The 142,336-nt window shown below is 46.1% G+C and overlaps 9 protein-coding genes and 1 long non-coding RNA gene across 17 annotated transcripts in view; 6 read left to right on the top strand and 4 right to left on the bottom strand.

Annotated features, from left to right (window-relative positions):
• Positions 1-40,061: 40,061 nt before the first annotated feature.
• On the top strand, positions 40,062-47,129 carry LOC311011774 (zonadhesin; the record flags this gene model as incomplete). The annotated part of the gene is made up of 16 exons (XM_084006901.1): positions 40,062-40,268; positions 40,992-41,556; positions 41,978-42,174; positions 42,239-42,628; positions 42,982-43,274; positions 43,673-43,938; positions 44,960-45,028; positions 45,130-45,267; positions 45,363-45,619; positions 45,712-45,796; positions 45,926-45,997; positions 46,180-46,314; positions 46,430-46,686; positions 46,797-46,881; positions 46,982-47,071; positions 47,119-47,129. Coding segments are annotated over 16 exons (3,117 nt in total), but the record flags the coding sequence as incomplete, so codon positions are not given.
• Positions 47,130-47,166: 37 nt separating this feature from the next.
• LOC311011773 (uncharacterized protein) lies at positions 47,167-53,665 on the top strand. The gene is made up of 10 exons (XM_084006900.1): positions 47,167-47,307; positions 47,489-47,745; positions 47,886-47,970; positions 48,075-48,881; positions 48,963-50,930; positions 51,080-51,288; positions 51,407-51,563; positions 51,654-52,036; positions 53,110-53,239; positions 53,441-53,665. Exons 1-10 carry the CDS (start codon positions 47,271-47,273, stop codon positions 53,587-53,589), a joined length of 4,182 nt encoding a protein of 1,393 aa, XP_083863026.1. The 5' UTR covers positions 47,167-47,270; the 3' UTR covers positions 53,590-53,665.
• An 8,315-nt stretch (positions 53,666-61,980) lies between these two features.
• pax3a (paired box 3a) lies at positions 61,981-93,620 on the bottom strand. 4 transcript variants are annotated; one of them, XM_084006775.1, is made up of 12 exons: positions 93,606-93,620; positions 93,263-93,443; positions 88,692-88,770; positions 79,733-81,602; positions 78,736-78,971; positions 78,192-78,321; positions 77,876-78,019; positions 68,923-69,122; positions 67,964-68,129; positions 67,664-67,866; positions 64,622-64,885; positions 61,981-63,106 (listed from the first exon to the last, which is right to left on the bottom strand). In XM_084006775.1, exons 4-12 carry the CDS (start codon positions 79,815-79,817, stop codon positions 63,089-63,091), a joined length of 1,446 nt encoding a protein of 481 aa, XP_083862901.1. In that variant the 5' UTR covers positions 79,818-81,602; positions 88,692-88,770; positions 93,263-93,443; positions 93,606-93,620; the 3' UTR covers positions 61,981-63,088. The 4 variants fall into 4 exon arrangements, with proteins under 4 accessions (XP_083862901.1, XP_083862899.1, XP_083862900.1 ...); XM_084006773.1 differs by lacking the exons at positions 93,263-93,443; positions 93,606-93,620 and adding an exon at positions 90,366-90,669; XM_084006774.1 differs by lacking the exons at positions 93,263-93,443; positions 93,606-93,620 and adding an exon at positions 89,398-89,412.
• Positions 90,789-101,371, top strand: acsl3b (acyl-CoA synthetase long chain family member 3b). Of its 4 annotated transcripts, none has more exons than XM_084006765.1 (15): positions 90,789-91,015; positions 93,768-94,229; positions 94,874-95,051; positions 95,161-95,270; positions 95,394-95,532; positions 96,225-96,375; positions 96,490-96,613; positions 97,143-97,214; positions 97,288-97,427; positions 97,738-97,910; positions 97,997-98,071; positions 98,150-98,341; positions 98,625-98,739; positions 98,842-98,999; positions 99,115-101,371. In XM_084006765.1, the coding sequence occupies exons 2-15, from the start codon at positions 93,879-93,881 to the stop codon at positions 99,270-99,272; spliced, it is 2,136 nt and encodes a 711-aa protein (XP_083862891.1). In that variant the 5' UTR covers positions 90,789-91,015; positions 93,768-93,878; the 3' UTR covers positions 99,273-101,371. The 4 variants fall into 4 exon arrangements, with proteins under 4 accessions (XP_083862891.1, XP_083862892.1, XP_083862889.1 ...); XM_084006766.1 differs by having other exon boundaries at positions 93,750-94,229; positions 96,228-96,375; XM_084006763.1 differs by having other exon boundaries at positions 93,750-94,229.
• Positions 101,372-109,798: 8,427 nt separating this feature from the next.
• On the top strand, positions 109,799-113,004 carry scg2b (secretogranin II b). Its single transcript, XM_084006769.1, has 2 exons — positions 109,799-109,916; positions 110,367-113,004. Exon 2 carries the CDS (start codon positions 110,385-110,387, stop codon positions 112,221-112,223), a length of 1,839 nt encoding a protein of 612 aa, XP_083862895.1. The 5' UTR covers positions 109,799-109,916; positions 110,367-110,384; the 3' UTR covers positions 112,224-113,004.
• Positions 113,005-113,104: 100 nt separating this feature from the next.
• ap1s3b (adaptor related protein complex 1 subunit sigma 3b) lies at positions 113,105-118,717 on the bottom strand. 2 transcript variants are annotated; one of them, XM_084006807.1, is made up of 6 exons: positions 118,578-118,717; positions 115,671-115,849; positions 115,353-115,461; positions 115,097-115,234; positions 113,845-113,906; positions 113,105-113,673 (listed from the first exon to the last, which is right to left on the bottom strand). In XM_084006807.1, the coding sequence occupies exons 1-5, from the start codon at positions 118,578-118,580 to the stop codon at positions 113,865-113,867; spliced, it is 471 nt and encodes a 156-aa protein (XP_083862933.1). In that variant the 5' UTR covers positions 118,581-118,717; the 3' UTR covers positions 113,105-113,673; positions 113,845-113,864. The 2 variants fall into 2 exon arrangements, with proteins under 2 accessions (XP_083862933.1, XP_083862934.1); XM_084006808.1 differs by lacking the exon at positions 113,845-113,906.
• Positions 118,718-119,349: 632 nt separating this feature from the next.
• Positions 119,350-122,100, top strand: dhrs12lb (dehydrogenase/reductase (SDR family) member 12-like b). The gene is made up of 10 exons (XM_084006797.1): positions 119,350-119,467; positions 119,821-119,954; positions 120,026-120,108; positions 120,179-120,274; positions 120,353-120,434; positions 120,506-120,567; positions 120,756-120,860; positions 120,939-121,029; positions 121,680-121,817; positions 121,883-122,100. Exons 1-10 carry the CDS (start codon positions 119,412-119,414, stop codon positions 121,996-121,998), a joined length of 963 nt encoding a protein of 320 aa, XP_083862923.1. The 5' UTR covers positions 119,350-119,411; the 3' UTR covers positions 121,999-122,100.
• Positions 122,101-122,400: 300 nt separating this feature from the next.
• On the bottom strand, positions 122,401-130,625 carry LOC311011676 (cullin-3-B-like). The gene is made up of 16 exons (XM_084006755.1): positions 130,307-130,625; positions 127,743-127,940; positions 127,478-127,591; positions 126,639-126,799; positions 126,260-126,374; positions 125,942-126,170; positions 125,711-125,856; positions 125,449-125,625; positions 125,200-125,370; positions 124,968-125,075; positions 124,646-124,770; positions 124,477-124,573; positions 123,837-123,971; positions 123,532-123,718; positions 123,082-123,227; positions 122,401-122,968 (listed from the first exon to the last, which is right to left on the bottom strand). Exons 1-16 carry the CDS (start codon positions 130,364-130,366, stop codon positions 122,837-122,839), a joined length of 2,301 nt encoding a protein of 766 aa, XP_083862881.1. The 5' UTR covers positions 130,367-130,625; the 3' UTR covers positions 122,401-122,836.
• A 170-nt stretch (positions 130,626-130,795) lies between these two features.
• LOC311011700 lies at positions 130,796-132,105 on the bottom strand. Its single transcript, XR_014596931.1, has 2 exons — positions 131,465-132,105; positions 130,796-131,096 (listed from the first exon to the last, which is right to left on the bottom strand). It is a non-coding gene; the product is annotated as an uncharacterized lncRNA (long non-coding RNA).
• Positions 132,106-139,806: 7,701 nt separating this feature from the next.
• Positions 139,807-142,336, top strand: part of mbnl1 (muscleblind-like splicing regulator 1) — a 33,650-nt gene continuing 31,120 nt past the window's right edge. The window contains exon 1 of the mRNA XM_084006781.1: positions 139,807-139,918. The gene's annotated coding sequence lies outside the window, so the exon portion shown is untranslated. The remainder of the gene's footprint in view (positions 139,919-142,336) is intronic.

Here is a 142,336-nt window from a genome sequence, read left to right as displayed (position 1 = left end):
CCTGCTCTTTCACAGTGAAGGGCAGATTCTCTCCAGCTGCAGGTGTTAATGTGATAATGCCCGTGTCTGTCGGTCCTCGGACTGTGTGGGGTTACGCTTTTTACAAGGCTGTATCATCAGACCATAATGCTCTCCCACAAAGGACTCACACTGCTGAAGGATGGGGGGGGGGGGGGGGGGATTACAGGCTGCTCTCCAGTTCTATGGAACAAATGTATTCAGCCGTCCATAGACAGCACCCCTACCTGGATTTCAAACAATGCATTCAGCAGATGGATTCAATTGAGCCAAGTGAGGAAGCGAGCAGGACACGATGTTCCAGGGAGGCATACATAATAGCAGGAATCTGTGTGGCGTCCGTAATGCTGCTTCTTTATTCCCATTGTGACAAAGCCAGAGTGTAAATGTACAGAAGAGGTTTAGTCAATGAGAAACTACTTATTACATTCATCTTTGAAAAGGTATATAATAACTAAATATTCTACATGACATAGTCACAGCAGAGACGCAGTATACCCCAGCCATAATAGGCTTCTATCCGTGGTAATAATTATATTAAGGAACTCCAAATGTCCTCCAGCAGCTTAAAGAAATCATCAAAATAACGTCAACAGACAAAAGGCAACAGATGTTGGTTTATCATCCTGTCACTGCTAAAGGCTGACGGTCGGCCTTGGCAGCTTTTAATTATTAACTTCAATGACTCAGCGTTTTACTTTATTTACAGTTTCTGTGGATCGGAGTTCACAAAACAATAAAGCGGTTGGAATTAAAGGCGCTCGAACTAATCATGTCTGGTTTGAACGTTTATAAGGAAAGCCTTTTATAAATAAAACAAAAAACGCATTCCGAACCCTGACTTTCTTATAGACGTTCGAGTTGGATACAACCTAAAATGCTGCATCGGGTATATCAGAGAGTATGTGAGTCTATGCACCTTATTATATCACTGTAATATTGATGTTATTGTTGTTGCTTTGTGATGTGACATCGCTATGGTTACCGTTTAGTTGGTATGGGTTAAAATGAGTACTTCGGGGAGCTTCATCGTCACGGTGACGATAGTAACCACGGAGTTAAGGTGGAAGAAACGTGTCCATGCTTTAAAACTACATAGCGTGTTGTTGTTGGGAGCTCCCACGTTAAAGCCTCACGTTTTTGTCGATAAACAGACGGACGACACTTTATTGATCCCGAGGGGAATTCAAGAAATAAAAACCTCCGGTCATCGTAACGCGGACATCCAAACACGTTTTAGGTTTCTATTGGTCTTGGCAGGGCGGTTCTTTGTTCCTTATTGGCTACTCTAGGTGGTACAGCCGATGCTGAGGTGGCTCTGAGAGAAAACCAGCAGATACAGTAGAAGTATGTCAGAGATGCAGCTGGTAACAGTGTGGAGGAGTTCTCCGTCTAACTCAACTGCTTTGCTTATAATGTCACATGACCAGCGTTTATCGGGATCAGCTGGTGGTTCGCTAACATACCGACTCTCTTATGGTGCAACAGAAGAAGAAGAAGAAGAAGAAGAAGAAGAAGAAGAAGAAGAAGAAGAAGGAGAAGGAGATGAAAATGATGATGCCTGCTGGTTTTCTCATGTTGTCATGTGCTTCGTTCAGATGAACGTACATTCTCTGTAAATTAAAAACACTTTTGCTTTGGAAAAAGGACAAAAAATAACTTTTCAGCTCACATTTCTTGTAAACTCATATAATATTTATCACAATTGCTGTATCCTTAAGAAGTATTAAATTCTGTGGTATAGAAATTGTACTGATATTAAATTCAAACCCCCGTTAGCTTCCGAGCATATAAACAAACTAAGCTCATTACACTCCGTCTGCAGGCGAGTAGAGAACTCATCAGGACCTTAAACTTCTTACAAAACCTAAATGCAAATCTAAACATCGGTCAGTTTAAATAACAAACAAATAAACAAAACGCTGCCAGGCCAGCATCAGCCAGTAGGGGGCGTCTCCAAACCTCTGCCATTCTTCCACACTGACTTTGACTGGATTTTGTTCTGAGGAAAAGGTGGGGGATGACATTTTTATAAGCTTTTTGATCCTTTACCAACGACACCATTTCCCCGTTATAGCAGATAAATCCTCGGGCAGCCGGCCATAAAATAAATAAGCTATTATTATGTGGAAACCGCTTCGCCATTATTTCAGGAAAACGGGCCGACGCACACTGCCTTTTGGAAGAAGAAAAAGAAAGCGGAAGGTCATTACGCCACGTCGATGCCCCCCCTCCCCCGGGTCACCAGACGTCTCTGAACCCGTTTAAGTGAAATAAAAAGCGACGACTCTCCGGCGTTCACCTGGACGACTCTACTCCTGCAGGCCGCCGCCAGGAAAACCTCTCCGACTTTCTGAAAGTGACTTTCAGTGCCTAACCATGTAGGCCATGATAATGTTGGAGGGAGGGGGGGGGGGAGTAAGGAGTACTTGGCTTTTTCAATAAACCTCTGATGTGTTTTGTAATGCATTGGTTATACTTCACAGTAAAAACCCATTCTGTTCCTTCGCCCAGCCAGTGCACTTCTCTCTAAATTGCCTTTTCTCCGACTGCCATTCGTTATGCTTTCCACTCCGCTGCGCAGATATCATTTATTTATTTTATGAAACAACAACCCCCCGTCACAACAAAACAACCCCCCCCCCCTCCTCTAACCGACAGACTGACAGCTGGATGGATGGACGGACAGACGGACTCACGGACGGATGGCTGCTTGACGGATGAGCAACATTATTATTGGACTGGATAATGGGGATGATTGAATGGGAGAGATGGAAAGATCAATGGCGAGAGGGAAGAACTTAACATCCAGCCTCTTTTTTGTGTTTGCCAAATTCTGCTTGGAAAGACGGGGGAGGGGGGGGGGGAGGGGGGGGGACGGAGTGGTCCCGAGTTAGTGATTCCCCATTATGTGAAACTCAATTTTCCCTCCTGCTTCTCTTTTATCTGGTGCTATTATGTAGCCTGTGTTTGTCTGGTGGCAGGGAAATAGGCCTGCTTTGTTTAGACTAGTGTCAGCTATAATGAAAAAGCACCATCAACTCAGAATGGGGGCTCCGTGCAGCGGCTGTCGCGACACTCAGCAGATAATAACTATTGATTGCTATCCAGGGAGTGGAAAAAAAACCAAGGAGAGGAAGAAAGAGCAAAAGGGGAGATAGACAAGGGGGGGGAGAGAGAGAGAGAGAAAGAGAGGACGTTTATGTTCACCCTCTTTCATCAATTACATCTTAGCGGTGAAATAAACTCACTTCTACGCAGAAACGTGATAAAATGAAGTCAGATTTCGGAGGCAGCCATCGCTCACAGGCCTCCAACAGATAAGCTAACCAGGATGACACATTATTTTGTGCAATTAATCAAAAGAATCTTCAACAGGACTTCAAATTTATATATTATATACATATATTATATTATATATGTATCCTGCAGCTTTCCATTAGTCTGGTTCCAACCTCCGGCTGATGTGCAGCGATCATCAGAAACTTCAGATTTCAGACTCTAGATCAGAGGTCTTCAACGTTCTCACCCCCAAGGCTTAATTTAGTAACTATTACATATCATATAAAACTTATTAAACCGGCCGATAATAATGTGTAGAGCAGCCTAGTTCCATGTATAACAGTTCTTTGTAATGATGGATGTTTACAATGCTAAGCCATAAAAATAATAATTAACATTTTAATTCTATTTTGGCATTTCTACATCACAATTTCTCAGCATATTAAGATTTTTATTTGCTTGATATAGGTTGTATTCATGTTAAGGTGTATTTTTTTAACATATTTACATTTTTGGAAGGAAAAAAGTTTGGCATCAAATAATGTCGGGGAGCCCCTGCAGTAACTCTGCGGACCCTCTAGGGGTCCCGGACCCCCTGCAGTAACTCTGCGGCCCCTCTAGGGGTCCCGGACCCCCTGCAGTAACTCTGCGGACCCTCTAGGGGTCCCGTACCCCCTGCAGTAACTCTGCGGCCCCTCTAGCGGTCCCGGACCCCATTGAAGACCTCTGGTCAAGAAGATAGGTGGTGTTTGCATCTCCTCTCAGCCTGAAACAACGTAGCAGCTCGCTGCAGCAGATGGAGGGTTTTACCTTTTTGCACTCATCCCCCCCCGGGAAGTAAAGGCGCGCGGTTTTACCCATGATGCATGTTTGCAGCCATTGATTTTCCATCCTAACAACCCTCCATCGATCGCTGGTTTTCATACGCAGATACACTCTGAAGGTGCGAGGCGTTAAACGGCCGTGACAGCTGGATCTCCCCCCGGCCGCCACATCAGCAGGCGCTTCACGTTGGCCTGACGCCGCCGCCTCCGCCTCCGTAAAAGCCAACCACTGTAATCAAACGGGTTTGTGCGGCGGCGGCTCAGCTGAGCGTACAGTACACCGGTGCTCTGTGATTGATTAACCGGCTTTACAGAAGCGACTTTCTCATCAGAATGTTCATTTTTCATTACGGTGTCTTTTATTACAAAAAGGGGTCTAGGTGCTTAACAACGCATTATCTCAAAACAATTTCACACAAACATTTATTCATTTCAATAAAGCTGTTTTTTTTGTTGTTGCCTGTTTTGTATTCGTGTACGTGTGAGCTCGGCTGCAGCAGAGCTTTAGGTGCTTCCCAGCATGCATCTGCACGTGTTTGATGCTGGGCCTTTAAATCCAGACGCCGAAGCCCACGGATTACACTTAAAGCGGGAAGTGTACATCCCGACGTGTCCGCCGGCAAACGCCACCGTGAGCCTTTTAGTTTTAGATCCAAATGAAACAGAAGCCAAAAGGATTGAGAGACAGGAATTTACATAATTACAGTTTCCTTCCATTAACATAAAGGACACACAAACATCTGTGGTGGATATGCTTAAATGTAATCTCCACTTCACCGCTTCGTCTGCTGTTTTTCAGACGGTGACCGACGTTCATCGAGGCGCTTTAAGTGGCTTTGTTTGTACGATTCTGTGAAATATAAATAAATCTTAGAATAAATGTACCGGACTGAAATACACGAGTTATATATCACACGCAGGATTTCATTCTCCAACATTACATCCTCACCTAGAGATGGAGGCTTCTCTGTCCCTCGGAGGAAATCTCATCTGTATGGTCAGATGCATGTCCTGTCCGCCACACGGATATCACCGACCCGGAAACCCGACCTCCTCTTCCTCAGGACTCATCTCTGTCTTGGACCGTCTGAGGAGGACGACTGAGCCCAGGTTTACCTCATTGTTAACGTCCAGGAAGGAGCACATCTGGAACCTCCACTGGGCCCACTTCCTTTCACCAACTCCGGTGAGGGAAGGAGGAGGTCTGAGATTCAGGACCGCAGACCTGTACGGCCCATTTAATGAGGTTTCGCCCAGAGATCCCTACTCACAGCGCGGTATCCATGACGACGGGGTGGAGCGAGACCGCTGATTGGTACGTTGTCTTATTGCCGACACAACGTGGACTCACCCAGAATGTGCAGTATTTAAATCACTTATATGAGCAGATGACTAACGAGTGTCCTTTTAGTCCACGCCGTCGAGAGCAATCATCTCCGTATGGCTTTCTGCTTTATTGCAAAATGAGCGTGGAGATATTAAAGCGAGGCACATTATTATGTTTGAGTGCTATAATTGGATTTTTTTTTTACATTTTCAAGTAGATCTGAAGTTGACAAATATTTTGTGGGGGTCCATTATCACCAGCAGCTGGTCCGCTCCTGCTCAGGTATCCGAGCCCAGGTGGAAGGTCAAACCATGAGGATGTCTTTCTGCTGGACTGATCTAAGACCTGCAGGGTTTAACGGGGCAGGGGATCTATCAGAACCGAGGTTCTCCCTCCACCACCTCCATCAGAGGAAATGTTCCTTTGCCCTTATTTCCCCGTGAACACTGCTCTCTCACAAAAGGGACAACCTGTGATTTGTTTTTTTCTCCGGGACAAAGCGTCCTCCCAGCAGCTCACAGTCTGATCCAGGAACAGGGTTGCATATTTCACGGTTGGCCTTTCCTTCAGTCTAAACTCTGCTGCATGGCAATGAGAGGATTCAGAGGACGGGGACCCAGCAGAGAGCAGCGCTACTTGGCAAATATGATAAGTGCGAGATGAGAAGCTGCCGAAGGGGTCAGCGCTTCCCGCGGCGGTACAGTGTGTACGTATCTGGATGCTCGCAGCGGATCTGAGACCTGCGGTTAATTGCGTACAGTGCAAATCCCAGCCGGCGATGCTGGGCACGAGCACACAGGCGTGTTCACTGAATGTTGTTAATCTCGTTGCCAGAGGCGTGTTGTTCACTTCTCCAGCACAAACGAGGAGAATCGGATCATTAGGGACCGGCAACAATCGCTGCTTATGTCGGAGCTTCCCTTGTAAAAGCAGTTCGCTCTGATCCATGGAGTCAACCTGGCAACGCTTTCTAAGACACCGAGCAAAGTCAACACGGCTGGATGGACGTACGCCGCCGTGACGTCTGTTGGCTGGAGGGAGGCAACGCATTCGTCTTTCATACGACGACAAAAATCTGATTTCAGGAAAAGAGCAAAAAGGTGGAAGTCCACGGAGAGAGAGGAGGGGTCGGCTCGACGAGGCCGCCTCCACAATTCAACTATCCAGAATACCAAATGTGATGTCCTGCTGATTCATTCACAAATGCTCTGAGACATTTCTAAATATAGAGACACACATAGTTTTAAAATATCGTTTCTCATGAATCTGTGTGCCAGATCAACATGGAGTTCATCTCTGACAGCAAATCAGATCTGTAACTGGCTGCAAAAGAACCGGACGTTCAAAATGTCACGTCAGGTTTTTTTTACTCATTCCTGCAGCGCTCCGTAGGCATCTACATCCCATAATACCAACATTGTTGTGATAAAGCACTAGAATCTTTATGAAAATGGATCCATACACGTTGAAACCTTCCAACCCAATCTGTTTCATCATCAAAAACCCAACAGGTACGAGCCAATCAGAGGCAGAACAGAGCCGGCCAATAGAGGGAGGGGAATCAATCAGACATAAATGACAGGTCTGAAACTGCCAAAGGGTGTGATAGATGAGAAGGAACTTCTGCCAGAGAGGGAAAAACATATTGTTACGTGTTATTGGTTCAGTTAAATACCTTTCCTGCTCCAGATCCAAACCTCGCCCTGCTTCTTTCTGTCATTCTTTCCTTTTCTTTCTGACAGTAAATGTCCTTCTGCCCGTCTGACTCTGTGATATATATGCAAAGAAGACGCCTTTTGAATTATACATGTATAACCTTTTACACCTTTTAAAGTGAGTAATACTTTCATTGATGTCCTCTTGCTTATCTATCAGAACTTAATGTCAGACGGCTGTGAAAACCTTACGAAGGTACGGAGAGCGTGTATATATATATATATACATATTATATTATATTTATATATATATATATATATACACACACAAGGGGGGAGCAGATGCACGAGGTGCATGATTGTGTGGATCAAATATTACAATGTCATCTGTATTTGTTTGTTTTTGACTCAATGTCATTTGGGAATTGGCTGCGACCGCTTAAATGGAAAAATACACACTGGGCTTATGAATTATGTTCTGATTTGATCTCATATTGAAAAAAAAAAATGAAATGGCATCGTGCGTTTTCATTTGGAAGAACGGCGACCTTTTCCCCGGCTTATGGACGGACGTGAAATCCGTCAAAGTTATCCATCAAAATCAGCGGCCGGGAGAAAACCTCTGATTGGCTGAAGCGCACCAATCAGAGGAAAAGGTTTAATGGAGAGAAGAGAGAAATCTACAGCATGCAGAATGAAAACTATGTAATATATTAAAGTCCTTATAGGTAGAAATGAATGCAGTTTTAATAAATGAAATGTTGATTAATCACATTGAATGTTGACTTTTCTATTCGAATAAATCGCATAATTTTTCACACATTTATAAATATTTCATAATCTATTCATTAATTTAATTTGCATTTTTGTGATGCATTTAATGAATTGACTTTACTTCTATTATTTAGCCGCATTGCTTCTTTAGCACAGACACATCATGGTCATGTGACCCTTCCTCTCTCTTCTTCTTCTTCCTCGGCTCACATGTGGCCTTACAGGTGGCCATGGGGGGGGGGGGGGGTTGTCATCCAGCACATCAGCAGGAGAGTATAGAAGGGGAGCCGATGTTCTATTCAGAGGCAGCAAAGCGGAGACACAGTCTAAAGATCATCCGTGTGCAGCGTTCAAGCCTTCCAGCCTCCTTCTGACTGCAGAGAAAAACTCCATCCGTAATAATAAAACATAGCAATTATGAGGAAGAGATGCCGACGCTCGTTAGAGGCAGAACCATCGAATGCATCGCGTTTCTGAGACGTCATCAATTCTTGGAAGAGAGAAAATCAAATGCAAATGTCAGGTCACAACATAAACGTGTCACATCCCTCGTCACCATGACAACCGTGTCGCTTTTTACTTGTAACGTTACTCATGGGGATGGATTCAAATATAGTCTAGAATCAATAATGTATATATATATATATATATATCATATATATATATATATGATAATCTATGACATGTAGCTGTGAATTGGCACATCAAAACAATGTTTTTATCAGAATTCAAAGCTGCCTTCACTATTTGGCCACAAGGGGGCAGCAGAACAAGCCGTGACTGTTATTTAACCTCCAGCACGCGTGCGGCAACATTCTCATTCATTTAGTTTTTTTATCATATTAAATACAATAAATACACGCTGCAGTAGAAGTATATAAACTTCTTCTTCTCTGTCTTTACTTTTAAACTCTACGTATAAAAATCAATGAAACTGAAGCTGCTTGAATAAAGTTAACAAGCCGCCAACACATCTGACACTGCAGAAAGAACAGCGCTCCTAGCTCAAGGCTAGCGCTAACGACCTTCCTTCATCACGTTCAGCAACAGTTGGATGTTCTTATCATTATTATTTCTTATTTCTCACTGACATGCTCACCCCTGATACAGTCTGTTTAGCTGAAGGGCTTGAGAGTCCCTGGACCCGGCGATACAGAAGCTGTGAAGGCCACGCTGTGTTCCTTTCAACGCCTCACACCTGAGGCTGCAGACTCACGGCCGGTGTCTTAAAGGGTTAGACTTCTTAAAACTGGAATATTACTCCAGAGTGGTCATTATGAAGTTGTGCAAATCAAGTGGAGTGTGAAGTGATGCTGTTGGATAAAGAAAGAGCCGAGATGCGTGAGTTTACCCGTCGCTCTGTTCTCATTGAACGCAACGGATGAATCCATTCAGTGTGACTTCAGGAGGGGGTGAAGGGTCAGACCACTTAGACGGGTGGGGGAGCGAAGAGCAGAGAAGAAGATAAAACGAGAGGTAGTGGAAAAGCGCCCCATCAACCCGTGACAGCCTCCGCCACGGCGCCGAGACAAATGTGAGGCGGTGCACGCCGGCGGCACTCGATCGCCCCGGAGGCTCTCAAATGTCTCCGGCTCTCTCTCTCTCTCTCTCTCTCTCTTATCATCAAACAACGCTACGGCGCCGTGCGACAGGTCAGAGACCCGTGATGCTGCTCGCTGACAGGAGGCATCAGCCGAGGTGGAGCGGAGCAGGCATGAGGTCACACACACACACACATGGAGAAAGAGAGAGACACACACACACACACACACACACACGGAGAAATAGAGAGAGACACACACATACATACATACACACACACACACAAACACTCATACACAGAAAGAGAGAGAGACACACACACACGGAGAGAGACACACACACACACACACACACACACACACACACACACGGAGAGACAGAGAGAGAGACACACACATACATACACACGGAGAAATAGAGAGAGACACACACATACATACACACACACACACACAAACACTCATACACAGAAAGAGAGAGAGAGACACACACACACGGAGAGAGACACGCACACAGAAAGAGAGAGAGACACACACACACGGAGAGAGAGAGACACACACACATGGAGAGAGAGAGAGAGAGAGAGAAACACACATGGAGAAAGAGAGAGAGAGACACACACACACACACAGAGAATGTGAACAGGAAGTAGAGATTCTCAGACTTAAACAGCGTATTTCACTGTTTTTACCTCCTTTATCCACAGATTCAGATTCTGTCGTACTGAGACAAAATTGCATTTTTAATTAAGCGTTATCAATTATCAATCTGAAGCCGTTCATTCTGTGAAAAATTAATCTAATGAAATGTGAAGTCATAGAAAGAAAAAGAAGCATTAGGTTTCAGACGGCACTTCCTCGACCAATCACGTCTTCAAGTGTCGCCATGCTTAATTGTATTTCTGCTAACGAGCACTAATACACAACATCTGGCAAACTCATATCTCCTCCACATCCTCTCATCGTCGCTCCTTCCACAGAAATATGAATAATAACAGTTTGATCTCCTTTGGCTCCGAGCAAGGTCACGGAAACGCTCCTTTTCAATGAGTGAATGTTATTATTACACCGATATGCAACATGTTCATACAGCCTGTTCATTCATCATCATCCTCGTTACGTTGGATTGTCAGCATCTTGCTAATTATGCAGGAGAATGTTGTCTAATGACTTAATCCACCTAATCAACCGTTACGGCAAAACACAGAGGAAAGCTGGCCTCGACTCGTTGTCCTAATTAGGACTTCCTGTTCCTGTAAATCCTCAGAGGTTCACACCCATAATCCCAAAATCACAGCAGGAAGAAGTAGAAGTAGAAGAAGAAGAAGAAGAACAAGAACAAGAAGAAGAAGTGTACCTCCGTCTTGTAATTCTCTTTCTTGCTTGTAATTTGGGGAAGAGCACAGAGGACTCGACATGATTATGAACAGACGGAATCAGAAAGGCGGGTTATTATTAGTCTTTTAACACAACAAACACACGAGAGGCTTTTACTCTGAATAAAGTATGACCTCAGCGCTGCTGCTTTATTATTTCATAGACAGCGAGCGAGCGAGGCACCGCGCCGTGTCAGCATGCATTTGGCGTTCCCATTTCCTCCACCTTTTTCTCATCTTCTCAATGTCGGCCCTCGGGGAGAGTTATTTTTGAGAGATGGGGCTTCGGCCCCGAGAACAAATCCTCTCTCATTGTTGCTGTTGACTTATTCAGTTATTCGACCGTGTGGCAAACGGACACGATCTCCACAAATGGAAGCTTCAGGTCTGAATGATTAATTGTCAAAAAGCCCAGTGGAGGTTGTTTTTTTTTTGTTTTTTTTATCTCTGCCGTTTCTGTAAATCAGCAGGAAACACACACAAAAATCGAATGTAACTTCAGTTTATCTGAAGTTTATTTAACAACAATACGTTGACCTGCTGGAACAAACCGGGATGAAGGATGAATATAATCCCAACTGTTTTCTGCTCACGTAGCGTGGATACCGTCTAATGTATCTTTAATAATTCAGTGTATTTGAGTTAATAAGATTACATTACACTGACAGTGACGATGCACAATATATAGAAAGAAATGCACACAAGCCATCCATACCCAGAGCACGCTCAGAGCAAATAGTACTGTATGATGAGACCTTGGGGTTGTTTCATTTGGCGGTATGGTACTGTTCTGGGACTCCCTGCTCTTCCACGCGCTTGCGTGGAAAGCCTGAGGCAGGAAGAGCACCTTCCTGCCCTTCATGAGCCATCATGAACGGCATAAGCAGGGAGCGTAGCAGCAAAGAAAACCCCCAGACAGAGCAAAGCAACCAACAAGAACAATGGTAAGGTACATGACAGATGACGGGAGGAGCTGGGGTGGAGGTGGGTTGAAAACGCCGGCAGAGGAAGCAACGAGGGAGGTCAAGCTAGAGCAGTTTAAATAGCGCGCTCTGAATGCAATTTCCCAATAGGAAGCGAGCACCGGGAGATCAGCTGAGCCGTCAGCTGATCTCCTCGGTTTTGACAGCTACGCTGTTGCTGCTGATTTAGAGCTCGACGTCGTGGCCTGCCAGAACTAACGCTACGCTTGATATAGTCTAATCTGATTGGTCAAGGTTTTTTTTTTTTGCTCATTGATTGAAAAAGATCCATAAAAGTCAGTCTTTCTGTGTCTTTGTGTCTTATATGTTGACTCCAAGGACCATGTTGGAAATAAGTGTCATCACTTTAACATGTTACGCTTTGGATTAGGTTTCTGTCTCTTAAATCCAAAAATAAAATCGATCAATCACTCCAGGAGCTCCGGGGGGACAGGGGGTCGTGGGCGCACCCGTGTCCGGGATGGAGGCACCACGGGCGGATGAAAAAGCTCCGTCAAAGTAGCTCTCCAGGAGCTCCGGGGGCAGAGCGGGACGTTCAGCACCACCTACAGCCCGAATGGAATGATCCGGTGTTTTGCAGACGATTCGACTATGAGCTTGGCGGTCGAATTAGGTTCCTTAGATCGAATCAGGTTCCTTAGATTGAATCAGGTTCTTTAGATCGAATCAGGTTCCTTAGATTGAATCAGGTTCTTTAGATGGAATCATGTTCTTTAGATCAAATCAGGCTCCTTAGATTGAATCAGGTTCCTTAGATCGAATCAGGTTCCTTAGATCGAATTAGGTTCCTTAGATCGAATCAGGCTCCTTAGATCGAATCAGGTTCCTTAGATCGAATCAGGTTCCTTAGATCGAATCAGGCTCCTTAGATCGAATCAGGTTCCTTAGATCCAATCAGGCTCCTTAGATCCAATCAGGCTCCTTAGATCTAATCAGGTTCCTTAGATCGAATCAGGTTCCTTAGATCGAATCAGGTTCCTTAGATCGAATCAGGTTCCTTAGATCGAATCAGGTTCCTTAGATCGAATCACGCTCCTTAGATCGAATCAGGTTCTTTAGATCGAATCAGGTTCCTTATATCGAATCAGGTTCCTTAGATTGAATCAGGTTCTTTAGATGGAATCATGTTCTTTAGATCAAATCAGGCTCCTTAGATTGAATCAGGTTCCTTAGCTCGAATCAGGTTCCTTAGATCGAATCAGGTTCCTTAGATCGAATCAGGTTCCTTAGATCGAATCAGGCTCTTTAGATCGAATCAGGTTCCTTAGATCGAATCAGGTTCCTTATATCGAATCAGGATCCTTAGATCGAATCAGGATCCTTAGATCGAATCAGGTTCCTTAGATCGAATCAGGATCCTGAGATGAAATCATCGACTAGTGGACTATTCGGGGTCACCCCTAAAATCTACTCACAAAAATGTAGAATAAGCTCTATTTTAGTCAGCAGCTCCTCTCCACATAGAAGCAAAGCACGAGTCCACCAGCCAGCAGGGCAGCGCTCCTTATGCAAAGCTATTAGCTATTTATAGCACTAATAGTTCTGTGATTCATCCCAAACGCACCTTTACACCTTCATTAGCAGTAAAACTGCATCTCCATCACTGTCATCCAACGGTGGGAAGCTAATGAGTAGCTGTTTAAACACAGCGAGAAAAAAAGCCCCACAAAGGAGAATTATAATAATAATAATAATAAAAAATAGAATAATACAGTTAAGTACACAACAGCTGTAAAATATTAGGTTTATCATGCGCATAATTTAAATTACTATATCTCTGTAGACTGCAGAATATCTCCTGGAAGAGGCAGCCTGGGCCTAAGAGGATAACGCTGCACATTAGATCCGGTTTCTCACATTATTTCTGCCGATTCACACTCCGCTGGCGGAGAGAAGGTGTGTACGCTCACTTCCTGTCTCATATCACAGAGGTGTCCGTGCTTTTTGTGTGCGTGTGCAGAGGTTATGCTAATGAGCCTAGCGCAGGCCAGCGTGCAAATCACTTCCAGGCATTTCCTGCATGTGTGAGAGGTTTTGACCAATAGGAGAGCTCCTCCAGTGTTTCCCCCTATAGTCGTTCTGCAGCCGTGCAGAATTAATACAACTTCACATGATCATTAATATCCTGTGCTCTCGAGTTTCACCTGGATGGATGGATGGATGGATGGATGGCCCCGCCTTTTTAAATGCTACATTACTCAGCAAAGCGGTCAATTTAGGAGAGAACGTGGACTCGGCAGTTATTTAGTCTGAATGAGTAATCCACTCCTGGCATCTGCTGCCGGTGCTTCAGAGGAAGGAAATTAGGGGAGGATGGTTGTTTCCAGAGTGACGTGTTTCGTTTTTAAAGAGGCACTCTGTGGTCGATCGGGAAAAAAGTAACTGCTGAATATTTGGAAAAGGTAATTAATGAATATTTAAAGAGTAGAAAGGCCGTCCTCCTGTCCTCCTGTCCTCCTGTCCTCCTGTCCCTGGATGCTGGTGTAGTGGAAGCTGCCACTGGTGCTGCAGGGGGCAACAACCAACAACCAGCTCCACTGGCGGTGCGTCCTCCTGTTTCAACCCAGAGCCGGAGCAGTGAGTGAAGCGATGCCGGTGTGATTAGTCTGGCCGGGGGGGAAATGAAAACCACTATCAAGGGGTTTTTCTCTCTGCTGCGTCCTCATGCTACACGCGGCGGGGAAGTGATTTGGATTGCTAGAGCTGCACCGGGCGCCCCTCGGACCATCGGAGGCTGGCTGGCTGCCTTCCTCCGTTCTTTCCTTCCTTCCTCCCTTCCTTCCTTCCTGCCTGCCTGCCTGCCTGCCTGCCTGCCTGCCTTCCTCCCTTCCTTCCTCCCTTCCTTCCTTCCTGCCTTCCTTCCTCCCTCCCTTCCTTCCTTCCTTCCTTCCTTCCTCCCTTCTTTCCTCCCTTCCTTCCTGTCTTCCTCCCTTCCTTCCTTCCTTCCTTCCTTCCTTCCTCCCTTCGTTCCTCCCTTCCTTCCTGCCTTCCTTCCTTCCTGCCTTCCTTGCTTTCTGCCTCCCTTCCTTCCTACCTTCCTTCCTGCCTTCCTTCCTTCCTTCCTTCCTTTCTGCCTTCCTCCCTTCCTGCCTTCCTTCCTGCCTTCCTGCCTTCCTTCCTTTCTGCCTTCCTCCCTTCCTGCCTGCCTGCCTTCCTTCCTTCCTGCTGTTGGGGTTGTAGCAGGAGCAGATTTGGTTATCAACAGTTAATTATTAATATCAATATGATTATCGGTATTAATAATTATATTTAATATATTATCATGATATAATCATGAATAAACGGGGCACCACCCTGGGATCAGGGAAAAGATAACCTAAAACTGTATTCAGTCTCAATATAAAAGGTTTTACACTCACATGCCAATCATTGTGATCATTGGCATAGGAGTACAAAACCAATAGAACAATTAAAAAGGCGTGAAATTCAAGCACTAGCCTTCACAACCTGCTGTTATCCAGTGACATATACACAACAAGCACAAGAGACCGCTAGTTATAATATAATAAGATTTATTAAAATCAGTAATAATGATCACAATCAATAACACTGCAATTAACAAAGCCTTAGGGGTGTAACGGTACACAAAAATCTCGGTTCGGTACGTACCTCGGTTTTGAGGTCACGGTTCGGTTAATTTTCGGTACAGTAAGAAAACAAAATGCAAAATATAAATGTGCTAGTTGTTTATTACTTTTGTGCTTTTAACAGTAGGAACATGCACTGGAGCTAGAATGCTGCTCAAAAATATAAATACAAGTATTTAAAATATTTATTTAAAAAATAAAAATAACAGACTGTTTCTTTAAAAAATATATTTTCTCCATCTGATGTGCAAAATTGAACAGTTGCAACACTAAACAGTTTCAAGTTGTTGCTCAGATTAAATAACATGAATAAGGCTCAGACTGAAAATAAATAAAAAATAACAGACTGTTTATTTAAAAACAAATATTTTCTCCATCTGATGTGCAAAATTGAACAGGGCAGGGAGAGGCGGTTTAAATGCGGTGGGGAGCTGTGTTTGCACTAACGTTACGCTCGTCTTTCTCCTCGTTGTAGCAATGTTCACGTAGGGGTGGTGCCGTTTCAAATGCGTCAACAGGTTTGACGTGTTGCCAGAAATATACCCGACCTCACATGAACAATGTCGGCAAACCGCTTTGGTTTTATCAACCTCTCTTTGTCCCTGTTTGTATCTCACCGGGAAGCCGAAGTGTTCCCAAACGGGAGACCTTAATGTCGCGGGAGGGTCCTCCAACTCTGGCTTGTTGCCAACGCTAGCGGCATTAAGGTACGTGTCCACAGGGGCGATTTTAAACGCGAGCGGACGCGCCGCTTCCCAGTATTGCACGCTTGGTGGGCTGCCACTAGATGATGATTGACAGGCGCTCTCCTTCAAACAACAGATTTTTGCGAGCGTTCGCGAGCGTTCCCGAGGCAGCGAGTCGAGCCCGGTGCCTCTGATTAGCATAAAGTAGCTGCATGTGCGGCTGCAGCGTCCTCCACACATGCGGTCCTCTACTTAATATGTCCGTATGGAAACTCGTTCGGTACGCCTCCGTTCCGAACCGAGCACCCCGTACCGAAACGGTTCAATACAAATACATGTACCGTTACACCCCTACTTATTACCTAACTACCTAACACACAAAACTAAGCTAAACAAAGGGAGAGACACACGTGGAGTGTGTGTGTGTTTGTGTGTGCGTGTAGAGAGAGAGAGGTGGAGAGATATGGTCGGGCGCGACCATCAGATGGAGCTATTCCTCACAGCGTTCAGGGGCGGAGCCACTGACGTCAGACAGGATCGCGAGAGGGAGAGAGCAAGAGAGAGAGAGTGAGAGGTGGAGCTACGTCCTCAACGCGTTCAGGGGCGGAGCCACTGATGTCCGATGGGGTAGCGAGAGAGAGAGAGAGGTGGAGCTATTCCTCGCAGCGTCCAGGGGCGGAGCCACTGACGTCCGATGGAGTAGCGAGAGAGAGAGAGAGAGAGATAGCCGTATGTAGCCACCAGATGTAGCTATGTCCCTAGCGTCCGCCGGGAACAGCTGGCTTAGGACACGTGTGTGCGGCGTGTATGTGTGTGTGTGTGTTAGCGGGACACAAACAAAGAGAGAGAGGATGCACGAGCGATATTCTGAGGCCCAGAAGCCGTGCCGCTATCACACGGGCTCGAGTGAATAAACTGGCGTTTATTCCGCGAGACCGGTCTTTTAACTGATAGTAGAGGCTTTCTGAGCTCGCGAATATGGCGGAGGTTAGTCGGAAACACTGTTACAGAAATCAACCCAGCTGCGTAGGTACACGATCAGTATTCAAATACAGCAGCACATGAACCAACGGACTCGGCGGTCCGCGATCAGAACTTAAAACACGTTAGCAAGAATTACAAGCATATCCTACACTATCACTTGTGTCTCTGCCCAGACTGATAGCCTCTTACTGGTATCGTTGCGTAAGACGATGACGGCGTTCCGTAACGGCGGTAGTTCGTGGGCCCCGGCGTCAGCGGGGGACGTGATGAGTCGGCTTCGTCTCCGTCTCAAATAAAGAAAACAGTTGGTGTTTCCTCCTTCCACGAGCGGCGATATAATCGCGGCTTGGCGATTTAGTCAGCTTACTTCAGACAGCGTCTGGTAGCTGGAAGGCAGGAACCGGCTTGGTTCCTCTTGTTGCAGCGGTGCGCTGCGGGAGGGGGTCGCCTCCCGTTGCAACGTGGTGTTGCGCCGGTTGTAGGAAGAGGCCAGAGTAGGAGTCAGAGTAAGAGAGCGTTCTCCAGGCGGCTTCGGTTTATAAAGCTCAGGCCGCTCCAGGGGACCCCCCGGGGTTCCCTGAAGATTGTCAGCCAATAGGGCACTCACCTGGGTGAGATGTGAAACTAAAATGGCGGTGTAGTTTTTAATCCCCTTTGTCCCTTTGTCCTGTGTAGGCTTTGTAGGCCGCATGGTGTAGTCCTAACGGTTAGGTCCCAACACTGCCTTCCTTCCTGCCTTCCGTCCTTCCTGCTTACCTTCCTTCCTGCCTTCCTTCCTTCCTTCCTTGTGTCCTAAGTAAATGAACTGATAAAATAAACACATGGAGATTCACACTGTGGATGTTTTTAGTTTTTTTGCAGATTTAAATGAAGCATCTTGTTCAGGGGAGTAATGTCATTAACATATTTAATGAGCCGCTATCTGAGGCCCAGGTTGTTAATTCTGAAGACAGACTAACTGTATTGTCCTGCGAGTCGTCTCTAAAAAGAGACAAATATAGAACGCCTGCTCTTCCCAGCTTATAATGAGCCCCACATTTGAATATGTACTCTGCTTCCTTACTGTAGCAGCCTCAGACACAAGTGAATTAAGGGTGTTTGATTAGCTTTGGTCCCTAACGAACACGAATCCTGCAGGACGAGAACACAGGGAGATCAACTCAGAAAATGCCAGAAAATGTTTCACTGAATCAAATCAATGCGAGGACACGACGTGGGCTCGGCTCGTGCCGGTGAACTCGAGTGGAACAGTTCAGATCGTAAAATTGTGGATAAATTGATCAGGTGCAATCATGCAGATGATAAACGTTCTCAAAAAGTAGTTCCTGCTCTCACACTGGCAAAGAAGCTCAATATTCAATAGTGTACGATTCATATGAAAGTCATTACACGTCCTCCTTTACAGAGAAGAGAACACTAGAAGTTCAACAACACAGAGATCAGTCTGATGACCAATCTGGATATGAAGGAGATTCCAGTAGAACAGCCGTCGGCTGCAGAGGAGATGGAAGACTTTTCTGGAAACTTCTGAAAAAGAAAACATCCTGCGTCCACTTGCCAAATTATATTTTAGCTTATATATATATATATATATATATATATATATTATATGAGCGTGCTATTGTCTTTTAATGAGCAGTGAAGCATAGTGTGCTGAGAAAAGCCTAATAGTCCAAACGGGAGCGATTCAGGATGATGAAAGAGACTAATCCTGAAGACGACGCACTTCCAAGAGAGAACAAAAGCGTGAAGAAGGAGAAGAGTCTTCCTCTGGCGAACATGACAAGGGAAGATGGGGACGACGCAAAACAAGCTCATTGTTAGTGTGTGTGTGTGTGGGGAGGGCGTACACAAAACACAAAACAGCAACAATGCAACGCAAACAGAACAATGCAGCTTCCCGGTGGTTTGGCTTTGTTTTCTGTTTAATTGTTGTGGATCTCTCTCTCTCTCTCTCTCTCTCTCTCTCTCTGTCTCTCTCTCTCTGGGCATCCGTCCCATGTGTAATTCATGAGCGCCACGCTTGTGTTTTAGCACGCCGCGGTACCCAGCAGCCATGTTGTGGCGCCCTGAGGGGGGTCTCGTCTTCGCCAGCCTGTAATCTGCTCACACACAGAGCAACCGGCTCACACCTCTCCTCGCCAATTACAGGCCCTCTCTCTCTCTCTCTGTCTGTCTGTCTCTCTCTGTCTCTCTCTCTCTCTGACACGAGGGTTCGTTGTGATCATCGCGTCCTTCAGAGCGCCGTCGACAGCGAGGCACACGTGTTGATGTGCGACGGGGGAAGGTAATTGGTTGAGTGCTCGACACCGCCGCGGTAAAAGCACCTCTCTGAGTTTGCTGGTTAGGATACTCGATGTGAGGTCAGAGGGCGTCGGCGCCGCCGCCTCCACGCCGCCCGACACCGAGAGCTCATTCCTACAAAGTCGGAGGCCGATAGCTACGCAGCGATCCACCAGAGAGGGTGCACACACACACACACACACACACACACACACCCCAGTGTTGCAGGTAAATGGGGGAGAATGCGGTGCTGTGTAGTGGGTAATGAGTGCTGATTGTTTGTGACGGCGCTGTAGTAAGGCTGATTTCCCAGCTGAGGAATGGGGGGGCTTCGTACACATCACGGCGCTGTCAGGGAGAGAGAGGCGGGAAATGGAGCGCACGCCTCGTCGCTCTGCAGAAAATAGACAGCCAGGAAAACCCACTTCACTGTTTCAGCGTCAGACAGCAGCCACGGAGTGATAATATGAGTATTTTAAATATTTTGTGATGCAATTCAAGCCCATTTGCATGGAAATGTGCACTCGGGTGTTATACATGTGAGACGTGGAGGGGAAAGAGTGAATTACTGACTCACTGGTTTCTACGCCGACATCTGCATGACAGTCAGGTAGACACGGAGGGAAATCTCATTTTTTATATATATATATATATATATTTTTTTTTTTTTTTTTTTTGTATCATTATCACAGCCAGATTAAGTATTGATTTCTTTTTCTTTTTTACTTTAAAAGCGCCACACATGTAGCTTCAAAGAAGAAAAGATCAGGCCCCGTTTCCCAGAGTCTGCAGGAACGTGATGAAGAATAAGTGCACAGTAAAGATGATTTCTTTGTTTCCTCTTTTATTGGGCACGAGCCACGCTAATAACCTGTCAGGGTGATCACTCTTCTGATTAGTGGCCATATAAAGGAAATGGATTTTGTTTGCATACGTTGCGTTTCGGCGTGGATTGATATCACTTTTTCATTAGAGGTTTCCTTACTTGATGACACATAGTCAATAATTCATCGATCCTGATTGTGTTTTATTCATACGTCTTATGAAGAGGAGGGGAGGGGGGCATTAAAGCCAGCTTTGACTTCCACTCCATGGAGGCAAATGATTCCTTCTGAATATGAGACGAGAGCAGCAGCCTGTCGTAGTTCAACTATCCACATCTACGCTGACGATCGGCTATTGTTACTTTAGAATAATATGACTCAAGTAGAAGTAAAAAAATTACTTACTAAGAGTGACTAGATTTAGTGGATAAACTACTCAAGTTCTGAGAAACTTCTGATGTAATATTTCAATAAGCATGTATGTAAAATAGACAAAATATCAAATATCCAAGAGAAACACAAATAAATACTCATTTAGTCGTTTCAAAACATTCTCTTCTGTCAGACTGAAGCTTTGAAACCATAGTCTTACACGCCGCTGGTGATGCAAGAGATGTTTCTTGTTAAGAACATCGATATAAAAAGAGATTTTGTGTGCTGTCATGTGACTGCGTGGCTACGTTTGATTGGTGAAACGGAGTCATGTGAGAGCCTTTGGAGGAAGTCTCTGACAGAAATAAACAGACTGCACATTTGAATAATAAATGAGTCAAAAAAATGTAAGTAACGAGTGGAATGCAGCCCGATGTATCGGAGTAAATGTAACGAGTGGAATGCAGCCCGATGTTTTGGAGTAAATGTAACGAGTGGAATGCAGCCCGATGTATCGGAGTAAATGTAACGAGTGGAATGCAGCCCAATGTATCGGAGTAAAAGTAGCGTTTCTTCTTCACAAATACACTAGAAGTCAAAAAGTATGTTGCTTTAAAACTTCTCATACAAGTACAATATATCCAAAAAGGTACTTAAGTAAACGCATTACTACCCAGCTCTGAGTGCATCGTAACAAGGACTGAATACCAGCGGGATGAAGATTGTTTTCGGAGACGAGACATTAGACAGGAACGTTTAAACTGAAGCGTGCTTTTATTTGAATTGACTAATCAGATTGAAGTAAATTTACCTAAAAGAGGCCTAATGACACTGGAAAGGGAATCAAACTAAAAACAGAGGGAAATAAAACTGCAATCTAAATGAGATTAGATTAGTCACTAAGTGACTACATCTCAAATCTATTAGAACCAAATGAGCCAAAATGAAAGGCTTTCCTCCGCACAGCTGTGCAGCGAGCTGCACTTCCACTTTAGACGAAAACGGGAAGAAAAACGGGAAGAACGAACTTCAGAGGAAAGTAAACACGAGTACAAGAGTGAACGCCCAACAGTGAATTAAATGTTGCTCAGAATGTTTCAGACAACTAGTCTAAAGTCTTGGTTAGACGTGGACTGACCACAGTCCTCGAAGGAGTTTGTCTCACGTTGAAGCATCCAAAGTGCTTCTTCACAAAAACAGTTATTAGTATTGAAGAGTGAGGCCGACAGCGCCGTTGAAGGTGTGTTTCATGCTGTTTAATGTGCCGTAGAAAGAGGACTAGGAAGGACTCATTTTTAATTTTTCTCATTTATATGGAAAGGTGTTTCTAGGAATTAAAAAATCAATTAGAAGTGGGCCTCAAGTGACAGAAGGCTGAGAACCTCTGTCATAGTGTAGGTTTAATAAGCATCTTTCTTCGTCTCCATTGGTTTGAGCTAACATTCAAATAGCCCCTTAAAAGTGCTGTAAGCTAAAAACAAAAAAGCAAATGATTTCATTGAAATTCTAACGTGCTATTATGGTGAAAAGGCTGCTTTCGTGTGTAAACATAGTTACGTCGCGCTTCAGAATGTCTCTGGGAATGTTTTCTCGTCTCGGGCTGATACGTTGGAACGAGAAAACACTTTCTCCTGCAGTGTTCGGTGCCTGCTGGGAAGAAACTCCCATGTGCCCTCTCGCACGGACGCCTGAATGCTGCTGGATGAGGTGAAATCGTCTGGTAATTGTGTGTTGGAAATGTGTGTGTGTTGAAAATGTGTGTGAATAGGAGAAAGACTGGAGAAAGAAGAACATCCAAATCAGCGAAGTGAAAAAATGAGAAATCAAAAAGGTTCCCCACAGCATAATCAAAGGCACAATGGATAAATATTAAAATATGTAATATATCTTTTTAAACATGTCCATCCAAATGCATTAAATATGCAAACGGACTACAAGCATTCACATCGGACCAGTTCAGAATACAGCTGTCGTTCCCTCATTGGTTGTTGCCAAAGCTTTTAATGTGTATCTCATGATGAGAAAACGTCCTTACTTGTTAAAAGGAGGACGAATCGCTGCATGAATGCAGCATTTCTTACTCTGTAGACCCCTAATCCCACCTTTAGTTATCTACTGTTATCTGGTATTGACCAAATAAAAGTTAATTGCACGCTTTCCTATCTTGCTCCGCCTTGGATATATCCTCATGTTTCAGACAACACTGGAAAAGATAATAATAATAAGAAGGATTTATTTTTGCGTATGAAAGAAAAGCTCAACCCGGCCTGGAGGAAGAAGAACTCACTTGTTTACTTCTCTGTATTTGTGAGAATGTTGCCCGGTAGAAAGGCTGCACACAACATTTCCCTTCAAGGGACAACAACGATAAAGATCACCTGACATTCAGCTGATTGATATACTCGAGTAGGTCGGCTTCTCGTTATGTGCCCGGGCTCCGCTAGCCGCGACACAAAGACTGTCAAAGTTGAGCCCGAGTGCATCCGCCCGCCGTTTGTCCGTTACGCCCCCGCGGCCCGGCGAGGTGCAGTGTCAACAGCATGGCATGGAACACAACCCGCTACTGGAGAGCATGGTGTCATTTAAGTCAAAGAACATATCTGGTGGCACTTCAAGCCCCCGGAGGTGTCACAGCCGCTCATCTGGAGAAAGTTTGCAGTGTTCTGCCAGAATGCAACCAAGTGGCAATCTGTCATAATGAGCCGCGCCGCGACGAGCCGAGTGGAGAGGAGATGTCGGGAAGCTGCTGGAACATGACCTAAGCTTGTTGGCGTGGAAGCCACCGGAACCTGAAGTAAGCATCTTTTTAATCTGCCGTGGCAAACGCCTCGCTGTGCTTACCTACTACTTCCAACTCCCAGTCCTCCAGCATGAGCTCCCCCTCAGGCCATTTAGTCGACTCCAATTAGTCAGCGCCGGGGTTTATAAGAGGTGGCTGTGTGTGGCGTGTGGCTGGTAATGCTACTCCCCTTCTGTCGTGTTGTTGCACTTCAAACATTAAACTGAAAGGGCTGAAAATAACCTCTCAGCTGAGGGTGTGTGCTCCTCCTCGGGGGGTGGAGAATCACAATGGAGGTACACCAAACAAATCCAGTCTCTCATACATCATTGTGTTGCATCACGACATAATCTGAAGAAGCCAATATCAGTCTTATCCATCCATCGTCTACCGCTTATCCTGTATTCAGGGTCGCGGGGGGCTGATCCCAGCTGTCATTGCATGTTTTTGGAGTGTCGGAGGAAGCCGGAGAACCCTGAGAGAACCCAGGCTTCCTGGGGAACTGCTCGCTGTGAGGCAACAGTGCTACTCACTACACCACTGTGCAGCCCCAATATCAGTTTTGTTTTTTTTGTTATAGTTTTACAGCTCTACCATGCAGCTTTTGCTTTCCTGTGACATTAGTTGTGGGTACTAGTGCCCCGTTTGAGGGGCTTCAACTCTCTTGGGGTACTAGTGCCCCGTGTGAGGGGCCTCAACTGTCTTGGGGTACTAGTGCCCCGTGTGAGGGGCCTCAACTGTCTTGGGGTACTAGTACCCCGTGTGAGGGGCTTCAACTGTCTTGGGGTACTAGTGCCCCGTGTGAGGGGCCTCAACTGTCTTGGGGTACTAGTGCCCCGTGTGAGGGGCTTCAACTGTCTTGGGGTACTAGTGCCCCGTGTGAGGGGCTTTAACTGTCTTGGGGTACTAGTGCCCCGTGTGAGGGGCCTCAACTGTCTTGGGGTACTAGTGCCCTGTGTGAGGGGCCTCAACTGTCAGACTGCTAGCCGTTTGTTTTACAGTCCACGCCACGAGTCAGGCTGTCCTTGGGGATGTGACCGGGGCAGAAGAGGAATGGCCCTGACCTTTGTCACCATATGCCTCTCAGAAATATTAGTGATCTGCATTCCATCAGTGCAATTTTCCATATGGCATCGACAGCAGGCCGACAGAATGTCTCGGCCCCCCCGACTACCTGCTCACCTTTTAGATTTATTCTGCTCCCTGGCGTAGTTGGCTCATTCTGACCTCCCATCAGCTGGTTGATCTCTTGACCTTGACTTCACGCCCGACCGCGGCGTCTAATCCTCCTTTAGCCATGGATCGGCTCCGCTCTCCCCTCCGGCTCGCTTTCTCCCCATTGATTTTTTTTTTTGGTCATTTTATACCTGAAACAGCCATTAATCTGATTAAGACCGTGTCTGGGTTCAGTTCATTAGTTGGGCCCGGCTGTAATACAGGCAGATGCCTGCCGGGCTATAAGGATCCATCACAGAGCTACTGAGGCCTGAAGAACACGCCGCACAGGAAAGAACCACGTGTGTTGATCAGATGCACAAACAATCTCAATGAACACATCCTGCATACGAATGAAGGCTCCAACACTTTGTCCTTCTGTATAAGCGTTCTGGTTTTCTGGTTTTAGTCCAAGTAGTGTTGACCAATCACATTGGAGCAGGCTTTGGTTGAATGGAGGGGGAAAAAATGATTCCGTGTGTCTCAAAAGAGGATTGGTAGGAAATGCAATCTGGGAACCCTGCGGCTGTTGTCCGACGTTGATTTAGATTTTTATTGGTTTGAAATTAGCTTGTAAACCGGCTACCTGTGAACCAATCTGCTCGTACACGTCGTCTCTCAACTCCAACTCCAGTCTCGCAGCTCGAGTTGCTAATCAGACTGTAAACAATGAGCAGCGCCGACCTGCAGGTACGCCGGCTTCACCAGCACCCCAGACACTAAACGAAAACCCTCCTCAAGACCTTTTCAGCTGTTCTGTTTGATCTGTTGTGGTAACCTGAGACACAACACTAATGTGACCCTCCTCACCTGCCTTGTTTGGTTACTGTGTTTTAGCTCCAGTTAATACTATTTGCAAATACAAACAATTTCGTTGTTTAGAGACTTTATTCCTTAACAGGGTTGGAGTTCAGTCAGGAAGCCTAAACCTTTGTCGATATTTCTCATCCATCCCGTCACTCAAAGTTTCCTAGCTGTCAATCATGATATCGACTGTTCTCATTGGCTGGTCTCTCTTATCCAATAACACTGTGTTCGTCTTAAATATGTTTGTCTGTTCCTGTTGAGTCTAAGCACCAAAGACTCTATGTGACCATCATCCATCAGTCACTGTACGGGTTATTTGGACGACATGAGTCTGTGATTGTAGCTTGTTTGTTTTGCTTTGTTTTTTATGCATCAGCTTGAAATCCTTAAACATCTCCAAGAGCATTCGAAAGATAGTTCCACTACATCGCGTCCGATTAAAAATACACTAATTTGTCATTGCAGTTTTATTTGCTATTTAAGATCAATAAAAGCTTGAAATAAATCAGCATAAACACAGCTATTACTTTTACGTCGAGATCAAATGAACTGCAGCAGCGGCAGAAACAACACCTGTCACGGAAATATTTATTTTTCTGAATAAACAAAAAAAAATGTATGTTGACAGAATTATTAAACTCCCTTGTTGATTCTTTGATCATCTGAGAGATGATTGATATCTTTGAAAGCTGTTTCCTGGCTTTGAATGAGATGTGATGTTCTTGTACTCGATGATACCTTCACCCCTCCTTCTTCTTCTTACAGACTAGGTGATGTGAGAATGGCCCAACGAAAAATATCCCACGCCTTCAATATTTCCGTGACTCTGCCAGAGAAATGGACCTGCTGCTAGAATATTCCATCACTGTCTCCTTATCAGAAAGCATGTCAGTCCGGGTTAAAAGCTCCTCAAACGCTCCCTCCGTCCTCCCAGAACGGCCTCTTCAAACACCATTAGTGGTGTAGGATAACACTAATTCAGTCCATATGCAAACCAGTTCACTTTAGTGAATGATGTGGGCAGAATATGCAGTATGTAGTGTTTTATAAATCACAGAGGGGTTCATATCAGCCCTGTAAGATTGTATAACATGTCTGCGATACAAAGAGTTTTCCATTAGAAATCTTTTCAGCATCGATCTCGTGCTGTTGTGAGAGTTTGCCTTCTCTTCTTCTAACCTGCCCGGAGCAAGAGCAGTTCTTATGATTAATGAGCGACTGTGTATAGAAAATAAAGTGTTCTTACACTAAACAAAAATATCCTACAAGTTTCTTTTATGTTTTTCAGTGCCAGTGAGATAAATGTTAGTTACAGCGACGAACACCGAGAGGAACGTGAGAATTGTTTTTTCCTCTCTCGTGTTTACCGTTATGGCTTTAGAAAATCGTCATTCAAAATATTAACGGCAAGTAAAACGAGACGTCTAATTGGTGCTCAGCTTTTGATTGAAGTTTTACTGTCTGTGTTCCCTTTAATATCTAAGTGTGGGTGTTTTTTTCATTATTACGCTGGAGGAACGTGGGAATAAGAGGGAACATAATACCTTGGAAACAAAGATTGTGCTCGCGTCCTGGGGAGGAGAAGATAATTGGTTGGACATGGAGGATGGAAGAAGTGGGTTTCAGGGGAACGGGGGGGTGGGGGTGTGTTAGATGAGAGATGATGGGAAGAATGCTGGTTGGACTGGTTGAAGAAGGCGACAGAGAAGATGAAAAGGTAAGGTTTGATCAGACGGGGAGGTCGGCACTCCCGCAGCAGGAGGCATATCCCTCACTCTTATAGGCTTCAAAGGAAGTGCAGCACATCTCATTTCCCATTTACTTCCTGTCTCACTCACTTGTTTACATTGATATTTTGCTTGATAGTTGATGGAGACTGTTGCTGGGATTTTGTCAGAAATAAGAACCTGCACAAATAAGACAAAAGGAAACCATGTAATTCTCAGAGCACTCAACCTGCCCCACCAGGAAAATACCTTCTCGGTGCCCACGTGCTATTTGCACACATTTGAATTAGGTAATGTGCATGCATTTGGTGCAAAATTGTCTACTTTCTATGCAAATGAGCCTCATTGTAAAAACCAGTCCGATCCGATTCAGCCACACGCAGTTACGGTGAAGTTATTAGCATCTTCAGAGCATCGTTTCTGAGGCGCGGACCCAGTAATGATGGCATATTAAATCCCAAATATGGTTTCTCTGTGTCACGTTTACGTTCCTTGCCTGAGGCTTTGAGGAATGCCTCTGCAGATCGTCAGTGAGGACCCGGTCTGAAGATGTAATCTCACATTCTCTCTGCTGTTGTTCTCCGGCGTTCTTGGCACAAAGGCAACGGTTTCTTTGCCACGTGGAGAATTGCAAAAAGCCCCTTGGCTGAATGGCTGTGTTTGCACTGTAATATCATAGTACAATATCTTCCATATACCGGATCTTGAGACGAGGCCGACAGCGGCAGAGTGAAGCGCCAATCCGTGGTGCGATCAGCGGCTACATTCTTTGTGAATTTGCCCGTGAGAGTTTTTCTTCTACGCCTCCGTCAGCCTCTCTTTCTCTTTCCACACCTTTTCCCCTCCACAGATTGCACATTTCAAAGTGTTATTTTAGTTTCCTTTTCTCTTTTTGATACACTGCAAAGATGACTTTAAAGATTTTGTGTGTTATTCTGCAATTTCCCCCTAATAACTGTCGAGGCCTTGCTCCGCCACTTTGTATCCACGATGGAAGGGAGTCCATAAATTGAGCACGGTGGTCAAATGATGAGCCCATTTTGAATCAATAGAACACTGCACCCTTGCAACTGCTTTTTCATTTGACATTTTTAAAAGGACGTGTTTGCCGGGTGGGCAATAGAATGGTGGCTATTGTTCCTTTGTGGTTCTCAGATTGTTTATCGACTCGGCGAGCGTGCACCCGTGGCCCCCTGTCAGCGTCGGAGTCCTCCGGAGACGACTGCAGACTCATCGTGCGTCAACACGCGAGAAGGGTCAGACGAGTCTTAGCAGCCATGCAAACGCATGCATGCTGAACCTTCAGGCATCCAGACCACCAAGGAAGGGATCTCGGCCCTCGGAGTCACCCGATGCAAGCAAAGAGAAAATCATTGTCTCCATATGACAGATGGAGTATTCATCCCTGGATCACTTTGTTGATCCTAGGTCTTGTTTCTGTCCCGTTAGTCGATGAGTTGACTAATCGGTTGATTAGATCCGAGGTGAGTCTTATTTTTATACCAGAAATGCATCTCTGGTATAAACAAGATTTAAAGTGAGGATTCTTTGGCGTTCCCACGCGGTGCATCCCTGATTGTTAGTTAGCATCTCACCATCTTTCCCAGTCATCCCCATCTGCAGCTATAGATGGGTGCTGGGAGTTATACACTGAGGGGATGATTAAAGAAGATTGCAAACATGCACCCACTCATATGATTAAAAATTAGCCAGTATTTGCATGAATAATGCGGTGCATCGATTATTAAAACATACCTCCTACCATGCCCCGTTCTGTATGCATCTCTCATGAATTGCTTTCATTTTGCATTCAGAGCTGCGTTCGGCGAACTTCACAAATTATGCCGTTCGGTTCCCGAGTCTAATCCCCGATATCATGATTAAGATTCCCCGTGGCTTTTATTCCGCCTTATCGCCGACGCCGAGATAATGTGCGTCTTTTACAACTCTGACAAAGTTGCCGTGCCATTTCTAGCTTCCCCCTCCTCTGATATTTGACGGTTGACATTCAAACACGGTCCTTTCTACCTGGTTGCAGCTGCTCGCCGTTATCTGTTTGAGCAAAAAAAAAAAAAAAAAAGTGCAGAGGTTGAGGTGCTGCAGGCGAAGACAGATCTTCCAAACATAATGAGGGTTTTGCTGGGCTGCCTCCGTGCCGGGGCCTTCATGGAGAAGAAGCAGGAAAAACACTTTTATTCTGCTGTCGGGGCGACAAGGCCCACACCTCGGGTTAATACGCTGTTTGATTGTATGCAGATCACTCGGTAATTAGAATGCCAAAGGTTTCGTCTCCTCACTGTTTTTCTTTTTTGTACTTGTTAAATGAAATTAAGTCCTTTTGACTGGCCACAGACTTATTTAAAATGGTGAAAAAGGTAAGACACAGAAAAGAACAAAGAAGCTGTACAAAGAGTGTGTGTGTGTGTGTGTGTGTGGTGTGTGTGTGTGTGTGTGTGTGTGTGTGTGTGTGTGTGTGTGTGTGTGTGTGTGTGTGTGTGTGTGTGTGTCTGTGCTCTGATTGTTCCTATATGCTCGACTGCACAGGATTTTGGGCAGACAACCTTTCTGCTTGCAGGTTCAGGACTCCTCTCCCGTTATCTCCCTCCCTCCCTCCCTCGTTCTGTTTTCTCTTCAGGTTTCTCTCAGTGCAGCGGTTGTGTGGCTCAGCTAAGGTGAACCAGCATGGACGTGATTTCTGTAGCTCTGCTGGAGACCGGCATCTCATCACAAACCGGTCTCGGGTGGTTAGGTGAGCGAATCACATTCTGGGGTAGAACGACCGAAGCCATTTCAGCTGGAGATCCGGGAACCCCGCCTCGCATCTCAGTCATCGGGCCACGTTCAATTGGATGCATTGTATTGAATTCATCTCTATACGGGAAGGAACGGGGGGGCGAGCGGTGTCGAGGACGCAAAGAAAAAGGTTATGAGACGAGAGCTGGAGGGGGGCGAGGAGACGTCTCTGTTGGACGTTTCAGAGAATGACATGTGTCATATTTATATGCGGCTACAACTCCATCAAGCCGAGACAATTAACTAAACAAAAACGTCTTTAACATGGCGGAGTAAAGTTGTGACTGCTGTAGAAAAGTTTCACTGTTGAGGTGATCTCAGGCAGAATGAGTCACCGTCAGGTCGAACTAATGCAGGAGGCCCTCTGTGTATGACATCATCACAACTCCTCTGCATTATTGAGGAGGAGACTCCTTTCATCCCGGCTCCTTGGTGTTTTCTCCTTCAACTCAGAGTCGCTGATGTCACACTTCTATCAGCAGCACCGTCCTAAAGGTCCTGACAAATCATTGATATCATAATTGAGCTGCTATATTAAATATTTCTATATTAGCAACGGGTTATATAACAAGTCTCTCAGTGGCCTTCATTGTGCAGAAGCCTGATGTGCATACACTACCATAACTAAACTATGTCTTTATTGGCATTGCTGGACAATGAAGCAGCTATATTTTGGGAATATATACAGAAAAAATACAAAATATACAACATTGAAATAACATAAATAAAGATACTTTGGTCCACGAGAGGAAGGGAAGTCTATGTGCATTTGACTGACTGGGAAGAAGCTTTTCCTCAGTCTGTCCGTTCTGGATCTGATTGATCTGTAATAATACAGGACTACATCCAAGCTGATCCAGAGACTCGAGTCCATGATCCTTCAGTACTGCACACGAAAGGAATCCCGGTTCTGACAATAGTACACCTGATATTACTTTGAGTGCAACAGAAGTACCTCTACATTCCAGCGGAGTGATGAGTTGTTGTGTTCGGAGGACAGGAAGTGGAGGTCGCACCATCATTGTTAGCGCCGTAAACCGGCTCTCCGTGTGTGTGTGTGTGTGTGTGTGTGTGTGTGCGTGTGTGTCTGCGTTGACCTTTCGCTGATTGTGAATTAAGTGTCGGTGAGTGCTTCAAGTTCCTGACCTTTGAAGGTTACGCGGACTAATTCTGTTCACTGTCGGACGAATAAACAGCAAGTGTACACACTTAGAACCCCCCTCCCCCCTCCGACCCCTGACCTCCCCCATCCTTCCACCCCTCCGAGCGCGGGACGTCTTCACACCCACTCCACCGGGGAGATGGAGGGATGCTGAAAATGAAAAAGAAAAACAATTAGCGGCGCTGATGGGGTCCGTGTGAGGTAATGAAATTGCGTGTCTCATTGTAGCGTGTAATGGAGAGCAGTTTGGAGTTAATTGAGGGGAGAAAGGACACTGGGCCGCCGTCAGACGGAGTATTGTGGGTCGGCCGGCGGGTTTCATCAGCGAGAGGACCACTGAACCCAGAAGAAAAACAATTCCCTATCAGAGCTCATAAATGGGAATTATCTTGCTTTAACAGACTAGATAGCGAGAGCAATTGTTATTGTAATTAAATTCTTTTCTTTTCTCTGTTTCTGGGTCAGATACATGAAAAGACCCGGCAGAAATGCTCCAGCCAGTCCACGTCGCAATCCTCATTCTTAGAAACACATTTCAAGGCTTTTTCTCTCTTGGACTTATAATTAATACTCGCTTCAATTTTAGATTGCACATTTCCATCAGCGTCATTTTTTTTTTTTACAACATGGTCCGGTTGGTAAACCTACAGAAACTTTACTGTCATGAGTCATGACTGACACTTGGACGTTTTCAGAAGGCGGTAGAGTGCCACCTGCTGGTGGGTTGATGCATGATGTAAATGCTCCCAGTTAAGTGTCCTCATGAATCTGGCTGGTAGAGAATGAGCTTAGCAATTACAATAACTGCCATCGGAGGGTTGAAATAGCTCAAATAAAGCACACGAGTGTTTCAACAACGGAGAATAAAAATCACAAATAAACCTCCTGGTTTGATTATTTAAACCTGCTTTTTCTGATGTGCAATCCAATATGATGCTCAAACATATTTAATAACATGACGCTGATGTTTTCTCTCTCACAAACCAACAGAGAGCTGCACGTATCAAAGAGCCCGATCAAGAATCAATCATTAAAGGGACACTTCCCCGGTGGAAACATGAATCTGTATAGAAAGTGGGTCATATGTGTGGAATTTGGTGCCTGTGGATGGAAGACAACAACTCCCACAATGCACAGCTCCTGCCAACTGCTCGAACATGCATGAACATTCAAAAATACTACCGGGTTTCTAACCGAATGGGTGAAGCATCCCTTTAAATAAATACTGTTTGGGTGGATGTGGTGGTGGGGGTGGGGGGTCCTCTCGCCTTCCTCACACAGTGTTGACAAAAGGACAAAAGACAATTAAACGCAGCTTGCCTACAGTATCGATCATGTCTCCCCTGATAGGTGGAGCAGAACTGCAGCACCTGTATTCATTAAACAGCCCGTTTAGCCGCCGCCGTGGGGGGGGGGGGGCTCTGCTGGTGAGACGCGGCGCCACAGGCCAGGAAACACCGGCGAGGTCGCACGGAAACTCCTCAGCCAAGTGTGACGGAAGGAAGGAACACAGAGGAAGGACCGTGACCTCGTCTTTGAAACAACAACAACCAACATGAGAAAGAAAGAAATGAACCAAACACTTAAACAAAATGCAACTGTGTTTATTGTAATAATAATAATAATAATAATAATTGGAATGCGACGGGTTATTTCTTGCTTTAGTGCTCTAGAAACACTTGTTGACTTCGGGGCCTGTTGGGGGTGAAATGTTAACAAGTTTGACTCGTCCCTGTGAAATTAAGGAAATGCTTTGGCGAGTCAAATGAATCCATGAATATTAAACAGGCGCTGCATATTGACGTCTAATTTGTTGTTGATGGACTCGTTTTAATTTGGGAGACTGAAGCGATGGCTTCAACCTACGCGTCGCCTGCTTTGCATTCCCTGCGCTGCATCCCTTCACCCCGTCGGAGGAAACGCCTCCTCCTCATCCTCGGAGAAAAACAGACCAACTATAAACGGATCGTCCGTTTATAGTCGGATTCTTATAACGGTCCGTTTAAGAATCCGCCCGCAAATATAGACCAAGGATTTAAAATGCAGCGTTATAGAGTCACTTATGTTTGTCCTCAACACTCAAGTACCGATGTCATTTACTACTATATTATATTTATATACTATTCACAAAGTATATTACTGTATACTGTATATGTGTAAGTTCACAAACACTCCTCAGGTTTTCTAGGCCGTTATGTTCTGTAAACTCTGAAGTGGGAGAAACAAAAATCATGCTTTGTTTTCTTTGTTGTTGTTCTGCAACTGAAAGTACATAAAGCCTGTTAGACTGTAGAAACAGGGCATGAACAGTAAAGACTCCTGTTGAAGGATGGCAGCCGGTTGTCCGGCCTGCCGTCCTCACCGGCCTCCATCTCCGATGACCTTGACCTCCACGTTGAGTCATTGGAAGTTGCCTCAGACAGCAAACAAAGAAGAAGCTGCGTGATCCCAACAGTTAATCCCTGTCTGTATGAATGAGAGCTCAATGAAAAGTGAAGGAGTGCTCGGCGCGTGGCCGTCTTACGCCGTGTTATCCATCGGCCGTGACCTTGACCTGCCGCTCCAGTGGAGGAACAAGCAGGCGGAGAGGAGGTTTTCATCGTTGACTGGCCTGTTTGGAGATGAAAGGCTGCATCCTGCATTGATTTTTGTTCCGTTGGTTCATTTCCAGCAGCGGTGACCTTTGGGTGCGCGCCTCGTACAAACTGAACTCGGAGAAAATGAAGTGGATGCAGAACCGCTCGCTCCCGGAGACGCGGCTGCATTTATGACAAAAATACACTGGTGGACGAGTCGGAGTATAAGTGCACCAGATCGTACGCACCGTTTTTCCAACCACTCAGCCAGACAGACTCGACCTCGACCCCAGGAAGCACCCAAGGTCACCACCAACCAACCTGCTCCCAGTAAATGTCCACTGGGAAATAACATGAATGAAATCATAACTTCTGGCTAGAGGGTGGGAAAAAAAATCAGGCATCTTTCCTTATTTTATATAAGTAATGTAGCTCATCAACCGTATCCTACAAACAGGAATTGGTTTGAAAGATTTGAAGGAAAAAATCTCATCATATGTAAATCCAAAATCAAGAATTGTTTAATAATTGACTCCGCCCCCTCACTCAGCCCTCTGCACATTGAAAACAACAACACCTACATCAGGATGCTGTTTGTTGATTCCAGCTTTTCAGATCCCAGACCCGTGTTGCACATCGGAGCCCCCCAGGGCCGCATGCTCGGCCCCCTCCCGTTGCTCAGAGACCAACCTGCTGCTCCACATCCGTCAAACCGAGGAGCCGAGTGGAAAATAACCGGTGACACATTACTCTTTAACTTGAAACCCCGTTCGTCACTTTTTGGAAGGAGACTATCTTTAGACCTAATAGTACACCAGCTACACAGAAGACGGATCTGTCAGATGTCAGATATCACACGGTGTGATGTTTTTTTACCCATGACACAGCGGCGCGAGCAGAGAGGAGATTCAAAGAGCAAACAGGGACTTATTAACCGTTAGTCACGGATCGGTCCACAGCCATCCTTGGAGGAGCCACCAGCTATTACTTTGAACCGGGTCTTGGCCCCTCATTCCTGCTGCTCCCACTTCCTGTGGCCAAGGTTGATTATTAACAGCCCTTTTATTATTTGCTGACAGGAGGCATACAGGAGGAATACCTTTATGGATTTATAGGCATGTAATGGAGCAGCATTCTCAGATTGTGTCATCTTTCTATTTTTAGATTACATTTTGATAATGTTTTTTAGTATTTTATATATGGCTGTATCCTGATAACATGACTCGGCCTCAGGTTGGGCTTCATCAACAGACAGACAACTCCCTTCCAGTGATTATCATCTTAAAATCAAAGTTGTTAAAACAGGGCTCAGCGATGAGGATTGCCCGCTTGCCCCGGGGCAATTAAAACACCCCACTGGGCGAGTAAATCCACTAACTCACCTGCTTGTTCAGGCAAGTGGTGAAAAAACTGGATACATAACCTGATAACTAGCGCTCATAAATCAAATAAAAATAAGGGAAATAAGCTCATTGCCTCCACACTAAAAACGGCAGCACATGACACTCCTTTCCTTCTACCCTTTCACAATAAAAGCCCACAGAGGCAGTATCACTGCTTACACATGGAACAGAAATCACAACGAATTTGCTGACAATATGTATTTATTTCTCTTTACTTCCTCGTCGAAAAACATCCTGTTCATGCTTTTAATAATTTGCCAGTCAAACTATTCTGTTCTTTATGGTGATGCAATTCATTCCATTGGTTTATTTGTATCCAGGTCGTTGTGTCTGGTAATGGGTGAGGGCTAGCTGGGAACATGAGTGAGGGATTTTACCTGCTGACTCTCCAATGCTCAATTTTCTGATGACGTTAAAAGTAAAAATAAACTCGACCGTCGAGCCCCCTGCGTTCACATTCATGACGCTGTCATTCATTTGCCTACTCGGGTGTACAATTTGCCTTTTTTTAGGATGTGCACAGTAAAAGGCAATTAGTCACCGAGTGTGACGACACATTAACAGGATGCAGTCGAGCACACACAGCCGGTATGTGTCGCCTCGGAGTGTAAATACGTCGCGGAGCCGTAGACTTCATATTAAAAGCCTCTGAATATGTCTGAACTACTTTATGAGCAACATTCCTCACACGCCTTAGACACATGAGATAAAAACCCTGATTATCTGTGAGGAAATCAGGCCGTGTCTTTTTTTTTACTGTAGATAATCTCTAGTTTCTGTCTCTTTGCGTGTACAGTGAACAAAGAGGCTCTCTGAGGTCGGTGGGCTTTAAAGAGCTCGATGTTTGTTCTCTCTGTTGACGCATTCCAGCCGACTGCAGGAACGCCACCATGATGGATCTATCCCCTCGTTTCTTATCGCTATATCTCGCTGACATACACTAAATATACTTTTCTTTCACACAATCCCTCGTTTTTGTACTTTTAGGACTATGGATTGCATAAGTTGAGCCTCACAGGTCATCTTTGGGTCTTATCTTTGCTAGGTGTGATGGACTCGGAGGCTTCGCTGTGATTTGCAAGGGAAATTATCTCGTCGTCCTTTTACTGCACGATAGACGTGACAGAACATATCAAATACACCTTTAGTTAGAAATACAATTACGTAAACATATTCAAATCTAAGTTTAATAATGCGATAAAAAAAATGTAGTTTCTATGAAGCTAAAAGGTCCATTAATGTTATTCCTGTTATATAATAATCTCACAGGTAAGAACAGCAGGTGAGACGGATTATAAACTATTTTAGGGATTAGCAGCAAAATCAAAGACTTAATCATTATCATCCGACTTTTCATCAACCATCAAAATGTTATCATTAACTAAAACATGCTTTTTTTGACCAATCAATTTACTCTCAGGTGATTATATAAGTGTGACATCACACTGACGAATACTGAGGTATTCAGCTGTTTTGCATTCATCACTTCATTAAGTCATTCATTCATTTTCAACCCTGACCTTGCCTATGGTTACTATATTAGTCCAACCACCTCGACCAGCCTGCTTCCTCCAACCACAGCTGAGGTTACCTGGTCAGGTGTGTGTGTGTGTGTGGGGGGGGGGGGGGGGACTATAAATGGGTTAAAACACGCCTCCTGTCCAGAGAAGGACACAGGAGGACCCACACCTCTTTGTGCTAACAGTTAAACACCAGTCTCTGCTCAGCCTTCATTCTTCTCATCAGAGTCTTACAGCAGCAGAGCGGCTCGGCTGCTGTTCTGGGATCAGATATGCTGCGAGGCTTCGCCACAAACCTGCTGCTGACGGTGACTCTGCTGTTCCTAGATCAGGGCAGGTGAGACGAGCTTCTGACCTGATGTGTTTAGTATTTTTATTAGGTGGAAAGTGATTCTTGTTTTATTATTCGTATTTGTTTAAGTCAATCAGATATTTTATTAATTTGGAATTCGGAATCTGTGATGATTGCTTTCCTGTTTCAGCGCTGAAATTGACTTTTCATCAGTAACTTTACCCGATTGGAGGCCAAAAGCAGGTATGAAGTTTTACTTTGTTGAATACAAACACAACGAGGATTTAAAGAAAACGGTACAACATCCTGTATTTGACTCTTTTCACCCCTTTTCCTAGAATATGTTACACAGTGTTTCTACGACGGACGCACCGATCCGGCCTGTGACTGGAACCAACGGAGATCAGGTAAAGAAAAGCCCCGCCATATTTCATTAATGCAATCCGATATTGGAGTTGAATGCAGCTGTTCAGTCCAATTAGAGTTCAATCCGACACCAAAGGAGAACTTGAATGCAGTAACCTTTAGTTTTGTGGGATCTGGAAACATCCGTCCACGCTTCTGTTTAATCACAAATTGATCTGACGCAGGCTAATAATCTTTCATAGCGTGGTTCGTTCTCCCGGGGCGCATCAGAGCACATTTAGCACAAAATACTGGCAAACTGCCATTTTTACATTAAATGATAATTGCACTCAACAGATGTTGCTTCTTGTTTTATTAACAGAGACAGTGGGAAATGGATTTCTACTTCTGATGTGATTAAAACTATAATACGACATAATAACTAACCTGCGTAGTTTAAAAATATAGTTCCCCATTTATATTGTGTGATTTAAAAAAGGACGGAGCGGTCCTTGTCATTGAATTTGTCCTGAAAGTGTTCCATTTGGTCACTTCTGAATATGTGGATGAAAGGATTCGGTGTGTTAGACTTGTTTTCCCGTCCCTTTCCACCTCCAGAGGACGGAGCAGGGACGATTCTAGAGAGTGGTCCACTGGGGCTGGAGGGCGACGCCTGTCTGGAGTTCTGGTACTTATCCCCAGCTGCAGCTAACGGGTCGACACTTCACACTCTGCTGAGAAGCAGCGCCGGTCTGACAGAGATCTGGAGCTCCCCTGCCCCCCCCAGGGACGGCTGGAGACAGGCATCCATCCCATTGGACGTCATCCAACCAGGGACTCAGGTACAAAACAACAACACCTACACGGTCGGTTTAACTTATAAACTTAAGTTCAAAAGCTGCCTTAAATATATGAGTAAACTCAACTCTGATAAAAGCTTTATTTCAATTCAGGAAGGCAAGTTATTTAAATTACTTAATTAATCACCATTTTTTGTTTGAACTTGATACTCTGGGCCCTAGTTTCGTAGACCAGGCGCAGTCAGCTTTCAGCGCACCTGCGCCGCGCCGACGGGGTGTATCCGCCTGGACTTTGCAAGTTTCGTGCACCGCGCAGGCACACCTCCCGTCTCGCCCACCGGCGCAAGTGGGAAAGAGGGAGGAGAAGAAGGCGTGAGTGGGAGACGAGGAGGAGACGAGACGTGGACTGGGATTAATACAGCCGATTCAGATCTTCACCAATCAAATGAGCTCCTCTCCTCTCCTTTAATGCGTTAGGGGAGGTTCAGTGCAAGTTCCGTCACTTGACAACCCGATGACAGAAGCAGCGCCGCCGCTCCCACCACGCGCATCACGCGCTGTGCGCGCGTATCATAATAATAACAATGCCGATATTATAAAAAAACAGGAGAGAGAGAGGGAGATGTTTTGGTCCGAGAGGCTGAGTTTCCGTTACGCGTGCCATCCGCCTTTGATCTGACGTCAGATGTGACGGGACAATCTATATAGATAGAAATGCACGTGTTGATTCAATTAGTTGCATTAAATAGTGTTTGTTGTGATTATGTATTGCATTTAAATGTGCCTGGAACTGTGGAAACCTGCCTGTGAGGTCTCGGTGACGTGTACGCACTGCGCGCCGTCAGCCAAACTTCCGATCCGCCAGCTGTGATTCGCATTGAATGAATGGACTTTATTTGCGCCTTGCTCCTTGCGCCGAAAGTAGACCAGGTTGGAGCTGGCGAGCTTTCAGCGCAGTCTCGGCGAGGCTTTTTGCCACGAAACTTCCGCTACGCCAAGCTGAATCTGTGACGCCTCCCCCTGCTGCGCCGCCACACCCATCTTGGCGCAGGCGATCTACCAAACTGCCAAACTGACGGTGCGCAAGGCTGCGCGGGTCGAAACTTGCACTGCGCCGGCTGCGCCACCCTGCGCCGCCCTGCGCTGGTCTACGAAACTAGGGCCCTCTGAGTTGAAATGACTTACTATGTACATTATGCATTAAATAAAACATACTTTCTCTTGTTAACTTAACTTATGATTATATGTTGCTTCAACTCACAAAGGTAAGTTATACTAGTTATTTAACTCTTGATTTTAAGGCAGCTTTTGAACTTAAAGTTGCAAATTGAGCAAACTAGTGTTTTTAATTATTGATTTTGTCTTGACTTATAATGGCAAGTTAACCAGTTTCCTAAAGATCACACTGAATAGACTTACTGTTCAAATACATTAATTGAATAATAATAAGAAACAAAAATTGAGAGTGAGAGGGAGGTATATATATATATATATATATATATATATATATATATATATATATATATATATATACCTATTATTATTATGTTGATGTTGTAATGATGTACTTTGATATCAGGTTGTGGTGGAAGCCGTGTCCATGGAGGGACCGTTCACCTTTAACCGGATCGGTGTGATGAGAGGCTCATGTGGTGAATATCTTCTTATTTACTGGATTAAGAAGCTTTTCTGTTGGTTTCTTAAATGGAATAACTGTCATAACAGCCTTCAGCAAAAGTGCAAAGCCTTTTTTTAAAGCTTAATAAATATTCAACCCCATGTGTGTCAGAAGATCACAAAGGCAGTCATGATGTTTTTCATTCTTTTTTAGTAACAATGAGTAAGAGCTTGGATAACTGAGGCTTTCAAGATTATTCTATCATATATTTCCAGACAGACAGTGTTGTGAATACTGAGTGTTGTTTGCTGGGTCTCGTGGTCCCACAGGACCCCCATGTGACCCCGACACAGAGCTGTGGACGGACGAGTCTACCCGCTGCCTCTGTTCGGGAGGCCGGCTCTCCTGCTCCCCGTCTCGGTGCCCCGAGGGCCAAACCTGCGGCCCCCAAACAGGAGGCCCCACCTTGGGGACCTGCACCATATACAGCCACACCGACTGCAGCACTTTTGACGGCGAGGTGTTCCGCTTCGTGGCGCCCTGCACCTACACGCTGGCGAGGACCTGCTCGCCCCCCGAGGCCCCGCCCACCTTCAGCGTGGAGGTGGTCAACGAACAGAACCAGAACTCGACCCTGCACACGGTCCGGCAGGTCGACGTGGCCGTGGGGAACTTCAGAGTGTCTCTGCTGCAAAGGCAGACGGACCGCGTCGCGGTGAGTCACTTTAAGAAGATATACTTCAAAATGTAAGAAGGTAGACGTACTCACATCCATTTATATATATATATATATATATATATATATATGAAGAACTCCCTTCAGAAGCTAAAGTCATGCTGTCTGACGAAGGGAGGCTATTTATAAAGATAAATATATCTAAGACTTACTGAATGTCCACAGAATGCCAACAATGTAACATCTAAGTATAAAAAAATTGATAAACAGTACATTTGAAATGTACAAACAACAATAAAACAGTCCCTGATTGTACTCCTATTGGCTGTTTATGAGTCTTAATTATTTCTGTTCAGTTTGCTGGGCTTAGCTGCTTATCAGAGTGACATCACGTTTCTGAGGACAATTTGTAATGTGTATTAGCCAAAAGGAGACTCCTTCTGTAAAACATCCAGTGTTCCCGACAGTCATAATCACAGAAGTACTGTCTGTACGCTGGAGTCTCGTGTCCAGTAATGAGTGTTGATCTGCGTGAGTAATGTAGAGACGGAGCCCTTCCCGTATCTGCAGCCCACTCTGCTGATAAACTGTGGGTTTGTTGTAAAGTGCAAGAGTTTAGTGGCATAATGTCCCGGACTTATCTGCCTCTTCTTATCCACCCTAGAGATAGATCTATCTCCAGAATGCTGCTTTCTATGCAAACTGTCACAGTGAGTCCAGACTGCTGATGACAGGAAGTCTAAAACGTGTACTGGTCTTCAGGTAAACGGGGTCTGGAAGAAGCTTCCGCTGAGTCTCGACGGCGGCAACGTCACCATCAGGAGCAACCCGGCCGCCGTGGTGCTGGCGACCCGGTCCGGTCTCTCCGTCTCCTATGACAACGCCGGCGCCGTCCACGTCACCCTGCCTTCCTCCTACTCCAACAAAGTCTGCGGCCTGTGTGGAAACTTCAACCAGCTGAGAGCCGACGACTTCAGGAAGCCGGACGGGACCATCGCCCCAGACGCCACGGCGTTGGCGCAGAGCTGGCAGACGGGGCCGACCTCCTCCTCCTGCGAGACCGTCCTGCTGCCTCACCAGTGTGACCCGCTGGAGACGGCCCAGTACGCCAGCGAGCCGTACTGCGGGGGCCTCCTCTCCAGGACCGGCTCCTTCGCAGACTGCCTGCAGGTTCTGGAGGCGGAGAGCTACTTCAGGGGCTGCGTGGTCGGCATGTGCTCCACCCACGGCGACCCGGCGGTGCTGTGTGGGACCCTGCAGGTCTATGCTGATATGTGCCAGGAGGCCGGGGTATCCGTCCCCGCGTGGAGGAACTCCACATTCTGCCGTATGTTTGCTTTGTTGCTTCCCTGCTTTGACTTCCTTATTAATATTTACAGGCTTCCTACAGTCAAATTATTAGTTATTGTCCTCTAAACAACCAACATGATGTTTGGAGACAGCTTTTTACAGAAGGACCACAAATGAAAGGAAAACTAATTCCACTAACAGATCCACAGAAATATAATCACCAACTATTTTTCAGTCCCTCAAATATGGAGATCTTCTTTCCTCTGTTCTATCATATATGTCATCACATAGAACACACATTTCAAGACCTTTATTCTAAATCCAAGCACTTTTCAAACCTTGAAAACACCACACTAAGTGTTTCCAAGGATTTGCAGCACCGTAGGAACCCTGTATTTAAAATAAGGGAAGCCTGATAACTGTAACAGCCTGATAACAGTGATCTTGCCTCCTCTCAGCCCTGCAGTGTGGGGAGAACAGCCACTACAACTCGTGTGCTGAAGGCTGTCCTGAGGTCTGCTCAGGTCTGGACTTCCTCGGCTCCTGTGGATCCTGCGAGGAGCGATGCGAGTGCGACTCCGGCTTCAGACTCAGCGGGGGGGAGTGCGTCCCGGCGGAGGATTGTGGCTGCTGGTATGCTGGCGAACACTACGAGGTAAGTGTTCACATTCACCGATACTCCCCCGGTGCCAGATATTATATATCATATCATCCCGCAGAAAGGAGCAGTGTTCTCGGAGGGCGAGTGCGAGCGGCGGTGTCAGTGCGTGGGCGACGGTAAGGTGACGTGCACCGCCATGCGATGCTCAGACGACGAGGTGTGTAAGGTCAAGGACGGGGTCAAAGACTGCTTCCCGTTCAAACCCGCCACCTGCAGCGTGTACGGCGACCCGCACTACGTCACCTTCGACGGCATGGCGTACGACTTCCAGGGTGGCTGCAGCTACACGCTGACCACCACCTGCGGAGGAGAGAGCTCCGTCCAGTTCACGGTGATCGGACACAACGCCCACCCGCCCCTCCAGAACTACACCCGGTCCAAGCTGGAGGCCGTGGATCTCCAGGTCGGAGGTCTACACGTCGCCCTGAATCAGAGTGGCGACGTCCACGTAAGTGTGCCGCACTTTTTTTTTTTACAGCGTGTGAATTTATTGGAGGCGGATGTGCAAATGTGTCTCGTGGCATGGTTTACCGGATTTGGTGTGTTATGGTTCCTCGTTATCTGCTGCCATTCATTAATGGCAGCAACTGATGACTTTACTATCAGCACACCCAGGTTTATGAGGTCAGCTGTTACTCTGGGTCAGCTCATGGGGGGGAGTAACTTACTATCTGGAGCTTACAAGAACTTGACTGCGACCCAGAGAGCTGGTTTAAGGAGATAATTGGTTGCACTAAATATAATATAAATGATCCATTCTAAGAATGAACTCCTTATCAATAAAGGATTGTCTCCTTCTAGGTGAATAACGGGCGTGTCCAGCTCCCCTACTCCACCAGCGGCCCATACGGCTCGGTCCGGGTCTACCTGCGGAAACAGTATATCGTCTTGGAGACGACCTTTGGCCTCAGAATGATGATCGACACCCAGAACAGACTCTTCCTGCAGGTGGATGAGCGCTACAAGTACGAGCTGTGCGGACTGTGTGGCACCTACTCTGAACGCCAGGACGATGACCTCATGGCGCCGGGGGGCCAGAATGCCACGGGGCCGTTTGAGTTCGGAGACAGCTGGAAGGTGACCGGCGACGATCAGTAAGCTCATCTACTTTAAAAGGGATCGACACAATGTTCTTACATTCCAGTACCTCCAGAAAGGAGGAACCGTTTAAAGGAAAGGGTTGTTTTAATAATTATGTTCCCATCAGCCTCAGTGTGTTTGTGTTTAGTGCTACTTATCCAATTATAGCCATGCTACTGTAACGAGCTGAACTCAGGTGGAACATGGAAAACACTGTACCTGCTAAGCATCAGCATGTTGGAGTTGTCAACGTGAGCACATTAGCACACCGACGATAGCATTTAGCTCAGTCCACTGCTGTGCCAACATACAGAAATATCTTAAAAATGTCCTGTCAATATATCAATAATCCCACATTTATTGTGTCTTATTTTGAAGTGGCACAACACATAACGATCTCCATCTCCTCCAGGTGTGTTTCCCACCCCAACGAGCCCAGCGTCTGTGATTACGAGGAGGAGAACGAGGCCTACGGCGAGTGTTACGCGCTGCTGGGCGACGCCTTCAAGGCCTGCCACGAGCTCGTCCACCCCGGCGTCTACCTCGGCAGCTGCGTGTACGACTACTGCGCCACCAGCGGAGACCAACACACCCTGTGTGAATCGCTCAAGTCCTACGCAGCGGCGTGCCAGGTGGCGGGGGTTGAGCTGCTCGGCTGGCAGACGGGCACGGCGTGCGGTGAGTCGGACTAGAGGACGCCGACAGATGTGCGATTTCACACATGTAAACGATATATGGTGACTAAACTTAGAGAATGTTTGAACAACTACTGGCACTAAAGATTTCGACAAAGTCATTATTAGTGGTGGGAATGAATCTTTGCGTGTCCCACGATCAGATTCAAATCGATTTTCAATTCAAAACCGATTTTTGAATTAGTCTATGCTACATGCTACATCTACTCCAGTCCTTCTGTAAGCTAATAAAGGTGGTGTGGCAAATTATGGCTCGCTCGGCTGCTGTTCGAGATTCACTGTTTCCATGGTGACGGTGTCAACCATCGAGAATTCTAAATGTAGGAATTTGACCTTTTTATTGTCATCTATAGTCGTTATAGATCAAATGTTCTAGGATCAGAAAATGATTGCTCATGTAGAAACGCTTGCTTTGATTAAATGTTATACATCTCCTTCAAACAACTGTTGATATTCAAGTTCCTCTCCCGTAAAAAAAAATGTTACAAGATTACATTTGATAGGTTTATAATTTACCTTCACTCAATACTCATTTTGACCGAGTAGAGATTGAAGGCATCATAATGCAAGTCAATGGGACCTCCATTAACATTGGCCGTTAGCTCCGTTATAAGCAGGACTGTGAGGGAGGCAGCGATCTGCATGAGAATGAATCACGATGTCAGATGTGTCAGATTAAAGTCAAGCTGAAATGAAAAATGCAGTTTTTTAACCCTCATATTGTGCATTTAATTAACGAAATATGCCGAAAAAGTTACTTTGTATTTTAAATCAAAAACAAAATACACTGAGGCCCGTCTGAGGCCATCAGTTTTTTGTTTCTTTGATATGTCATAGATATGTGTTAGATAAGTTGTAGTTGGTGGTTAACATGTGGAGGGGATTGCCAAAAGCCAAATATCCCCTAAAAACACAAAACTCATTTCCTTTTTTGTTTTTTTTTATGTTTGTTTCTTCGTTTGTTCGTTTGGCGTATTCGTTTTTTGTCGTTGTCCCCATTTCAGCTGACCCCCCAACCACTGCACCTCCTCCAACACCTCCACCTCCCACCTCGCCAACACCAGATCAGACTCGTAAGGGCATTGAGGGTTGGGAAAGGTTTATCCCTCACTGGTTTGTATCATCAAGCTCATAATACTTATAATCTCCATTGTGTTTATATGATTTTTCATAGTCTGTCCCATAAACTGCGACTTTGAAAAGAATCTGTGTGGCTGGCAGCAGCTCATTCAGGACAGTTTTGACTGGAAAAGACATTCAGGCCTCACCCCAACCAGCTTAACTGGCCCAGACGGAGACCACACCACTGGAGGTAAAACCCGATGTCAGGCCTGGCTCATCCCTTGTGTTGCTGCATTGGCATTTTAATATTCCTGTTTATTGTGCTGTTTTTCAATGTTTCTCCAGCTGGATTTTACATGTACATTGAGGGAAACAGCGTAACCCACGGAGACTCGGCTCGTCTCTGGAGCTCGATGTGCCACTACGAAGGCCCACTCTGCCTGAACTTCTGGTACAACATGTATGGATCAGCCACGGCCATGGCCCTCAACATCTACCTGCTTGAAGACAATAAAGCCACCAAGCTCTGGACCCAGATGAACAACCAGGGACCAGAATGGCATCTTGGGATTGTTGAAATAACAGCTTCTGGTCCATTCCAGGTAAGTCTGACTATATATAGACAACATTTGGACCTAAAAGATGCTCATATTCGAGATAGTGAAACGTAAAATTTTCCTATCACCACTTTCAGATCATAGTGGAGGCAATACGAGGCTCCGATGTTCATTCAGATGTGGCGATCGATGACATTTCCATCCACTTTGGCGCATGCTCAGGTGACATTCACCTCTAACAATTGGATTGACGCTTTAATAATATTAAAAATAATAATCCAACGGTGCAAATTAATTAAGATCTCAAATGAGACACCTCGGGGTTTAAACATTAATATTCATGACCTTTAGGAAGCTCCCCCGGCCTGATTAGTGGAACCAAGCCTCCCTCCACGACTGCAGAAGTCCTGCCGTCACTCCCGGGTAAGAACACAGGAAGCTGTATATTTTATGGGCCACTTGTTTCTGCATCAGAAAGCTGAAGTGTGGTTACAGGTAACGTTCACTCTAATGGTAGTTGAAGTTAAAGATTGTCTAGATTTTTAGGAAGTTGCATAAGGGCCTCAATATTTAGTTCATGTTCATTGTTTTTGTTTCCCTTGTAGTCTGCCATATAGACTGTAGCTTCGACAGGAACCTTTGTGGCTGGAATCAGATGATGACAGATGCCTTTGACTGGACGTGGCAAAGTGGTTCCACCCCCACCCTGCAGACCGGGCCCTCGGCCGACCACACTGGTGGTAATATACTCTCTTTCTCTATGTGCTATTGTAGTGACGGATAATATACAAAAGGTAAGGTAAGACTCTGTCTCCCCGTGTAAAGCGTGTCTGACATCTCCCTCCTCTTCTCTAGATGGCCACTACCTTTACATTGAAGCCAATGGAGCATCTTACGGAGACACAGCTCGGCTCATCAGCTCCGAGTGTTCGGACTCTGGGCCTCAGTGTCTGCAGTTCTGGTACCACATGTACGGCTCAGCAGATACGATGGGCCTCCATGTTTACTTGTTCCAGAACAGGTCAGCCGAACCCGTCTGGTGGAAGAGGAACGACCAAGGAAATATGTGGCACCTAGCTCAGGTGGACTTGATAATAACCGGAGCCTTCCAGGTCAGACACCCTTACCCAGGCACTCGGATCAGTTAAAAGACAAAGATGTTGCAATAGTAACAAAATACAAATAATCAAATCAACAAATCTGTTTTCCCCTTTAACTTTAGATCATCATTGAGGGGCGTAGAGGCTCCAACCAAATGTCTGACGTGGCCATCGATGATGTAAAGCTTTATCGTGGACGGTGCTTCGGTAAGAATCACACTGAATGTATAACACTTAAACTTAAAAAAACATCTGTGTAGCTTGATAGTGTCTAAATATTTGCATAATGTTGATGAAACTGTTTCAGGTCTGAGTGGTCCTGATGCATCCCCTCCCATGCCGAGCACAGCGCCTCCTCTGGTCAGTGTTACAGATCACAGTCCAGCACTACACTCAGGTACAGTACCAATACCCCACAGCAGCACTCCCACACACCTCCATAAGACTTTTTTTGATTTCCAATGGTCTGAAAATATCTCTGACGTTTGTCCCCAGTGTGCCAACTCGACTGCAATTTTGAACAAGATCTATGTCAGTGGAGTCAACTTCTTGCTGATGTTTTTGATTGGACGAGGCACAGCGGCTCCACTCCTTCTATGATGACCGGGCCTTCTTCAGATCACACAACAGGAGGTAACTGTCAGCCTTCTGACACAAGCTAAAGTAAAGTTGGGGTAACACTGTCACCACACTTCTTTGACATTTTGACATTGGTCACACTTATTACTAGGGAAGGCATATTGTTGGTTATTGAAATTATTGGCAGAATGGACCAATATAATCTATTTCATCAAGATTTTATGTCTTTACCCAGATGGCCACTACCTTTACATCGAAGGCAACAGCGCATCTTACGGAGACACAGCTCGCCTCATCAGCTCCGAGTGTTCGGACTCTGGGCCTCAGTGTCTGCAGTTCTGGTACCATATGTACGGCTCAGCAGATACGATGGGCCTCCATGTTTACTTGTTCCAGGACAGAAAGGCCAACGCTGTTTTCTGGAAGAGGAATGACCAAGGAAATATGTGGCACTTGGCTCAGGTGGACTTGACAACAACTGGAGCCTTCCAGGTAGGATAGTTCTTCTCCTAACTTGTCTAATGGAACTTGTAGAGCCAAACACTAATTGTACAACTTAAAATAATACATTAATCAATCTGTATCCTATAAGAGGTATGATGTGCTTTAGTAACCCGTGTACTGAATTTTAGATCATATTTGAGGGGCGAAGAGGTTCCAATGCCGAGTCTGATGTTGCCATAGATGATGTATCACTTCATCGTGGGCACTGCTCAGGTAACTCTGTCCTCCAACATTCAATTTACTTCATGCACATCATAACTGATCATAATCATGAAAATGTGACTCGATTGTGAAAATGTCCCAAACCTTCAATGCAGTTGCAACAGTAGGTCCAGAGTTTCCTCCAGCAAACAGCTCGATGGCTACACAACCACAAACATCAACTTCACCAAGACCACAGCCGACATCGACAACTACCTTTAAAACAACACATCACGTTGTCCCGACAACACAGCCACCAATAACAGCAACCACAACTGAACCTCCAACCACAGCTAGACCCTACCCACCAACAACAACACAGCTACCAATGGAATCAACACCAATAACAGCAACCACAACTGGACCCCCAACCACAGCCAGACCCTACCCACCAACAACAACACAGCTACCAATGGAATCAACACCAATAACAGCAACCACAACTGGACCCCCAACCACAGCTAGACCCGACCCACCAACAACAGTGCACCCAGGAGTTGAAACTTCAGAGCAACCAGAACCTGTGGCTACAGAAATACCTCAAACAACAGCAAGAACAGTGCCACCAGCTACATCTGTTGGATCTCCAACCACAGCTAGACCCTACCCACCAACAACAGTGCACCCAGGAGTTGAAACTTCAGACCAAACAGAAACTGCAGTTACAGAAAGACCTCAAACAACAGCAGAACCAGACAGACCAACAGAGCAACCAGGAGTTGAAACTTCAGAGCAACCAGAGCCTCAAGTTACAGAAAGACCTCAAACAGCAAAACCAGAGAAACCAGCTACATCTAATGGAACCCCAACCACAGCTAGACCCTACCCACCAACAACAGAGCACCCAGGGGTTGAAACTTCAGACCAAACAGAAACTGCAGTTACAGAAAGACCTCAAACAACAGTAGAACCAGAGCAACCAGGTACATCTAATGGACCCCCAACCACAGCTAGACCCTACCCACCATCAACACATCTACCAATGGAATCAACACCAATAACAGCAACCACAACTGGACCCCCAACCACAGCCAGACCATACCCACCAACAACAGTGCACCCAGGGGTTGAAACCTCAGAGCAACCAGAAACTGTAGCTACAGAAATACCTCAAACAACAACAAGAACAGTACCACCAAGTACATCTAATGGACCCCCAACCACAGCCAGACCCTACCCACCAACAACAGATCACTCAGGAGTTGAAACTTCAGACCAAACAGAAACTGCAGGTACAGAAAGACCTCAAACAACAGCAGAACCAGACAGACCAATGACAGACCAACCAGGAGTTGAAACTTCAGAGCAACCAGGGCCTCAAGTTACAGAAAGACCTCAAACAGCAAAACCAGAGAAACCAGCTACATCTAATGGACCCCCAACCACAACTAGACCCTATCCACCAACAACAGCCCACCCAGGAGTTGAAACTTCAGACCAAACAGAAACTGCAGTTACAGAAAGACCTCAAACAACAGCAGAACCAGAGCAACCAGGTATATCTGTTGGACCCCCAACCACAGCTAGACCCTACCCACCAACAACAACACATCTACCAATGGAATCAACACCAATAACAGCAACCACAACTGGACCCCCAACCACAGCTAGACCATACCCACCAACAACAGTGCACCCAGGGGTTGAAACCTCAGAGCAACCAGAACCTGTAGCTACAGAAATACCTCAAACAACAGCAAGAACAGTACCACCAGGTACATCTAATGGACCCCCAACCACAGCCAGACCCTACCCACCAACAACAGCCCACACAGGAGTTGAAACTTCAGACCAAACAGAAACTGCAGGTACAGAAAGACCTCAAACAACAGCAGAACCAGACAGACCAACAACAGTGCACCCAGGGGTTGAAACCTCAGAGCAACCAGAACCTGTAGCTACAGAAATACCTCAGACAACAGCAAGAACAGTACCACCAAGTACATCTAATGGACCCCCAACCACAGCCAGACCCTACCCACCAACAACTGATCACTCAGGAGTTGAAACTTCAGACCAAACAGAAACTGCAGGTACAGAAAGACCTCAAACAACAGCAGAACCAGACAGACCAATGACAGACCAACCAGGAGTTGAAACTTCAGAGCAACCAGGGCCTCAAGTTACAGAAAGACCTCAAACAGCAAAACCAGAGAAACCAGCTACATCTAATGGACCCCCAACCACAACTAGACCCTACCCACCAACAACAGAGCACCCAGGAGTTGAAACTTCAGACCAAACAGAAACTGCAGTTACAAAAAGACCTCAAACAACAGCAGAACCAGAGCAACCAGGTATATCTGTTGGACCCCCAACCACAGCTAGACCCTACCCACCAACAACAACACATCTACCAATGGAATCAACACCAATAACAGCAACCACAACTGGACCCCCAACCACAGCCAGACCCTACCCACCTACAACAACACATCTACCATTGGAATCAACACCAATAACAGCGACCACAACTGGACCCCCAACCACAGCTAGACCATACCCACCAACAACAGTCCACCCAGGGGTTGAAACCTCAGAGCAACCAGAATCTGTAGCTACAGAAATACCTCAAACAACAGTAAAAACAGTACCACCAGGTACATCTAATGGACCCCCAACCACAGCTAGACCCTACCCACTAACAACAACACATCTACCATTGGAATCAACACCAATAACAGCGACCACAACTGGACCCCCAACCACAGCCAGACCCTACCCACCAACAACAGCGCACCCAGGATTTGAAACTTCAGAGCCTCCAACTGAAACTCAGCCAGAGTCCCAAACCACAGTTAAACCCCAACTAACAACCACAGTTACACCACAGCCCACAACAACAGCCGGACATCAACCTACAACATCCATTAATCCACTTCCGACAACAGGCAGACCTCAGCCTACAACTACAGCCACACCACACTCTACAACAACAGCTAAACCACAACCACCAACTACACCTGTGTCAAGTAAGTTTGACCTTTGTATATCCCCTATATAAAACACATTAAACATGGACAGAGTTCCCTTAAATGTACTTTTTACTTCATATATTAGGCAGCGCCTATGAGCTCAGATACTCTCGGTTTGAGACTAACTATCTACTCTCTCTCTCTAGCGCCCTCTTGCCCAGAGAACAGCCACTACACCACTTGCGTTCCACCCTGCAGTCCAACCTGTGCACAACTGAACGGCCCGCCAGGCTGCCGTGAAGCTCAGGGCTGCGTGCAGGGATGTGTATGTGACGAAGGATTTGTGCGTGGACGGCGGGCTTGCGTTCCGATCCAACGATGCGGATGCGTGGATGGGAACGGCACCAGATATAACGTGAGTGTCAGAACAACTCTTCAACAAAGGCACAAGTCATATAAAGCATCAAATACTGAAGTCTAACTGTGTGGACATTGGCGTCCTAGCGGTACAATGACTCTCTCGTTCTTGTCAGTTCAATGACGTGTGGTACGCCGATCACTGCAGTCAAAAATGCGAATGCGAGAGAGACGACGGCGTGGGGAAGATTGACTGCGACGACAAAGACGAGTGCGACGGGAACGCCGTCTGCCTTCAAAACGAGGAGGGCGATTATTACTGCCGGTCTACAGGTGCCGTGAATGTCAACATTTTAACTCTCTGATGCATCGAAAGCATGTGATATATTGTTTGTTACTCACTCTACACTTGTCGCTCCGCAGGTTTCCGGGCGTGCAACATCAGGGGCGACCCCGAGTACCGAACCTTTGATAGACTTAGGCACAACTTCGAGGGCGAGCACTCGTATGTGCTGGTCCGGACCGAAGACCTGCCCAGTAACCTTCCACAGGTCTACATCGAGTGCACCAATCACATACAGGATGATGATGATGATGATGAGGATGATAGTAGCAGTGAAGAGGACAACAGTCGCAGAGTCAGGGATGAAGATGAAGATGAAGATGACGATGACGACGATGACGATGATCATGATGGCCAACATGGTGACGACAGTGACGAGCACGAGGAACGCCAGAAACTCCACAGGATTAAGATCAGAGTGTACGATCACACTGTGGTATTCAAGAAGAATCGGAGGCTGATCGTAAGTATCGCGGGGCGTCTTCAACAAAATGCCGCCTCCGTCTCGTTTTTGTCCTTGTGGCTCCTTTTCAGCAGACGTACCATTTGGCCGCCCAGAGATGCTTGTGAAAGCACCGGGGGAAATAACCGCCACTATGTCACATGTTCTCTGTTGAGGCGTTATGACAGCAGCGAGGCAATTGATTGTGTGCTAAATTATGCTCTGTCATGTCATATGTTATTTATTTATTTATAGGTTATAGGAGACTTAATTCCTTCCTTCCATTCCTCTAAAAAGCAGTCTGAGTCGTGTCATTGTATTTTTTCTAAATGATTCAAACTGAAAACTGAAAATGAATCAAGGCTGACCCAAATGGTGCAAAGCTTTGTCCGTTGCCATGGTAATCCCCGTCCAAATCAGTGTAGAGCTGTAGAGCAGCTGATCCCTCCTATCCATAAAACACTAAACAAGCTGATGTGACCTATTCAGCCAGATAATGTATCAAATGAACCAAAACACTGATATCAGCAATTAAGTGGACACACAAAACACCGTTAATGTGGAAGAACCCGGCCTCTAAAAAGGCACGAGGAAACATTTTCACAGGTGTACGTTACTGTCTGTTCCAACATCACGTCTATTTACTCAGTCGTTCCTTTCAATGGGCCATTGCTGTAATTTATTTGTGGTTATTGCACATTTTAATTTCAATTAAAAGGAAAATCCGTTCCACATATTCAAATTTCGACACAATGAGGGGGGTTGGTTGAAAAGTTATTAAAGTAAAAGTCATTATAATTCATCTCGAGGGCGACCGTCTACAGGAAAAGTCATGACAATCCATCTAATAGTAGCAGAGACGTTTAACTGAAATCCTAAAAGAAAATCTCAACCTCATGGAAAAGTCAGGAGATCAAGAACGTCAGTAAGTGAACCATGAATGTCTGGACCAACTCTCAGGGCAATCCAACCAACAGCTGTCGAGATAGTTCAGTCTGTTAGCATTAGCTAAAATGTATGTTTAGAAGTACGAATATGAGATCAGACAAGTCTAGTTAAATATGATGAACTACATTGACACTGTCTGCCTCCAGGTGGATGGAAGGAAAACTAGAACTCCTGCCTCGCCGACCGCCGGTCTACACATCTGGGAGCATTCCTCTCGCATCTACCTGAAGACCGACTTCGGCCTCTCGGTGGAGTTTGATGGACGCAGCGCAGCAGGTATCTAATCTCCCCCTCATCAAACAGGCCTGTGATGTGTAGGATTCATGAACAAATCCTTCCAAAAAGAGCAGTGCATATGGGATTTGGTGGCATCTAGTGGTGAGGTTGCAGACTGCATCCGATAGGAATTCCTTGAAAATGAATGATTTTCTCTGACACAGTGAGTTGAGTAATGCTGTGTTGTCGCTGTGTCTGCAGAGATCGTCCTACCACGCTTGTACAAAGAGAAGGTGGGGGGTCTGTGTGGGAACTTTGACGGGAAGAGCAGGAACGACTGGATGAAGCCGGATGGTACCGTGGCAAGGAGCCTTCGGGAGTTTGGAGAGAGCTGGAGAGTGAACGGATGAACGTAAGGATGACACTTAAAACCACACCCGTACTCGTAGAAACAGCACTGATGCATTTACTGACGCATCCCCCCCCCCCCCTAGACAACAAAGCGTCTCCCAAACCTACGATGCTAAACATGACGAGGAACAAACGTCTTTACCTCCAGCTCTCCGGGACCGTGAACACAGGACAATGACGCATGTTTTTGTTGTTATAGCAACGGCTCTTAAAGGGCCACTCATAGAACCCTATCTGCACGCTCGCCAGTGCTCAAGCCATCAGCTTTGCATATACTCTATGAAATATGATGATTATGCATGACTATCTGGGATTATTTATCATGATCCAATAATGTTGGAACTCAAGGTGCAATGAATATGTTATATAATAATGTGTATTTGAAGTGTATTGATAGTTTTTCTATTGAATCTTCACTGTGCTAATAAATATGCACTGGCCTAACATCATGTCGTCATTAGTCGAGTCATTTCAGTCTAAGTCTTTTAACGGCACATCTATACAATCTCACTGTGTTCTAATCATGACAGCAAATAAAAAGTATTACAGACAACATCTGTAATGTGATATTATGTGGTGACACGGTTGTTTTTCAGTTCAGGTTCAGGGCTTATCCTCCTGTCCGAGTGGCCCATGCTGTTCGATTTATAAGGGGCAGTGGTTGAAATCCCCCCCTCCTATGAAATGGTACACAGACTCATGCTGATCACTCCACACACAGTCTGCCTGCAGTGTCACATCTTCACCAGCAGATGGCAGCAAAGCATGATTATCCAATAAAAAGGATTCAACCATCCTAAAAAGGTGCAGTGGGGTCGGTCATATGGGACGTTTGAATGTAAAAATCAAGATGTGTTTGCACCTTTCTTTCTACAAAATGTCCAAAATTTGTGACCATTCCCTCTTAAAGTTTCTGTTTTTATCCCATAATAAGGAACTTTATGTGAGTTTAGAGGCTTTATCTAACGTAGTGTGTTCTTCTGCATTCAGACCCATCCAGCTGCACTTTGACTATCATTGTTCAAACAAAAAAATATATATATTTTATGCAGCACTATGGGACAATCACAGCGAGGTACAGGGTGAAAATAGATAACAAATAAATATGGCAATACAAGAAACTGTAGCTGTAGTGAAGGATTATTCTCATTTGTAGATTATTAATGTCGATTATCCGATTAGTTGTCTAGTCTCAAATGCCCATCATAATTGTTCAAAATCAAATATCAGATGTCTCATTTTATCCAACCAACAATCCAATAAATAGTATTAAGTGCATTTTCACAGAAGATTGTGGAAATCAAAAAAGAATCACATTTGACGAGCTCGAACTGGAACCTTTTTTTTTTTTAATTACTCCAAAAAATAAATAAATTATCAAACTTGATAGCAATTAATTTGATCGTTGCATCTCGACAACAGAATGACAGAATATTCAGGATGATATTCAACAGGTTCAACATGAAGCCAACATGAAGCCCTCACCACTGAACAGGCAACGAGCGACGACAGGCCCGGATGTACGTTTGTAGACGAGCAGCTTCAGAGCAACACGTGACCAGAAGACAACAAGACACAAACACTTCAAGGCGCCGCCGACAGACAGACAGACAGACGAGGTCCACTTACTTTATCTGACGACAAGGCCCGCTCTCCTGGACTGGACTGAAGTGGTCCACATCCTCCTGGACTGGAATTAAGTGGTCCACATCCTCCTGGACTGGACTGAAGTGGTCCACATCCTCCTGGACTGGAATGGTCCCCGCTCTCCTGGACTGGACTGGTACAAGTCTTCCTGGACTGGACTGAAGTGGTCCAAGACCTCCTGGACTGGAATGGTCCCTGCTCTCCTGGACTGGACTGGACTGGTACAAGTCTTCCTGGACTGGACTGAAGTGGTCCAAGACCTCCTGGACTGGAATGGTCCCTGCTCTCCTGGACTGGACTGGTACAAGTCCTCCTGGACTGGACTGAAGTGGTCCACATCCTCCTGGACTGGAATGGTCCCCGCTCTCCTGGACTGGACTGGTACAAGTCTTCCTGGACTGGACTGAAGTGGTCCAAGTCCTCCTGGACTGGGCTAGAATGGAATGGTCCACGTCCTCCTGGACTGGACTGAAGTGGTCCAAGTCCTCCTGGACTGAAATAGTCCACGCCCCCCAGGACTGGACTAGAATGGAATGGTCCACGTCCTCCTGGACTGGACTGAAATAGTCCACGTCCTCCTGTACTGAAATAGTCCACGTCCTCCTGGACTGAAGTGGTCCACATCCTCCTTGACTGGAATGGTCCCCGCTCTCCTGGACTGGACTGGTACAAGTCTTCCTGGACTGGACTGAAGTGGTCCAAGTCCTCCTGGACTGGGCTAGAATGGAATGGTCCACGTCCTCCTGGACTGGACTGAAGTGGTCCAAGTCCTCCTGGACTGAAATAGTCCACGCCCCCCAGGACTGGACTAGAATGGAATGGTCCACGTCCTCCTGGACTGGACTGCAGTGGTCCACGTCCTCCTGTACTGAAATAGTCTACGTCCGCTTGGACTGAAGTGGTCCCCGTCCTCCCGGACCGGACTGAAGTGGTCCATGTCCTCCCGGACTGAACGTTAGTTCGGGTCCACTGTTAGCACAACACCGGTAAACAAGCTAACTCATGCTAACGGTTCGTGTTAGCATGTGAGTTAAACGTTATTCCATCGCGATGCCAGTTAGTTCACTGAACTCTCAACTCTCTTACTGTTCACTTTATTATTTAAAAATAATATTTTCAACAAAGGTGTCCGTTGTTTCCATCAGTTAGACTTGATTTACTTGTTTAATATTAATTGCGTCATAATTTCGTCGACTGTACGGGTGCATTATTATTATTTACCAACTACAGCCACCGAGGGGCGCTGTTTCCTCGGCTTATCTTCTTCTTCTTCTTTGGTTTTCAATGGGGGTTTAGGAGCAGTAGATTGACAGGAAGATTAATTAATTAAATTAAAATAAACAAACAAAAGTACTACTAATAATGATACAATTTAAACTACCGGTGAGTAATCATATTTACACTAATTTTGAACTGAACAACATTTTTCTTCTTTGGTTTTTAATGGTGGTTGGCCAACAAGGTGGAGCAGTAGATGGACAGGAAGATAAATAAATTAAATTAAAAATAAATAACGAATAAACAAACAAAAGCACTAATAATAATAATAATAATAATAATAATAATAATAATAATAATAATAATACAATTAAAACTAAATAATAACACTCAATTTGAACTGAACTAAATGACGTAAATTAAACTAAATTCTCTGCATGATTCCTGCCACTAAATAACTAATGAGTAGGCTTGTGTTTTCTTCTTCTTCTTCTTCTTCTTCTTCTTCTTCTTCTTCTTTCTTTCCATGATTAGAAAATGCCACAGCGTTGAGCTTCGGCTTCTCTCAGAACTCGTTTATGAATCAGCATCATTTCTGTTCCACTCCAAACAGGATTTGTGAGCGTTAGACTCAGATAATCATATTTGTGTCAGTGCCGTGCTGTTTATTCAAAGGTGACACTGTTTTTCTGTGTATAAATGTCAGTATTATGCTATTATGCTATATTACATGGTATTATATCTCTGAATATATGCAGCCTGGTGATATTTCTAGTGGTGGTTTATGTACACTTTCTGTAAAATAATAAAGAAAAAAAGACAACTTTACTGGGTTTCATGCATTAAGATCGAACAGAGGATCTAAACTTACTTAGGAGCATTTCTATCATACCAGTTTTACGTACAGCATCATTAGGTAAATAACACACCTTCAACTTGGAATATAACAACATACTTTATCATGAAAACTCAACAGTTGTATATAATAGAGAGCAAATACAATTTTTAAAAAGGCATATTAAAACCAGAGTGTAAGGAAGGCACACTGTTAAAGGAAGTATCCGTAAACCTTTTCTTTGTGATTATAACCAAACGGATCAACAACAAAAACCAGCACATGTTCACCACTAGATGGCAGCAAAACCCCACACTCCACATCAGCAGCCTCCTCTCCCACAGCATCCTGCACACATTGTAATAATAATAACAACAATAATAATAATATATATTATATATATAATGTCAGCATGCACATCCTTTACGACCACAGGTACATATTAACTTCGTTCTACGCCGAAGTTCGAAACCTCAGATTTTCGTGAATGCATCTGTTTCTGCAGCTGAAGATGAATTGTTGTTGTTGTTGTTGTTGTTGTTGTTGTTGTTGTTGTTGTTGTCGAGGTCAACAATAACCCTCCATAGTTACGTCTTTGCCTGGACATCTACACAGACTGGGAACACCAGTTCATCAGCAGTGTCGCGTCTTGGCCAGCAGATGGCGCCAGACACACGCATCCCGGAGCGGAGGCCAGACTCCCGGGACCACCAGTCAGTGAAACAGATATTCATGTCACCCAATCATGTGGTTAACAAGTCTGAACGTTTGCTTTGGCACCTTTTTTTCTCTCTGCAGGTGTGAAACACGGAATATTCCCGGAACAGAAGTCCCCTTTTAAACAAACACGGAGGAATATAACTACTGTAAATATATATAATTTGCATTAAGCATCATTAAGTCAGTTTCAATAGAGGTGATCTATCTTACTGCTATCCCAGAATATTCCAGTATTCCTTATTATTTACTATAAGAGGCTGAGGGCGTTGTGGTGAGCTGAGACAGCAGGGTCTGGACCAGATCCCAGGTCCAGACTCGGGTCCAGACTCTCCAGCGAGCTATAGTTCCAATGCAGCTTTTTTTTTTAACCACCAGCAGCCTTAAAAGTGAGGTTGTGTCCGAGTCCGTGCAGCTTTTTCTGACTGTCATCATGTTTTGACATGTTACATGACGTCATCACGTGCTGTCGTTACGCCATTTACCACATTGCACGTCTCAAACTGTATTGTTTTTGGCTAAATCGCAAATGTGTTGCATGCACGAATAATTAAAAAATCTATTTGCCTGGACAAAAATAAAATATATATTCTGGATGATCAGGATGCAAAATCAACTTAATCAGTTCCTGCTTGAATTCCGCCATCAGGCTGTTTGCAAAATGAAATAAAAATAAAGTAGTAAATAAAATGTGCATTCTACTATATCTATATGATTGAGATAAACGAGGATTGGTTTCCTCTGCGGCTGCAGCAGAGAGAATATGAGTTTATTAAAAAGCATAAAAACATGGTTCAGTCCGGACTATCTGGTCAGAGTTAAAAAAATGTTGGGGCAAACATCAAGGCAGTCTTGTTTGGCTGGACCGGGTCTAGCGGTGACCCCCATCAGGACTTCAAGGGGAGGATGGGACCGAAATCTAATTATGAAGGGAGAAGAAGAAACGGGTCCACATGGCCCCGGGGACCGGCGCGACCTCTAGGAGCGGATAGTTTGAATTAGGCCAGCATTGTCTAGTCCGGACCCACGTCTGACCCCGGATGCTTTCATTAAAACGCCTTTATCCCCCCAGGATCCACCTCCGGGCTCCTACCTGTCCGAGGACCCGGACCCGGAGCCAGTCAGCGGTGTGTGTGTGTGTGTGTGTGTGTGTGTGTGTGTGTGTGTGTGTGTGTGTGTGTGTGTGGTGCAAATGAGAAGCGTGTGTTCTCCGCCGGCTGCTCTCCGCGCAATTGAAGTTAATTCCGCAGACTAAGCGAGTCCCGGTTCACGTTTCACCGCGGCTTTGTAAAGTTAGACGGTGCGCGGGCGGGCGGGGCCCGAGCGCGGCCCCTGGACCCGGGCCCTGCCTGCACCAGGGCCCGGGTGCATGCCGGGGTCACCGGGAGGTTGCGTTACCGCGTAATGGCTCAGGAATGTTGCGTCGAGCCCTTTGGCTCTAATTAGACTCAATTTAGGAGAGAGAGAGAGAGTGACGTCATTTCTCTTTTATTTTGCATGCATTTCCATTTTTTTATTTTTTATTTGGAGGCTGCTTGATGCTGCTGTTAATATAAATAAACACTTCATTTATTAATGTGTACATATTCAAAGTCTACAATGTCATTTCATTAAAATAATGTAGATCACGTGTGTTCAGTTAAACTGAAGTCAGAGCATGACAAACCTGGTGGCAGGTCAAGACACACACACACACTCACACATTCACACACACTCACACACACACACACACTCACACACACTCACACACACACACACACACACAGAGAGAGAGAGAGAGTCTCCATGTAGTCCACACCGTCGGTCTGCTGGTTCCCCCCTGGTTCCCTGGTTCCCCAGTCCTCTGGTTCCCCGGTCCTCTGGTTCCCTGGTTCCCCAGTCCTCTGGTTCCCCGGTCCTCTGGTTCCCCTGGTTCCCTGCTCCCTGGTTCCCCAGTCCTCTGGTTCCCCGGTCCTCTGGTTCCCCGCGGCGTGTTCATGTCCAAGGCCTGGTGTTATTGATCCTGATTGGGCCTCACAGGAGGAGATTCCGGCCTTCTGTTGACCCTCACGTCTCCATGTTTCCACCCTTCTCTCAGATCAGAGGCAGCCGTCTCCCCCCTGCCTGCCTGCCTGCCTGCCTGCCTGTCTGTCTGTCTGTCTGCCTGCCTGTCTGTCTGCCATGCTGCTTGCGTGAGCATTCTGATTGTCAGATGGAATGGGGGGTTGGACTTACTACAGGTTTTTTTTTTGTGAAATCACTAGCAGGTCTTGCCTGATCAGTCCACACTGACGTTTTTCTGGCTTGGCGACTGTCAAAACATCCCCCCATGCTTTCTTACCCCCCCCTCACAAGCTGCTCTCCTCTTCAAAGTCAAACTTCTCCATGTGGCCTGCGTTGAGTTTCTGCGTTGACGTCGGCCCGCTGCGTATGAACCCGTGGTCCTCTCGCTCCTCGTCACCGCCCAGGCACTTGAGGAGCGTCATGGCCAGGAAGGAGTAGAAGATCATGACCACCAGGATGTAGAAGTACGCGTTGTCGTAAGCCTCCCTGGAGCTGGAGCCGGTGGACGGCGGGCTGCTGGACACGGTGGCGTTGACCCGCCGCTCGCCGACCTCCTCCAGCAGCTGACGGCATCTGGAGAGGAGAGGCAGCAGCAGGGTCCGGTTCACGGTCTTCATCCTGGAGGTAACAAACAAGAGGGGACCGGTGGCACCGAGAACAGGGGCGGGCACATCACCAGTTTAGGAAAGGAACGCTGCTGAGTCCTCCGCCACCCTTCAACCGGCCTGATAAGGTGGTATTGCAGAGATAAAGGTGGTATTCCAGAGATAAAGGCTCTGCTCTTTTAGACGCAGACAAACTCTCATAAAACCACAACTGAACTCCTTTTTGTCCTTCAGTCATACTTGCCACGATTACAATTCTCCATTCTGGCTCAAACTATTTTCTGAAGCTCCCTTTTAACTCTCTTTTTTTCTTCTTTATCTTTTTTCAGCCCGTCCTCTTTGTACTCCTTCCCTTCACTTTCAATTTGGGCTCTTGGAAGCTGCAGAGACACTTGGATTGTTGTCAGCTCCGGTCAAGTAGTCTACTCATTTCAAAGAGCGTTGGGGTCAGAGGTTAAGTTGTCTCCAGTGTGTTGCTGCTTGACTGACACTCCGCTCCAAAGCAACCCCTTTGGCTTTCTCACTCATTGTGTCTTACAAGTTGAGCACTTGTAAGAAAAAAAAAAAAGAAGAGAGTTTGCAGGGAGGAAAAGAAAATAGTGAAATGTGATCTCGCCTTGATCTTATGTGTTGGCAACAAACACACAAACAATATATTTAAAACAACATTCTCACGCACGCACACTTCGCCATAAACCCTGAAGGACACGGACAGCTGCATACCTGATCCTGGACCTCCAGCAGGAGAGGAGAAAACACCAGGGAGATAAAACCGTGATGCGTGTGGAACGCTCGCCGCCGTCTGCCAACTGGGTGAACAGTGTTTTCCTTCAGTTCTGCTGCTGATCCCAGAGCAGCCATGTAGGCCGGCGTCCCGGGGAGCCGGCGGCCGCTCGGCTTGTATAATTTACAGCCGCTCTGCTTTAGCCATTACGGGGTGTGAAGGAGCCCCCCGGGAGCAGGAATTTGTCCAAAAGGAGTGTTTATGAAAGGGGATATATTTATGATTTAGTGCTGGAGGAGGGTGCTGCTCCCAGAGGAGGAACCCTCGCCGTCCTCCGGCTCATCCTCATTTAGACCGGAGAGGTTGGAAATCAATAAGAAGAAACATTTATTGCTTATAATCTCTTAATTATTTTAATTTCTTATATTTAATTTATTTGATTTCCTGTTAATTTGACCTCTAATTTGAGGTCTTTTTAATATAAATGATATCCTAAAATACCCAATTAGATTACCTCCAAGTGTGTTTTTAATCCTATATTTTTTACGAATCACAGGAATGAGAAAAGTCACAACTTTCTAACATTTTATATAGTTTATTATAAATAGTAAATAGTGCTGTATTGTACACAAAACTTTTTACCACAAAATCATTTTTTACGGCAATGTAAATGTAAATGATAGAAAAGGAAGGAGACATGTCTATGAACACGTGTAGGACTGAAGCACTGAAGAGCCCTTAATAGAAAACAGAGACGAAACACTGACGCTAAAATAAATAAGAAATGGAACTAATGTTTTAAGTTCCTGGTGAAAACTAAATAATAACACATGCAAAATAAAATTAAAACAATTTCAAAAAAATTAACTGCCAAACCTGAATAATGTATTCACTGGCAGAGAATTTTTTTTGGCTTAATGACATCACGACTACATTTGCTATTCGTCATCGCTTGATGATTTTCCCCTGATTGATCAATGCACACGACCCAAAGTTAATGACATAAAAAAGAGAGTATAATCGGGGACATTTGATCGCTGTTAGTTGTTTAGATCACGTGAGGTATGAATGTATTGCACTTTCTTTGGGTTGCAGTGGTTTCACGATGACTCCACTCCGCCTCCATTCATGCCTTTTCTGCTGCTGTTTTTCCACGTTTCCAAAGTCTTCCATGAGAATCAACGTACAGTAAGTTTTATTTAAGACGTCGGGATGTCGGGGATCCTCCAACAACGTTATCATCAACCGAAGAACACGCCCCTCCCCTGATCAGAAACAGGGGGGGGGGGGGCTCCACCTCTCTGCCACTTATTACAAAAATCAAACACAGAATCTTGAATATATTTACCCCCCCCCCCCCCCCCCCCCTCTGTTCCTCTGTAAGTTCGGACAACGAGCCGCTTGGTCCTCGGAGCGTGACGCACAACTGGAGCGATTGCCAGGTAACAGGAGAGGCTGCGCCTTTGGTCCAAATTATTCCAGTCCTCCCCCCCCCCCCCCTCCCTCCTCCTCCATCGCCATCACTACACCTCCACCGGTCCCCTTGCTGAAGGGAGATCCCCTCGACGCCCTTCACCCACCCAACCGCTCCCTGGCTGTCCTCGGGGCTGTGGTTTGGAAAAGGTAGTGGAGGGTGGAGTGGATGGGGGGGTATGGGGGCGGAGGTCCGACTGGCCCGGGAGCCTCCTGTCCGGACCACGTTGGGGTCTTCATATAATGAAAGGCACCTGAGGAGGACAGGGAGAGACAGAAGGAAGGTGTTAAATGAGAGTTGTGATGAAGAAGGGAGGTGTTCACGAGCAGGTGAGGATGGAAATGTGAATAATAAAACTGGAACAAACAGGTGAGGGGCTTCTGGGGGACCCTCCGCCTGTGAACCTGGTGTTGTGGGTGAACCCGGTCCGGGACTGAGCCTGGATCTGTGGCTCTGCTCCACTGATCAATAACAACTTCAAATCTGACCTCCAGTGGGACACATGGTTCTAATCCGGCCTGCCAAGGGCCATAATCGGCCCCTGTTAAAGAGCCCCATACCCTCCACACAAACACACACACACACACACACACACACACCCCCCCCCCCCCCCCCCCAAACCCCCAAAAGCTACATGTGGGTCTCTCCCAGGACTAAATTAATGACATCAAGATGTTGCCACTGATGGGCCGGTCAACATGTGGTGGTGTACCTCAGACCAGCCTCGGCAACACACCGCCCCCCCTCCCCCCCCCCCCCCTCCTGTCAAACACGCTTTAGGAAGTCGCTCCTTTCATGGGGGGGGGGGGGGGGGCTATCTCTGTTACCCAGGGGTCATTGCGTGGCGAGGTAGTCTGATGGGGGCCGAGCTCATCACACGGGGTCACGAAAGGACGGCGAGGGAAGATGCCTGTGCGTGTGTGTGTGTGTGTGTGTGTGTGTGTGTGTGTCTGTGTGTGTCTGTGTGTGTGTCTGTGTCTGTGTGTGTGTGTGTGTGTGTGTGTGTGTGTGTGTGTGTCTGTGTGTGTGTGTGTGTGTCTGTGTGTGTCTGTGTGTCTGTGTGTGTGTCTGTGTGTGTGTGTGTGTGTGTGTGTGTGTGTGTGTGTGTGTGTGTGTGTCTGTGTGTCTGTGTGTGTCTGTGTGTCTGTGTGTGTGTGTGTGTGTGTGTGTCTGTGTGTGTGTGTGTGTGTGTGTGTGTCTGTGTCTGTGTGTGTGTGTGTGTGTGTGTGTGTGTGTGTGTGTGTGTGTGTGTGTGTCTGTGTGTGTGTGTGTGTGTGTGTGTGTGTGTCTGTGTGTCTGTGTGTGTCTGTGTGTGTGTGTCTGTGTGTCTGTGTGTGTCTGTGTGTGTGTGTGTGTGTGTGTGTGTGTGTGTGTGTGTGTGTGTGTGTGTGTGTGTGTCGGGGATGAGAACGCCGTGTGGATCCTCGATGATGGTAATGTAAACGGAGGTGACCCGGCCACCGGCGCTCTATGACATACATGTAATTGCAGCGTGATTAGAGACCCTCGCTCATCAGAGGGGGGTCCGCCCAATTAAGAATATCTATAACGCAGATTCAGACCAGGGGGTCACTACGGCGGCGTGTCAGGGCCGCTGGAGGGAAAAACAACACTGAGCCTAGAGAGGGGGCAACATTCAGAGACAAACAGTCCGTTTTTTTCTCTGGATATTGTTTGTGTTTCCTACAGCGGTCCTAAAACACAGTCGTAGGTCACAGACGGACACGACCTCCGATCAGCTCATTTAGAAGTCAGAATGAAAACGTACCTTGCTCTGCGTGTACTGTCCGTACTGGTAGGTGGGGTGGTGCTCCATGGCGTAGGCCGGCGTGCTGTAGGAGGGCGGGCAGTAGGACTGGGTGCTGGGCAGCGTGGGCATACTGGTCAGGCCTGGCAGAGCCTCCAAGCGCTGGGAACCATGGCAACTGGCGGCCATGCCACCGTTGGGCTCCAGGCCGCCGGTGAGCGGCGAGAGGGCGAAGTCACTCTGGGACTGATGAGGGACTCCACCCGGGTTCAACAGACCCATCACCTGGAGGGGACACACGGAGGAACATTTACTGATCACTGTTTTCACACCTTTTCATCAACGTTTCCACTCAGGTGGGCTAACGTGGACCCTCTCCAGGTCTGAGATCCTTCATCATGGCTTCCCTTCCCTCCGCTGGTGGCTGAACAGTCTTCATGTCACATTTATGGCCGAAGAGGATATTTTGTGTTTTTATTTCCCCGTCGTGTCACGTGTGGTTTCTACAGCATTGTGTTACGAACGGGAGGTTTTAAGGATTTTAAACGATATAAGACAAATATTACAGCAGTAAATTTGTGTGTTTTGAAGGAGAACTCAAACAGATCCGTGTGTGTGATGTATGGCCGTCTGCGTTTCCCTCCCTCGCTTCTCTTGATGCCTGAAATCAGCGTGTCCTTGTGAGGCGGGTGAAGAGGCCAAAGGGGACGTGGGAACAAGCAGCACGGTGTGTGTTTGTGTGTGTGTGTGTGTGTGTGCGTGCCGGCTACCTCTCCTCCGTGTGGAGTTGTGTATTTAACAGTAGGTGTGTGTGTGTGTGTGTGTGTGTAATATAAGCATTTTTCGCTCTGATGTCAGGGGTGCTGGGTATCGGTGATACATCGTGAACAGCTGCATGCAGGTTTGCGTGAGAAGCAAAGTCACAAAAATGTCTAAAAAGTTAAAGAAGAAGAAGAAGAAGAAGAAGAAGAAGAAGAAGAAGAAGAAGAAGAAGAAGAAGAAGAAGACAGTTGCAGTTGGAGAAAGTAGATCCAAATCTAAGCAACAAAACAACTGATAATAATAATAAAAGGAAACTTAAAAATAAGTAAAACTGAGCATAAAAACAAACTCTCCCAGCTGACAGCCAGTACACACACACACACACACACACACACACACACACACACACACAGTTCTGAGGCAACCTCAGGTGTGTTTCATGTAATTTACAGGTTTTCAGTCTGAGAAATATTGAATATTAACCACCAGCCCAATGTTTGATTTGCTGTAAAATACACACAAAAAATGTGTGAATATGAATATTTTTTTTCCTCTATTGGGGTTTCAGCCCAACATAAACCTTCTCGCCGCTTTACGACGGTTAAATAAATAATTATCCTAAAGGCATCCAAACACTCTGTATTATTTAATAATATTTAGTTAATTAAAAATATTGCTTGGTGCAACGTATATGTAATGTTTTGAAAACAGTTCTGGAGGTATCGTGTTACGACATCACACACACGTCCATCTGCACACTCTTGAAACGGCAGCAGCTCCCTGACGGCGTCTGTTCTGAGGCTGTTCCGGGGATTAGGTCTCTGGGGGGGGGGGTGCAAAGCCTGGGACTCGCTCAGTGAGAACAAGGGGGTTCCTTTGGTATGCACCAGATCAATGGGGGAGACGCCAGAGGACCCCGATAAACCACGGAGTCCCAGTACAGACAACAAGCGCCCATAGAGTCCAGAATCCAGGTCTGGATCTGAACCTCGGACCTCCTGATGGATGCAGCCGTAGGTGGGTCTGGAGGTCCAGATCATTCCAGGGGATTTAACAACAAAAAGACGAGCTGCGTAGCCGTCGGAGGAAAAGTTTCCTAAGTGTGGAGGTCTTCATGTATTAACTATCAATGTCATAGGATTTAATCAATTCTCATTTCCTCCCTCCTTATTAAGTGAAAAATTAATTCTCTCCTCGTCTGTTAGTATTGCAATATACATTCAAACAGCTGCAATGAACACATGAATTAAAACAAATTAGCCAACAAAGTGAGTCATTTGCATAAATTACACACTTTGTTACGAGGGGAGAGATTACTTCATTCCAATCAATTAAGACACTGGAACATTCTATGATTGCTATTCCAGTAGGAGGAGGAGGAGGAGGAGGAGGAGGAGGAGGAGGAGGAACATTCCAGGCCTGCCGGGGTCCGTTTCTGCACGGAGACGCCCCGCCGAGGTTAACGCCAGAACCATCCGCGAGGCCGTCGCCTCACCTTTGACCTCTGGATTGGAGTGTGTGAACTCGCTTACAGGTCGACGGCCACCAGCAGACCAGTTGAGTCTCAGCCAGCTGAGATTCAAACCATCAACTGGTGCGGCTGGTCTCGGTTTTCCGTCTCTATACGTTTGTTTGTCCGACAGAAATAAAACGTAGAAAACACTTTAAAGTAAATGTTGATTCTGGGAACCAGCAGCCAACACACACACACACATCCTCAGGCTCTCACACTGGAACAAACCTGCCCGAGGCTGTTTTTTGTTTTTTTATCTGTGCCTGACAGCAGTCCGAGACTCTCTCTCATGGGAATTAGTACCCAGCATGCATTGCATGTGGTGCCGGCCACCCTTTGTGGCTGTTAAAAGCTCGTTTTCCGCCTGTTAGTCTATCTGCCGGGGCCCGGCGTAGGAGCCGCTGATGGACATTGATGACTGTGTAATCGACCATAATTGTCTTTTCAGTTTTGATTTGTGTCATCCTCCGATATCCGTACATCCTCTCCCTCATGTCTGCTCCGTCTCCGCCGCCACGGAAACACCGACGCTCGCCGCATTTTAGATCCATCAAATAACCCCGCCGGGGAAATAAACAAAAAATTAAAAGCTGCCGTATTTCTGAGACTAACAAGGTTTCTCAATGTCACTGCCGTGACACCGCAGAGGTCACGCACACACTCACACACACACACACACACACACACTCACACCTTTCATATGGTGCATCACATGAAGACGTCTCAGTGTTTCCTGGCAGGATTACATGGACAGGTGTGTCTTTGAGAAACAGGATGTGGAGACGAACCTGTGGCGAGAGGCCGTTGGCGATGGCGGGGTTGACGGCGTTGCCGTGTCCCGTCGGGGACACGAAGCCGTCCGAGTACCCCGAGAAGCCGTGGCGTCCAGAGGACAGGCAGTAACCGGAGCCTCCGTCCTGGGAGCCGCTCTGGTGCACGGAGGTCGGCGGGAGGGGCTGCGGCCGGTGCACCGTGCCCGGCTGCTCCGATGCTGCGACGGGAGAAAAAACACACCTTACTTTAAAAAAAACCCCGTCGTGTTTCATCCGGAAGAATTTAGTGAAGATTCTGTGGGTGTGAAAACCCACCTTGAGCTATAGAAGTGGGAGTGTAAGGGCTGTCGGACAGCTGATAGGGCTGCAGGCCGGACATGGCTGATGGAGGGAAACCGCCGGGGATCAGGTGGTTAAAAGCCATCAGCTGATTGGCTCCTGCCTGCTTCCTCCACCGTGCTCTCCTGTTGCTGAACCACACCTGAGAGGAGAAACAAGAGTGTTTATTTGAAAGACTATGTGGACTTCCACAGTCCGTTGACTGTGTGTGTGTGTGTGTGTGTGTGTGTGTGTGTGTGTGTGTGTGTGTGTGTGAGACCCGTTACTGATAGAGATCTGAACATCTGGAGCGTGTGGTGAAACCACATCCATGACATCTTTGTGTGGGTTCAGAGGGTTAACAGCTGTTAAAGCCCATATTAGCACATTATCTAAATCAGGCATCTATTTCGGGGATCTTTATATTTATAGCCCCCTTTTTGTCGAGTATCGGACATAAATAGGGGAGGCCATCTTCCACACACAGTGGGCACAGTGTACATGTAGATGTGGGGAAGGGGGTCAGGCGTGGGGTCGGGGCTGTTGTGGGGGGAAACACGTCTAATGGCTGTGAGGAATGTGTGGCAACCACCCAAAGGCAATTTAACACGTATCCATGACAGATCGACACACGTCTGCCTGTCAGGGACCGGGCTCTGGGGCTCTGGGGGTCTCTGGGTTTTTGAGGGTGAAGCAAGGTCTTCATCAGGACCCCCGAGGCTGATAGAGACCCGATGGAGGGACCCTCTATTACATATCGTATAAAACTGTGCTGCTTATTAAACATGCCGTTAATCATGTAAGCCATTAAAATAATACTTGTTGACATTTTGATTCTATTTTGGCATTTCTACAATTTCTCAACATAATATGAAACAACAGGACGATTAAGTTTAAATATAGGCTGTCTTCATGTTGAGGTGTGTTTTTGGAAGGCTGAAGGTCTCTGGTCTCACCTGGACCCGAGCCTCCGTCAGCTTGGCGCGCTGAGCCAGCTCCTCCCGGGTGTAGATGTCGGGGTAGTGCGTGCGTTCGAACGCCCTCTCCAGCTCCTCCAGCTGCTCCGCCGTGAAGGTGGTCCGGCTGCGGCGCTGCTTCCTCTTCAGGGGCAGGCCCGGCTCCGAGTCCACATCGGAGCCCTCGTCCGAGTGACTGGCTGGGGAGAACAGAACCAGAGCAAGAGGGTTACTTCGACGTACGGAAAAGTTGACGGAATCGGAGACAATAGGGTGGAGGACAACATCGGGATTGTCTCCCTTAAACTCATCCGCGGTTTCCTGAGGGGATCAAACGCCGGAAGCTGCTTGAACATGGATTAAAGAGGACTAGAGCCCTCTGGGGCTCCATTCCCCGGGACACTGTGTCTCTGCCGGTCTTAGCCATGCTGTGCTCTCTGCCGATAGGCTCCCACAGCAAAGAGCAGTCTGCCCGTTTTTTTGCAGGTGCTCCTTAATCTGTTTGTTCAGTTGAAGGCAGCGGAGAGCAGAGAGACAGCCATTGGGATCTAATTCAGCAGAAGAAGGGAATCAATGAAGGCTTGGGACTGGAGACAGAGGTCTATTGCTGCCTTTCTGTGTGTGTGTGGGGGGGGGTTACCCATCTATTAAATAATGATTAGGCGCCACAAACTAGCGTGACAGCCTCTTCCATTGTCCGCCATTAGATGTCTGCAATCCCCCCGTCTCTTTCCCAGTAAACATGCATCTGCTGCGTCCCGGCTTCCACTCGGCCAACGCCGTCTACGACACAGATGGACACGAGACAAGAAAAGAGCTGCAGTGCACTCCCAAACCCAGCCCCTCTTAGACCTCCCCGGGAAGGTTCACTGCACCTTTTCCAACAAACAACACAAAAAAAACCAGAGTAAATAAGTCAAACAGAAGCAGAGAGACAGGTGGAAGCAACGGGAAGGCTTCAGCTGGAGGACTGAAGCTCGTCTGTTCTCCCTCTGCCCTCCAGATTTAAAGCTTTAATTAAAAAAGTGCCAAGTCAGACATGGGGAGGGAGGGAGGGAGGGGGGGGCGGGGGGGTCTCCCCTTGCCTCTGGAGCCTCTGGAGCCGAGCAGGAAATGTTTGCGCTGGTTGCCAGTGTGTGTCTGACCAGGCATTACACACGGATTTGCTCCCTGGGAACGCCGCTGCGCTCCGTGCCGCCAGCGCACACAAGCCTTCTGATGCCGAGCAGAGCTCTTTATTACATCTGAACCCCGAAGGGCGCCACGCTGGCATTAAGTCGCGCACAGACGATTGGGTACGATGGGAGCTGGAAGGCGCTCTGTGAGTTTGGGGATGTGGTTTGTTTAGGTAAGGATGTGGCCTGAGATGTCGGAGCACATTTTTTTTAATAGTTTTACAGCGTTAGGAGGCCACACAGCGTGAAAACCAGCTGGGTTTCCTTTGTTTTAAACGTTGTGATAGGAAGAGAAACTCCCATTAGCATGAAGACAACAAAAACCCATCACTGTGAAATACTAAAAAAGACACTTAGCTTCTAAAATTCATTTTCAAATGTCGACATAGTCCAGACCCATACATCCAGGATGATGTGGATTCATGGTGACTGTACATCTACATTTGGACACGCTGCTTTTTAACACAACTTAAAATCAAATTAATTCCAGATATAAAACTGTTTACAACGAAGGTAAAGTGTTCAAAAAAAACAAAGCTGATATTATTAATATATAACGAAATATTGAAAGGTGTTATATATTTAATAATATACAGTTCTGATTTTGTGTATATTAGTATACTGTGTAATGTAGTTTTTTTATATCCTATTATGCTGATTATGTAGTTGAAAATGAGCTATAAACTCTCTGTATTGGAACTATGTTAAACTGTATCGCCTCTATTTAAATTAAATTCCATTCCAACATGAAGGCAAAGTAACGTTCAATGTCATTTAATGACAGAGAAAGTAAAAAAACACAGAGAACCAATGACGGAGCAGAAACGATAGATTCCTGAGGGGGGGTGGGGGGGGGGGGGGGGGGGGGCTCATAAACTCACTGTAACTCATGTTAACTGCAGGGTGGGGGGGGTCTCTCCTCCTCCCCCCTTTTATTTCTGTCTTCCCCTCTTTTCCCTCCCTGTTTTTATTATTAGTAACTAAAGAGAAAACACTCCGTCACAGCCTCTCCCTTAATGGCACATGACATTGTTGCTTTTGTCATCCTCTGGCTCGCACTCTCTCTTTGCTCTCTTCCTCTCTCACTCGCTGTCTTTCTCTTCTTTTTTTTGGAAGTGATGAAGCCAAGCTTTTGTATCTTAGCAGGGAAAAGCCTGTGGCAGGCCTCTGTTGGACCGATTACCACGCTCCATCTGTAGGAGCCATCAGGGACGCCCGGGCCCGCATTCAGGGGTCTGTCACCTGCCCAGCAGGGGAGAGTGGGGAGGGGGAGATAGGGGGGAGATGGGGGGGGGGGGGGGGGGGGGGGCTGGAAGGCCAGGGGCTGAGTGGGGGAATGAAGGAGGGAGAAAGGGGAGGGTGGTGGGGGGCACAAAAGGGTCCAGAGAAGGGCCACTGGGGGCTGTGGAGGGGCACAGCAGGGGAGCACCCCTCCCCTCCCCTCCCTCCCTCCACGGCCTGAGGGCCACAGAGCCGGGGGGGAAGGGCGAGTTGAAGAGGTTGACATGGAGAGGAGATGGGAGGCTGAAGGCACCTGAAGAAGATGCTGGGGAAGGAAGGGGTGAGGGGGTGCTCGTCATTCATACAAGAGGACCCGTCCCTTCCATCTCATCCATTCACGTCTCCCTCTCTCTCTCCCTCTCTCTCTCCCTCCGCTGCATTCACATGTCTGACGTCTTCGAACGAGGCCCTGGACTGATTTCTGTAAAAAAAAGGCACGGCGGCGTGGAAGCGGCCTCGGACTCGGAGAGAGGAGTCGTTCCCACACATTCCCCCAGCGCGACAAACGGCAGAAGAGGATCCGAAAAACACACAAAGGGAGGCCTCGACCTCCTTCACTTAAACACCCAAATCAAATTTTACGCTGCAGCTAAAAGCACTGGGGAGCTGAAGATACTCCATAGCCGCTCACAGTTTGGCCGTGGCCCCCGAGACAAGAATCTTAATAGAAAGATAGATTATTATCCCTGGAGCGGAAATTGGGGCCGCCGGGGAGTTGTCCACGAAACACAACATCTCAAAACAAAGTGAGGTGTAGACGAACGACAGGCAGCGTGGGGCGACGGGGATTTAGTGACAGCGTTCAAAAAGCACAGTTTAGTGGCGTCTTCAACAAGTGAATTCAACAGGTTCTTTATCTCTGAGACTCTGAGATTCATTTACAGGTGTGTATGCACACACACACACACACACACACACACACACACACACTTAAAGACCAGCAGGAAGGCGGACGGCGCTGCAGACACACGAAGGTAAACAGAACCATGTATCGATCCAGCGTGGAGGCTGACAGGAGGGAAGATAAACTCCAGAGGGTCACAGATGTGGACCTCGGGAACGTCCAGTCCCATTAGCTTCACCTGCGCCGGCGTTCTGCCTCCAACGGGCCAAAAAAGAAAAAACCAAGAGAAGATTCCAACTGGGAGAATAAAGACTGCTCTTGTTTACGGCGTGGACTACATCAGCCAAGACTCGCCTTGCCAAGCATTCACCCCTCCTCCCCCCTCCTCCCCCCCATCCGTTCAACTGATGCTAATATGAAGAGACGTGCACCGATGCAGACATCCATGTATGTGCACGCAAAAGTTCACACACACAGCTTGAAATGGCAACAAAAAAAAATGCACGGAGGTGGAAACAGTGACAGAGAGAGAGAGCGAGAATGAAAATAGGTATTAAAGGAAGAAAGATGTGAAGAAGAGGGTAAGAATGAGAGGAAGCTCGGTGAGAAAAGAGAAAGAGAAGCGGAGCATATGGGCCGGTTTATAGCCTGGACTCGCTAGGGGCTGGCTAGCCCATCCTCCAGGGGCTGTTAATAGAGTAGGGTAATTGAGCTGGTGACATGTGTTCGCAACACAAAACAAAGGGCAGAAGAGACAAATGAACTAGTTATTTGCCCAGGGAAGTAGATCTGGGAGCCTTTCAGGCCGCGGAGCAGAGTGGGCGAGCGAGGGCCACTGAATAAAAATCACGACGTGCCACATAGAGCCAGATCGAGCAGATGCACCGGAGGCAAAAGAATAGTTAACTGACAGCTTATGGGCTCAGCTGGGGTTAACAGTTAAGGGAAAAATGGGAGTGAGTGGGCTTGCTCACTTGACTTGCTAAAGAGCCCCCAGGATCCCACAGCTGCCTGGGAAAAGAGAGGGAGGGGGGGGTAGAGAAAGAGAGACGGAGATGATGATGTGATGGATGGAGAGAAAAATGGAGTGAATAAACGCAGGAGGTAGGCACTTACCGGACAAAAGAAGGAGCTGGCGATATGACTTTGAGAGATGTATCTCTGTCTAATATCGGCGAGGTGACAAAACAACGTCACAAATGGGCCCTTTATGGCCATTCTGTCTCCCAGTGTGTGGCGGTTATTATTTAGTTCCACCGTTAGGTGACGGCTTCACGGTGGCATGTCGGCCCTCGGCACAAAGCAACAGGCCGGCCCGCCGCACGCTGCAGGCAAACGGAGAGCCCAACCAGCCAATCAGCTGGCTCGGATATAACCAGCCATCTCACCGCAGGCAGTGAAACAAAGCCTGTACTTAAATCCGCTGGGCAGACCAGAGGCATCCCAAAGTGAAGCTCATTCTAGCGGCGATGCACCGATCCGTCGGCTGTCGTCTCCTCCGCAAACATTATGGTAACCTTGTTTTCAGGGCCTGATGGTTTTAACAGTCGGCTGACCCGAGGTTAGCCCCCTGACCTTTTCACAGCTACTGCTGGTGGACGGCCTCGCCTCCACCGACCCTGCAACCAAGCTTCACGCTCCACAGAGGCATTCTTTCTTTTTATACCCGACGCTCATTAAAGGAGCATTTCTATCTGTTTAATGAGCTTTGCAGGCACTTTTTCAACTTTTACGGCTGCTTTAACGACTAAATGTAGGAATGAAAATTCTCTGAATTCTGTCACTTTGTATATATATATATATATATATATTGTATTTATTTTTTTAAATATCTAACGGCTACATTTGTGTTATTTCCAGAGTGGACTTCTTTGTTGGGAAAGACATTAATCAAACCAGAAAGCGAGTTGTGCCGGCGTGTCCGTAATGTGCAATGTGCTGGACCAAACCGCTCCACAGAAAGTGAGGCTAAACAAAGTTAAGTGATTGACAACGCTGTCTGGCTTTACTCAATTAACTATCCCATTGTGCTCCTCTTTGCAGAGCCCCCCCTCCTCGCCCCCCCCAAAACCCTTTTCTCCTCGAGCTCCTTTATCCTCCCCATCACAGAGTTTAGCTTGGCTAATACTTCCAAGGAAATGGAGAACTCTTTTTCTACTGGGGCTCCTCTCCTTGACCTTCCTTTTGCTCGCTGCCTCTCTTTCAGTCACTTCACAGTGTCTCTGGGGTTAGTGGGGAGAATGAGGAGAGAGTACATCAGCGCCGAGGGGCCGGCTTGGGGCAGGACCCCGGCCCGGTACTTCAAAGTTGGCCTGCATTCATTAATTGTCCTTTGAATTAATATCGGAGGATCACAATGTGGGTGCCAACGGAGAAAGAGGCTTTAATGAAGCATAGAGTCTGCATTCAGTTGCAGATCAGCTAGTGTGGATTTTGAGAAAGAGGGAGAGTCATGCCAACACAGAGCCGGACCGCTGGAGCATTTCTATATCTATCTATCCGTCCCTTAAGTGAAGAAATAGATTCATATATTGTGTATTTTGGCACTATCACTACAGGAGAATATAGACTTTAACGTCTCCGGGCCTGAGAGGATATGTAAACGTGGCCGGAGCAGACATTCCTTCCTTCTGTCTCTCGTAAACCTTTTCCATCTTTAACTCGATTCGCCGTGAAATGCAAAGAACCCCCGAAACAAAGACGTAGAGAAACCCTCCGTCCCTCCCTGTGTTTACAGTTGTCGGTTGTTGCCGTGCCGCTCGGTTGCTTTTCTGCTCGCCCTGCGCGTGAGACAAATGGATCAGTTTATCGTCTCCCGGGAATATAAGTTATGAAACTTTCAAATTGGATTAGATGGCCTCGGATGTGGCAGCTGCACATGGAAGTTTGCCGCCGTCGGCGTCGTCATATTTTCCCCCTTCGGAAAATATATTACAAACACGTTTTTACACCGCCTTAGAATACGGTCGACTCTCAAACACAAATATGATCTTTCTGCTCTCCGAATTTCCCCTTCAAATCCGAATGCGTGCCAAAGTCACGGGGAGCCGGTAACCCGGTTTATTTACACAAACAAAGTCCTCCTCAGCTCCTTTGACAAAAGCAGCTAAATCTTTCATGTTTTGTCAGCACTTGATTCCTCCTGTCCCTCTGGCTATTTGCCTGCCGGCGGACAATGGAGGCGGGAGAATGGCAGCAGATTGTTGGAATGCACCTCAATGAAACCAATTATTACATGTTGACTGCGTTCACCATGGCAGATTTGAAAGAACTGGGCTCATTCAATTTGGCACCGCAGGATTCCCTTTAAAGAAAAGTTATCCCCTTTGACTGTTTGTATTTCTGAGCTTTTCTTTTTCTTTTTTTTCTTCTTCACCCCCACTGCCATAAACGGATCCCGCGAGAGTGGCGACTCCCCTTTCATGACTTTGGTTACTTTAATTAGTTAAATGAGGCTAAAGTGCTCACAGTAATACATAGAGGGAAAGGATGCTTTCTATTAATACAATACAGATTCCTGGTGCTGTTGCAGTATTTAGTCTTCTGATTAAACTGAAGCACTAGAGACACAATTAGATTCCTGCTTTGATTGCAAATGTGATAAAAAAAAAAAATCCTGTTTAAATTCTGGATTAAATCCCGCCCCCCCCCCCCCCCCTATAATAACTCAACAGTTCAAGGAGATGTAAACAACTTAGCATCAGATTCATCCCAGCAAGCATCCTTTTTCCCACAATGCTCCAGCCTGCTAATGCCATGCGGACCTGGGGCAGCCCAATATACTTTATCCCACAAACCTTAGCAGTCCTTTTCCCAGACAAATAAATCTAAATGAGTCAGCTTTGATCTAGCACTTAAGGAAAGACAACAATAGTGGTGGAGGAGAAAGGGGCAGAGAGCAACAGGCCTCTCTCCGCCACAACAATAGCCTCTGCAAACACCTACTTAATCAATATTTGGCCAGAAGACACCCTCTCGGTCCCCAAAACCACCCTTTTCACATTCTAATGAAGAGCCATAAAAGAGAAAAACAACAACTACTTCCACAAAGAGACACAAGAATGAAATAGTGCTGCTCTGTATATCAATGGAGGGGGAAAGTGCCTCAGAGCTGTTTGCATGTAGGATGTCACCTATCTGATGTAAAATAGCTAATGTTATTTGTTTTCTTTCAACTAATTCAGACCAACTTCACCGTATTAATTAACAGGATTTACAAAAAAAAAATGCATTTTTGTTTTGAGAAAAAATGTTTGAGCTTAATTAAGAAACAAAAAAAAACAGTTTGAAGAGGATGATGATCAGCAGATTTAAGAAGCGATAGGATGCATCCTAATGTATTGATTGCAGCAATATGATGATGTGTGTGTGTGTGTGTGTGTGTGTGTGTGTGTGTGTGTGTGTGTGTGTGTGTGTGTGTGTGTGTGTGTGTGTGTGTGTGTGTCTCTCTGCAGGAATGAAAGTGAGAGAAGTGAACGGGGAGATGTGTCCGCCTGGGAGAGAGGCAGAGAGGGAAGTGGCCCACAGATACCGCATGAATGTGCGCCCTGGGCGGAGAGGAAAGGGGCGGACTCTGCCGAGATGAAAGTGCAGAGAAATAAAAGGTTTTGGGGTTTAATCTAGTGGAGAGGAGAAGAAGAAGAAGAAGGGTCTCTCTCTCTCTGGCTGCAGGCGTCACGCTCACTGCGCAAACACTGGAACAAAAGCTCCGTGCGCAAAAAAAAAGTAACGGAACGGGCCACCGGTTCAGTCCGATAACGCGAGGCCTGACGTCCATTTAACACACTTTGCAGGCGAAAATCACGAGGCTTCCTCCAGCTGGATTCCTCTCAAAATCCCCCCAAATCCTAACCAATAAAATCTGCGCGTCATTCCAATGTATTCCCAAATAGCGCTGTCATCAATAATTAAGCGCAGACTGCAGCGCTGCGCTTTGCAACGCTCCTCACACCCCAACAGGTCGCAAATCAACAGGTGTTATGTGTGGTTTTTTCTCCTCCAATCATAAACTGTAAGAGTGCAGGGAAAGCCTTTGGAGCAGTCTATAAACCGGGTCGCACCGGGCCCATTGGTGTCCCTGAATAATTCATCGCTCATTGCGGGTTCATAATGTCTTCTCTCGGCCTTTTGTCAGCGCACTTTTTTTCCCTCCCTTTCTTCCCCGCTCTGAAAGGCCCGGCGTCTTTTTGTACACACTGAGCCGCTCACTGGAGTTTGGCTTTTGTGCTCGTCAAACTGAGGTGTGAGTCTCAATGGACTCTCCCTCCTTTGTCCCTGAAGTTCATCCTCAAGTGTCTGATTGTGTGCAAAAAAATAAAGAAATACGAAATAAAAAAAAAGTTTCTCAGGCTTGGAAGTTGGACAAATGTTTGATTATCCACTTAAAAAAAAAAAAACAATCTGCACATTGGTTGAATCTCAGCTGCCTATGCGCATGCGTAAACACCTGGACTTTTTACGCGTTTAACGTTTCTGTGCAGGTTAACTAAAGTGATAGTCCGGATCTTTTTTTTAATGCCATTTAAATTATTTTTTAATCATGTTTTATCGACTTTATTATAGTTATTATAATATTAAAGTTTCGTATGAAATTTGCCTTTTTTTTTTTTATTTGGATTTTGGAAACAGAGAAAAATCATAACTTTGCACTTACATCGGTCTCCCAGAATGCCATCGATGCTGTGTTTAGTCCGCGGCTCGTTCTCCTCCATCTCCCTCTTCACAACTTCGTCATCCTCCTCTTCGTCATCGCCTCCTCCGCCGAACTTAGAGCGCATGATGCGGCTGATGGCGCTCACTTAGCAGGAAAAATAAAGGATGGGACGTTAAATGTGTATCGACGTTGCACGAGAAAATAAATATAGATGTCCTATTACGCAATTCATTATTAATTAATATTGCACATTTCCACATCCGTCCTGGTGTGTATTATTTATTTGTCCTGTGTGTATTATGTATTTGTCCTGTACCTGACGGGACGTTGTTGCGGTCGCAGACGCCGTCTTTCAGTAACTTGTCCCGGATCTCCCAGCTGAACATGCCCGGGTTCTCTCTCTTGTACTCCTCGATCTTCTTGTCCACCTCCGGCGAGGCGGTTTGCTGTGACGGGAGGAAGCAGAGAACACGTTGGTCACCTTTTTCTTTTATTTAAAAGTTTAAAAATAGTTGGATTAATTATGATTTCGATGGATGTGCAAGTTGTGACAGTAATTAAAATATATTATTTAATCAAAAAGAGGATCTTTAAAGCAAACATCGCCAAAGGACTATTTTCTCCTTGTTTTGTTGAATCCCAGCTTTAATTTAATTTAGATTAGTTATTTTTATATTTCCCCCTTTTATTTTTATATTTCCCCCCCTTTTTAAAATTCACTTTTTCCCACAGAGTAAAACAAACTAAACTCACAAAGTCATGACAATCACCTCTAAAATAAAATTCCTAGGCTATAAATTCACATTCCAGTTGTACGTGAACGCACCATACGCATCGGTCCCTCTCTCTGCCTGTCTCACCTTCGGCTTGCTGCCTCCGATGGCCCCGGGCCTGATGGAGCCCGTCTCCTGGTACCGGCACAGGATCTTGGAGACGCAGCCGTGGGACACGCGCAGCTGCCGGGAGATGACGCACGGCCGGACGCCGTGGTGCGCCATCTCCACGATTTTATGGCGGATGTGGTTGGGGAGAGGTCTGCCGTTGATGAAGACTCCACCGAGCTGGTTGACCCGACCCTGTCCCAGCGGAGTGGAGACTGCAGCGCGGCGCAGGGACTCAGTTACTCCAGTACATACATTTATATATATATATATATATATATATATATATATATATATATATATATATATATATATATATATATATTACATGTAGATTCAACAATCCAATACATACATTTATATATATAACATGTATTAAACAATATGTCTGGTTTAAATATCCAGAAAGTAGTTCGTGGATAAACAACTTCCAACCTGATGACTCTGTTTGATTTCACCCTTGAGCGGTCAAAGTGCAAATACAATATAGAAAATCATAAGTTGTTGAAATAAACACGTCGTTCATCTCATTGGCTTTAGACTCAACCATAGAAATATTAAATTGTCCAAAAAGGAAAATAGAACATTTCTACAAGTGGCATGAGAAAGCAAAGTTAATTTTCTTTGCAACAATTGTCAGGTATATATATTTATATATATATCCAAATTAATGTGTACTACATTAAACACAAAACCATAGCTTAAATAAATGTAATGTATTTAAATAAAATCATTGTGTGTTGACACTTATCCCAGGATGGTTTTCTTTTGTTTTGTAAAAATGACATTTAGGTTAAAGCATTGTTATAATACAACAAGATTAAAATGGACGTTAATAATAATAATAATTATAACATTTTTTACAGGTTTTTAAAGCTTTTTCACGACGTTTTTTAAAGTTTTGTCAACTTTGGCTGAAGTTCTGGAAAAGTGAGCTTGCAGAGCAGCAACTGGTGTTAGCCGGCCCCCTCCTTACCTTCCAGAGAGTATCCGCCCCGCGGGAAGTTCTGGTGCGGAGTCGGTCTCATCATCCTGGGTAACCCTCCTGCCAGCGCGGACATGGTCCCTGCCGGTCTGTCAGGTATACGGTGCGTCCCCGTGTAATCCCAGAGAGGAGCCGTGCGTGTGTGTGTGTGTGTGTATATGTGTGTGTGTACACGGGTGTGTGTGTGTAACAGGTCGCGGTGTGATGGAGCTGCTATCCAGACCGGTGTCGGGTTGTAATCAGAGAGCAGGTCGCTCTCGGTCCTGCGGGTCTGGAGGATGCGTGTAGCGGGGATGGATGCACGTCAAACACTTTATCCACGGCCCCCGCCTCCCCCCACCCCACCCCGGCCCCGCGCTGCGCCTCCTGATTGGTCGAGGACCCGGACGTCGGGAGGCTGGGGGAGCCCTGTGATTGGGTCCGGGTTGACCTCACGAGGTCAGGTTGTTGTGTCACAAGCTTCGGAACTTTTTTCACGAAGCTTTTTTTTTTCACAGCTTTGAGGAAAACAACGAGATGTGTGCGCGTACGAGCACGCGCTCCGATGAACGCTGCTGCGTGGATGGAAGGACGTTTACTGACGCACGAAGACGAGAACGCGAGATCATACATGAAGTATACAAAGTCTAATTACTGCTGCATGCTGGGAAACATGAAAAATGAGTTTAGTTACTTTAGAGAATACGTGTTGTCTTATAGCGCGCACACACACACACACACACACACACACACACACACACACACACACACACACACACACACACACACACACACTTGCATATTGAATATTTCCAAATATCGTTATTAGCATTATTATCACAAATAGTAACAGTTGTAGGTATTTGTTAAAGTTTAAGTTTTTATTAGCCCGTGTGTTTATTCATCATTATTATTAGTGTTATAATAATAATAATTATTATTATTATTAATGCTAAAAACTACAAATGGAATGAAATAATTGAAAAGCATGGATTCTTTTGGCAGCGAGTTAGACTTGGAGAGATCAGCGGTCAGGCTGGTATATGATGATAATATATATATATATATATATATATTATCATCATCATTTCTGCGCAGAAAGGCAGCAGCATGTGTTCACCGTCGACTCCCATTTTAATTCCTCTGCAGTGAATATTATAACAAAATAATTAACTAAAATATTAGAATATTAGCCGTCTCATCGAATAGAGGATCCTAAAGTTCTTCTCGTGTGATATAATTATCATTATTATTATTATTATTATTATTATTAGTGATATCAATTATAAATATTCGCCTACATCACATCCAGAGGCCTACAATCCATGTATTGTTATTGCAACATTGTGACATATATTCAGTTCTCATGCAGTGAATGAGTTCATTAGTAAGAACGTGCGTTTTTATAAATGCCAATATGATGCGGATTAATTTATATGACGTGTGCTTTCATTTTACAACAAAAACTTATCTATACTGAAAAGTACATCTGGGCAGTAAAAGGATTTTTTTTAAACTTTAATCAAGTTTAGATGAATCGAGAGCGCGCACACATGGACGCTCAGTGGTCGCTGCGGTCGCGGAGGGATCTACTTTTTCACGAGTTCACCACGCACACACACACACACACACACACCCCACGCAGAAGCTCGTCTATAGCGTGTGTGTGTCTCCAACAAAAGGTGGTGCGCGGACCCGTGGCTCGGCCACGCGGCTCGGCCACGCGGCGGTGTAACACATCCGTGCAAATGGTCGATTATGGACACACAGAACCACATGAGGGATCATTTGACTCTTGTGAAGCTCGCAGAGTTGTGATAATTATGATAATTAGGCGTGTTTAATAGACCGATGCTGGCCGATTCTGTTCGGAGGAGGAGGCCTGGAGAGAGAGAGAGAGAGAGAGAGAGAGAGAGAGAGAGAGAGAGAGAGAGAGAGAGAGAGAGGCTGCTGACCTCCTTAACAGCTGACAGTATATATGCATTGATCAACCATCAGATGTCCATACTTTGCTGCCTTATTGTCTAAACAACACTTATGCAGAAAGGAGTGATGTCACAACCTCGTTATGAATGCACGTATGACATATTAAATATGAAGAACAAAGCCAGCTGCTCACTGCTACTGTTTACTAAAAAAAAAGTGGGGGAAAGGAGCACAACTGTAAGATGACATTTGTTTATGCATGTTATATAGAGAGAGTCCTCTCTCCATCCAGGATCCCACAGCATGTGGCCCAATAGACTTTTTTATTCCTCCTGTAAGACTTCATGTCTTAAAAAGAAAAAAGAAAAAAGAAAAAAACGCTGCAATTGACACAGAACATGTGGAAACATTATATGTCCATAAAAGCAGGAATGAGGAGGAGGGAGGGAGAGAAAGTTATCATACTAAAGTTTGACTATCATGAAGAGGACATTGGATCTAGCGTGTCCAATCAATTAGTGGTGGTAAGCTGAGTCAGAAATGTGCTGTGGTGCTGGTGGTGGACAAAATGCATCAAAAATAAGGAACAAAATGCCCCCCCCTGAAAAAAGAAATACAGCGTGTTGAATTTACGAGGCATACGGGCAGAATAAGCCGGGGGGGCTTTTCCAGGCTGAACGTCTGAAGAACAACAACCCCCAGAATGATTAGCAATGCGTCTACTGAAGATAAAGTTAGTCTAATAGGCTGATAACCCACGAGGCAGTCTTGATCTGGTCCTCTGGTCCGGTACAAGGTTCCTGCAACTGCATCAGACTATTTGGAGCACTGGAGAAAATCTGCATTCTCTTCAGAGCTATACTTACAACACCGAGGCTCAGTATTCATGATTAACTCCACACGGTCAAGATCAAATATACACGAGACGTTTTAGTAGGCAATCGGATCATCACAGTGATTATCCGAGCGTAAACTAGAGCGAGTTCACTTAAAATAGTCGGTCATGCATTCCCAACGGAAGAGAGTCGTCGCAGCACAAACAGTACAGCTCTGAGCCGATGACCCTCGTTTACGTTATTCACTGGAGGTTTTTTAGTGTTAAAAGTCAGCTAAACAGCGCCTGCTTAACATTTATTGGTCCTTGGGAGCATCGCGCCACCGCTGTGAGGGACTTTTGAATAATGTTCTATAATGTCTGTTTCTGTGCTGCCGTCGCCCACGGAGATCTGACTGCACCGTCCCTGCTGCCAATTCCTTCTCTGCAATATCAAACACAGATTTTTTTGTGGAAATACTGCACTTTTTCTTGGCCAGACGCAGTTTGCTTAATAACGCTGTGGTCGCATATTCGCTTGTATTCCTTCGAAAATAAAAGCCAGCCATTAAACAAGTTTTCCATGTTTGTGCAAGAGGACTTCTGCACTGCTTGGCGTTAAATGTTTTATGTCAACAGTAGATAGAGGTGTCCCTTTGAAAAAACGACTGCATCTGATTTTAGCTGTATTGTGACGTATCATCAGTTATGCTCGATGTTTGTCTTCATTAGGCCCGCTGCAGCACGGCGGCTATTCAGAGAGAGCTTAGCATCACAAAGACTACAGAGCGGACATTGTGTGAAATGAAAAGAAACCGATTAGAAAGAATGGCCGGGCCGACATTTCAGATAAGCATCTCTTCGAAGAAAACGTTGCATCTTCAGACTTCCACAGAAATCCATCTGTGATTAGTAGCCTTGGGTTGTTACCGTTACAAGGTATAAACTCCCCCCCCCCCTAAAAAGAGCCTCATGTGTTTGATCTTATCAAATACATATGACCCACAACACTTCCAGTGGGAACTTAAAGTGACACAGTTACCATGACAAAGAGCTGGAAGGTGCACCCAGGTGAGAGAGAGAAAAGCCAACGCCTCGGGGCTCCTGGGCTCACTTTAACAGTTCCTAAGTAAGTCAATCGTTGATGGTGCATGATGAACATGCAGCATTACCTCCTCTAAGATTCTTATCTGTGTGTGTGTGTGTGTGTGTGTGTGTGTGTGTGTGTGTGTGTGTGTGTGTGTGTGTGTCACAAGGAAGAAAGACCTTAAAGGGGATTTCTCACTTCCACAAAGAAGCTGGATGCATTCTGATAAAACACAATAAACAATGTATTTTAGCCGTGAGACGCATCCAGTACACGTACATTTGAAATTGTGGAAAAATATTTATGTGATGTGGAAATGTATATTGTGCATTATTGCAATAACGTTTTTGCTTTGAAATCACCAAATGTGTTGCCATTTACTTAGCTTTCTTTCTTTTTATATATATATATATATTAGAAAACATAGCATTAAAGCATATAAGCAAACTGTCAACTATTTATTTTTATTTGATTAATTATTAATGATTAATTCCAAGATTAACAAATACTGTGTCCTCTTTATCACCAACTCTCTCTTCACATTCCTAACATGCTCTTTAAAGCATCTTTAATCTGATTACTGTTCACTATAATGACTCCAGCTCATTACAGTGACTACACGGTGGAAATGAACTGCATGTAATTGTATGTGACTGTAATCCAGTTAGACACAATATGCCACTATCATTGTACAAACATGCATGCATACATTCGGCCACAAGAGGGCGCATGATAGCTCAATTGAATGGGGGGCACATCCAGCAGCTACAGCCTGTCTGACACTATGAAACCCACTAAGCTCATTTTACAGGAACATTTATCTAATCTGACTTCACGTCACGAAGATCTCCCGTCGTGCGATTACAGCAGGTTGTTTTTCATCAAATAGAACAATTACACACTAACACACTGCAACACTATTCAGCAGACGAGGTTTGTTATTCTCAGTCAGTCCAGAGGAGAGGATGTCTGTCCTTCAGGGCCCATCTTAAAAGACCACAAAGCCACATGTAGATGTAACGTGACGGTGGTTTGTTTATGGTGTGTGGATGCTGCAGCTGGTGTCAAAACAAGTCAAAAACGTCTGTGTGTGTCGGATGGTAGTTTGTAAATGTGGGATCACGTTTAAAGTTCTGAGCGAAGGGGAGTAGGCTATACCGGGACTTGTGGAAGAGGAGGCAGAGGCCGTTTAGCAAATGCCTGTCGCTTTTTTACATTTTAAAGTTGAACAGTAATGCCAGAGGGATGAGACACACTCATATCAGGGTTCCTACACCGTCTCCAAAGTCAAATTCAAATACTTTTCAAGCATTTCAAGGTGCATTTCCATGCTTTTCCAGCCCCTTCCAGCTGTGGTAAACTCCATATTTCTATCAATCCAATGGTCAGTATTCAGTCTACTTATTATGTCACTTGTTCATCACATTAAATGAGATGTTATTGTCCTCTAAACAACCAACATGATGTTTGGAGACAGCTTTTTACAGAAGGACCACAAATGAAAGGAAAACTAATTCCACTAACAGATCCACAGAAATATAATCACCAACTATTTTCATCATCTGTTCATCATCAAAAGTCATTTTTCATGCAGAAATGTCATAAAATGCTGTTTTCAGTCCCTCAAATATGGAGATCTTCTTTTCTCTGTTCTATCATATATGTCATCACACAGAACACACATTTAAAGACCTTTATTCTAAATCCAAGCACTTTTCACACCTTGAAAACACCACACTATAATTCAAGTGTTTTCAAGGATTTCCAGCACCCGTACCAACCCTGTCATATCTACAGCGGTGTTGCTGCAGCTCGGCGCGTCACCGCGGACCGCACTGCTATGGGGCGCGGCACCGCGGACCGGCGCTGTCCACTACACGTGGTGCTGAAAAGCAAAGGGAACACGGGGGAAAACAATGCGGTGCTCTCTGCCGTCGCTGCAGGCGCCAAATGATACGGTTAGATGGAGCTATTAAATGCACTTTATATACACATGACCCACCAGGTGACACAGACCGGACTGGGGAAAAATCAATTTGAACGCGTCTATCGCCTGGATGTATGAGCGTTAAACCCAGTTTAGTTGTGGTATCACGGTGGTGATAAAGCCCTATAGTTCGGCCCGTTCACGGGTTGCGCCCCGGGCCGGTGATGCGACAAGTGCGTGGGCGCGTCACCGGATGGATCCACGACAGCTGACGGGACCGCCTCCTCGCGGGACATCCAGAGAGTTTTTCCCCTCTCTCTCTCGTACTTTACAGCGTTGTGTCGACATCCGGGCATTTTTTAATCATAGTATGCGCATAATTAATTACGTAGCCATTTGAGTTAGTAGGCCGCTCGTTTGTCGCCAGTGTGCTCGCTCTGTTCTCACCTGGTTGTTGTGCACGAGCCTGACACGGGAGCGAGCAGCACTAATAGAATGTGATCTCCGGCTGCAGAGCTGCAGGATGCTGAGCCTGGCCAGAATTCCATTAAAGGGAAACGCACTTCCTCACAGATGCCTTAGTCAGTGTTTTTGAAGGAATGACTTGCATTTTGGAAATTTGGCACATGACTAAAATTAATTCCATTTAGCTGCTGCCAGACTAACTGGAACACCAGAGCCGTCGTTAATGTGATGATCTGTGCTTTTTCGGCTATGACCCTAAATGTCTGCTGTGAAAAAGGCCTGTTTTTACCTAAATGGATGGTCATATGTGGCTCTATTAATCTTCTGTATAGTCCATACATAATTCATATCTACATCATAAACACCAGAGTAGAAGTAAAGAACAATACAACACGTTTGGATACAGTATGTGCAGTGGGGGACAGTAACGGAGTAAATTTACTTAAGTACTATACTTAAGTACAAGGTATATGTATTGTATTATATTTTACTTATCTTGTGTGACTGTATAGCGCATAGCAGTGGTTGGTATTTACTGGTGGTGCCGGAAGACATGAACCCCCAAATACTCTTTTACACAAATATTTATTAACTATGTTAAGCTTAGAACCATACATTTTATTTGAAATTTACTCTTACCCTTACTTTTACTTAAAGTACATTTAAAAGCATGTACTTTTGGATACTTAAGTACCTTTAAAAGCAAGTACTTTTTTACTCTTACTCGAGTACCATGTCGACTGAGCTACTTTTACTTGTAACGGAGTAAATTTTGACCAGTAGTATTTGTACTCTTACTCAAGTACTGGGGTCGAGTACTCTGTCCATCTCTGAGTATGTGTGATCCCTTAATCCCTTTAAATGCTGCGGGTGCTGAAACTGATCGTTGAAGGAGCACGTTGCTTCCTGCACTGAAATTATTTACATGACTTCATAAGCTGCATGGAAGCTATTGCAGGTATGAGCACTGCATACAAGCTGTTGGTGTGTGATTGATTGATTGATTGATTAATGATCTTCTTGGGCCACCACCACCGTTATTAAGGCACAGGTACTTAAATTATAACCACTTCTGTGTGATTACACTATAAACCCCCTGCGGTGCACCAGGTCAGCAGGTGATTCCAGGGCCGAGGACCCTGAGGGGACATGAGCCTTCACAAGATGAGAGAAATAACTTTGGGGTAGGGGGCAAAAATAAGTTCTGTTGTAATGTAGTGAGACAATGGAAGTGTAGAAGACCTCCTACGGGGGTCTTAAATCATATGATGGGCTTAAGTTTGCTTTCCCAGTCATATAAAATGCAAGAACTTCTAAAGTCCACTAACAACTGGGCCCACGCCCAGACCCCTCTAAGGTCTGGGCGTGGTCTCGGGTTACAGGCTGGTGTGTGATAAAATAATGCGTTATTTAGTTTCTGTGGATTCGTTTGAGAACATTATGATGAGACTAACCTTGCTCCTGCTGTCAATCATCTAGGGTTAGGGTTGTAAGATCAGTTATGACTGAAGGAGATGACTCAATTAATTTAGCTGAATCACAATAACACAGCGGGTATATATCTCCACTTAATTTTGTGTTTTAAGAGATGACAATGGTCTCATGGGTTAAAAATCCATCTCTCAAAGGGAGCCCTTCAGTTGGTCTTCCAGTCGTTAAGTAATGCCACTTAAATGCCCCCCCGTGACAAAAGCTTGAGAGAGAGAAAAAGAAAAGAGGGGTGGCAGGCTTCCACTGGGAGCCGTAGGCAACACTGTGTCTGGGGCAGAGGGCTTCATTTCACAGGGACTGCAGGGCTTAAAGTTAAAGATTACTTTGAAATCAGCATCCCCTACCATCAAACTCTCCAACCACAGCCCTCCTCCTCCCTCCCTCCCTCCCTCCAGCCGTCACTCCCTCTCCCAAAAAATGAAAAGCTGTCGCCACAGAGCTGGGGATGAGTTGGGAGCAGATCCTCTTTGATGACAGAGAAGGATCCTTTTGTTCCTCTAATCCCCACAGAGCCCCTCCCTCCCTCTTTCCCCTTATAAATCTAACTGGACGTCAAGGGGCTTCATAATCAGCCGGGGGGCTCAAAATTTATTAGTTAAGTTGTTTTCACTTTGACAGATTGGAATGTAACATGGTTGTCTTGTCCTCTTGCAAACGATAGTCCATTTAAGTCTCTCGTCAGTGTATGGAAGTCCGTTTTATTGAACTTAAAAGCAGCATATCATCAAGTAAGTACCCTAACGAGTCACGTGACGCCGGTCGGTGGTCGTCATTGGTGGAGCCTAAGGGAGCAGCGACCGAGCATGCTGTCAGGAAAGACAGGGTGACCCACAGACAGACAGTTCCAGGATACATTTCCTTTCTTCCTCTGTCTTGCCTTTAAGTGTGTGCAAAGTGTGTCCTTGTGTCATTATCGCATTGGACACACACATTTCACAGAGGAGATGAAAGTGCTTGCTTTTGCTCACAACATCTGCCCTCTGATGGTTTGTGTCCTGTCAAGATGACCTCGTAGCCCGAGGAGAGCGATTATCAGCTCCCCCGTGTAAGCGCCCCGGCTCGTCATGTGATCACATGCCTGCCTGAATGCCGTGTGTTTGTGTGGCGGAGGGAGAAAAAAGGCCTGAACTTGTGTGTTTGCGTGCATGTATCTGTTCGAATATGTCCGCACAGACATATGGCCTAACGAGCATGAAAACCCTCAGAAGACCCGTGAGAAGGAATCAATGTCCTTGGGGTCAAAGTGTCAAGCGTGGCTTACCTGCCCATCTCCCTCTCAGATGTCCCTCCTCAGATGTCAAAGAAGACTTCCCTCTGTCTCCAGCTGTTGGATCTTCACTCTGTCAAGTAGAAAATAAACAGCGTTATGAAAAAAGCAGTGAAAGTAAGAAATGCACAATGACTCCCTCTGGTGGATAAGAGTGAGAATGCAGCAAAGGAACACATGAACCGTGTCTCCTGTTTGTAAAATTATGAATTCTATAAAACTATATATTTGGTTTGCTAGCTGTTTTTAAATATCAGTATTCACTGAAATTCACTAGCTCAGTTATAACATAGTGTTATGGACAACAAAAAAATGATTTTTTTTTTCCATTTCTGCCACAGAAACGTTTGATCAGAGTGGCCAAAATACGAGTGCAGCGATCTGAGAGATATTTTAGGGCTCAGTCTTTGTGGAATGTACTGAGTGACAATGATGTTCAGCACCAGTAATTGCCCTTTTAGGGGGTAGCTGTTTCTTTCTTTCTTTGCAGATACAACCCTTTTTCAAATTTTCACATTTAGTCATGGGACAGGATACATCGTCAACAGTCACAGAATGCAATCCTCTATCGTGGGTTTGAAGTACAGGGAAATAAACTGTTATTCTGTCGAAAATGTGCATTCGATTTTTGGGGTTTTGGTGGATTAAATGAATTCTTTACAGCTTAGTCCGAGGCTTGTCCTTCCCTGAGTTTCCTCACCAGCAGCTCCTCCTCCTTCTTCTCATCATGTGCTCCGTTTATCATCTGTAACCCGCCTATCAGCTGGAGCCTATCCATGCAGACGTTGGGCAAAAGGCGTGGCATGAACTGGGCAGGTTACCAGATTATCGCAGACATCCATTCAACGCTCACATTCAAACCTATAGGGAATTTAAGTTTGGGCTTCGTGGACATGAAAACTTCACACAGGAGGGGCCCCGGGTCGGCCAGCGGGTTCCAACAACAGATGCAAGGACTAAAACTGGACTGGGAAAGAAACCAGGCCAGAAGGGACAAACTGACTGAGGGAGAAGAACAAAGACCTCCAAGCCCTGCAGGTCAAAAATAGTGCAGACAGACAGCCGGGAGGAAGGGAAACTTTCACCATGTTGTAACTCCAAACCTCCCCAGAAAGTTTCACAGAAACAACCGACAGCAATGCAGACATCAGTTACTCTTGTTAAAGATGAGCAATACTACTGAAAACAGCTTATATAATGTTGAATTGTGGTAAAGCAATACAAAGCGTCGCTACAGTACGTCTCTACAGTACCTGTGCAAGGCTGTTGGGGAAAACTATATGGGTGTTACTGAATAAAGATAAGGAAAATGAACATTAGCACACAAGCTGGTGAAAGTTCACTTTCTAATGGAAACTTGTATGTAAAAAGGGGGGGGGGGGCATATGTGGGGGTGCACAATATGACCATGGATGTGATCTTAAGGGGTTAAAAGGAAAATTTAAATTTCAGTTGGACTTTAAAGTATTTAAATAGAAATTTACATTCAGTTGATATTGTTAGAATAAGAGCCACATTAATTAATACAAGTAGGCCTTTAGTCTAAACCTGTTCCTCATTATCTTCTTGTTGCGTCACTCCTAGCCGCTGCTAGCATGTAGCTAGGCTACTCCACCAGTAGAGGAGGGTCAGAGGTCAGGTGTTTTTACTCTAAAAACACCTTCATACCGTGTTTGGAAACAGGAGACGTTGAAGGGTCCGCCGGTGACCTGGAGCTGGTTTTTACCTACTTTGGTACATACTTCCTGCTAGCATGCTAACAGTTTTCGGTTTCAGTTTCAGTTACTCCGCCCCCTGTCTCGTGCGCATCAAACAAACACTGGCGCGCGCTCTTGTCTCTCTCTTCCCCCAGTTAAAATGTAATGACGTGATCAACTGGTTGAATTATCGTTGACACAAAGCCGAATAATGATCGACGTATTCAAATTAACCGGCAAAAAAAGCGACTAAAAGCGGGGTCATCGAGCCGTCGTCTCCGCCTTTGTGAACGCTAGTAACCCCACTGTGACGTCCCCCCTCCGCCCCGAGCACGCGCCACCCCCAGTGCGCCAATCGCAGAGAGAGAAATATCCTGACGTCACCGGATAGCTTCCGGGCTGGCAGCAGCAGTGGCCCCGGTGGATGCTCAAGTGTGTAATTTTCATTTAATTTTTTTTTACCCTTTCATTTGATGACAAGACCGCGAGCAGCGATTTAATAGACGCCGCGATAATAGATGATATTATCGATCATGATGACGCGAGGATAACAAAAAAAAAGAGAGGATCGATTCGGTCTCCGGGTCCCGGGTCTCGCGTGTAGCGGATCAGAACAAGAAGGTGAGAATGTGTTGCTGTGAGCGGTTTTTTTTTTGTTGCAGATGTTGGCTGAGAGGGGAGGACTGATTAACAGTTTCCCTTCAGCGCGGCGGCTCGTCGGCTCTTTCTGGGGCCACACGTTCGTGTTCACTCCGGAACGAGCGGCTCATATCGATCCGTAGCGGGATTATTATTCGATATACTGATTTTAACGACACCAGCAGCGGGGCCGGCAACAGCTGCATTTGTTAGCTGACGTGCTAAATGCTAACTAGCTAACCGGCTATGCTGGCTGCTAGCCTCGACCTAGTTGCTAGCGAGTACTCGGGCTATCCGCTAGCCCGTATTCTAGCTAGCTTTCGAGCTACCTGCTAGCGCTCATTCTAGCTAGCTACTAGCGCATCTCCGAGCTAGCTGCTAGCACTCATTCGAGCTAGCTGCTAGCGCTCATTCGAGCTAGATGCTACCTTGCTACTAGCCTTGTGTGTAGCTTTAGAGTCGTATAGCCTCTGCGGCGTGGATACATACACTGCTATTAACTGATTGCAATTTATAATAAAAAAAAAACGTTTTAGGGTCTTGGGGTTTGATAGCGTGACGCATCATATCTAGAATTACGTACATGTTATAACAGCATTATGTTATGAAGTCGCTGATCATAGTGCTGAGGACACAAATCAAAACATGATCGATACCACACCCGGCATCTCGAGCTGCTTCTTCTCCAAGGACAAACTCGGGATAAAATATATTTAAAACAAAACGTCAGGTCCAAAGTTAAACTGAGAATATGCAGCCTACGGTCAAATACAATGATACGATCGAGAATTAAAACATGTTAATAAAATACAAATAATCACCAGATTGAAATCGTTGAGGTGAAAGGTTTTTGTAATTTCATCGAGACACTGGCTCTCTGGTTTAAATACATCTCGTATCAGATTCCATCTGGATAACAGCATTGATTTGTTATTGGCTGTACTTCTGAATTATTCTCCTAATCGATGGTGTTTATCTCTAGTGTCAAGTGTGTTGAGAGAAAGCTCAATTTCCTCCATCGTTGAACACTTTGTGTTTGTTTAACATCACAATGAGCGTCTAAAAAGTCAGACAGTTACAAAGCTGGTGTTACAAATTATGAGTGATATTTCCATCGTGAGGTGCTGAACATGTGTTTTGTTATTAAAGAGGTGTTACATGTTTATTGAAGAACAATGATGAACCTGTGTTACATGTGTTGACCAGAAACACTCCCTGCCCGTGGCTTTGATACCATGTTTGCTTTTGCCCTGCCTAAAATAAGTAAAGACGGTTGGTTGTGGTATGTGAGTTTCTGCAAAACGGGTGAGACAACCTTTATCTGGTGAAGTGTGGTTGACGGGTTTATGCCATTTTTACTGAAATACTCATTAATAAAGTGAAAGGCAGTTGCTGTTTGCATTCTCCTAAAACACGCCACAGAATAAACGGTGAAAAATCAAATTGGCTCCTTTTACCAACCAGCACTTTAAAATATATAGTTTGATAACAGACATGATGTCATGAGGAAGTTTGGAGCTCTTGCATCAACATCAACGTGCACACGTAACCGTGTTGCTTTGAACAGTGAGAGCAGGGTTCGTACAGGTGCTGGAAATCCTTGAAAACACTTGACTTTTAGTGTGAAAAGTGCTTGGATTTAGAATAAAGTGCTTGAAATGTCTGATCTATGTGATGACATATATGATAGAACAGAGAAAAGGAGATCTCCATATTTGAGGGACTGAAAACAAGCTGTCTCCTAACATCATGTTGGTTGTTTAGAGGACAATAACATCTAATTTAATGTGATGAACAAGTGCAATAATAAGTAGACTGAATTCTGACGGTTGGATTGATACAAATATGGAGTTTACCACAGCTGGAAGGTGCTGGAAAAGCCCCTTGATCTGCTGGAAAAGTACTTGACTTTGGAAAAGGTGTAGGAAACCTGGGAGACGTTATCATTTATTGTTGTGTGGAAGCAGATGGGGGGCCTGCAGTGTAATAAGTTGTTAGTTAGTTAGTTGTAGTTGCCATAGTCCTGACTGTGTGCAGTGCAGCTGACCAGTATATTCTAAATATTACGCATTAACTGTTCTTGAATGTGCTGCTGAACATGTAGAATTACTAAGAGGTGTTTTGGTAGTTTCTTGTAGATTGTGTTTGCATGGAGCAGCTCGTCGGTCAGTGTTAAATTCTTCTCAGCGCAGTTATATTAGCCAGCCTGGGGTTTTTTTTTTTGCTTACCTCGCATGTGACCTCGGGACCTCTCGTTCGGAGCTGCAGAATGAGTCACTGCCACTAGTTCCAGCATGCTCGGGCTCAGCGGCCACGGGGGCCACGCTGCAAATCACACTCTGGCCCCCCGAGGACGCACCAGGAATAGCTGAGTTCCAGGAGACGGTCAGAGTCGACCCAAAGGTTTTCACTAATACAGTCAAACAGATGAGAGCAGTAACAAGTTTAACACTATAATACCGATCTGCAACTCGTGGGGAGAGTGGCAAACGAGTGATGAGGCATAGAGAGAAGTTGTATCAATCCCCAAAAATTAAGTAATACAGCAAAATGAAAATAAAAAGCAACAAACCTCCACATATGAGAGGACATTCAGGATTAATGTGCCAGGAGGCAGTGGCACCCATTTGATGTTGTCACGCAATATTTCCAAATGTGCCGATGCGTCATTCCAGACTGTACTTCTAAAGTTTCATGTTGTGCTGCTCTGTCGCAGGTCTCGTTGCTGCACAAGAGAAGCAGCGCCTGCAGCCTTTCGGCCACAGAATACCTCGGGAGCAGAGACGAGTGCAGCGCTGGTTCGTCCGGTTCGATTCATCTCCAGCACTGCCTCCGTCCTCCGAAGATGAAGTTGAAGGAGGACATGAACCCCCTGCTGCTGCAGGTCTTCCGCTCCGTGGTCTGGGTCTACTCCGTCATCACCTTCATACCGTGGTACTTCTTCTCCGGAGCGGGCACCAACTTGGAGCGGGCTCGCCGGATCAAGTCACGCTCCGTCAGTGGACACCCGGCAGGGCCTTACAGGGCCATCAACAGCCAGGAGAAGCTGGTGGCGTGGCTCCACCCAAGGGTGGACACCCTGGACAAGATGTTTGAATACGCTGCGAGCCGCTTCCCAAACAGAGACTGTCTGGGCACCCGGGAGGTGCTCAGTGAGGAGGATGAAGTACAGCCCAACGGCAAAGTCTTCAAGAAGGTGAGAGACCTGTTCGTGAGGGGAGGGGGGGGGGGGGGGGTTGGGGCTGGAGCCGATCCCAGCTGTCAGTGGGTGAAGGCAGGGTACACCCTGGACAGGACGCCAGTCTATCACAGGGACAACATGTAGAGACAGACAACCATTCACGCTCACATTCACACCTACGGGACATTTAGAGTCATCAATGAACCTATCCCCATCCTGCATGTCTTTGGACTGTGGGAGGAAGCCGGAGAACCCGGAGAGAACCCACGCTTACACGGGGAGAACATGCACCTCTTCAACATATGCAACATAACCTTCAGCGAGGATATAGTCATTGTAGGTTCAGAACTGTTTAAGGTGCACGATGGGAGAAATGTGGGTGGAGGAGCAGTGGTGATGAGTGCCTCCTCATTAACACCTGCATGGCTGCAGAAGCCCTGTAGGTGGCACTAACTGACTGCATATGGAAGATGACGATCAGACCAATTACATACAGTGCTCATATTAATCCCATCAACATGATGGGTGTAAGGTTCCTCAAATAATGGAAGCATTCTCTTCATATTTCTCCTGAGACGAGGCCCTGAAGCTCCCCAGACCTGTAGAATCGTGTTGTTTGGCGTAGTATGTGGAAGTAATTTTTGCATGTTGTGTTTTAGGTAATTCTGGGAAACTATAACTGGCTGTCCTACGAGGAAGCCTACAAGTCCTCAAAGAGCTTCGGCAGCGGTCTGGCGTCGCTCGGCCAGAGACCTCAATGTAAGATCGCCATCTTCTGCGAGACCAGAGCGGAGTGGATCGTGGCAGCACAAGCCTGCTTCATGTACAATTTCCCACGTGAGTTGGCAGAGATATGACGAGTGTGTGTACTTTCAGACAATCTCAGACCCGACAGTAAAAGCACGAGAGGCGACTCGCCAACTTAACTGGATTTGTTTGTTGACAGTCGTGACTCTGTACGCCACGCTCGGACCGACGGCCATCGCCCACGGCCTCAACGAGACCGAGATCACACACATCATCACGAGCAGAGACCTGCTTCAGAGCCGCCTCAAGGTACCCGCTGAGCCGGCGTCATCCGTTAAACCAGGCTGCCGTCTTTAAAGTCACAGGCCGACTGTGTGTAACATCAGGGCTCGATAAGAAGCTCATGATTCTTTTCCCTCCCTCCCTCCTCAGGCCATACTGTGCGATGTGCCGAGGCTGCAGTACATCATCGTCGTTGACAGTAAACAGACAAGCTGGCCAAACGTCCCCAGAGGCATCATGGTCTACAGCATGGATGCCGTGATGGAGATGGGATCCAAGCCTGACAACTGTGAGTGTTTGTGCATCGTGATTAAATGCGGCTTTTCTAATTTTGGAGGGGGAAATGGAAGTACGCCGATGGAGGCTTAGTGCAAAGCCGACACCCCGATGGATGTTCTGCATGACGGAGTCGGCAGGAGGTCACATCAACACTCGTGTCATTATGACATTGGGCGACTTTTCAGGGAAATAAAGTGAAAAAGAAATCACTCTTTACAGTTCTGTTAAAGAAAAGAATATCGTTAAAGCTTTCATACTGCAAAAAGAGCACACTATGTACTGTAATGAAATATTTTCTAAATTAAATTCAGCCAGGTTGGAAGATTGCAATCATTTAAACCATTTATACAATTAATTGAAAGATGGGATACGGCAAAAAAAAAGAAATCATGGATGATCATCATCATGCTGAAACGATAATTAATTATAGGATCAGCAAAAAAATACGCTTTTAAAATATGATATAAATCTTCACTTTGACATTTTATAACTGATAGATTGAGAAAATAAATAAGGGATTATGATGAAAACAGTCTCGAGTGGCATCCCTACAAAAGATATTCACTTCTTATTGTCTATTTCTGTCCTCCAGGGAGCATTTCTTCCTAGTAACTATCTAAATGAAAGCAATGAATAATATTCTAATAATGTGGGATCCATTCCCCTTCTAAGCATCGCCGCTCTGCTCTCCTGTCTCTGCAGTAGCGGTGGACCGCAGACAGCCAGAGCCTTTGGACATCGCGGTCATCATGTACACAAGCGGCTCCACGGGCATCCCCAAGGGTGTCATGATCTCCCATGGCAACATCATCGCAGGCATCACTGGCATGGCCGAGCGCATCCCGAACCTGAAGTATGACCATACCAGAGTCTCAACCTCTAACACACACACACTAAATCACCACATGCTCACTATGTTCTGTTGTCTATTGTGGAAACTGACCTGCTGTTGTTTGTGTGCCGGCAGTGAGACGGACACCTATATCGGCTACCTGCCGCTGGCTCACGTGTTGGAGCTCAGTGCTGAACTTGTGTGCATCTCTCACGGCTGTCGGATCGGCTACTCCTCCCCTCAGACGCTCGCCGACCAGGTCAGTCTGTAAACACTTATAATATTTATTGTAGTTTTATTTTTATTTTATTAAAAAAAAACATTTAAACTCAAAACATGAGATCTGTTGGCCTCCAGATTTAAATTGGATAACGAGAAGGAATAACACGGGATGAGTTCATAATGTGACATCACATGTGACCTCGAGGTACGCTGCAGTCCAATCAACATCAACTACTTGTAACTGGAAACATATTATTTCATTTTAATTTGATTTTATCTTCGGGTAAATCATCTCCCCATCGCAGTAAAAGAACATTCGAGTAGAATTTAACTAATTGTGGCCAGATAAGATTCAGAACCGTCAGTGCTTCAGGATATCTGGACAAAATTCAACTGGTTTGATGTCACAGATGTGATTAAGACTTGGGTCCTCTGTACATCCTGCTTTGATAGTGACCTCTAAAGCATCGGACTTGACTCCAGACAGAATGTTGACCTTTTAAAGCTCTGAGGTCAGACAGCGGCCTGCATCAGTGACAGTGAGTGTGTTTTTGTGTCATTTCCAGTCGACCAAAATAAAGAAGGGCAGTAAAGGGGACACCAGTGTGCTGAAACCTACTCTCATGGCTGCTGTACCAGTAAGTTAATCCCATTGTGTTGGTAATAATGCTGCTAACTAGCATGTGGAGTCTGACCGACCTGGGTGTGCAGGAGATCATGGATCGGATCTACAAGAACGTGATGACCAAAGTGGAGGAGATGAGCAAACTCCAGAAGACGCTCTTCGTGTTGGCCTACAACTACAAGATGGAGCAGATCTCCAAAGGCTACAGCACGCCGCTCTGCGACAGGTACGCCACGTGTTCGATTCCCGCACATCGCATGTGATGCATGAGCAAACATAAACCACACCTTCATCACGGCCGATCATACAACTAGTGAGGAAACGATCCTCCAGCAAATGTGTGAATCATATCATTGACTCTGATATTGTGTTTGAGCGTTCTTTACACAAGTCTTTACCTGGATGCTCCTTACCCATCATTCTCCTCCTCCTCCTCCTCATCTGGATGCTCCTTACTCACCGTCTCCATGCTGTGTGTCCTCCTCCTCCACCACTTCCTCCACCTCCTCCTCCACCACTTCCTCCTCCTCCTCCAGTCTCGTGTTCAAGCGGGTGCGTGCCCTCCTGGGCGGGAACACGCGGGTCCTCCTGTCGGGCGGCGCTCCGCTGTCGGCCGCCACGCAGCGCTTCATGAACATCTGCCTGTGCTGCCCGGTGGGTCAGGGCTACGGCCTGACGGAGACGTGTGGAGCCGGCTCCATCAGCGAGAGTAAGAGAGGCCATGTCAAACACGGTCGGATTCTTTGCCGCCCTGATAAAGAGTCTAAGAGACTTGGTTTGTGTTTCCTCCCTCAGTTTGGGACTACAGCACGGGCCGGGTGGGCGCGCCGCTGGTCTGCTCCGAGATCACGCTGAAGGACTGGGAGGAGGGTGAGTCACGGCCGACACGCCGGCTTCAGACCAGGCAGCATCCCGGATTCTAAACCAGGTGTATGTGTCTCCTTCCAGGCGGCTACTTCAGCACCGACGAGCCCAACCCACGGGGGGAGATCCTCATCGGCGGGCCCAACGTCACCATGGGCTACTACAAGAACGAAACCAGGAACCGGGAGGACTTCTTTGTGGACGCCCACGGCCAGAGATGGTTCTGCACCGGAGACATCGGGGAGATTTACCCTGACGGATGCCTTAAGATCATCGGTGAGAGACCCACCGAGTGTGTGTGTGTGTGTGTGTGTGTGTGTGTGTGTGTGTGTGTGTGTGTGTGTGTGTGTGTGTGTGTGTGTGTGTGTGTGTGTGTGTGTGTGTGTGTGTGTGTGTGTGTGTGTGTGTGTGTGTGTGTGTGTGTGTGTGTGTGTGTGTGTGTGTGTGTGTGTGTGTGTGTGTGTGTGTGTGTGTGTGTGTGTGTGTGTGTGTGTGTGTGTGTGTGTGTGTGTGTGTGTGTGTGAGATCAGTCCTAACTGTGACGTTCTCCCCCCAACAGACCGTAAGAAGGACCTGGTGAAGCTGCAGGCAGGCGAGTACGTCTCTCTAGGAAAGGTGGAGGCCGTTTTGAAGAACTGCCCACTAATAGACAACATCTGTGCCTACGCCAACAGGTAAGCTCCCTCAGACACCATCCTCCTCCTCCTCAGGCTCCTTTTCTCAAATCACCGGGCTTCCTCCTGTGCCTTCTCTGATGTTCTGTCCCCGTCTCTCAGCGACCAGTCATACGTGATAAGCTTCGTGGTGCCGAACCACAAGCAGCTGATGGCGCTGGCGGAGCAGATGCAGGTGAGGGGCACGTGGGAGGAGATGTGCAACAACTCCCAGATGGAGAAGGAGGTGCTCCGCATCATAACCGAGGCTGCCCTCTCAGGTAGTGGATCTTCATCCTGTGTGTTTCACACAAGCCTTCTCACCATAAAACACCCCTCTGACCTGTGATTCTCTCCCTCTCTTCATCTCCTCCTCCTCCTCCTCCTCCTCGCCAGCAAAAATGGAGCGATTCGAGATCCCCAAGAAGATCCGGCTGAGCGCCGAGCCGTGGACGCCGGAGACCGGGTTGGTTACCGACGCCTTCAAGCTGAAACGCAAGGAGCTGAAAACACACTACCAGGAAGACATTGAGAGGATGTACGGGGGCAAATAACACACACACACACACTCCAGATTACACGCACACAACACACACACACACACAAGGAACTCAGAAGAAGCCACTACCGGGGGAAGACTTGGAGAGGAGTTGTACTTTAAATACAGGTAACACACACACATTACTACAGACACACAATGCGTATCATGCACCTCCTCCTCCTCCTCCTCCTCCTCGGCCTCCCCACAACCAGCTTCGATCAAAAGAGGAGGAAAGACTCTAGAATCCTGCTTAACGCTCTCCATCAGGAGGCAGAAGGTCCTTCCAGACGAGTCAACCAGCCAGATGTGCACGATGCTATGCGCTCGCCCTCCCCCCCCCCCCCCCTTTTGATGGATTCAGTGCCCCCTTTGAGTTGCTATGACAACGGAGGCAGCACACAAAAGCGGGATGAGCCTCTCTTCGTTGCTTCTCTGGAGCCTCCTCCTCCTCCAGAGCCCTCCCACCCTCGTGGACTTGGAGTGCAGCTGCCTGGTTTGGAAGCGGGGGAGGGGGGGGGGGGTTGCATGAGTCTGGTGGGTGGGTGGTGGGGGGGGGCTTTCAGTACGTCAGGGTGGGATCTACGCAGGGATCTCTGTTCTCTTTTAAGGTGTCGCTTCATGTTTGGGTCGGCTTTGGAAGCGAGTCATTTCTTCTTCGTGAGGAATCGGCGTTGCAAAGCCGGGAGGGATCGAGCATGAAGCTGTTTTTTTAAATTACTCCAACATTTCCATTTCATGGTTGGAACTTTCAGAGGATTTTCTTTTTTTTGTATTTCTTTATCCTCCTGTTTTTGTATTGGCTATTTGTTTACGCTGACTTTACTTCGGAGAGAATTGTTTACACGGCGTTTCGTCTGTGTGAGTTTACTGACACGACGATAGAAGGTCACTCTGCTCTCGGCCTCCAGCTTCAAACATGGTTTGGAAAAGGAATCCGTCGGGACTGTGCCCCCCCCCCACCCCCCGCGTCCCATTGGCTCCTCTGTTGGTTCATTGGCACACCTTCCCCCGCCACGTATTTCCTCCACCCGTGACCAGGGCCCTGTGGGACGCCTCCGAGGGAACTCATAGATAAACAACTTTTCTTCGGCTCCCCTCCCAGTTACATTTTGGCTGTTTGTGTCATCCTTTTTAGTTACTTAGTTACTGTCTTTTTTACATATGAATATGAAATACGAAATGAATGTGCAATATTTATACACAAATTTTAAAGTATGTAGGAAGGAAGGAAAAAAGAGAACGCACATCCAGCGGCCCCTCCATACTGTATGAATGTTTAGTGGAAGACCTGCAGGAACACAAAATAATGTCAAACTTCATTCATACGGCTGTAAAAGTGAAATATTCGGCATAGTGAGAAAACCGCATGATGAAAAGTGTGCAACTGTACCAAAAGCACATGAGAGAGATGAGAATTACACTCCAGAACAACTGAAGAAACTTTTTTTTTTTTTACATGCAGTCAGTGCAGATAACCCTTCTGTTTTTTCACATTTGGTTTATATGTATGACGCTGTATGTGTGATGTATATCAGACGTTGTTTCAACGTATACACAAGGTAAACATCTACTACTGTAAGAGTTCAGATGGGCGGTGACATCACCGGATCCGTAGCTTCTCTTTCTTCTCGCTTGGGTTTTTTTTTTACGGGCGGAAGATGAAGTAAATCTTGCTTTGCTTGAAGACATTTAATAGTTGGTTAGTAAAAACGGTACAGTCAGGTACTCCGACTGCTGGCTCCATCTAGCATGTACAAACTAAGTGACTTTGATGCTGCTGCTGATGATGAGGAGGAGGAGGAAGGTGGTTTTTCCAGAACATTCTGTCTCCTGACTGATCTCCGCAGCTTCCTGTGCTGTGTGCTGCTTCTCTGCCTGGCTGGAGGCGGCTGGTTGCCTTCTAACACATGAGCGGTCTTCTTCGGGGGTCTTTAAGAATGTGAAGCGGGGGGGCGGTGCAGAGACCACTCCTGTTGTAAATAGGTTGGGGGGGGGGGGGGAGTGGTCAATGAGGCAATCAAACTACCAATTACTGTACAGGTGGAGGGTCTCCTGTCGACATATTTAATAATCTTTGTTACTGACCAGTTTGTTTTTGTTTGGGGGGGGGGGGGGGGGGTCTCCTCCTTGTTTTCTGTGATTACGTTGCCCTGCGAGCCGGGCTCCTGCAAGTGTCTCCTTCCTTATTTATTTGTGATTTGGCCTTGAAATTACGTAATGAAATAAAAATAAAGAATGAATAAAAAAAAGTTACTTTGCTGGTGTAATTATTTGCTGTGTGCGTGCGTGCGTGCGTGCGTGCGTGCGTGCGTGCGTGTGTGTGTGTGCGTGTGTGTGCGTGCGTGTGTGCGTGCGTGCGCGTGTGCGTGTGTTATTCACCGATCCGATCGGCAGCTTAATTGGAATCATCCTAGAAGCAGAGTTGCTATGGCAACGAAGGCCGGTGTCTGCATGTGTGTGAGTGGATGTGGTGTGTGAGAGACGGGACCGGCTGGAACATGAAGTCCATGAGTCGACCTTCAGTCGGAGCCGTGAAACAAAGGCTTTGTCCTCTTCACACCTGTGGAGCCGTTTGATTGGTTAAAAGCAGCTTCTTTCTCTCAGCAGTACGGAAGCGTATTGTATTCACTTGAGTAATTTTTTTTTGGGGTTTGTTTTTTGGAGTAATTATTCCTGTTTTTCTGAGTAATTTATTTCTGTGGTCTGTTTTTCTGAGTAATTTTTTTTTGGTCTGTTTTTCTGAGTAATTTTTTTTTGTTTGGTTGTTTTTCTGACTAATTATTTTTCCTGATTTTCTGAGTAATTCTTTTCCTGTTTTTCGGAGTAATTTATTTTCTGTTTTTCGTGGTAATTTTTTTTCTGTTTTTCGTGGTAATTTTTTTTCTGTTTTTCGGAGTAATTTTTTTTCTGAATTATCGCGATACTTCGAACTCCCGCGAGAACCTCCAACCTGCAAGTGACTCCCATGGACCTGTAGTGACTCCTGCATACACATGCCCCATCTTCAGCTATTCAGCCGCAAAGTCCTCAGGTGCCTGCGTAAAGTGGATACACTTATGGTAATACCATCTATATGACTCAAAGACAGGACTATCTCCCAGTGTCTTAATCCCAGATCAAAGTAGAACTTGATCAAACTAAACAAGTCGGTCATGTTGGCCTCCATTATCGAGCTTTCACAAAGGAATAAATGCGTCTATTGTTTCAAATGCTGTCTAAACTCAGAAAAAAAAAAATTCAGAAAATCAGAAAAAAATTACTCCGAAAAACAGACCCAAAAAAAATTACTCAGAAAAACAGACAAAAAAAATTTACTCCGAAAAACAGACCAAAAAAATTACTCCGAAAAACAGACCAAAAAATTAATTACTCCGAAAAACAGACCAAAAAATTAATTACTCAGAAAAACAGACCAAAGAAATAAATTACTCAGAAAAACAGACCAAAGAAATAAATTACTCCGAAAAACAGACCAAAGAAATAAATTACTCCGAAAAACAGACCAAAGAAATAAATTACTCAGAAAAACAGAAATAATTACTCCAAAAAACAAACCAAAAAAAAATTACTCAAGTGAATGCAATACGCTTCCGTACAGCAGCATGTTAGTGAAGATGATCAACGATCATTTATATCAACAGCAGGGCTGCAGCTAACCATGGTTTTCCTTATCCGTTCATCCGACGATAATTCATTGTTTGGCCCATAAAATATCATTAAAAGCCGAATCTGACAAGATCCAACACAGGAAGATATTCAGATTTACATCATAGAAATCCAGCAAATACTCACATTTAGGAAGATTGAATGAGAGAATCAATCCATCCATCCATTGTCTACCGCTTATCCTGTATTCAGGGGGGGGGGGGGGGCTGACATGTAGAGACAGACAGGTAACCAGTCTATCACAGGGAGACATGTAGAGACAGACAGGTAACCAGTCTATCACAGGGCTGACATGTAGAGACAGACAGGTAACCAGTCTATCACAGGGAGACATGTAGAGACAGACAGGTAACCAGTCTATCACAGGGAGACATGTAGAGACAGACAGGTAACCAGTCCATCACAGGGAGACATGTAGAGACAGACAGGTAACCAGTCTATCACAGGGAGACATGTAGAGACAGACAGGTAACTAGTCTATCACAGGGAGACATGTAGAGACAGACAGGTAACCAGTCCATCACAGGGAGACATGTAGAGACAGACAGGTAACCAGTCTATCACAGGGAGACATGTAGAGACAGACAGGTAACCGGTCTATCACAGGGCTGACATGTAGAGACAGACAGGTAACCAGTCTATCCCAGGGAGACATGTAGAGACAGACAGGTAACCAGTCTATCACAGGGCTGACATGTAGAGACAGACAGGTAACCAGTCTATCACAGGGAGACATGTAGAGACAGACAGGTAACCAGTCTATCACAGGGCTGACATGTAGAGACAGACAGGTAACCAGTCTATCACAGGGAGACATGTAGAGACAGACAGGTAACCAGTCTATCACAGGGAGACATGTAGAGACAGACAGGTAACCAGTCTATCACAGGGAGACATGTAGAGACAGACAGGTAACCAGTCTATCACAGGGAGACATGTAGAGACAGACAGGTAACTAGTCTATCACAGGGAGACATGTAGAGACAGACAGATAACCAGTCTATCACAGGGAGACATGTAGAGACAGACAGGTAACCAGTCTATCACAGGGAGACATGTAGAGACAGACAGGTAACTAGTCTATCACAGGGAGACATGTAGAGACAGACAGGTAACTAGTCTATCACAGGGAGACATGTAGAGACAGACAGGTAACCAGTCTATCAGAGGGAGACATGTAGAGACAGACAGGTAACCAGTCTATCACAGGGAGACATGTAGAGACAGACAGGTAACCAGTCTATCAGAGGGAGACATGTTAATGGACTGATTCAGTATAATCAGTAATAGCTAGTATAATTGTGTGTACAGCTACATTCTGAATATCTTGTAATACACTCAGTGTGTATATTGAGTCATAATATTTCTTATAAGTATCTGCGGTTCATGTCATGTGCTGCTTTTACTTTGAAAATCCAACAGAAGCGACGAGACCACACCTCCCCTCTTTCCTTCTTCCTCTCCTCCCTCCTCTCCTCTCTCCTCCTCGACTCCCTCCTCCCTTTGACTCCTTCCTCCCCTCTTTCCTTCTTCCTCTCCTCCCTCCTCTCCTCTCTCCTCCTCGACTCCCTCCTCCCTTTGACTCCTTCCTCCCCTCTTTCCTTCCTCCTCTCCTCCTCGGCGCCTTCCTGTCTTCCCCTCTTTCCTTCTTCCTCTCCTCTCTCCTCCTCGACTCCCTCCCTCCCATCCTCCCATCCTCCCTCCTCTCCTCCCCCCTCCCTGGGGGACCCGTGAGTGCGTCAGAGGCGTACTGCCTCCGTTAGCCTCCGATTGTGACGCAGACGCGTACGAGTACTGTGTGTGTGTGTGTGTGTGTGTGTGTGTGTGTGTGTGTGTGTGTCTTCTCTTTGCTTTCTGACACTTCATTCAAACTTTTTCTGCCTCTCTCCCCCTCTCTCTCCTCTTTGTGACTCAGAAGTGCTCAATAAAAACTTGTGGCCGTTGCTCTTTGTGCGCACGCCGGGTCTGAGCCAATAATCCTGTTGGCGTTTACCCAAGGATGAGCAGAACCGGAGCCTCCCAGCGCTGGAGGAGAGGTGGGCGGCTGGCTGGAGGAGACGGAGAGGAGGCTGAGACGGAGGAACTGGGTCTGACATGTGACTCTGGACTGTAGGAGTTGATGTAAGACACCCAAAGGTGCAGCAGGGAAGGCTTGCATTTATTTCCCTAGTTCTCTCCACGCTGCCCGTTCTTTTAAAAGCTCCAGAAAATGTCTGTTTGGATGAACCCCTTTAACTCTTAATTAATTGTGTGATAAAGCCCCACTCAAACACACAGAACCTGGATTTAAAGTGAAATCCATAGTCAAATAAATGGTGTTGAATTAGAGTAAAATGTGATAAGTATGAATGGAGCTCTGACTCCTTAAAGGACGGCCTTAAAGGAGAGACATGTTAGTGAATGTGAGTTTGGGTCGACTGTGTTTCCCGCGTTGTGCACACTGACCTTTGGCTGCACCTCGCCGGGGTCGTGGTGGCTCGGGTCATCGTGGAGGTGGGGGGGGGAGGGGGCGTGTGAGATCTGGCAATGAGCTGGAGAGATAGTGGAGGGAGGGGGGAGAGGCCGAGGGAGATGCAAGCGATATGTCTGGGCGATGACTCACCGATGCTGGGTATTTATAGCATCAGGAGGGAGGGGGGGGGGCAGCATCATCACCGCTGACAGGGAGTGGTGGAGGGAGAGACAGACACCGCAGAGACGAAGCACCTCGGAGGAGAGGAGGGAGGGAGGGAGGGAAGAAGAGAGGATGAAGAAAAGGAGGGGAGACAAAAATAGCATCAGAATCCGCATATTTAAATACGTCACATCAAAACAAGAAGAAGAACCGCACGTTGGATTTCATGTTTGATAAACAACCATGTATCATACGACATATGATAACATGCAGACGAGGGCCGGATGGAGGCGGTGCAGGAGGAGGAGGTGGAGGAGGACAGACAAGCTGGAAGTCTTTAATGAGCGTAAAAAACCCACCGCTGTTGCCTTGACGATGTGTCTACACACACACACGGCCAATTAGGGAGAGGGAAGCAAACACCCAATTAGACGAGCTTTAAAACACACAATTAGAATACATTTGTATAATCCACGCTGCAAATATGTGCATTAGTACAGGTTTTATTCCTTCATCACCCTCTGTGTGCGTCACGCTGCATCCTTTACTCACGACACAAACACAATCTGTGCACGTGATCATATACATATAGATGGGGGAGGGGGGGGGGGGGGGCGTGCGCACTGTCTGTGTGCTACAAAGAGATGAGTCAGAACACCAAGGTGAGGAGGAGGAGGAGGCTGGGCGGAAGCTGAAACTCAAACTGAGGAAAGACAGAAAATAATGTGACAAACTGGGGAACGTTTCCTGCCGTGACGGAGGACAAACATCACGGTTTAGTTGCTCTAACAGGTGCAACAGAACCAACAGGTGAGTCCGGAAGTTCATCAGACACGCCCACACGGATTCACTGCATCACAAATCTCTCCTGCTTCTCTTCTCCCGTCTCCTCCCCACTGGCATATATAATAATAAAGGTTCACCATGTTTAACTTAATAACACTGATCTATGAAAACCAAACTGAGAAGCAGGTGTTAGTTGAAGGAGTGAGACGAGGAGATCCGAGTGGTGTCCATCTCCTCGTCTCACTCCCAGATTCCAGCTGCTGACCTCGTCTCATGGAGTCAGACTAATGAAGTCGCTCCCGCAGCTCTGCTGCTGCATTCCTGCAGCATTACGTGGGCGTTATGCCCTTTTCAGCTCGTATCAGATCTCCACCTTCCCTCCTTTCATGCCTCCTCTCTTCCTCCCTACACATGGCCGAGGAAGGAGCACGGCTCCTGATGTCTCGGACGTCTTCATCGCAGCACTAATCAGCCCCTCATGAAGACAAGGACCACCGTCTAATTGGTGCAGGTGGAGAGACACGAGCCGGACGGGTACAAGAGAGGAGAGGGGTAATGAGCGGAAGGCAAAATGTCAAAGGAAGGTAGCAACTCATGGAGGTGGTGAGTAGGAGGAGGAGGAGGAGGAGGAGGAGGAGACCAACCTATGGGAGGAGATGATGGTGAAAGCAGATGAAAGGCTGTGAAGCAGCGTCACCATGGAGATGTTTGTTGAAAAGAAGGTGAGCCATGACAACGGGCGTGCCATTCTCTCCCGGCCTTGAGGAGAAGGAGGGGGGAGGAAGAGGTGAGGAGGAGGAGGAGGAGGTGTAGGAGGAGGAAACCTTGTGTTGAAGCGATGAAGAGTCTCTTTACCTTCACTGACTCACGGCTGATAAAGTATGAAAGCAAGAATATGAACACTGTGTGTGTGTGTGTGTGTGTGTGTGTGTGTGTGTGTGTGTGTGTGTGTGTGTGTCTGTGTGTGTGTGTGTGTGTGTGTGTGTGTGTGTGTGTGTGTGTGTGTGTGTGTGTGCGTGCATGCATGAACATATGGGCGTGTGCTTTTGTACCATCGTGACGCACGCGAGTCGTGGTTGAGCTGATATGATTCTCTCCTCGCCTCTGTGATTGACATGTGGGTAAACAGCAGCAGAGCTGCAGCGTCCTGATTGGCTGCTGCGGGTTCAGACTTGGGGGGGGAGGCTGTAGGGAGTGGCAGGTTGTCACAATGATCAAAGAGACAAGAAATTATACAAATGTTGGAAACAGTTTTAATCTGGTGAGTTTGATCTAATAACACGTCATCAATACTGCGTCCACAAATACTGTTTTATTATATATTGATTATTATTATTGAATTATGTATTATTATATATATATATATAGAGAGAGAGAGTTAAGAGTGGCACTAAGGACTCCTCATCTCATGAACGAGTCTGTTTGCTCTCTTCCATCCATATGGAACAACGCACACGGAGAGCAACGTCACCAAACCCGGAGAGGAAACCAGCCAGCAGGAAAAAAAACCCTCTGATCCATCACTCCCAATCCCCCAGATATCACTTCATCACTTACACGACAACAGAACATAAATATATATATATAGATAGATAGATATATATATAGAGATATAGATATAGATAGATAGATAGATAGATAGATAGATAGATAGATAGATAGATAGATAGATAGATAGATAGATAGATAGATAGATAGATAGATAGATAGATAGATAGATAGATAGATAGATAGACTAACTGAATCTTACTGAACGAATATAATATATATATATATTTATGTTCTGTTGTCGTGTAAGTGATGAAGTGATATCTGGGGGATTGGGAGTGATGGATCAGAGGTTTTTTTTTCCTGCTGGCTGGTTTCCTCTCCGGGTTTGGTGACGTTGCTCTCACTTACTGAACGGATCCACAGCTTAGACATCAGCAGAGAGGTGAGCTTGAAACATCCCTCTAAGATGATGCAGAGTCACTTACTCACATATCAATAAGTTATTTTTATCAATGGAAAAAAGAAAAAAAGGATTTCTGACTGCGTTTCTTTGCAAACAGACACAACTGGAAGATTAGAGGGCTCCAGAAATGACCTGAACAATGAAATAAATCTTCCAATCACTCTGTTCTTGTTCTTTTCTGCTTTAAAGGGACAGTGTGTAACATTTTAAGTATTTAAATCCATATCTTCATTCATAAAATTCATTTAATTGGTCACATTGGTTTGTGTTTGTTGTGTCTAGTTGTTAGCTGATGCTACGATGGAAGGCTACCTAAAACAAACCAATAGAACGTGGCAACATAAATCACTACCAGCTGGAGGAGGAACTTCAACATTCTCACATGTTTGAAACATCGACCTCATCAGCTGGGAGAATACCAGTGAAGTGGTGGACGATGATGTCATAGCTTCTTGGTACATAACGGCTACCGTAGTCGCAACAAAGCGATCGCTAGAGAGCACTATTCCTTTGAATGCTAAATACAATTTGACCGCTGAATGGCTGTAATTCCTACACACTGTCCCTTTAAAGTTAAGATCTATGATCCGTCTCTTAATGCGCACTGAATGATTGATGCGGCCTGCCGGCTGTCTGATCTCTGCAGCCGACGCCGGAGGAGATGTGTGATGTCAGAGCTGTGATGTCAGAGCTGTGATGCTGAGGGATTATACAACACCACCACGCCTCTCAGACAGACAGACAGACAGACAGACAGACAGACAGACAGACAGACTATACGGGAATATGAAATGCAAACTGCTGACTGTATCTTTAACTAACTAGCAGAAGTGTGTACTTTGATGTGTGTATTTGAGGGGTGTTGAAGTACATGTCAGGTTTGACGGTGTGTATAAAACGGCTCTTTGATCTTACCTGAACTCCGTCACCATCCGGGACCTTTTTGACGGGCAGGTGTGCCGCTGTTGAGGGGCCCCCAGCCAAGAGGAAGGTGTTTATTTCACCGTCTCTGTCAGGAGGAGGAGAGGGGGGGGGGGGGGGGGGGGGGGGGGGGTGAACTGCGACAGCAACTCCGCGGTGGTTTCAGCCTGTGAGTCATCGCTGGAGGGTTTAACTCCTCCAGCGCCGAGAGGGGGGGAGGGAGGGAGGGAGAGAGAACCTGCATGTTTTAACACCAAGATTACTTCTTTTCCTATATTTCTTGAATGTTACGTGTGATTCTATTATTATTATTATCATGATTTAAGATCTAATTGTAATTATTATTATTTAAATATTTTTAAAACAGTTTACATGAATGAGCCTCCAGTCAGTCCTGGAGTCAATCCGTGATCGATATCTAGCTTTTCACGGAACAAGCACAGACAAGTGTTTTTTTTTTATGCAGCGAGCTTCTTAAGCGCGTGTGTGTGTGTGTGTGTGTGTGTGTGTGTGTGTGTGTGTGTGTGTGTGCGTACCCATATCAACCTGAATCATATATGGATTTTTCTGTTCGGGGCCCGGCTATTGCGTGTGTTGATGACGCGGTGGTCAGGTGTCGCCTCATATAACGCAGGGGAGCTGTCCAAGTGCTGAAACCAGAGGAGAGCCGCTCCCGAGATGAACAACACCTCCACTGCTGTCTGAGCTCCACTAAGGTACCCGCTCTCTTTCTGTTTCCAGGGTTTATTATAATAATAATAATAATAATAATAATAATAGTATACGATTGTGTTAGAATTAAAAAATGATTGTTGTTGTTCCACCTTCGATCGATACGTCAGACCGCGGAGGGAGGGGCGGTTATCGGGATAAAACGCGCGTTTTCAATAATCGATGATTCATAAAATGCGTTTTGCGGGAAAACAACGATGAAGAAAAGGTTATTTTTTTATGAATGCTTGTGTTGCTGATGTGGGGGGGTCGGATGCTGAGGTTGCCCCTTACAACACGGGGATGACTCATCCCTCACGCGCAGCAGCGTCACTCCCTGATTCCCGGATCAAAACAGACTCGCGCACGTTCATGTGTTGTTCCGAGTCGCCTAAAGTCTAAATCCTCAGACCCTCTCCATGCAGCTCCGTCACTGACGTGTTTCTCTTTTGCAGGTGAACAAACTGCCTATAATGCTGCATTTCCACCACAAGTTGCCCGCGGGGGGAGCCGCGGTCCTGCTCGCCGTCCTCCTCCTCGGATGCGCCGTGCAGGCTGCGTCTCTCCCCCGCCACTACCGGCTCCGGGGCGGGGAGGGCGGCGAGGGCCCGCCGGCCGCCTACCCGCCCGGCTCCGACATGATCAAAGCCCTGGAGTACATCGAGAACCTGAAGCAGCGGAACGGGGGCCGACCCGAGCCCGCGGATTACGATGAGGTGGACAAGTTCAGGGTCCTGCTGCAGCTCGCCGCCGCCGCGCAGCAGGACGAGAGTCCCGCGGACCGGCAGCCCCCCTCCCCCGGCGTGCAGAGGCAGGACGTCACCGCCGAGCAGCTGATGAAAGCCCTGCTGCAGTCGCTGCAGGACCGGGCCGGGAAGGACGTCAAGCTCAGCCCGGCTCCGGCTCCGGCGCCTCGGAACGACCGCCGCGCGCACCGGCACCGTGCCAAAGAGACCGAGGTGCCCGCCGCGGGCGCGCAGGCGGACTTCGGGAACTTCCCGCGGCCGCACAAGAAGTACCCGCTGATGTTCGAGGACGAGGAGAACACGGAGGCGTCCAAGCGGGCCACGGAGGACCTGGACGAGCAGTACACCCCCCAGAGCCTCGCCAACCTGCGCTCCATCTTCGAGGAGCTGGGCAGGATGCCCATGATGGGCGGCCAGAAGAGGGGCGTGTTCGGGGACGACGACGACGAGGAGGCGGCGGACGGGTTCGGCCTGAGGAGCGCCGCCTACGAGGACGCGGCGGGGGCCGGGGGGGAGGAGTGGGTCCCGATGGAGGAGCGGGAGGAGACGGAGGAGATGGTCAACGGGAGCCACGAAGAGATGGAGCGGGCGCTCGGCGAGCAGGAGGAGGCGGAGAGGGAGGAGATGCAGCGCCGGGCGAACCAGAACCAGGAGGAGGCCAACGACGACACCAAGCTGGTGGACTACTACCTGCTGAAGGTCCTGGAGATGAGCGACCAGACCCAGAAGAGGGACAAGAGCGCCGGGGAGCAGAGGAAGAGGCTGATCCGGCCCTCCCTCGTCGACCCCCGGACCGTGAAGGAGCTGCTGCAGCTCTCCCTGAAACTCCACGTCCCCCCGCAGGACCTGATCGACATGCTGCTCACGGAGGAGCTCAGGAAGCTCCACCGCGAACCCCAAGCCCCGGCCCGGTACGGGACCGGCCAGACCCCGAAGATCCGGTACTACAGCCGCAGACTGCCGGTGAAGAGCAAGCCGGTCCCCGAGGACATGGACAGGGAGGACTTCCTGGACATCATCGGCGTGGAGACCATCAGCAACGAGTACCCGGTGGTGCAGAGACCCGTGAAGACCTCCCCTTCCGCGGACAGGATCCCGGTGGCGTCCAACCCGGTGGCGAACCCGGCTCCGGTTAAGATCCCCGCCCCCTCCGGACGCAGGGAGAACCTCTTCCTGTCCGAGCTCAACAAGATGCCGCTGAAACGTCAGGCTGGTGACGTCGACGACGACGACGACGAGGATGACGTAGAGGACGAGGTCACGACCTACCTGGCGGCCAAGATCCTCACCGAGTACCCGAACCCGGTCTCCAAGAGGGACACGCAGGCGCAGCTGAAGGGCCAGTTCCCCTACGAGCTGTACGAGCGCGTCATGAAGGACTACCTGGGGGGGCAGGCGGAGCCCGAGAAGAGGCCGTTGGCCAAGAGGGAAAGCGAGGTGGCCACGGAGGAGGGCATCGAACCCACGGAGACGCAGGGGAAGGAGGAGACGACGGTCGAGACCTCGGCTCCTCAGACGGCGCAGGAGGAGGAGAAGCGCCGCGACAAACCGGCGGCCGGGATGTAACCGGGAGGGACGCACGACATTCTGAATATAGTATTTATAAATAACAGTTTGGTGGACGTGATGACACATTTATATCATGTGAACTATAGCTGGTATGACGTATATCACCCTAACGAAAATGAACTATAGCAATCCTACAGGTCCAAACATTCTAAACACAGTCCCTATACCTGCTGCAAGAACAGATATTATATTGATATCAGAGGAGATAAAAAAAAAGGTGCATACATGAAGAAAAAGGCAAAAAAAAAAAATGTTTGATTTGAATGTGACGTCACTCTCAAAGTGCACACTGGGGCCGAACACGTGGGCTAATATTAGATCACAATCAAGTCCAAGTTATTAAGTGGTGTGATGTTTTTGTTTGTACATTAACGGTGTTTGTAAACAGGCGATATTTTGGATTATAATCAACCCAGTAAAAAGCTTATTTTTCATCCATAACTATTGAACTCCATATGTGAATATATGTGTAAATGATGGCGGCGACCTTTAGAAACACACATGACCCCGCTAGAGGAGCATTAGGGAGTTTTCGTTAGGGCAGCTGAGAACCAGTGTTGTCATGGTGATATATTCAGGGTCCATGGATTCAATGTTATGATTATTATTATTATTATGGATGATTAAATATCAGACCGTCGCCTGCCTTCCAGCCCTTTCATACAGCGAAGCTCCGTCTCGTCGGCCTCCCAGTGGTTGTGCTATGTACGCTCATTTTTAAACCATTTTGTACATGTTCAATAATGTGATGAACCAGAAGAATAAAGCATCAGATGTATTACTTTTCCTTCTTGTCTCGTTGTGTTGCCTTATTAGTAATAATAATAATACACCAACGCTTTGCTAGAAAGTTTTTAAAAAAAACATTAAATCAAAAGCAGGTTTTTATCAAAATACACATTTTAATCAGAAATAGCAAAAACAAATGGTGATATTCACACCCACACTAGTTACTGCTCATTTTAAAGACTAAAGATGTAAAAACAGTAAGAAATTCATCATAATCTAGTCTCTGAGAGTGAAAATATATATTTTAATTAATGTTTATTAAGTGGAGAGGCAGATTAACACATTTCTACAAAAAAAAATTGTTTTTTCTGGAATAAAAACAGTTTAATTCCAATATATTAATTCATGATTTAAATATAAACGCAAAAACGCAAAATGCATCCCAGATCCTACTTCATATACATTTCAATAAATCAATGCCCCCCCCCCCCCCCCCTCCCCCTTCTATTGGTGCAGGACTGAACAGATATGAGACTTACTTTCAAACGCAGACATGCAGTAAAAACAGCTTCAGGCAGAAGACATCCGATACGTTTCATCTTTGAAATGTCAATAGAATGAAATTCAGAAACTTCTGACTCATCGTTGGGTTCCTCTTGTTTTGTCCTTTACCCCCCCAGGGTTAAAATGCAGGTTTGCTCATATACTCCTCCATCGTCTAAAAAGGAAAAACACAAAAAAGTTTAGTCAAAAGACAAAAACACAACAGCTTCCAAGCCTTGTAAAAAAAAATCATTATAATCCACTGAATATTCACAGGCACACGTCTGCACATCACCTGGTGATAAAGTGGAGCACGCCAACTAACACAAGCGGGAAAACATCTAACCTTGCTGTCCATATTCAAGGTCATCCAAACAGCTCCACCTCATACCACTCACTGCTGTCACCCTGGAGCGATAACGTCACAATGAATGGCCACAAACCAAACGCTTCATTTCATCACAATGATAAGGTGTTAGTCAGACCCGACAACACAACACACCCAGCTAACTACTGTAGCACACACACAGCCATGGACCGGGGGGCAGAGCGGGAAGCATCAAACACTAACACCTAGACCACGGTCCAGCAAAATCTGTCTCTCACTCGCTAGAATACTGGCAGAGAGAGAGAGAGAGAGAGAGAGAGCGAGAGAGACACGCGCACGCACACACACACACACACACACACACACACACAGGGGTGAGAAACAGCAGCACAAACACACACCTCTACTGAAACAAGCCTCTAAGCTACGAGAGAGAAACACACACCAGGGTCTCGACCCCACCGCTGTTTGATCAACTCAGTATGATGCAGACGATTAGCCACTTAGCATAGCAAGTACACACACACACACACACACACACACACACACACACACACACACACACACACACACACACAAACACACACACACACACACACACACACAGCGAAACTAGTTCCCATACTGATCAGTGTTATGAAAAAATAAACCATTTCAGGACATCTGGATCTGTAAACTACGACGGCAAATACAAAGAAAGAAAGTGGCAAATTTGCAAGTTTATTACGATGCTAACAACCGGTATCTATGCTAGCTAACGTCCCATGAATGTACCTTTATTTTTGTAATGAATCATCCCAACGGGTGACAACGCCTCGTTAAGGTCCTTAGGGTGATGATGTTGATGGTTATTGTTGCTTTTATTCATATGAGGACATGTTGTCATCTTATGGGTGTTTATTGATCGGGGCGGTTGGGCTAAGATGCTAGCGGTAGCTTTCACTTGTTGTCATAGCAACGGCAAACATCCGGTGTTAGCGGAACCAAGCAACTTGTTTATATCGGCTATATAAACTTATAAAGTGGTAAATAGCTTCCCCCCCCCCCCCCCCCCCCCCCCCTCAGCTCTGTTTTTTCGGGGGGGGTTTTCGTACATTGGTCCTAAAACGCCGTCGTAGTAAACACAACCGTATTTAAATCAGATCAAATCAAAGCTACATGAAAACACGTCACTGTTCCTTTAAATCACATCAAGCCACAGATGTTCCACAGCCCAGATGCAAGTTGTTTTAACGTGTGTGTGTGTGTGTGTGTGAGTGACACCTCTCACCTCCTGTAACATGTCGGAGGCTTCGATGGAGCGGTTCACGATCTGTTTGGAGGTCTCCTGGATTTCTCCTCCGATCAGGAACTCGTCCAGGATGAAGTAGGCCTTCTCGAAGTTAAAGATGATGTCCAGCTCGCACACCTGAGGAGGTTAGAGCGATTTACACAATACCTGTAGTAGTATTGTGTAGTATAGTATAATAGTTTATATATATATATATATATATCTCAATTCAAAAGGAGGAAACACGATGTAGTACATTGCCGAAGTATTTGTCCAGCAGCTCCACGTAGCGATGAATCACCTCCAGGGCGATCAGCTCATTCTCCTCGTTGTCAATGCCCAAGCAGAAATACAGGCTGGCGTACCTGAGGAGGAGGAGGGGAGGGGGACGTGGAGGAGGAGGGGGAGGAAGAGGAGGAGGGGGATGAGGAGGAACAGTTTCCAAATAAATAGGAGGAGTTATAATAGATATTAGAGGTGGAGAAATAATCGATTCTATGATGCATCACGATGCTTCAAACCTACGAGTAGCAAACAGACCGAGATCCAGGATCCCATGACAACAGCCACCCACCTCTTGTAAATGATCTTCAGGTCTTTCCAGTGCAGGAAGTTGCAGGAGCGCGGTTGCCGTGACAACACCATGGTGGTCATGTCCCTGGTGATCTTCTTCTTCTCACGCTCCGTCGTGGGCGTGAACCACTTCTGCAGCCGCAGCTTCCCCTGGCGGCTGAAGAGCAGCAGGAAGCGCATCTGCAACAACAAGACACACACACGACGGCGGGGGTCAGAGGTCAGAGGGGCACGCTGTACGTTAGAGGACACAGAGGACATCATTAACTACTTTAAGGGTCACACAGGTAGTTAGCTGCACTCACGGATCATGAAAGAGTAACTCCACTGAACAAACATGTTGGAGGGGGGGGGGGGGGGGGGGTTGAAGGTCGGGGAGGAGGAAGTCGGGAGTTTCCTTTACGCTTCCAGGAGAGAGCCGAGGAGTCGGGTTGTTGGATGTTTACAGAATAAAACTTCCGAGCATTGGAATCAGATTGGGCCGCGTACCAACATGAGTTTCTTCCTCCTCTCACTGTTGGAGACGATCAATGGGTTTGATTATTAACCGTCTAAAGTGAACGCTGATCCTCGGAGGGAACATATATATATATATATATATATATATATATATATATATATATATAGAAAAGAAAGGGGGTTTAAGAACCGCACAAAGTTTACTAAAATGCTTTAAAAAAAAAAAGGTTTTCAGGCCCTTCTTCATTTAAACCCACTCAAAGTCAATTATAAGGAACTGTGGACCTCATATTATTATTATTTATCATTATTATAATTATTATTTATCATTATCATTATCACTGGTAGGGCTGCACGGTGGTGTAGTGGGTAGCACTCTCGCCTCACAGCAAGAGGGTCCTGGGTTCGATTCCCGGGTCGGCCCGGGTTCCTTCTGTGTGGAGTTTGCATGTTCTCCCCGTGTAAAGCGTGGGTTCTCTCCGGGTTCTCCGGCTTCCTCCCACAGTCCAAAGACATGCAAGATGGGGATAGGTTAATTGATGACTCTAAATTGCCCATAGGTGTGAATGTGAGCGTGAATGGTTGTCTGTCTCTACATGTCGGCCCTGCGATAGACTGGCGACCTGTCCAGGGTGTACTGTACCCTGCCTTCGCCCAATGACAGCTGGGATTGGCTCCAGCCCCCCCGTGACCCTAAAAATACAGGATAAGCGGTAGAAAATGGATGGATGGATTATCACTGGTGTTTCAAGGTGCGTTGCCCAGTATCATACTGGTGTTTCCAGGTGCGTTGCCCAGTCTCCTACTAGTACTGTCAGGTGTGTTGACCAGTATCATACTGGTGTTTCCAGGTGTGTTTACCAGTCTCATACTGGTGTTTCCAGGTGTGTTGACCAGTCTCATACTGGTGTTTCCAGGTGTGTTTACCAGTCTCATACTGGTGTTTCCAGGTGCGTTGCCCAGTCTCATACTGGTGGTTCCAGGTGCGTTGCCCAGTCTCATACTGGTGTTTCCAGGTGTGTTTACCAGTCTCATACTGGTGTTTCCAGGTGTGTTGCCCAGTCTCATACTGGTGTTTCCAGGTGTGTTGACCAGTCTCATACTGGTGTTTCCAGGTGCGTTTACCAGTCTCATACTAGTACTGTCAGGTGCGTTGCCCAGTCTCATACTGGTGGTTCCAGGTGCGTTGCCCAGTCTCATACTGGTGTTTCCAGGTGTGTTTACCAGTCTCATACTGGTGTTTCCAGGTGTGTTGCCCAGTGTCATACCGGTGTTTCCAGGTGTGTAGCCCAGTCTCATACTGGTGTTTCCAGGTGCGTTGACCAGTCTCATACTGGTGTTTCCAGGTGTGTTGCCCAGTGTCATACCGGTGTTTCCAGGTGTGTAGCCCAGTCTCATACTGGTGTTTCCAGGTGCGTTGACCAGTCTCATACTGGTGTTTCCAGGTGCGTTGCCCTGTATCATACCGGTGTTTCCAGGTGCGTTGACCAGTATCATACCGGTGTTTCCAGGTGCGTTGCCCAGTATCATACCGGTGTTTCCAGGTGCGTTGCCCAGTCTCATACCGGTGTTTCCAGGTGCGTTGCCCAGTCTCATACTGGTGTTTCCAGGTGTGTTTACCAGTCTCATACTGGTGTTTCCAGGTGTGTTTACCAGTATCATACTGGTGTTTCCAGGTGCGTTGCCCAGTATCATACTGGTGTTTCCAGGTGCGTTGCCCAGTATCATACTGGTGTTTCCAGGTGCGTTGCCCAGTCTCATACTAGTACTGTCAGGTGTGTTGACCAGTCTCATACTGGTGTTTTCATGTGAGTTGCCCAGTCTCATACTGGTGTTTCCAGGTGAGTTGCCCAGTCTCATACTGGTGTTTCCAGGTGTGTTGCCCAGTCTCATACCGGTGTTTCCAGGTGTGTTGCCCAGTCTCATACCGGTATTTCCAGGTGCGTTGCCCAGTCTCATACTGGTGTTTCCAGGTGTATTGCCCAGTCTCATACCGGTATTTCCAGGTGCGTTGCCCAGTCTCATACTGGTGTTTCCAGGTGCGTTGCCCAGTCTCATACTGGTGTTTCAAGGTGCGTTGCCCACGTGACGAACCGATAAGCAAATCACATTTAAAGCATCAAACTGCCCCGGGGCGGAACGAAGTGACGGAACCGGTTTAACCGAGGAGAGAAACGCACACCTTACTTCCGGCTGTCGCTCTTAATGAACAGAAGCGACGAACACAATTAAACTCCACCACAACAACAACAACAACTACAACAACAACAACACAAACAAACAAACAAACAAACAAACAAAATAAAACAAACAGAAGCAGCTCTCGGCGGCCCGACGCGAACGAACTCCGTACAGAGGCGTTAGCTGCTACCTGTTAGCCACCTGCAACAGGTGCAGCAGCAGGTGAACAGCCTGACGTCACGCAGACAAAACAACCTTGAACACTCACCATTGTGACGCGGCGGCACGAGCTCAGAACGCTGTAAAAAATAATAAAATAAAAAGATTAGAAAGAAAAGGACTTTAACCCTCACAAAGGGTCAACCGGTCCGGCGGAGCGCATATCTCTCTCTCTCTCTCTCTCTCTCTGTGAGGGGAAGTTGGTTAACTCCGCCCCCAACTCCTCCTCCTGGACGGGGGGGGGGGGGGGGGGGGGGGACGCGTCATCGCACCTCGCGGACATCTGGATTGGATATAGATTTACATACATGTAGAGGGAACAGATTAAAAATAAATACATATAAATACATATAAATTGCCTATATTATGTTACTAAGATATTTAGAGAGGACAGTTTGTTGGAAGTTTTCAAAATCCTTTTGAGGAAAAGGAAGGAAAAATTTATGAAGGTGAAATTTTGCTGTTAGAATTGATACATTTATTATAAAGTACTTATTTTATTAAAAGGGGGTCCTGGTGGTCACATTTAACAGCGTATATATGTATTCTGCTACATTTTAATAATTTTAACTGTAACATGATGAATAATTATGGGTTCATGTTGCAAAAGGATCGACTGCTGCCAGATCACATATTTTAAAATATTAAAAAGCTAAAAGTATATAAATTGATTACATGACTAATACAGAGGATCTATTTATTCATTCTGTGAAATTTTTTTTTTTTAATTTTGATGAATGAACTGATAACGGTTTGAAAGTGTTATTCCAGAGCAGTGTCAGTAGGGAGCAGCAGCCCCTCCCCCCCCTCCACCCCTCATGGTCTGGTCCCGGTGGGGGACGAGGACCGGCTGCACTTCTTCAGCGTCTTATCATCTTAAACCATGTCTCTGTACCGCAACGCTGTCTGGTTTATGAATGGAATCCATCAATATACAAGGTCAGTCATCAGTTTTTTGGGAGTTTATGATGCTTTTATGCATAATACATATATACATGTACACATATACACATATATACACATATGTATAGTGTAGTGTTAGGTGCTGCTCGTTGGCTGGTAAAAACAGCTTTAGTGTCTGTAAAGAGTATTTATATCATTTATTTGACTGATGAACGGAGACGAAGATCAATGGCGTGATCGCTGGATGACATCAGCAGACAAACTGGCCTTTATGTCCAATCACAATAGTTCCATTGACAGCTGCTGTGTTTTGAAGATCCACGTCACCGGACCGTGCCCAAACCAGAATGTGGTCACGCTGTGATTATTGTGTGTGTTGTGGACTTCAGGAGGGGGCACGAGGCGGCGTTTAGGGACTTTGACCCCGGAGACCTGGAGGTGTCCGTCGTGGGAAGATCGTTCATGATCACCGGAGCCAACAGTGGGATCGGCAAGGCCACAGCCACGGCTATAGCCAAGAGAGGTAACAAAACACTGGAGGGATATGTTCTCTCTCTTCATGTCTGACAGAAGATGTGATGTTGCCGTCTCCAGGCGGGACGGTCCACATGGTGTGCAGGAACAGAGACCGAGCCGAGGACGCCCGGCTGGACATCGTCAGGGAGTCTGGGAACACGGTGAGTGTGGTAGCCTCGAAAAACGGGACAGAGATGAGAGAGACTTCTTCTGATTCTCTGGTTGTTCCAGGAGGTTCACGTCCACATCGTGGACATGTCGGAGACACACCAGGTCTGGGAGTTTGCAGAAGCCTTTAAGAAGCAGCATCCAGCCTTGAACGTGCTGGTACGGTGTCTCCTTTTACTCTTCATCCTAAATCTGTCTTCATGAACTGATGATGTCGTTCTTTTTTTCTCGTGGCAGATCAACAACGCCGGGTGTATGGTGCACGAGAGACGGGTGAACGCCGAGGGCCTGGAGATGAACTTCGCCACCAACACGATGGGTAAGAGCTCCTTCTGATGGTCCAGGAGGACCAGAACCGACCAGAATCTGACCTTTCCTTCATCTCTTAAGGCGTTTACATCCTCACTCAGACTCTCATCCCACTGCTGGAGAAGAGCCGGGATCCAAGGGTGGTATGGAGACACACACACACACACACACACACACACACACACACACACACACACACACACACACACACACACACACACACACACACACACACAGCTCATCTGCATCATGTGGATGCAGCACAAAGCCACCTTTTGTCCGGGCTGTAGTGGCTGTTGTCTCAGCACACTGGGCCTCTCTTCCCCGTTAGATCACTGTGACCTCGGGGGGCATGCTGGTCCAGAAGCTCAGGGTCGAGGACTTGCAGTCAGAGACGGGCGACTTTGATGGCGTCCTGGTCTACGCCCAGAACAAGGTGGGACAAAGAGAGAGACACTGACAGGAGAACGTTGTCGTGCACATCCGCAGGCTGACGGGTGTTGTTGCCTTTCAGAGACAGCAGGTGGTGCTGACACAACAATGGGCCAAAGCCAACCCTCTCATCCACTTCTCTGCCATGCACCCGGGCTGGGTGGACACGCCGGGTACTCCACTGTATTTACAGAGTAACAACATGATGAGAACAATAATAACAGGCTAGAATAATGTGCATGAAAACAATGACAAGGCACGTTTTTTCTCTCTTACTTGTATACATTTGTAAGTATAATTTGCTGATATATAACTTTACTTCAGTAAGGTTTTGAGCTCATAAGACACTGTTTGCAGAAGACTCACTTGCATTCAGAGCTCTTCGTTAACATAGTCAAGATCTCTGAATGCAAGTGAGGTGTGTGTGTGTGTATACCGGTTTATATAAACATAATAGATTAAGCTCCAATGTTAATGTGTCTTCGTAGCTAAATTGATATTTAAAGAAAAGCTGTTATTTTGAGCTGAGAGGACATGAGGTTGATTAAATGCAGAAGATCAGATATTTCCTAGTTATTTAATTGTTGAAGTGAATATATAACAGACAGATTAGGAGGCAAAACATTTCAAAAATAATTAAAAAGAAACACTTTTATTTCTATTGTATGTTTTTGTCACCCTCATTGTGTGAAAAATAAACTTTTAAATGAAACCTGTCCTTGAGGACCTCCTTTTAAAAGGGGCCTTTCCCATCCAGGTTCATGCGCCTGCAGGTCATCTAGGATCAGTGACCCTGGATGATTCTTTACTCTCTTGCTTCCAGCCGTTTCTACAGCGATGCCTCGGTTCCACCAGATGATGGGTTCGCGGCTGCGCACTGCAGAGCAGGGAGCCGACACCGCCGTGTGGTTGGCCGTGTCCAGAGCCGCCGCCAGGACTCGCAGCGGGCAGCTCTTCCAAGGTGAGCAGCAGGTTTAAGTCAGGTTCCTCCACAACGTTCTGACCCCACGGCTGTTTGTGTTGCAGACCGGGCGGCGGTTCCTGCCCACCTGCCTCTGGCCTGGACCCACAGTCCTGCTGGAGACTTCCACAGCTTCATCTCCCAGCTGGAGACGTTGGCCGCAGCCATCCAGTCCACCTGATGTTGGAGCTCCACGGTCCCTTCAGACCTCAATCTGTCTGATCCACATGTAACTGACCACATTAAAGCATTAGTTGCAATAAGATCCATTGCTGAAAAACAAAAATGGCCTATTTGTCATGTTTGGACAGGTAAAACACCTGTGTGCATGGGAATGTGTCTGTTTGAACGTGCAGTAGGTCCCGCTCCACACACAAGTTGTAAGATATCTGCAGAGTGAATTACAATTAAACAGTAAAAACCACCCGTCTCATTCACAAAGAGACAATTTTAAAACACTGTGCTTTTGTTCAGGTAATAGACATTTTAAGTGGAGCAGATAAATCAAAATCACAATGAGGACACATGAAGCATGTGAGACTCTAATGACTCTAATCCACAGAGCATCAATACTCATAATTTTTTTTATTTTTGTTTTGTAACAATCCACATTTGCCGTTTTTTAATAATTTTATTATTTTTATACAGTATTGAAACAAAAATAATGTGGTGCATTCACATTTTTCCCAAGGGATTCTTTGCAAGTTTGATCTCTACAAGGGTAAAACGGTGAAAAGCTTGAAGCTGGATCCATCCATGTTAAAACTCACAGGGAATTAGGAAGACTGAGCCCGATTTAAAAATCATCTACAAGTTTTGATGGATTTCATTTCTGCGCCGACATTTTCTATTTTCCCCATTTTACGTGTGTTTACTGTGGTTTTTGTAAGGGAGGGTTAATCAGGTTCCCAGCGTTCGTCTTTAAAAGAAACTTCCAGTCCATGCGCAACAACAGTCCAAAGAAAACAAACATCCCATCCCCCCCATCCAGTCTCTTCCTCCTCTCCTCCACGCTCCTTCTATGCAACATAAGTGTATACTTTGCGATCTTCTGGCGTCCTTGCCAAGTATTCTCTTTCTATTAGTCCTTCTATGCGCTTTTTAATGACGACAGGGCTGGGGAGAAAACGTGCCCGGAGCTGTTGAGTTACCTAGAAACACAAGTCACAATATGTCAGACAACATGAAATCAGCCTTTAAAATACATCACAATAAACGTAAAAGTCCGGGATTAAAAATTGGTGGCATCGTTGACGTTTCTCACCTCGGCCACGAGGACATTGTGCTGCATCTTCTTCCTCGACTTCATGATTCGCACAATAGCCGCCTCGATCTCATGCTTCCTGTCGTCGTCCACTTTCTGCCGCGTCTCTTTCCTTTCGGGGTCCGACTCCCCTTGTTTAGCAGCAACTGTGGAAGCAGGAGACGGGGACAGAGAAGGTGAGCCTCAATGAGATGCTGCCGTTTGACTCCATTTCAAGGCACAATGCACTTTTGGAGAGACGATAGGTCATTTATTTTTTATGTCTGGAAGGCTGAAACACAAATTTATCACATAGAAATAACTTGTATTGTATTTGTGCATTTTGTTGCCTCACTCCCATCAAATGATTTCAAGTTGCTGTCCAGTCCACAGTACCTTATGGAATTAAACCCTCTGGATCTCGTCCTACAGTGAGGTGAGACCTGTAGTGTGTATGTGAAGGTTGCCCACCTGTCTGTATTTTGACTCTGTGCAGTTTGGAAGTGAACTGATCGTTCACTGTAAACACGTGGCCGCTCTCGATCTCCTTAGACTTTGGCTCCTTGGTGAGGACTCTTTGTGTTGGCTTCCCACAGGCCAAAGACTGCAGCGCTCGCACTAACTCCCGCTCAGGAATATCAGTCTCCTGCTGGATCTCCTTCAGGTGGACGACAGTTTGGGGGACACAAATGATTCTGTCCTCACTTAAGAAGGATGCAGGTAAGTGATACGGTGAGCAAAAACAACCTGGACGAAGACAAACGCTGCGTCCTCACCTCAAAAGTGCACTTGTCTCTGTTGTTGAAGAGCATGAGGATGGTCATCTGGAAGGTGGAGACCTGCAGTATGTGCTTCCGGGTGTTCGAGCCCGTCACCTGAGCCCCGCCCACACCCACCTCTGAGCCGTCCTCCTGCAGAGGAAGCAGAAGGGAAGGTGAACGGAAACTCCAAACCCAGGCTGAGGTTGAATAGTCGCTTCCTAACTGAAGAAGTGACCCGGAAGTAAACAAGTGGCCGCCATGATGAGAGCCGTTAGGATTCTCTAAATGCAAAGGAAAGGAGCTCCAATGATCCTTACAGAGCTCCTTTAGGATACGACGGACCTTCCTTTACCAAAGGAAAGGAGATCAACCCGACCCACAATTCCTTGCGAGAGCAACATTTAAAGTGCCACACACCTCGGCCATTCATGAACACAACCGATATGCCTATTTGCATATTTAACAGATACTTTCATGCAGGCATATGTTTGGGAAAAAAACGAAAGTAAAACAACAAATGAAATGAAACGTAAATAAAGCGAACGGTCAAACGGGAAGGAGGAGCTGCTGGAACTGAAGCCGGTCGGTGAGGGAGCTTTTCAACGACGCCAGTTTATCTCCAATGATGTGGTTGAAAATAAAACGTAAAAAGTACCTTTTTAATAGCTCCGTAGAAAGTTGCGTTCAGGTCCGCCCCGCCCATGTGGTGCTGCAGTGTGAGCTGCCTACCGCTGTGCTTAGCGAGGTAAAACCTGCAGAAAACCAGGTTCTTTAGAAACACACAGAAAAACATTGAAACTTCGTATTTCAGGTGAAATATTAACCTTCTAAAGACTTCAAAGGCGTGTCTGGGAGAGGGGGGGATGGTGCATTTAGGTGTTGCTGACTGTGTCGGCCAGTAGCCAGTAGTGAGGACTCTTACTGTGAGGTCCACACCACTTAGAGAGGCCTGAAAGAGAAGCATGGACATTTAAGTTTTATTTCTTTCAAAATACATTCTGCCACAATAAAACTGAAGTAATTACATCTTAAAAGAATAACTTGTTCACAACATTCTGACACGCTGCTGATTTAAGACTAACTTTAAACGTTCTTCCATAAACGTATGGATCATGAATTGCACTGAAAGATGTGCGGCTGCCTCACCGACGTGGTTTGTATGTGTTGCCTGAACTCATCCATGGTAGTGTTGGAGATGCTCATGTCTCTGAACATCCCTTCCAGTTTCGAGGTGAACTGACAGCCACATTCTGTCTGCACAAGGAGAAACACAGAACAGTGAGTTGAAACTGCCGACAGACATTTAGACACAGAAGAAAAAGAGCAGCACAAGGGTTCTGCATGTTCATCCGTTACCAAAATGTTCTCGTTCTTTTACCTTGAGCTTAGAGATCATGTTCTTCTCCGAGTCGTCGGAGACGCTCTTGTTGCTGAGGAGCCTGCGGCCCAGATGCTGCTTGTAGTACCTTTCAAACACATCCTTCTCTTGCATGAACCGGAACAGCACCATGGCCTTGTCCAGGATGGATTCCACTTCTTGTTCTGTCAACTGGACAAACACAGCAACATGTAACAAACGTCGAAATATTTGCGAAGCATTGAAGGAAAACTGGAAGAAGCCGTTTACCCCTTTGACACCCTTCTTAAGCTTGTCGTCAATGAAGAGCGACAGATACTCCGGGGAGCGGGAGTTGAGGTTGAGGAAATACTCAAAGTCTCCTGCTATGGTTTGTTTGAAGAGTCTGTCGTTGTTGAAGGACTCGAGGAGGAAACGATCAAATCGTGTCTTCAGGTCTAGCAGGCCCTGTCGAGGAGGCGAAACAATAGAAATGAATCTCATTCATGGGCTTCAAAGTTGTGTTCTTGGACTCATTGTTCATTCAACATACCTGGATATAGTCGACAGGGTTCTTTCCCTCTCCCTCTTCTGACACCAGAGCTTTGCCTTGCTCCCTCAGGTAAGAGCTCATACACTCACACATGGTCTTCAGGCCGTTTGGCACGCGACTGAACAGCTTGTACATGCACGCCAGGTCTGAGAGGGAACCGAGGTGGGGAGAACTTATGAGAACCAGACGGAGAGCCATCCTTATTTACACATGAAATAGACAGAAGTTTACCTTCTGTCTTGCCGTTCTTGAGCATATGGACAAGGCCAGAGTTCTCCATCTCCACGATGGTCTTCATGTGTTTAGAGATGAGCTCCCGTTCCACCACCTTGACGATGGGCTCCTCCGTAGACTTGTCTAGGCAGTGCATCACTCGCTCAATCTCTTCGTTGATTCTGGCCTCTACCTTCTTAATGTAGACACTGGCACTGTTTTCTGCAAGGAACTTTTGGCTCTCCATCTGAAAGAGCAGATATTGCATGTCTATTTATTACAAAGATTTTTCCAGTGGCTACAGAAACAAAGATACCAGGAACCTCAGAGTCTCACCTGAAAGAATTCTGCTGACATATCTAAGAAGGGAACTTCAAAGTCCTCCTCGTATACAGACCTGCCGTCCAGGCCGAGAATCATCAGCATCTGGCAGGCGTTTCTGATGGCGCCCCTGCAATGGATGATATACAAAAAAATTAAGGGCAAGGCTCCCATAATAGCAATAATTCAAAAAGAATTTCCAGGAATAGTCCATTGCAAGATTATGATTTAAGACTTTTACACACCGGCAGTGATGCAAATTTGTGACACTACGATCAAAACAAATTTCTTGGCACCTTGCTACTGAACTCAACCAACACATGGGGCATCCTGGATGAGGCCCACAGTGACAGTAATCCTTAAGAACAAGTAGTGAAGCAGCACCCCGACATACCTGTCTACAACCTCTCCCTTCCTCTCACGAGCAATCATGTCCAGTAGCGTCTGTCGAAGGTGATCTCGGATGCAGCCGTAGCGCACCACCTGGTCCCTGAATATGATGAGGCCAAGGTTGTACACATTCTCCACGTTGTTTTGTTGAACATAGACCCGGTCCTGAGAGACCAGAGAGAGTGGGAAAATGTATAATCAGCCTACATGTTCTGGAATAAATCATGTCTCCGGGGCCTAAAGCAAGAGGCAGCGGCTTCCAAAAAAAAAAAAAAAAGGTTAACTACACTGGCTGAGAACAGCAAAGTCACACTTGCTGCATCTGTGCTGCTCTCCTCTAGAGGTCAGCAGGCGGCTCTGCCTCCACAGACATGGTGAGACTGCCGTAGTTAAAGACGAGAGAGCCTGAACTGTCCGGGGTAAGGCCAGGACAGGAAGAAAAGAGTGTGCAGGACAAAAGAACCCCAGGAGAGCTGTGCAGTCTCTGTACTGTGCAATTGTTTAGCCTGCACTTGTGCCTGGAAGCCCCCCCCCCCCCCCCACAAACATGCTTGCAGCTCAAGGAAATCAGGTAGGCTTGCCAGTTTTCCAACAAAACAAATAAATACAGCAACAGAGGCTCATTGTTTGGACCACAAATAAAACAGCACCTTACAAAGTCCAGAGTAGGATGTAGGAGAAATTGGCCACGGTTAGAAACAAAAGGCCATTTCTTCAAAAGCACAAAGTTGTTCACAATGGAACAAGCACCATAATCCACTTGCAGAGGCAACATAACCCATGGCACTTAACATCAACAAATCCAACAGCAACAAGAACAAGAAAGCACAACAGTGAATTTACCATGTACATGAGGATGTCTCTGATCATCACCATGGCAGTCTGATGGTCATTCCAGGCCTGATTCAGTGTTTGCAGAAAGTTATTATTTAGGGAGTTTAAGACATCTTCTCGTACCTGAAAATACAGACAGATTGATAGAATTGAGGCCACACCAAGTTATGTCTGGTGTGAGTGATAAACATCAGGTTATACTCATGAGGACATTTGATTTAAAAAGGGGAGAGGGGAGTTAACAACTGCTTTGGAGCAGAAAATGCTTCTTTACTTTGTTGATGAGGTGCTCTGTGACAACCTCCCTCAGGCCCGTGTAGAGCTTCTCCCCGTGCTTGTGGAGCACCATGGTGTAGGCATTCCTATACAGCTCCTCAAAGCTTAACCCGCTGTTGTTCTTCCTCTGGATCTCCTGGATGGCATTCTTTAGAAGGTCCCAGATGTTGTTCACATACTTCTCATCCATCGTCATCTAGGAGGGGCAGACAGATACACGTCTGTTTACTTGAAAAATGTCCACTCTTCATTATTTCCACATGGTAAAAGTGGATAATGACAGAACTGTCATGTTTTTCTTTGAAATATAATTAAATACAGTAAACCCTTGTAAAAGAGAAGCTTGATAATAGAGGTCCACTGTATGCTCTATGTTGTTAATGACTAATAGCATTGCAGCTTTCTAAAGCTGACCACATACACGCTGTCTGATAAAACATAACCATATATTTCCACACACTACATCACACGAACCATCGTTTTCTAGTTGCCCTATGGACAGGGTAGATGGAGCTTTTTGAAAAGACAGATGTTCAATTAATTACTTTCAGTTTTACTTAGGCACTAAAGATTAGCATGAATGTAAACAAGCTATACTTCCGTTACATGCAATCCCGTCTGTGATACCCAGACGAACCGGCCTGCTGTCAGGTAACTTTGTAAGCATATATGACAGCAATTACATCAAGGATCTCAATGCAGAAGCACATGAGCTATAGGTTTGATCCACAGAAAGCCGTGATCAAATAAACAGAGGATCACTCTGTTGATTTGATCACGGCTTTCTGTCTATCGTCGGTGGAACTTCTGTAAACCATGTGTCAGAAATGGAGCCATAAAAAGACAATTAAGGAAGTAGCAAGGAGAAAATTAGATCAGGCCGCAAGTCACATTGTTTAGGATGCGATACAAAATCTGACAGACTGTCGGCAACGAGCATCAACCAAGAACCACCAAAGCAATAAAGATGGAGAGAGGTTAGAGAAGCAGACGTGAAGCGTGTCAAACCGCTCTACCATCTCTGACGTGTTCACCTTCCTGAATGAAAATAAAATACTTCCACCACAACTAACCTTCTAATATATTACATTTTAATTTGTGGACAAAAGTGAAGCTTGGAAATATTATTTTTATCATACGATATCTGCCAAATTGTAAAAGTGGGAGTCACTTTCTGGGTACCTCACCATATATACACAATAAAACTGACAGCGTTTGGATGCCAATTTCACATTATCTCACACAACGTATTATTTTACTTCATTACTCACATCTTAAACTGCATCAATAACTGATCTGACCTGAAGGGAAGACTTTACGGTGTCAGCAACATATGACTGATACACGTCAAATACCGTTTCCTTGTCAATGTCATTATAAAATGAGGTGTTTAAGCATTCATCACTTACTTGGGTTAGTTTTTAGCTTTGTGTTACTTGACATAATCCTGATTTAGTCTACACAAGTATAGCTACCAGGTTCATATTTGCTAAAAAGAAAAGAGTACTGATACTGATTAGTAATCAGTAGAATAACTATTGCAATAGAAACAGTTGGTTAAGTGCATCCAGTGAAAATAACCTTAGCCTGATAGCTAACCTGCACAAATTCAAGTTCAAATCTAATTATTCGTAAAAGACTTCGGATCCCAGTATAAAACCAATAGCTACTAGAAATGCAAGAATCAAGATCAATGAACAATAATAATTAAAGTTTCTTACTATATTATCTAAGTCCACCTGGTTGCGTAATGGTTGTGGTCTTGCAATTGTATGTAGTGAAGGATTAACTCATAACAGAACAAACATTCTGTGTCTCACACAAGCAACCTCAACAGGGAAGGGAAGCATGTTGCAAAGGGAGTTAGGCAACTTAAAACAGCATAGCAACTAAGACAACATATTCCACAACATGACGACAGCGCGTGTGACTGAGTTTCATTGAGTGAGAGAAATATGTAGTTTAGCTGCAGTGTACTAGTAGTACTAGCAGTAGGGCTGCTTGTTGAACGTAAACAACATGACTACTCAAGCTAGCCATGTTTACTGCAGTCTCACGTCACACTGCTCTTAGCTCCCACGCTAATAATACTGCACTCTAATATGTTTAGTTGCCATCTGTGAGAGCTTTTCGTTAAAAAAAATAATTAAAATGCGTGAAATGAAACACAGCGTTACCATAGCATAACGATACGTAACGCAACGTAGCTAGTTAGCCAACATGATTTGCGGCCCGCTACGTCACTTAGCTAGCATCAACCGGGGATTAGTTGTAGTTATGTCACGGACGGAACTTCCCCCGAATTTGCTAACATTAGCTCACGTCAAATGAAGGTAGCATTTTAAAAAACGAGTTAGCCTGCTAGATATCGGCAAATAAACTGACACAGTTAACATAGCTGCTGTTGTTTGGGGTGATTTCTTTTCTGCTGGACGTGTTTTTCTTTTCTCGCTTGACTTAGCATGCTAGCTAGGTAGCTGCTAACGTAGCTGTCATCCGCGGTTCTTTGAGTCTCGTAGTTTTAGCGTCTCGGTGCCAAGAAGAAGAAGATAGTATACTCACGGGGAAGGCTCGTATCCTCATCTTGGTGTCCTTCTTGGGGCCGCCTTTGAGATTGGACATGATTTAAGTTGGGAGCGACTTTCGTTTCTAAGTTGACTTTTAAAGACTACATGAAAGCCAGTTGCTAGTTGGGTTTTCTACGCCAGGGAAAAAGCGGGGCACGGCAAAACTCAGCAACCTCCACCTCCAAGCAACTCAGGTCGGCCTGCTGTCTGTTATATGTTGTTGTCACTCGCTCTTCTTCCCAGTGGGTTTTTTTGTGGGGGGTGAGGGGCTAATGTTAGCTTGTATGTGCAGTGATGGCGGACGGCTGTGTATGCTGTCCTCCACTGCGCAACGCCGAGACCTCGCGAGAGTAGTAGACTCACTGACAGGTGCGTGGTCCCACACCCTAGCGGGTACTTTTGCATAAGCTAACTGGAGCATTTCGACGAAAAGCGGTAAGTATTTAATATTTGAGCAAAATTTCTTAAAAAAGAAACTCACAAATTACAGAAAAACACTTTTATTTGGTGACAGGCCAACGGTATATTTTGTTTCAAGCCAAAAAAAAGTTAACATTTAGGCTAACACTCACATTAAGAAGACCAAGGCAACATCCTAATAGTTTTTTGTTGTTTGTTTTTTTAACAGAAAGCGTATAATAGTGTGGAATAAGGCCTAAAGTTTGCTAATTATTTTTCCATCTTTGCTGTTTGTCTCGTCCACCGCACGTCATCGTCCGACTGCCCATTCTGCTGATTGAAAGGCTGAAAGATGGAGTATCTCCTCACTGTCATGACGACGCTCTCTGGAGAAAAGGATGGGAAAATGGATATAACAGCAAATAGGTGAGTCACTCGGATTTAAAGACGGAGAAGTACTGTATTAGAACTACACAACAACCAAGTCAAGCTAAAAAATAATAATAATAAAAAATGAATAAAAAGCCACATTATTTAGGGGGCATTTGGAACAATTTTGGGTAGCTCCAGCCCCCCCAAAATAGGCCTAACAATGTCACTGAGTTCATGGAACTCCTATAAAAGAGCAAGACACTTAAAAGGTGGGGAATAAGTATTAAAATATCAGAATATAACACCTAGAATAGTAGTCTACGGTAAAGCCCCAAAAAACTGAAATGAATTACCACACAGCACTGATAATAAGCAGGTCTACCTCTGCATTCTGGGGTCATGATGGGGACTGTTGCACTCTTCCGGAGACTGGCTCCGGCGGTCCTCCTCAGACCCATGTTCTCCAGCTCCAGCTTTCTGATCTCCATCCGCATGGCGTTGATCACCTGCGTGAGCCTCCGTCCGCCGTCCGTGGTGCACATTTCCACCCCCCGATGGCTGCATCTCTCTGAGAGGGCACGCAAGCCAGCACCACGAGACCCCATCTGACCCTGTAAACACACACAGTGGAGAAGCCCCAAACACACAGGAAACAATCCAGAGTACAGCCTGCATGTAGTCCCTTTTTTCCACTCAAAGTTGGTCTTAAAGCTCAATATTGGGCCAAAAAAAACAAACAGCCAATCAAAAGCGTAAATCTAGCTCGTCACCAGACCGTTGATAGTCTGGTCACATGATTGGGAGAGTGTTATTTTCTTCTCCGTGATCTGATGCCTACCACTTTCCCCTCCTCTGGTTAAATATTCATCAACTCTGTCAACGTAAAGCAACAATAGGTGCTTGGGGAGAGGCGTAACCGCTGCCAAGGGTGAGCTGCTTCCCCTTTTAAAATCAGACTACGACTAAAACAGATTTAGTTTGCTATATGTGAGGAATAATATCAAAACAACAGATTTCTTTTGTTTCCGCACCAATATCCTCATTTTAGGAACACAAATCTAAAAACATCACAGTTGAAACGTCATAACATGGTGAAATGAGGTGCATAACTGCTGCAAAGTGTGTTTATGTGAGTGTGCATATACTGTACATATTCAGTGCATGAGGCGTGAACACTTAATATTTACAGGTGCTCTGCTGCTCTCTAGTGTCTGTCTTCCTGCATCAAAACACCAAGCGGAAAAGCTGTATTTCACTGACCTCTTGTGGTGGAAATTGGAAATCCACTTCTATGTCACACCTCGAGTGTGCCTCATGTGTGTCATGTACACACAGACACTGTATGAGAACAAGAGGAGTTGGTTTACTGTGGTGATGACGATTTAATACAGATCAGAGAGTTTCTTTTGTCTTCTTGGCAGCTTGTAGATTCATGACTCTGAATTCAACCAGGAGGCTTTGTAGTTATATAATGCTTACATGGAAACATATTTTACTGAGATTGTCGCTGGTGTGGTTGTCAGGATCAGTGTTTCTGACTGTACTGCAGTGAGATATCTGCTGTTTGTGGACGTCTGAGAGGACGATGGGCGTTACACGTAGTCAGCTGCAACCAGGTTGGTGTCATGTGAACCGGCTCTATGATTCAGCGATGGGGAATGGCAGAATTTGACTAAGAAAATGGAATCAACTGTAAAAGACAGAATTTCGTTGAAAAGATTACAAAAATGTGGATGCAATTTATAAAAATCTGGGGTTTTCTTTATCGTTATATTCTTTATCATTTGTCAGCGCAGCTAAGCCGAATGAGAACAAAATAAATATTTATTTATGATCTTTTTAGTGTGACTCCCTCCCTTGCACACACATTTGCATATTTATGCATATTTGCATGTTCTTAGAATTAGAACTTTGAGAACATTTCCTCAATACATTTCTAATATTTTCTTAGCGAGTTGCTGAATTTTGATTCGTACACCTGATGGAAAAATGCTCTTAAATTGTAAAACACTGAATTTAGAAAAATTAAACAGAAAATATGGAATCTGGAGGAGGACTTTTTTAAAAAGGTTCCACCTGGAACCCATATAGAGGGTTTTACTCAGAACCCAACATACATTCTATACGTAGAACCATGTGTGAAAGGTTCTCCAGAGATCCCTTCTATGGTGTAATGATTCCAACCACAGGGGGCGCTATCCAGAAACTCTCCCCCTTCATAGGGGTCTCTGTTGAGAACACTTTCATATTCCAGGGTATTCACCTAGAACCTAGAACTTTCGCCACCATAACCATGGTTTTCATTCAGTTTAGTTTAGTTGAGCCTTTAGGGTGAAGGGGACCTGGTCCAGCAGCCTTGGGGCCTGTGGGGGTCTCCTGAAGGGCCGTGGACTGATGTGGTGCAGGGCATCCCAGAACAATCATGATCCACATGGTTTTCAGGGAAGGTGGCTGGGTGGATATTTTAATATCTATGCTTTCACCAATCCTCGTTGAACTATTTAGTCAGAAAAGGGTTCTTATAGGAACCCTCAGTCTTGCTAAGAGCCCTGTAAAACCCCTTTCTTCCAAAAAGGGTTCTTTCAAGAGCAAATATTTGCTGGTAGAACCCTTTAGGAAGCCTTATTTCCCAGGTTGGGTCAGACGTCACGTTAGAGATGACACATTACCTCATCCATAAAACGCTCCGGCTGTGCATCTAATAGTTGCTAATGATCCATCTGGGAACTTTTCTCTGTGACATTGCAAACGGACGCCTGTCACACATATTTGAGCGGCCAAGTGGAGCATAATATCAGGTCGTCTGCTCGCTCGTGTCATGTTTTGACACCGCATCGCATTCTTCGAGTTCCTCCCATTCCGCCGCGCGGTGTGTGAGCTGTCTCTCTGCTGATAACAACCCCCTCAGAGAGAGAGAGGGAGATAAACTCTGCATCGCTGCCGTGGAGACGGGCGAACAAGTCTACGTGACAGAAATGCAGCGTTGCCGTGGTGATGACGGGTCTGCTGAGTGAGAGACGAGCATGTAGAGTGATGTCAGATTAACCACGGTATGTTTGTGGTTGAGCACAAAGTCCTCACAAAAGCATTAATACAGCAAATGTATTTTAACGTTTACTCCTGCTTGCCACATGTCATACCATAGATGCCCAGCAGGTGGCGTGTGCTATGGTGTGAGTTGAACAAATTGGGCCTAATGTAGCTTCTGTCCATGTGAAAAGCACATGACATCCTCCTACTCCAGCAGCAGCAGCAGTGGGGTGAACCCAGAGGACAACAGTATAAAGTGGTGCATTTGAAAGCAGAAATCATTGATTTTTTCCCCTTTTTTTTTTTGGTGCAAGTGATTACAGAAGCAGAATTTAATACGCTGCTTTTGATTACAGGCTCTTTTTTTTTCTTCACCGTTGTGACTCGCTTTTGCAAACATGACACCCGAGGGTCGGGACGAATGCAGCTCCCTTCAGAATCCCACACTCATCATTTTAGTCGAGTCGCCGTCGACCCGCCGCCAACACCGCCGCAGAACAGGACAGGACTAATTTAATTTGCCACTGCTGCCGACCTTGAATCGAGGGGGGGGGGGGGGGGAGCTGAGGGAGGGTCATTCTGTCCCGCCTTGCAGCACACACCGCCTCCTCATCGCCACGGGAACGCTTCTGTCCTTTAGCTTGGCATCAGTAACACGATTTTTAAGGTATTAACAGTGCTGTGACAGATCATGTGACCAATCAGTTAGTTCATTTTGAGGTTTACCCGCTGGTAGTACTGTGTGAGGATCCTCTGTGACATCATAATGATAAAAAGGCTACTTATGTGCTCTAAATCTGTCCCTTTTTATGATTCAAGATTCAAAGATTCAAAGGGTTTATTTTGCACAGTAAAGAAACGTGTTTCCCTGCACAATGAAATTCTTCTTTTGCTGTCCACAGAATGCCAATAATGTAACATCTAAGTATAAAAAAGATAAATAGTATAAAAACAAAGTAATTTAAAAGGCAGCATATGACAACAATAATAAAACTGTAAACAGTGTAATTATGCATGTGTAAACAACAGTTACTGCAATTCTGCAATTATGGCATAAACCCCCAAAAATGACAAGCATGCCTTTCTCTTGTTCTAAAAAGGCCAAACACTCGTTAACTCCATCAGGGCAACATAAAGACTCGGGGAAAGGCCGATGTGACCTCATCCTTTAGAAACCTACATGAACTCTGTACGTCAGGAACCAGGAAATGTCACACCGGAGTCTAGAACGTAGCACCTCCCCGTACCAGAGGTGCTACGTGAAACAGATGCTTTTATTATGTGACCCATGCAGAGGAGGCCTGATGGTGTCACGGTACCAGTTTACACACTTATAACATACGCGTCTCAACCATGTGGTATTCTGATGATCACATTCCCCGAGAAGCTGAGCGTGTTTCACTGGCAGCAAGATAAAATTCTTGATTTATCACCACGATGATGATAACAGGTCATACGAACTCCAGGGTTCATACGAGTGCTGGAACTCCTTGAAAACACTTGACTTTTTAGTGTTTGAGGTTTGAAAAGTGCTTAAAGTTCTTGAAATGTGTGTTCTATGTGATGACATATATGATAGAACAGAGAAAAGAAGATCTCCATATTTGAGGGACTGAAAACAGCATTTTCTGACATTTCTGCATGAAAAATGAACAATGATGAAAATAGTTTGTGATTATATTTCTGTGGATCTGTTAGTGGAATTAGTTTTCCTTTCATTTGTGGTCCTTCTGTAAAAAGCTGTCTCCAAACATCATGTTGGTTGTTTATAGGACAATAACATCTCATTTAATGTGATCAACAAGTGACATAATAAGTAGACTGAATACTGACCATTGTATTGATACAAATATGGAGTTTACCACAGCTGGAAGGTGCTGGAAAAGCATGGAGATGCACCAACGTGTGACGTGTGAGGTTGTTGTCATAGCAACGGCAAATATCTGGTCAAGCAACTTGTTTACTTCCTCTATGACCTCTATAATAAGAGGGTTTTTTTTCATGATGAGATATGAATGTAATTGCGACCGGTGACATCTTAAATCACCCGGTGAAAATATCTCAGGTCAGAATTCAATATTGCTCGTAAAATCTAAAAATAAGGCCTCTCTGGGGGCGGAGCTGTTTCCCAGAATGCCGCTGTGGCGTAATAAGGCTCGGAATGGAGCACTCACCACGCAACGAGCTGCTCTGATTGGAAGTCAAATGTTTGGGAAACGTTCTAATAACTTTGGGAGAATCTGACTTTAAGAGTTCTAAGCAGTGTTTCATGGAGACCTGGAGGTTTTCCAGCCTCTCTGCATTTTGTCTGTAATGACAGTTCATCGCCACGGTCGCATCCAGCAGCATCATTATGACTCATAACCACAGGTTATGAGCGCTGGTTCTCTTCCTCTGGAATCTCTCTCTCTCTTTGTAAACCTATAGGTCTCTCTCTCTCCTTCTTTGTAAACCTATAGGTCTCTCTCTCTCTCCTATAGCCCCTCCCCCCCTGAATCCAGGAGTGAGAGTGTTTGTTGACTCTTGGGCTCCGTCTCCGTCGGCGACCCGTCTGTGTTATTTATGGCTCGGGCTTCTGTGATTGGTCGAGGAGAGATATAATTATGTCTCGCACTCAGCTTCGCTAGTTTTAGAATTACAATAGACGGCGTGTTGACTTTGGCCGGTTGCTATGATACTAAGTGACGGTTTCTTTTACCGTATAGAACGTGTTTTTCATGGGGGGTTTTTTCCAGCGTAGACCCGCGGTGGTGAACCCTTTACCCTCCGTGTGGTCACTGGAATAAGTCCTCAGGGGTTTATATGAGATGAGGTCCGGTCTGGGATCCGGTCTTACATTGGAAGGGGATCTGTTAAACACCAACATATACTGGAGGAATGATCACCTGACCTTTAACCTCTTGAATTAATACTAAAGGTGTTGCTTCCTGATTTGTCGCGTGTTATTAAATTCACATCTGAATGGACCGGCAGGACCGGCCCAACCCGAATATGGACGAGCAGGAGACTGTAATTTTTATGTTTCATCTCCGTCACGTGTCACTTAATAGCCTCCAGTTATGATCTAATTGCATGTTTATGTGACGAGGCTCGCTGAGCTCATCGTTCACACGGATCAGGCCGGCAGAGTTTCCAAAGGAGCTGCAGCAGAGATTCAGTGATTTCCCGGGGAGGTGAGATGGGGTAGACCGATCCCAGCAAATATCTCCACGGTGACGGGGTCGACCCAGACACATACTTTAAATGTCTTTTACAAAGTGGAACGTGTCATTCCTGGAGGGGAGCTTAATTGAATTATTAGCCATGAATAATTCTCTTTATAAGAACAACTACTAATGGATATGGCTCTAGTTGCCTTTTGTGTCCTCGTTAGGTGGTTCAGTCTGTTGGCTTCCACAGCAGCAGCAGCAGCAGCGTTGATCCCTCCACCATAGATAATCCTGTTGTGGATTCCATGCCGTGGCTTATGTGATCACCGTCGTCTATAATACACGTGAAGTCATATCACCAGGAGAAGACACAGGAGTGGGAAGGCAGCGCAGTAATCCTCATCTAATCCATTCATTACGAACACACGGCCGCCACGCTTCAAACCCGTCATCATCACAAGGTTTCACTCTGAGTCTGCATGGAAACGCACAACATGCTGATCTTTGCTTTCAGTCAGGGTTCTTTAGTTGAAGTGATGAGTCGCATGTTTAATGTTACTAAACAACATTTGGGGGAAATTCATTCACTTTTTAAACTCTTACGCAAAATATAATACTACTGTACATGGCTTCTCTCTCTCTCTCTCTCTCTCTCTCTCTCTCTCTCTCTCTCTCTCTCTCTCTCTCTCTCCCCCCCCTCCCTTTCTCCTCCCCTCTCTCTCTCTCTCTCTCTCTCTCTCTCTCTCTCTCTCCCCCCTCTCTCCCTCCCTCTCTCCCTCTCTCTCTCTACCTCTCTCTCTCTCTGTCACATGAACATCAGCTGGATCACGATGGAGAGGAAACACACTTCCTGTATGGATGGAGGTTGTTGAAGATCACATGACAGGGTGTCAGTTTGAGGCCGTTTAAGCTCTGGGTAACGTTTAAGCGCTGGGTAACGTTTAAGTGCTGGGTAACATTTAAGTGCTGGGTAACGTTTAAGCGCTGGGTAACGTTTAAGTGCTGGGTAACGTTTAAGCGCTGGGTAACGTTTAAGCGCTGGGTAACGTTTAAGTGCTGGGTAACGTTTAAGCGCTGGGTAACGTTTAAGTGCTGGGTAACGTTTAAGCGCTGGGTAACGTTTAAGTGCTGGGTAACGTTTAAGCGCTGGGTAACGTTTAAGTGCTGGGTAACGTTTAAGCGCTGGGTAACGTTTAAGTGCTGGGTAACGTTTAAGCGCTGGGTAACGTTTAAGCGCTGGGTAACGTTTAAGTGCTGGGTAACGTTTAAGCGCTGGGTAATGTTTAAGCGCTGGGTAACGTTTAAGCGCTGGGTAACGTTTAAGTGATGGGTAACGTTTAAGTGCTGGGTAACGTTTAAGCGCTGGGTAACGTTTAAGCGCTGGGTAACGTTTAAGCGCTGGGTAATGTTTAAGCGCTGGGTAACGTTTAAGCGCTGGGTAATGTTTAAGCGCTGGGTAACGTTTAAGCGCTGGGTAACGTTTAAGCGCTGGGTAATGTTTAAGCGCTGGGTAACGTTTAAGCTCTGGGTAACGTTTAAGCGCTGGGTAATGTTTAAGCGCTGGGTAACGCGTCCCGTATCTAGTCAAAGTTGTTGATAGATGATTGTAAAAGTGCCCAAACTTTCAGATTAAACGAAACGATGTCAATATCAACATTGACTTCAAAGAAAAACAGATACATTTGATCAGGTGCGATTTAATGCTTGGTGATGTCACAGCATCAGACGAGCCCACTCCAGGTTTCCACCTGTCCGTCCAGCATGTTCTCATCCCGTCACCACCTCTACTTGTTTGTAGTGGATATAAGCCATCATGTAGTGCTGCTGTTGAAATCCCCCCCCCCCCCCCTGCTGTGATTGACCCTGTCTCTCTCTCTCTCTCTCTGGCAGCTGGAGACAGGTGCTGAGTGCTGCTGAGTGCTGCTGTGGGGGGGGGGGCTCCAGGGGGCTCCAGGGGCCCTGGTTCAACACTCCACTGCTAGTTTGATAGACACGGCCCCGTGGGGGAGGAAGAGGAAGAGGAGAGGAGGAGAAGGAGGAAGGTCGTAACGACTTCACAAGACGACGCATGGAGAGGGTAAGTGAAATCCATGGAGGGATGGTGATAACACGTATTCTTCTCTCGACAGCAGCTTCCTCATTCAGAGCGCTGCTTCATGGCTTATCTCCCAGCCTTCACGCCTGATGTCACACACTTCCTCTTTCTGTGCGTGTGCACGGAAACGTTCAGTGCACACACAGTTGTGAAAAGGGAGGGAAAGAGGAAGTTATAAAAAAAACAAAAGAAAAGGGGGGGGGGGGGGGGGGGGAGGCAGAGAGAGGAGGTGGGGGCATCAAGGTGGCCATATTTGGCATGCGGAGATAATGCGAAGCCGGAGATGCAAATTAGATAAGGAGTGGTTGTCATGGAGACGTGATGTTGCGCAGTGATGGCCCGCTGTAAACCTGACCGCATTTTGTGGTATGGCCGTTGCCAAGCAGAAGGTGCTATTGTGAGAGCGAGGGAGGGAGAGACGAGAGGAAGAGAGAAAAGAGAGAAAAGAGAGAGAAAGGAAGATTAGTGAGTTCGTCCCACAATGCATTGCGTCAGCGTGACCCGCGTCGAAGCGACTCCTCTGTCTGTCCCAGCGGCGTGTCGGCGATAGACAGATACACAGGTGAGCTCACGGCTACATTACTTTTACTTTATTATTATTACTAAACACTACTCAACTGTGGATGACTTCTGGTCTTATTCAGTGTTCTGTTGATTTATAATATTTTATAATTATGTGATATTGAGCTGTGAGACGTGAACGTGTCGGCTCCAGGAAAAGTGTTTTCTGTTCATAAAAGTCTGTCAGAAGTCTCGAAAAGGAGCTTATTTGATATTTCTAACAGTTTGGATCTGCAGGCTGCATTTAGACAAAGAAATAGCTGGAAGCTCGAGTAAACGGCCTCTTTGCAAAAGGCGTTTCCATTCTTTTTCATTTTATCTTTAGATAAAGCTTCAAGCTTGAATGGTGCACACACACACACACACACACACACACACACACACACACACACACACACACACACACAGTGGTGTCAGATAGGGACAAGACAGTGTGTGCTATTTCCTCTCTCTGTATTTCAAACCTGACAGCTTGAATTGCACCTGCTTCCCCTCGCTGCGTCTGAGCAGAGAGAAGTTGAGATAAAAACCACAAAGTATGCAGCGTGGGGGGAGATGTGAACGCTCATGTGCACACACACACACACACACACACACACACACACACACTTTGTATTTATTATAACATATTTCCAACATCTTGTGTTTACGAGGGGGGAACTCGCCGCATATTCTAAAGCATAAGCAGAAGTGTGGAAACGGCCTCAAAGCATTATCTTTGCGCTCTCATCCTGCAGCCTGGATTAGTGAGGCCGCCGTGAACGGTTCGATTCCCTGCAGGCCTGTGCACGGTGCAGCGTTGCCGTGACGGCCTGTAACGGGGGTGTGATGTGTATTTGCGGCCCCGCGGTGATAGATGAGCCGTCAGGGTCCGTTTGGCAGCGGGACATTTCCCTCAGTGGAGTGAGAGTTCACATGAGACGGCCAGTGTCATTTACAGAGTGCTGGTAAATAGCAGAGTGCTGAGATGATAGCGGGGCTTGAGGTGGAAAGTTGCATTCATCAGGGAGGGAGGGAGGGCACAGGGTTAGGATTTGATGGCCTGACGGAGGCAGAGGGGTCAGCCTGCTGGTTTACACTCCATGTGATCGATGAGTTTCTAGAAGGTTCCTCGTAGAATGACTCTTTTATTCTGCTCCGTAGCAGTAAATTACGCTGTAAATTTAAAGGCTATGCTTCGTCCATCTCCTTTTCAGGCCAGGTGTTGTTGTTTTTTAGCTGTGCTGTTGCTGTATTGGTATGTTGGTGCTTGTAGTTTTTTTAATCTGATTGCTGTTGTCTGGTGTGAAATAAACCTCACAAAAAAAAAAAAAAATGTGTAGGACTGGGAAAAGACGTAGAAAAAAGTGCAATAATGCAACTTGCTAATGACATTATACGGGTTCACTGATCTTATTGTGTAAAATTGGTGGAATTTCCCTTTAACTACTCCCCCCCCCCCCCCCCCCCCTCCCAAAACACACACACACACACACACACACACACACACACAGACACACACACACACACAGCTTCCTGTTTTCAGTTGGTTGTGTACATGAATAGTTTGCTCAACCCCAGGATGTCGATGCCTTGCTCGTAGGCGAACACTCGGCCTCGTGGATGCGGAGGGCAACGGTCAGCGTCCTCTTATCTGAGGCAACATGACATGTGGGGGGGTTTCTGTGTTGTCACTGCAGATGAAGAACAAACATAGCAGTGAAAAGGGGAAGAAGTGACCCTGCTGTTGTACATTTGATCAGATTAAAATGCATCTGGTTAACTGCTCGGCTTTATATTCATACTCGGGGGAGGAGGGGGGGATGTAGTGAGTCAAAGTGATTCTAACACAGTCATAGAGAACATACTGCAGAAGGGAATGACAGTGAATATGAGATGTGGACCAGCAGACAGAGTGAGACTGAAAGCAGCCAAAGTGCTGGCACACACTGGGCTGCAGCAGAAAGAGGGGAAATTCCACGTCAGTGTCTTTGAGTTTCACAGAGCGCCCAGATCTCTGGAGGCGTCGCTAATGTGTCTCCATGTTTCGTCATCACGGGTCAGGGGAAAACCTCCATGCGGAGGTTAGCGCGACCTGCTGCTTCCATCGATCAGCGGGCAGACAGATCGCTGATCTGAAAGACAAACTGTGAGTTCCAGTGGGTTGGAAATAGATCGAGGCGTGCACTTTGCTGTTGGAGCTAATAATGCCACCGTCTATCATAATTGATTAACTTCCTTTTTGTCCGGCGTATCAGTTCCCTTTGAGCAGGCAGACAGGCTCGTTGCACCAGGATGTCGGCGAGGTGAAGGGTTAGCGCTGCAGACGGGGCTCCACCACAGATTGTCACCCGGGGTTTAAGGCCTGCTGTGTAAATTAGAGATGACTTATCACCCAGCTTTGTGTTAGACGGAGCTGCACTGCAATAGAGCCCGGCCC

The sequence above is a fragment of the Eutrigla gurnardus genome (genome assembly GCF_963514095.1).
Source record: "Eutrigla gurnardus genome assembly, chromosome: 4".
In the NCBI taxonomy this organism is placed as follows: domain Eukaryota; kingdom Metazoa; phylum Chordata; class Actinopteri; order Perciformes; family Triglidae; genus Eutrigla; species Eutrigla gurnardus.
The sequence above is the reverse complement of the archived record's forward strand: the minus strand, read 5'-3'. Positions and strand labels throughout refer to the sequence as shown.

Coding starts and splice junctions, on each gene's coding strand:
- LOC311011773 (XM_084006900.1), top strand. CDS start 47,271: ATGATGACCGGGCCTTCTTCAGATCACACAACAGGAG. Junction 48,882..48,962: donor AGTAGAACCAGAGCAACCAG/GTACATCTAATG, acceptor CACCAATAACAG/CAACCACAACTGGACCCCCA. Junction 53,240..53,440: donor TGATGGACGCAGCGCAGCAG/GTATCTAATCTC, acceptor CTGTGTCTGCAG/AGATCGTCCTACCACGCTTG.
- pax3a (XM_084006775.1), bottom strand. CDS start 79,817: ATGTCCGCGCTGGCAGGAGGGTTACCCAGGATGATGAGACCGACTCCG. Junction 69,123..77,875: donor TGGCATTCTGGGAGACCGAT/GTAAGTGCAAAG, acceptor TGTTCTCCCCAG/CCAGTCACTCGGACGAGGGC. Junction 67,867..67,963: donor TCCCACTTCTATAGCTCAAG/GTGGGTTTTCAC, acceptor CTCCCGTCGCAG/CATCGGAGCAGCCGGGCACG.
- acsl3b (XM_084006765.1), top strand. CDS start 93,879: ATGAAGTTGAAGGAGGACATGAACCCCCTGCTGCTGCAGGTCTTCCGC. Junction 95,052..95,160: donor CTTCATGTACAATTTCCCAC/GTGAGTTGGCAG, acceptor GTTTGTTGACAG/TCGTGACTCTGTACGCCACG. Junction 95,271..95,393: donor TGCTTCAGAGCCGCCTCAAG/GTACCCGCTGAG, acceptor CTCCCTCCTCAG/GCCATACTGTGCGATGTGCC.
- scg2b (XM_084006769.1), top strand. CDS start 110,385: ATGCTGCATTTCCACCACAAGTTGCCCGCGGGGGGAGCCGCGGTCCTG.
- ap1s3b (XM_084006807.1), bottom strand. Junction 115,235..115,352: donor TGGACAAATACTTCGGCAAT/GTACTACATCGT, acceptor TAACCTCCTCAG/GTGTGCGAGCTGGACATCAT. Junction 113,907..115,096: donor CCTCCGACATGTTACAGGAG/GTGAGAGGTGTC, acceptor TTATCGCTCCAG/GGTGACAGCAGTGAGTGGTA.
- dhrs12lb (XM_084006797.1), top strand. CDS start 119,412: ATGTCTCTGTACCGCAACGCTGTCTGGTTTATGAATGGAATCCATCAA. Junction 120,568..120,755: donor AGAGCCGGGATCCAAGGGTG/GTATGGAGACAC, acceptor CTTCCCCGTTAG/ATCACTGTGACCTCGGGGGG. Junction 121,030..121,679: donor GGGCTGGGTGGACACGCCGG/GTACTCCACTGT, acceptor TCTTGCTTCCAG/CCGTTTCTACAGCGATGCCT.
- LOC311011676 (XM_084006755.1), bottom strand. CDS start 130,366: ATGTCCAATCTCAAAGGCGGCCCCAAGAAGGACACCAAGATGAGGATA. Junction 126,375..126,638: donor AAGGGAGAGGTTGTAGACAG/GTATGTCGGGGT, acceptor CATCCATTGCAG/GGGCGCCATCAGAAACGCCT. Junction 123,228..123,531: donor CAGAGTCAAAATACAGACAG/GTGGGCAACCTT, acceptor CTGCTTCCACAG/TTGCTGCTAAACAAGGGGAG.